The sequence below is a fragment of the Podarcis muralis genome, chromosome 4, assembly GCF_964188315.1.
Source record: "Podarcis muralis chromosome 4, rPodMur119.hap1.1, whole genome shotgun sequence".
Lineage (NCBI taxonomy): Eukaryota > Metazoa > Chordata > Lepidosauria > Squamata > Lacertidae > Podarcis > Podarcis muralis.
Window position 1 is genome coordinate 11,061,096 of NC_135658.1, and position 121,896 is coordinate 11,182,991.

General features: G+C 47.6%; 8 protein-coding genes and 1 non-coding gene across 12 annotated transcripts; 2 read left to right on the forward strand and 7 right to left on the reverse strand.

Annotated features, from left to right (window-relative positions):
* Positions 1 to 746: 746 nt before the first annotated feature.
* On the reverse strand, positions 747 to 3,307 carry LOC114595288 (thyroid hormone-inducible hepatic protein). Its single transcript, XM_077926936.1, has 2 exons — positions 2,784 to 3,307; positions 747 to 1,184 (listed from the first exon to the last, which is right to left on the reverse strand). The coding sequence occupies exon 1, from the start codon at positions 3,199 to 3,201 to the stop codon at positions 2,812 to 2,814; it is 390 nt and encodes a 129-aa protein (XP_077783062.1). The 5' UTR covers positions 3,202 to 3,307; the 3' UTR covers positions 747 to 1,184; positions 2,784 to 2,811.
* A 4,921-nt stretch (positions 3,308 to 8,228) lies between these two features.
* Positions 8,229 to 10,276, reverse strand: LOC114595289 (mid1-interacting protein 1-B-like). Its single transcript, XM_028725592.2, has 2 exons — positions 9,718 to 10,276; positions 8,229 to 8,602 (listed from the first exon to the last, which is right to left on the reverse strand). Exon 1 carries the CDS (start codon positions 10,134 to 10,136, stop codon positions 9,741 to 9,743), a length of 396 nt encoding a protein of 131 aa, XP_028581425.2. The 5' UTR covers positions 10,137 to 10,276; the 3' UTR covers positions 8,229 to 8,602; positions 9,718 to 9,740.
* Positions 10,277 to 23,367: 13,091 nt separating this feature from the next.
* On the forward strand, positions 23,368 to 25,380 carry LOC114595290 (mid1-interacting protein 1-B-like). Its single transcript, XM_028725593.2, has 2 exons — positions 23,368 to 23,908; positions 25,007 to 25,380. The coding sequence occupies exon 1, from the start codon at positions 23,490 to 23,492 to the stop codon at positions 23,883 to 23,885; it is 396 nt and encodes a 131-aa protein (XP_028581426.2). The 5' UTR covers positions 23,368 to 23,489; the 3' UTR covers positions 23,886 to 23,908; positions 25,007 to 25,380.
* A 7,414-nt stretch (positions 25,381 to 32,794) lies between these two features.
* NDUFC2 (NADH:ubiquinone oxidoreductase subunit C2) lies at positions 32,795 to 37,397 on the reverse strand. The gene is made up of 3 exons (XM_028725928.2): positions 37,129 to 37,397; positions 35,992 to 36,135; positions 32,795 to 33,004 (listed from the first exon to the last, which is right to left on the reverse strand). The coding sequence occupies exons 1-3, from the start codon at positions 37,280 to 37,282 to the stop codon at positions 32,955 to 32,957; spliced, it is 348 nt and encodes a 115-aa protein (XP_028581761.1). The 5' UTR covers positions 37,283 to 37,397; the 3' UTR covers positions 32,795 to 32,954.
* Positions 37,398 to 38,694: 1,297 nt separating this feature from the next.
* Positions 38,695 to 43,277, reverse strand: LOC144327460 (uncharacterized). The gene has a single exon (XM_077926937.1). The coding sequence runs from the start codon at positions 41,827 to 41,829 to the stop codon at positions 40,267 to 40,269; it is 1,563 nt and encodes a 520-aa protein (XP_077783063.1). The 5' UTR covers positions 41,830 to 43,277; the 3' UTR covers positions 38,695 to 40,266.
* Positions 43,278 to 44,927: 1,650 nt separating this feature from the next.
* Positions 44,928 to 59,921, reverse strand: ALG8 (ALG8 alpha-1,3-glucosyltransferase). Of its 2 annotated transcripts, none has more exons than XM_028725929.2 (13): positions 59,773 to 59,921; positions 55,317 to 55,395; positions 54,525 to 54,718; positions 54,107 to 54,216; positions 53,784 to 53,851; positions 53,509 to 53,635; positions 52,729 to 52,832; positions 51,863 to 51,983; positions 50,069 to 50,208; positions 48,916 to 49,055; positions 47,396 to 47,493; positions 46,361 to 46,433; positions 44,928 to 45,832 (listed from the first exon to the last, which is right to left on the reverse strand). In XM_028725929.2, exons 1-13 carry the CDS (start codon positions 59,847 to 59,849, stop codon positions 45,601 to 45,603), a joined length of 1,563 nt encoding a protein of 520 aa, XP_028581762.2. In that variant the 5' UTR covers positions 59,850 to 59,921; the 3' UTR covers positions 44,928 to 45,600. The 2 variants fall into 2 exon arrangements, with proteins under 2 accessions (XP_028581762.2, XP_028581765.2); XM_028725932.2 differs by having other exon boundaries at positions 55,317 to 55,384; positions 59,773 to 59,920.
* Positions 55,061 to 55,198, reverse strand: LOC114596661 (small Cajal body-specific RNA 3). The gene has a single exon (XR_003706603.1).
* A 5,973-nt stretch (positions 59,922 to 65,894) lies between the features above and the next one.
* KCTD21 (potassium channel tetramerization domain containing 21) lies at positions 65,895 to 78,730 on the reverse strand. Of its 2 annotated transcripts, XM_028725935.2 has the most exons (3): positions 78,553 to 78,730; positions 76,166 to 76,372; positions 65,895 to 67,377 (listed from the first exon to the last, which is right to left on the reverse strand). In XM_028725935.2, exon 3 carries the CDS (start codon positions 67,347 to 67,349, stop codon positions 66,567 to 66,569), a length of 783 nt encoding a protein of 260 aa, XP_028581768.1. In that variant the 5' UTR covers positions 67,350 to 67,377; positions 76,166 to 76,372; positions 78,553 to 78,730; the 3' UTR covers positions 65,895 to 66,566. The 2 variants fall into 2 exon arrangements, with proteins under 2 accessions (XP_028581768.1, XP_028581767.1); XM_028725934.2 differs by lacking the exon at positions 76,166 to 76,372.
* A 187-nt stretch (positions 78,731 to 78,917) lies between these two features.
* On the forward strand, positions 78,918 to 116,068 carry USP35 (ubiquitin specific peptidase 35). Of its 2 annotated transcripts, none has more exons than XM_077926947.1 (11): positions 78,918 to 79,122; positions 91,274 to 91,973; positions 95,307 to 95,442; positions 99,877 to 100,006; positions 101,448 to 101,549; positions 102,736 to 102,894; positions 103,124 to 103,317; positions 105,080 to 105,173; positions 107,075 to 107,181; positions 109,902 to 111,132; positions 114,691 to 116,068. In XM_077926947.1, exons 2-11 carry the CDS (start codon positions 91,292 to 91,294, stop codon positions 114,853 to 114,855), a joined length of 3,000 nt encoding a protein of 999 aa, XP_077783073.1. In that variant the 5' UTR covers positions 78,918 to 79,122; positions 91,274 to 91,291; the 3' UTR covers positions 114,856 to 116,068. The 2 variants fall into 2 exon arrangements, with proteins under 2 accessions (XP_077783073.1, XP_028581766.2); XM_028725933.2 differs by lacking the exon at positions 78,918 to 79,122 and adding an exon at positions 79,271 to 79,945.
* The last annotated feature ends 5,828 nt before the right edge of the window (positions 116,069 to 121,896 follow it).

Here is a 121,896-nt window from a genome sequence, read left to right on the forward strand (position 1 = left end):
CTAATGGGGCCTCCTCCTGCTGCCGCGCCGCCGGAGCACGATTTCTGTTCTCATCCTGAAGCAAAGTTCTTAACCTGAAGCACTATTTCTGGGTTAGCGGAGTCTGTAACCTGAAGCGTATGTAACCTGAAGTGTATGTAACCCAAGGTACCACTGTATTATTATTATTATTATTATTATTATTATTATTATTATTATTATTACTACACAGGGGAAGTTCCTAACTCACCGAGGGTTTGAGACCCTCACCTGGTTGAGCCAGAATTATGGGAGCTGGAGTCTGAAAACATCTGTAGGGCCACACATTTCAGGCTCGCCTAGGTATACTGATGAATATAAGATGCTCACCATCCTCTTTAAATTGAATGCTTTTAAGGGGGGTGGGAACAACCCCAAAACTAACACCACTGAATAAGATTAAGGGAGTTACATCGTGCAATTGATTTTTCTTCTCTTTACAATTAGGTATGCATCAGTGCTATTTCTCTGGAAAAAGAGGTGCCAGAACTCACCATGAACTTCTCCCTTCTTCTCTTATAATGGCAATGGTCGCCACCTGAATTCCGGTGAGTTCCGGCTGAAAAAAATCCCTGGTAAGCACATATATAAGGTCCACTGGACATTTGAATACTTTATTTTTTATAACACACACATATGTACACACACACAAACACAGGTTTCAGCCTAACTTCTAAATAGTACAAACAGAACAGTGTGTGAATTAATGAAACAAAATGAGGCGCTACTCAGAATAAGTCTTTTTATTGACAGTGAGCCCATCAGCTCAAATTTCACTTACGTACAAAACAATAAAATTAAGTTTACCTTTACGGAAGTGGATTGCAAGTATTAGTCATCAGAGACAATGCAATCAGTAGGACATGAGTAGATTTCAAAATACATAAACATCCTCTTTGAATCATATAGGGCCATATATATGTTTGGCATTTAGTTTACTTTGTAAGATTTATAAGCCACTCAATCATCAAACCCTCTAAGCGGGTTACATAAAATATTAAATATGCATTAAAATAATTTAAGCTTCCCTCCCACTCTATAAACCCTATCAATTCAGTATTTTCCGTATCACAGAGCTCGTTGCACCAGAAAGTCCTCTGGAAGAACATACAGCAAGACATGTCCGCTTCGTGAATTTGGACTCTGGGAGACAGTGCCAGCATAACCTGTGGAATTAATTGGAAAGTAATTCTGAATGCTTTCTCATCAGAATGCCTTATCACTGTATTGGACTACTGCAATGCGCTCTATGTGAGGCTACCTTTGAAGGTGACCCGGAAACCACAACTACCCCAGAATGTGGCAGCTAGACTGGTGACTGGGTGTAGCTGCTATTACACCGGTCCTGAAAGACCTATGTTGGCTCCCAGTACATTTCCGAGCACAATTCAAAGTGTTGGTGCTGACCTTGAAAGCCCTAAACGGCCTCAGTCCAGTAGACCTGAAGGAGCGACTCCACCCCCATTGTTCAGCCCGGACACTGAGGTCCAGCTCCGAGGGCCTTCTGGTGGTTCCCTCCCTGCAAGAACTGAGGTTAAAGGGAACCAGGCAGAGGGCCTTCTCAGTAGTTGTGCCCTGTGGAACGCCCTCCCACCAGATGTCAAGGAAATAAACAACTACCTGACTTTTAGAAGACATCTGAAGGCAGCCCTGTTTAGGGAAGCTTTTAATGTTTGATCTTTTATTGTGTTTTTAACATCCTGTTGGGAGCTGCCCAGAGTGGTATAAATGGGCAGTGTACAAATAATAATAATAATAATAATAATAATAATAATAATAATAATAATTGTTATTATTATTATTATTCAATCTCCTTTTATAAAACAGCAAATCTAAACACAATGCTCTTTCTATACCCTTTGAACAATTTCCCTTGGAACTAACTGCACTTAGACTAATTGCAATTGCACTTGGAACTAATTAGGGTTGCCATATGCCTGGGAAAACCCCGGACATGTCCTCTTTTGTGGGGGCCAACATGCCCCTTCAGGCGGATTTTTACATTTTAAAGGAAATGTCTGGGTCAGCAGGGGTGGGGTTCAGACTCGGGCTGCTCTGCATGCTGCAGCCGCTGCCATCCTGAGCTGGGGAAATAGGTATGCTGGCACAGTTTGGCTGTCCTCTTTTTTGCTCTTCAAAATATGGCAACCCTAAACTGGGCATTAAGACATTTTTGCACCTAGAAGCCCCAAGTGGAATCATATATCCATCTAATCCATCTAATTCCTGCTAATCTCAGCTAATGCCTCCATGAGAGGTGGCCATCCAAACTCTGCTTAAAAACCTCCAAGGAAGATAAAGGTAAAGGGACCATTAGGTCCAGTCGTGGCTGACTCTGGGGTTGCAGCGCTCATCTCGCTTTATTGGCCAAGGGAACCGGCGTACAGCTTCCGGGTCATGTGGCCAGCATGACTAAGCCGCTTCTGGCGAACCAGAGCAGCGCAAGGAAATGCCATTTACCTTCCCACCAGAGCGGTACCTATTTATCTACTTGCACATGACATGCTTTTGGACTGCTAGGTTGGCAGGAGCAGGGACTGAGCAACGGGAGCTCACCCCGTCGTGGGGATTCGAACCGCTGACCTTCTGATCGGCAAGTCCTAGGCTCTGTGGTTTAACCCACAGCGCCACTCGCATCCCTCCAAGGAAGATAGGTTCACCTAAACAAAAATGTTTTAAGCAGGCACCAAAAAGAGTACCGCAAACCTGCCTACCTGGTGCCAGTAGGCTGGGAATTCCCATTTGAGCAACGGAGGACCTCTTACCTTTGCTCTTTGCACCATGCATTTGTCATCAGCAGAGATGAATTTCGCCCTGGTTAATCTGCCCCATAATTTCATTGTATTTGGAGGTGACGGCATTGGCTCTCCTTGTCAGCTGTGCGAGGACACGATACAAGCTGGACACGTGGTAATAGAAATAGCCTTCAGGGTTCTGCTTCTCTTTCTCTTCCTGTTCTTTCAGACGGCTGGCGACATCAGGGTTCTGGTTACTGAGAGGCAACAGGCCACCTTCCACCACCAGCTTGATGGATTTCAGCAGCGTGTAATAATCATACAGATCTTTGCCGCCCGAGTCAGCCTCAGGCGTGTTGTCCTGCCATTCCAAGGGGACGCCCTGGAGAACGCTGGGGAACATCACCGTTTGCTCCATCTTGCGGACTGCAGAGAAGTAATCTTCCATGGTTGCGAGAGGAGAGACTTCTTTGAGCCTAAAACCTCGGGGGATCTCAGGACCGTTAGATGTGAGCGTTCCTTGCTTCCAGTTGGTGTGGCAATTTATGAGCAAGCCTGGGTGGAAACCAGCCGTGGAACGTGTGATCAGGAAGAGGTCCATTGGAGCGGTGGACAACACCCCTCTGTCCTCAGCCAATCACATTTCTCCTCCTCTGGCATCTCATCAGTTGTCTCCTATGTGGTTAGCAATGTGACTTTATTTACAGGTTGGAATGAACCCAAATTAGAGGTGGACTGATTGACCCCAGTTGAAGCCAGGACTTGCTGATCAATAACTGACAAGTCATGATGTGCAGAGTGGAAAACACCAGGCCAAATCAAGCAATATTTATTCCCAGGGTTTCAGAATCACTGGAGGACAAAAAAACAGGCTTGCAATAACTACATGGAGAGCCATTGCTACTCCTGAAGGCAGAGTGTGCTGGGCCCGGGGTAACCCGTGAAACGCGGTCCAGGACCGGTCCAGAATCCGAAGGTTCTGCTAGGAGTCAGTCCAACAGGCCCGAGGCAGGACATGAGGCAGGAAACCAGGCAAGGACAGGTACAGGATCTCAGGCAGGATCTAGCATACAGCAATGTTGCTCCTGCAACCTGGGGCGGGGTCCGACAGCCTTTTATCTTTGTCAGGGTAGCGGCCGGGCCTGATCCCCCAGCGACTCACCTCCCTGTTTTGCCCGGAGGCGAGCACTCCTCCTGCGAGTACTCAGGTCTCTCCTTCTCTCAGACCTGAGTCTCTGCAGCTCGGGAGACGTCGGTGGGTTACTAGACCCAGGGGCCGCCTCAGCCTCCCCTGACCCAACCGGTAGTGGAGCAGCTGTAAGTGATGGCCCAGCTGGAGGCAACGAGGTCATCCCCGCATCTGGAGCCAGGGCAGGTTCAGGCCCCTGACTCGACCCAGCTGATGTTTGTTGCAGGGGAACATGTGCAGACTGGGACTCTTCAGGATCAGCCCCCAGACTTGGTTCAGATGATGCCTGAGGCAAAGGATCCGGTGCGGACTGAGACTCCTCTGGTTCCGAGTCCAAGCCCAAGTCCCAGGCCATCACACAGAGAAGTATTGAATGCTCTTAATGCAGGCATCCCCAAACTCGGCCCGCCAGATGTTTTGGAAGTCCAACTCCCACCATCCCTAGCTAACAGGACCAGTGGTCAGGGATGATGGGAACTGTAGTCCCAAAACATCTGGAGGGCCGAGTTTGGGGATGCCTGGCTTAACCCATGCTTGATCTTTCACCAATTCATAGAACCTTAGAGTTGGAAGGGGCCCTGGGGGTCATGTAGTCCAACCCCTGCAATGCAGGAATCTCAGCTAAAGCATCCACGACAAATGGCCATCCAACCTCTGTTTAAAAACCTCCAAGGAAGGACAGTCCACCACCTCTTGTGAAACAGCTCCCCTGTTCCACTGCTGAACAGCTCTTACTGTCAGAAAGTTTTTCTCCTTTCTTGCAGCTTGAAACCATTGGTTCTATCATGGTTTGGTTCACAGGCGATCAAAGTCCCGGCAGGGGACGTCAGGACCGGGGGCAAGATGGCGGGGTGAGAGCAGGAACGGGGGTCCAGAAGCCAGGAGTCGAGAAGCCAAGAATCCGAGGGTCAGAGAACTGGGAGTCAAGAAGCCAAGGGTCCGAGGGTCAGGAAGCAAGGGGTCATGAAGTCAGGGGTCCGAGGGTCAGGAAGCAAGGAGACACGAAATCAGGGGTCCAAGGATCAAGAAGCAAGGAGTGAAGAAGTTAAGGGTCTGAGGATCAAGAAGCAAGGAGTCACGAAGTCAGGGGTCCAAGGATCAAGAAGCAAGGAGTCAAGAAGTCAAGGGTCTGAGGATCAAGAAGCCGAGGTTCAAGGATCAGGAAGCAAGACGCCAAACGCAGCAAGGCAGGGAACGTGTTGCTGTGGCAAAGAGCAGAAGGGGAATGCTGACCTTATATCCCTTCCTGGCTCTTGCCACCAGGTGCAGTGAGTTACCAAGTGGCCTCACCTGTGTGGCCGCGCCTTGCCTCTCCAGAACAAACTTAGGAAGGCCCCAGTCCTGCAAAGTCCTATTGGTCACAGGGCCTGGCTCCTGCACGCACACCTGACAGGTTCGAATCCTACCCTCCAGAACGGGAGAAAACAAGCTTGCTCCCTCCTCCATGTGACAGCCCTTCAGATATTTGAAAATGGCTACCCTAGCTCTGCAGATGGTGACAGCAGTCACAAAATTAAAAGATGCCTGCTTCTTAGGAGAAAAGCAATGACAAACCTAGAAAGCATCTTAAAAAGCAGAAACATCACCTTGCCAACAAAGGTCTGTATAGTTAAAGCTATGGTTTTTCCAGTAGTGATGTACGGAAGTGAGAGCTGGACCATCAAGAAGGCTGATTGCCGAAGAATTGATGCTTTTGGATTATGGTGCTGGAGGAGACTCTTGAGAGTCCCATGGACTGCAAGAAGATCAAACCTATCCATTCTTAAGGAAATCAGCACTGAGTGTTCACTGGAAGGACAGATCCTGAAGCTGAGGCTCCAAGACTTTGGCCACCTCATGAGAAGAGAAGACGCCCTGGAAAAGACCCTGATGTTGGGAAAGATGGAGGGCACAAGGAGAAGGGGATGACAGAGGACAAGATGGTTGGACAGTGTTCTCGAAGCTACCAGCATGAGTTTGACCAAACTGCGGGAGGCAGTGGAAGACAGGAGTGCCTGGCGTGCTCTGTTCCATGGGGTCACGAAGAGTCAGACACGACTAAATGACTAAACAACAACAACATCCTATCTCCTCTCAGTCTCCTCTTTTCCAGGCTAAACATACCCAGCTCTTTCAAGTGCTCCTTAGAAGCAGTGCTGTAGGATAGCCACCTCTGAATATCAGCATACCAGTTTCTACCTCCTCTCTTTCAAAAGACTGTGATTATTATTTTTTAAAGTTGTGCAATGGGAAGGAAGGGAATAGAGAACACCGTTGCATGCTAGCTTGAAAACATGCCCACATTGTTATGTGCAAAAGTGCACTGGGAGATAAAGGACCCCTGTTTATTTCAAATGATATGTGTGCGCACAGCCTAAATCGGTGGTGAGAGGGCGATCTGGCTGCGACATCTGTCACCCCATTGATCGCCAGGGTTCATCTGGCTATGCCATAGTCAATGGGCATAGCCCACGAAGCAGAGGAGCCTTCAGTGAGAGCATATTGGGGCATTGCACAGTGCTTATTGTTCAAACAGGGGTGTTACAAGCTATTTCCATCTGTGAAATGTTGGAAGGGGCAGGGACAACTACATGGCCAAGGCAGCAATCCTAGAATCAGGGACTTGAGCAGTGCCAGATTTACATATGAACTAAAGAAGGTATAGCTTAGGGTCCCACTCTCTTGGGGGGCCCGAAAAAAATTAAAGAAAAAAAAGCACTGGATGTACATTTCCAAAATATAAGATAAAAAACAAATAAAATAAAACCTACATACAGCAACAGTGTTTTGTATTGTGTAGGCTCCTATGATGTAAGTAATGGCCTGCTAGCCTGCTAGCCCGCTCCCTCAAATATCACTGGTTTGCTCATTTCTATATATAGGGTGCCTACATTCTGCATGTGCAAATGGCTTTAGATAGCTATTAGGTCCATAAATTACCATATAGCATATATTCACCACAAAAAACAGTGACAATTTGTTGTTGACAAAGGGCAGCTGGACATATAAAGGGCCCCATTACTTTCAGTAGCATAGGGCCTCATCAAACCTAAATCCAGCCCTGGACGTGAGTCCCGAACAGGGACAGACTCAACAAAAATCTTGGTTTGATGTTACGGGAAGGTATACTAACATTTCTGGAAGACACACAGCTCTGTGGTATCACATGTGTTTTCCATGCAGGAGGTTCCAGGATTGATGCCCAGTACAGTGGTACCTCAGGTTACAGACACTTCAGGTTACAGACTCCGCTAACCCATAATAGTACCTCGGGTTAAGAACTTTGCTTCAGGATGAGACCAGAAATCGTGCTCCGGCGGCGCAGCAGCAGCAGGAGGCCCCATTAGCTAAAGTGGTGCTTCAGGTTAAGAACAGTTTCAGGTTAAGAACGGACCTCTGGAATGAATTAAGTACTTAACCCGAGGTATCACGGTATCTCCAGGCAGGGCTGGGAAGAACTCCCTGTCTGAAATCCTGGAGAGCCCCTTGGCAAAAACCCTCTTGGGGACCTTTCCTGACAGGCAAGGAGCAGTCCTCCTGTGAGGCAGCCATTTTGATTTATGCCCCTAACATGAAGTTGCTCCATGGAAAATTAAAAGGGCTGCCTCTAACTTAGGGCCCATTCACTCTTTGCTTGTTCTGGGATTTTTTTAGTCACGGGTCGTCTGAGAGGTTTTTGTCCCTTCACTTAAGCAGGGAAATCCCATTTGATGCTTGTTCCAATTCAGCAGTAAACATCAGATTTTCCCAGTAAAAACGGCAGAGGGGGGAAAAAATCTCTCAGACCCATGACTAGAAACCAGGTAGGGTTCAATATTTCAAAAAGTAAAAATCTGGACACAAAAGCTTTCTCTTTTTTTGACAAAGTTGGCGAGCTTTTTTTTGGTTTCCCATTGGCCAAAGTTGTTGAGTTTTATTGGCAAATCCTTTTTTAAAAAAAAGTTTTTGAGCTATTTTTTTTAGGAAATTTGCCAAAAATTACCCCACTTCCGATACAGGCTTCCATACGCCTGGATTTTCCAGGACATCTTAAAAGATTTCTGAAAATTGCGCCCGGACGCTGTTTTCAGTGGAAATTGTGGATGTACCCTTAATCACACAGCAACACACACACAAAAAGGCTGAATTGTGGGCAGGGTACTGATGCCCTTCATTTCCTTACAGGAGCCATGTGGTGGCACAGAGCTTATCTCCAGTGAATATGATTTCAGATAGCAAGCATAATAGGCAAAGACTCCGGATGAGAGCCATTACCTGTCAGGGTAGTTGACAAATACAGGACTAGATGAAACAGTGGTCTAGGCAGCTTCAAACAATGCAAAATGCTTTATTAGTCTGAACTAAAAGCAATATTTAAACACCAGAAAGCAATGGAAACCCAAGGCATACGTTTGCAATGGAGTTTATAGATATCAGTTTTGTCCATAAATACCATACAGATAGCCATTTTGTTCACAAATATAATATAGATAGGAATTATGTTCACAAATATAATATAGATAGGAATTACGTTCACAAATATCAGTGCTTGGCTTATTCAAGTAAAGTCCATGCTACACAACGTTGTGGGGTAGATGCTGCAGTCAAGGTCTCTAGATTGTCCATTGAGAGCCTTCGTTGCGCAGCCTCAGACAGAGGACCCAAGTTGTACACATGTGCAGGTACAGAAATTCAGGTTGTCCTGTAAAACGGAAAATGGAAAAGGTGTTAACATGGTGGGTTGTGTCTTAATTTAAACCAAGGGTCCCTGTGACTCAGCCCTAGAACTTTACTGATAGCCAACATGGGGTTCTCCTGATTTTATTGGGGTACTACAACTCCCATATTCCAGTCAAGTTGACCAATGGTCAGGAATGATGGGAGTTCTAGTCCGGCAACATTGGAAAGGCACCACGTTAGCTTAGCTTTCCACTTAATAAATAGCCTGAATCCCCAAACTAAGGCCTGAAATATGAATGAAGTAATATAAGATTACCCTCACCACCGAAAGATGGACCTGCCATGTCAGAAAATGGCATTCCGTAGCCCAGCCTGTGTTGACCTGGTGGCTACAACTTCCCTCATCCACAGCCAACAATGGCCACCAAATTAACCAGGAAGGAAGGAAGAGTTTGCAAGCCTATTTTTAAAAGCTCTTTGACTCTGTTAACAGGCAGTGCCGCAACAGGAGACTACAGTACGGTGGTGCAAAATCACCTTTTATCACATCCACTTCTATTGGCTGATGGTGGCAATGTGGAAAGTTTAAAAGCGTGGATGCATACAAACATGGAAGGAACGCAGAATGTTTGATGCAGGAAACCAGCTGATAGAGCCTTCCACAAGCTGTGCCCACCAGATGTTTTTGACCACGGTTCCCATAGTCATGTTGGCTGCGCTTTAAAAAGGTAAAGAGACCCCTGATCGTTAGGTCCAGTCATGGCCCACTCTGGGGTTGTGGCACTCATCTCGCTTTGTTGGCTGAAGGGGGCCGGCGTACAGCTTCCAGGTCATGTGGCCAGCAGGACTAAGCCGCTTCTGGCAAACCAGAGCAGCGCACGGAAACACCGTTTACCTTCCCTCCGGAGCGGTACCTATTTATCAACTTGCACTTCACGTGCTTTCGAACTGCTAGGTTGGCAGGAGCTGGGACCGAACAACGGGAGCTCACCCCGTTGCGGGGATTCAAACCATCAACCTTCTGATCAGCAAGCCCAAGAGGCTCTGTGGTTTAACCCACAGCGCCACCCGCGTCCCATTGGCTGGGCTTAGGGGAGAACAATAGGTGGGAGAAGGCCGAGTGAGCCGATAACTCACCTTTGGTGTCCTTGGCGTGTGTCTCACCAGCGGAGAGAGATTTCGTTCTGGTTGATCTGCCCCATGATTTCATTATATTTCGAAGTCACGGCGTTGGCCCTCCTTGTCAGCTGGGTGAGGACGCGGTGCAAGCCAGACACGTGGTAATGGAAGAGATCTTCCAGATCAGCCTTCTCTTTGCTCTCCTCTTCCTTGAGGCTGGGATTCTGGAAGTCAAGAGGTGCTAAGCCACCCTCTGCCCTCCCCTTGATGGCTTTTAGCAGAGTGTAATCTTCATACAGGTCTCTCTCGCTGGAGTCTCCGTTGCTCGAGTTGGTCTCAAATGTTTCAGCCTGGTCTTCCAAGGAGACTCCAAGGAGGAGGCTGGGAAACATCACCGTTTGCTCCATCTTGCGGACGGCAGAGACGTATCTTTCCATGGCGATGGGTCGAGAGGGAGTCTCCGGATCTGAATTTGACTTCTTTTTCAGGGTCCCAATCTGCGCTGTGCAGGAAAGGTGAGCTGTGTTAGGTTTCAGCCTTGCTGGTGGCAATTTATATAGCAATCTTGGTCACTTCCAGAAAGCCTGAGTGGGATAGTTCCATGCCAGTTCCGGACCCTCCTTTCCCAGGGAGCCAATCCCAGCTTCCCGTGAATTGCAAGAATTTGGCAGTGACTCGTCTGTGGGTTGCAATGTGATTTTATTTACAGTCTGGATTCTTTCCCAAACTCTTTTGCCCATATCAGCGACTTGGCATAAAGTTGGACGCTTGCGTGTTCGGGTTGCCTCCCACCCCCATAATGAAAGAGAGAGAGACCTAAATTAAGTAATCACCAAGACTGGTACTAAATTAAACAGTTTTTGGCAAGCCACACTGCTGGCAAACCACAGAAAGACTGCCTTGGATGGTATTGCATAATTTGCACTCAGTTTGTGATAGCTGGGTCCTGCCACCATCTTGCTGTGGGGCACGTGAAGCAGAGATCTTGCAGACTGTCTTCAAACCACAGGGCCGGAAAAAGATGTTTGGCAAGCAACCTAAGTCTGGGAATCCACGTCCGGTCTGAACATCTATACAGGGTCAAGGGCTGGGCACGAGTCTTTAGCCCAGTCTCCTCTCTGTTTAGACTTCTAATTTCAGGGACTTGGGCAGAGGTCTGTCTTGCCACCCGCAACATGAAGATGCCAGATGGAAGTAATATTTAGTGGCTAACCCCAGCAGTGATGTATGGAACTGAGAGCTGGACCATAAAGAAGGCTGATCGCCGAAGAATTGATGCCTTTGAATTCTGGTGCTGGAGGAGACTCTTGAGAGTCCCATGGACTGTAAGAACAAACCGATCCATCCTGAAGGAAATCAGCCCTGAGTGCTCACTGGCAGGACAGATCCTGAAGCTGAGGCTCCAATACTTTGGCCACCTCATGAGAAGAGAAGGCTCCCTGGAAAAGACCCTGATGTTGGGAAAGATGGGCACAAGGAGAAGGGGACGACAGAGGACGAGATGGTTGGACATTGTTCTCAAAGCTACCAGCATGAGTTTGACCAAACTGCGGGAGGCAGTGGAAGACAGGAGTGCCTGGCGTGCTCTGGTCCATGGGGTCACGAAGAGTTGGACACGACTAAATGACTAAACAACAACAACAACAACAACAACAACAACAACAACAACAATTTATTATTTGTACCCCACCCATCTGGCTGGGTTTCCCCAGCCACTCCGGGCACCTTCCAACAAAGATTAAAAATACATCAAAATGTCATACATTAAAAACTTCCCTGAACAGGGCTGCCTTCAGATGTCTTCTAAATGTCAGGTAGTTCTTTATCTCCTTGACATCTGATGGGAGGGCGTTCCACAGGGTGGGAGCCAGTGTGGTGTAGTGGTTAAGAGCAGTAGTCTCGTAATCTGGGGAACCGGGTTCGCGTCTCCGCTCCTCCACATGCAGCTGCTGGGTGACCTTGGGCCAGTCACACTTCTTTGAAGTCTCTCAGCCCCACTCACCTCACAGAGTGTTTGTTGTGGGGGAGGAAGGGAAAGGAGAATGTTAGCCGCTTTGAGACTCCTGAAGGGGAGTGAAAGGCGGGATATCAAATCCAAACTCTTCTTCTTGAGAGCCAGTGTGGTGTAGTGGTTAAGAGCGGTGGACTCGTAATCTGGGGAACCAGGTTCGCTTCCCCGCTCCTCCACATGCAGCTGCTGGGTGACCTTGGGCCAGTCACACTTCTCTGAAGTCTCTCAGCCCCACTCACCTCACAGAGTGTTTGTTGTGGGGGAGTTACAGATAGGTAGCCGTGTTGGTCTGCCATAGTCAAAACAAAAAAAATTCCTTCCAGTAGCACCTTAAAGACCAACTAAGTTAGTTCTTGGTATGAGCTTTCGTGTGCATGGTATCTGAAGAAGTGTGCATGCACACGAAAGCTCATACCAAGAACTAACTTAGTTGGTCTTTAAGGTGCTACTGGAAGGAATTTTTTTTGTTTTGTTGTGGGGGAGGAAGGGAAAGGAGAATGTTAGCCGCTTTGAGACTCCTGAAGGGGAGTGAAAGGCGGGATATCAAATCCAAACTCTTCTTCTTCTTCTACTGAGAAGGCCCTCTGCCTGGTTCCATGTAGCTTTGCTTCTCGCAATGAGGGAACTGCCAGAAGGCCCTCAGCGCTGGACCTCAGCGTCCGGGCAGAATGATGGGGGTGGAGACGCTCCTTCAGGTCTACTGGGCCGAGGCCGTTTAGGGCTTTAAAGGTCAACACCAACAAACTGCTTAGGAATGTAGGAAGCTAACTTATAGAGAGTAATAGAATTGGTCCATCTAGCTCCCACGGCAAGTGCTCTCAAGCTGATCGGCAAGGGGTCTCAAGCAGGGTCATTGGGCGAGAGACCTTGCGTATAATATACACTGGTACCTCAAACTTTATCTGTTCTGGAAGTCCGTTCCAAAACCAAAGCGTTCCAAAACCAAGGTGTGCTTTCCCATAGAAAGTAATGCAAAACAGATTAATCCATTCCAGACTTTTGAAAACAACCCCTAACACAGCAATTTAACATGAATTTTACTCTCTAACGAGACAATTGATCCATAAAATGAAAGCAATCGTCAATGCACTGCACTATAAAATAAATAAGTCAGTATTGTAGATGTTAAAAATTAAAATATTTTTTTTTCTTAACTGCACTGATGATAGTCATTGTTTGGATGGGGGGGGGGGTATCCATTTTACGCAGTCACACAATCCAATCGGTAGCTGAACTGGGTTCCACACAGTCACAAAAACAAATTAACCGAAAAAGCCTCAAAAACAAAAATGCAAAATAAATAGCAAAAACAAAAGTGCCAAACTTAATCCATTACGGAAGTCCGTTTGACTTCCGAAATGTTCAAAAACCGAGCCGTGGCTTCTGATTGGTGCAGGTGCCCCGGAAACAATAGCTGACAGCTGCATCGGATGTTCAGCTTCCAAAAAATGTATCAAAAACCAGAACACTTACATCTGGGGTTTTGGTGTTTGGGAACCAAAGCGTTTGAGAACCAAGGTGTTTGAGAACCAAGGTACCACTGTACAACTTACAGCATAGGACAAGTTATGGAACTGGAATTTGAAATTCACAGTATGTTACATGTTGAAAGAAAACTATATGAAAATGATGCTGGTATTTAACTCCTAGTAAATTAGCAAAAAATGTATAAAACAGGGTCAAATATATGCTGGAAATGTAACGAAAAAGAAGGCACCTTTTATCATAAGTGGTGGAATGTAAGGCAGTAAAAAGGGGGGGGGGGGTGATATATAATGAATTGGGAATTTAAAAAACAGCAACAACCAAGAAGCCTTTCTTTTAGGAATTCTAGGTGCCAAAGTCCCAATGGAGCAGAAAAGACTATTTATGTATGTGACCATAGCTGGTCAGATATTAATGGTCCAGAGATGGAAATAAGACAAAGTCCCGGCCAGAGAAGAATGGCAGATTAATTTGATGGACTCTGCTGAAATGGCAAAATTGACCGGAAGAATCAGAAATCAGGAAGACCAAAATTTTAATAAGGAATGGGGAAAATTTATAATTTATCTTAAAAACCTTTATAAAAGGCTAAAAATCATTAGTAGGCTTGGAATAACACTGGTAGTTTAATGTTGAACTTTGGATATAACGGAGATGAAAAAGAATTAGTAAGGTAAAGGGACCCCTGAGCATTAGGTCCAGTTGTGACCAACTCTGGGGTTGCGGCGTTCATCTCGCTTTATTGGCCGAGGGAGCCGGCATACAGCTTCTGGGTCATGTGGCCAACATGACTAAGCCACTTCTGGCGAACCAGAGCAGAGCATGGAAACGTCGTTTACTTTCCCGCCGGAGCGGTACCTATTTATCTACATGCACTTTGACGTGCTTTCGAACTGCTAGGTTGGCAGGAGCTGGGACTGAGCAACGGGATTCGAACCGCTGACCTTCTGATCGGCAAGTCCTAGGCTCTGTGGTTTAACCCACAGCGCCGATGCAGGAGGAAATATTCAACAAAAGGACCCACAAAGGGGAAGAGGGAAGGTCAGGAGATTCTTTGGAACCTTGTTTTGATGTTGGTTGTTGATAATTGACTGTAAAACTTTTATTTTTTTAAAAAAAAATTATTTTTTTTTTAAAAAAAGAGTTTCAAGCAGGGAAACGCTTTCCTCCCTACCTGGAGGTGGTGAGGACTGAACATGAGATCTTCTGCATGTACAGCAGATGCTCTGCTGCTGAGTATTTCAACTTTTGTGGGTTTATTTACAATGCTGGAGCATGCCTGATCAGTTCTAGCCTCTTAATGGTCAGCACCAAACAACAACCAGACACACATAGACCCAGAATAGAATGTAAATACTTTTGGATGCTTAACCCCATCAAAACAGTCCTTGAGCAGTGATGTTGTCTTTCAATGGACGAATGAGAGAGAGAAAGGGATGTTCTCTGTTTTGGGATGTGTCTCCTGAGCAGTTCATCACAGGCCAGATACACACATGGCTGTCTAGCCAAACAGGGTATTGCATGGGCAGACAAGTGGGGTGATAACTTGGGCAAAGGGTTTGTGCCACCTGCCCCAGACTGAGTGAGCATGTGTTTGCTGGTTGATCATCACCCAACCAGACACCAATTGTCGAAGGGAACGCACAAGGTTTGGGAAAAGTTCAGGGATCTTTGTTGCATTTCTTACACCAGACAAACACCAGCCTTTTGGGAACTGGAATTCAGGGTTGTCTAGTGAGTGGATTGGCAGCAGATTCAGGTGTCAAATATAGACTTGATAAGTAAAGGTAAAGGACCCCTGGACGGTTAAGTCCAGTCAAAGGCGACTATGGGGTTGCGACGCTCATCTCATTTTCAGGCTGAGGGAGCTGGCGTAATTAAGGACTACACTGCCTTACAGTGGTTTTATTAGGGAGTTAGAGAAATTCATGTAGGGAACTCAATAGCTACCAGGCCAAAGAGAACCTTGCCTGTAATGACCAGTGGGACGATACTTGGTGCTGGTGTTGACCTTTAAAGCCCTAAACGGCCTCGGTCCTGTATACCTGAAGGAGCGTCTCCACCCCCGTCGTTCTGCCCGGACACTGAGGTCCAGCACCAGGACCTTCTGGAGGTTTCCTCACTGTGAGAAGCAAAGCTACAGGCAACCAGGCAGAGGGCCTTCTCGGTAGTGGCGCCTGCCCTGTGGAACGCCCTCCCATCAGATGTCAAAGAGATAAACAACTACATGACATTTAGAAGACATCTGAAGGCAGCCCTGTTTGGGGAAGTTTTTAATGTGTGACATTTTGATGTATTTTTAATCCTAGTTGGAAGCCGCCCAGAGTGGCTGGGGAAACCCAGCCAGGTGGGTGAATAATAAATAATAATAATTATTATTATTATTATTATTATTGTTGTTGTTGTTGTTGTTGTTGTTGTTGTTGTTGTTGTTGTTGTTGTCGTCAGACATGTCTTTGGTGGCAGGTAATCGAGCCAGCCAGCTCCAGAAGGGCAACTGTGTCCATTTATTGCAGCAAGGAACAGCATTGTGCTGCATGGGGTAGTTGACAAGATGTCATGGACTGGCTGGATTGCAGAGGGTTAGGTGAAAGCCAGATGTCCAGTGCCAATTTGCCAAATGGAAAAATTCCTGCCTGGCCCCAAATACGGCGGCCGACTAAGTCCTTAGAAAAGTCAAAACGTCAGTAAAAGCAATCAAATTCAGGGTGGGTAGGTGGGAGATCGGACAAAAGAGCAGGGAAGACTGCCAGGCAGGCCACAATTTAACACCCCATGGAGTGGGCCCACGCGTCCTCATTGGCTGGTTGTGCCCGCCGTCAGAGGAAAGCCTATTCAAGGTCTACTGGCATTGGCAAATAGCCGGCAGCCAGGTGATCCCAGCTGCCATTTGCTGGATCACTTGCGTGGCCCGCGGCCTGGACGTGACACCACCCACCGCAGAAGGTGAGCGGACGTCCTCTAACTCTCCACTTTTCCAGACTAAACCTGCCCAGCTCCTTCAACTGTTCCTCATCAGACCTGGTTTCCAGACCCTTGATCATCTTGGTTGCCCTCCTCTGCACATGTTCCAGCTTGTCAATATCCTTCTTAAATTGATCCTTATTATTGAAATGTTTGCCGCCTTGTTTCCTTCAGGAGGAAGGGTGGGATATAAATTAAAATAATAGTAAAATAATAATAATAATAATAATAATAATAATAATAATAATAATAATAATAATAGGCCCAGCTACAGGAAGAAGAAACCCTCTAGTTTTCCCATTATGAACGCAGGACTTGCTTGTCTCTTTCAGTTTTAGGAACAAAAACCCTGCAGAGGGACATTCCGAAGGCCTTTAGCGAGGTATTTTTATATGCAACAAATGCAGCTCGGATTTTGGTGGCAAAGGAGTGGAAGGAAGAAGAAGTCCCGACAATAACGGACTGGCATAACAACCTGCAAGAATTTGCTGAAATAGCGCAGTTGACAAATAGCCTGAGAGGCAATTCAAAGCAAAAATTTATGGAAAAGTGGGATAGATATAAGATATATGTTAAAAAAAATACAGTAAAGGTTCGCTATCTATGCTAGCATTCGATTGATGTTGGAGAGAGACTGAGTTGAGACATAAGAACAAGGGTACATAACGATATAGGAATGTATTAGATAAAATGTAAAGAAATATACAATAATAAGAGTACAGTGGTACCTCGGGTTAAGTACTTAATTCGTTCTGGAGGTCCGTTCTTAACCTGAAACTATTCTTAACCTGAAGCACCACTTTAGCTAATGGGGCCTCCTGCTGCCGCTGTGCCACCGCCGCACGATTTCTGTTCTCATCCTGAAGCAAAGTTCTTAACCCCAGGTACTATTTCTGGGTTAGCGGAGTCTGTAACCTGAAGTGTATGTAACCTGAAGCGTATGTAACCCGAGGTACCACTGTATATTCATTTGTAAAAAAGGAATATACAACGGAATAGGCAGGAAGTCCAAAGTGTTGGTACATATATGATTTTGGAATAGTTTTTTGTCCCTGTTTCTTTTTCTTTTAGTATATAAACTTTGTATACATGTTGAAAATTATAGTATAATAAGCCTTGTGACGTAATATGAGAATGCTTACTGAGGTAACATAAGAACTTTAATAAATAAAATTTTTAAAAAGGAACAAAAACCCTGCAGAGATGAAATCTCCCTTCACCTTATTTTCCTGCCTTGCATCAGCTCTCTTCCAGTGCCCTATGGTCTGTTGGCAATGAAGAACCGCAGACACAGCTGAACATTTCGTGTTCTGGCAGAAGGGTTTCCAAAGTGTTTGGCCCATGCAATGCTGAGTGCTGCTTGGGCCAAAACGAATGGGTCAAAAGGAAATGGGCGCCATGCAACTTTTCACTCATCGAGACAAATTTCCCCATCTCTGGAGAGGGGTCTTGCTCCAAAGTGGCAGACGATTTCGCCAGCGCTCATCCTAACGCCCAGCACAGCTCTTGTCTATTATCCAGCATTTGCAAAATTGCGTGGCCTTGCCGAGTCCCAGTGAAAGGGTCAAAGCAGTAGGCACAGTTCAGTTCTATTTTGGGGAGATCTGTAAATAAAGCCACACTGTTAGCTGCCAAGAAAGGAAACAGTTGCCTCATATGTTCAAGGATAAAGGTTGCGATTGCCTAAAACGGTGCTAGGGTAGTGTCTTTTTCTTGGCACTGAACCCGTCCTGATCACTCGTTGGGTGACTGAGCTCCATCCAGTCTTCTTTTCTTTTTTGAAAATAATTTTTATTTGGTTCTACAGATTTAAGATTATAATCATACCACATCAATCAATAGATTTTATTGCGTTAGCCGTGTGGCCATAGCATGATATACATAGAAATAACAACATAAAATGGGGGTGGGGAGATAAAGGTAGATATCGTCCCACATCAAATCCACAGTTAAAAGATTCCTCCAAATCTCTGGACTTCCCACCCTCCCCTCCTTGGGTTCTGTTGTTCCCCCTTTTCTGTTGCATCTTTCCCTCATAAACCAAGTTTTTTGTAACTCCATTATATCCCTAGTTTTCATTACAGTGGTACCTCGGGTTACAGACGCTTCAGGTTACATACGCTTCAGGTTACAGACTCCGCTAACCCAGAAATAGTACCTTGGGTTAAGAACTTTACCTCAGGATGAGAACAGAAATTGCGTGGCAGCAGCGGGAGGCCCCATTAGCTAAAGTGGTGCTTCAGGTTAAGAACAGTTTCAGGTTAAGAACGGACTCCGGAACGAATTAAGTTCTTAACCTGAGGTACCACTGTACATTACATGTGTTATTGCAGTCCTGCTAGTGTTTTCAGCTGTTTATAGTGGTCTTCCAGGTAAATTATAATTTTTCCCCATTCCTTATTAAAGTTTTGGTCTTCCTGGTTTCTGAGCTTCCCAATCAATTTTGTCATAATCCATCAACATGATCTGCCATTCTTCTCTAGTAGGGACTTTATCTTCTTTCCATCTCTGAGCTAACAGCATCCATGCAGCTGTCGTCACATACATAAGAAGTATTTTCTGCTCCCTTGGAATTTCAGCACCTACAATTCCTAATAGAAAAGCGTCTGGGTTTTTTAAATAAAAGTTATTTTAAACATTTTTTCCAATTCATTATATATCATTTCCCATAATGCTTTTATTACCTTACACGTCCACCACATAGGATAAAAGGTGCATTCTTTCTCTTTACATTTCCAGCAGATATTTATACCTGTCTTGTACATTTTTGCTAACTTACTAGGGTTATATATCACTGGTACATCATTTTCCTGTACAGTGGTACCTCGGGTTAAGAACTTGATTAGTTCTGGAGGTCCGTTCTTAACCTGAAACTGTTCTTAACCTGAGGTACCACTTTAACTAATGGGGCCTCCCGCTGCCGCCACACGATTTCTGTTCTTATCCTGAAGCAAAGTTCTTAACCCGAGGTACTATTTCTGGTTTAGCGGAGTCTGTAACCTGAAGCGTCTGTAACCTGAGGCGTCTGTAACCTGTGGTAACACTGTAATTTTCTTTCAATGTACAGCATGCCGAGAATGTCAAATCTGTATTCTTTAACCTCTCCCAAGATGAGAGCTGGATATTATGTCCCAAATCCCTTGCCCATTATATCATTACAGATTTAACCTGTTCAACCTTTGTGTGCCATTCCAAAATCTATCTTCCATCCAGTCTTGCTGCATACATTGTCCTCAATAAGTCTGGAAGATTTAACTACTCTCACCACTTACAGCCCACCTTGAATTGCATTTGGCACCTCAAGATACCTGTAAGCTGTAGACCAGGGGTCGCCAACCTAAGGCCCACGGGCTTGGAGCAACCCACGGAGGCTGTTTAACAGGCCCACAAGCCACCCCCGAACAGAGCCGCCCGCTCAGCGAGTCCCCACACAATGCGCTAAACCACCGCAGCGCAGGGACTCTCTTCTGTGGCTCCGGAAATTGCTTCTGCGCATCCCCAGACTCTGGAAATCGCATCTGCGCATGTCTGCGGTTCCGGAAATCGCTTCTGGGCATGCCCAGACACAGAAAATCGCTTCTGCACAGGCACAATTTTCAGCATCTGGGCATGCGCAGAAGCGATTTCTGGCACTTCGGACATGCGCAGACGCGATTTCTGGCGTCACGCTGTGCCAGCCTGGCCCACGGAGGATCTCCGCGGGAGTGATCTGGCCCATGCCCTTGCTGTAGACACAGGGAAAATCTCACCTCCTAGCTATGGGAGGTTCCTTCTCTGCTGTGCAGAAGATGGAGTAGCTTCGGAAGAGCCAGACGACACATTTGAAGCTGACTCTGATGGGGGCCAAAAGTGACGCAGGTGGCGCTGTGGGTTAAACCACAGAGCCTAGAACTTGCCGATCAGAAGTTCGGCGGTTCAAATCCCTGCGGAGGGGTGAGTGCCCGTTGTTCAGTACCTGCTCCTGCCAACTGAGCAGTTCAAAAGCACGAAGTGCAAGTAGATAAACAGGTACCGCTCCGGCGGGAAGGTAAATGGCATTTCCGTGTGCTGCTCTGGTTCGCCAGAAGCGGCTTAGTCAAGCTGTCTGCGGACAAACGCCGGCTCCCTCGGCCTATAGAGCGAGATTAGCGTGCAACCTCAGAGTCGGTCACGACTGGACCTAATGGTCAGGGGTCCTTTTACTGATGGTGGCCAAGAGCTGTATGAATATTACACACAGGTGAAATCCACGAAGCAGTCAGCAGAAGACATTCACGAGGGGTTCAAAAACGAGGAAGCGGTTTTGTGCTGCTGTGAGGTCCTCCATCCTATACAGTGGTGCCTCGCAAGACGAAAAGAATCCGTTCCGCGAGTCTCTTCGTCTTGCGGTTTTTTCGTCCTGCGAAGCAAGCCCATTAGCGGATTAGCGGATTAGCGCTATTAGCGGGCTTAGCGGATCAGCTGATAAGCGGCTTAGCGGATCAGCTGATTAGCGGCTTAGCGGATCAGCTGTTAAGCGGCTTAGCGGATCAGCTGATAAGCGGCTTAGCGATCAGCTGTTAAGCGGCTTAGCGGATCAGCTGATAAGCGGCTTAGCGGCTTGGGGAAAAGGGGAGGGGGAACCCTGCAGGAACTCGCAAGACATTTTCGTCTTGTGAAGCAAGCCCATAGGAAATTCGTTTTGCGAAGCACCTCCAAAACGGAAAACCCTTTCGTCTAGCGGGTTTTCTGTCTTGCGAGGCATTCGTCTTGCAGGGCACCACTGTACTCAGGTTGCATATAGGTGTTTCTTTCTGCTGCTGGTTTCCATGGCATCTTTGGGGAGGGGCAAGATGTTGCAGGAGACCTCTGCCCCAGGCCCTGAAGAGGCTATGGACGTGCCAGTCAGAATAGATGGAACCGGGCTAGATGAACAAGTTGCTTGATCTGGGGCTAAGGCATCTTCTATTGCATCTTCCAGCCCTTGCCCTGACCCTGACCATGTATCAGTGTTCAGAGGGGAGCTGGATTTCCAGACTGAAGCCATTGCCAAACATCTTTGCCCACAAAATCTCTGCTTCTCATGACCCCCGCAAAATGGTAGTATGAACCATCTATCACAAACGGAGCCCAAATTATGCAATCATTCTCCTGGCACCCTCCCTGTGCTTGCTGAAGGCCAGGAAAGTGCCTTGCCAAACGTTGTTAGGAAATTTCCATTCAGTGCAAGCCCAGATTATAGCTTGATTTAGATTTCTCTGCCTCTCTCTGATTATTGGTCAGAATTGTGGAGCTGGAAGGGACTTTCAGAACGTTCTAGTCCAGCTCTTACCACCAGAAAGTTCCTCCTGATGTTTAGTGGACTCTCTGTTCTTGTAACTTGAAGTCACTGGTTCAAGTCCCACCCTCCAGAGCAGGAGAAAACCAGCTTGCTCCATCTTCAATGTGACAGCCTTTCGGATATTTGAAGAAGGCTGTCATATCTCCCCCTCAGTCTCCTCTTTTTCCAGGCTAAGCATACACAGCTCCTTCAACCGTTCCTCATCAGACCTGGTTTCCAGATCCTTGATCATCTTGGTTGCCCTCCTCTGCACACCTTCCAGCTTGTCAACATCCTTCTTAAATTGTGGTGCCCAGAACTGGACACAGGACTCCGGGTGTGTTCTGACCAAGGCAGAATAGAGTGGGACTATTACTTTCCTTGATCAGGACACTAGACCTCTTGATGCAGCCTAGAATAGGATTAGCTCTTTTTGCTGCTGCATCACGTGGTTGACTCATGCTAAGCTTGTGGTCCACCAAGACCCCTAGATCCTTTTCACATGTACTGCTTGCGAGACAGATGTTCGCCTTCATAAATTACTGCAGTTGATTATTCCTGCCTTACATTTCTCCCTGTAGAAATTCATTTTGTTAGTTTTGGCCCAATTCTCCAATCTGTTAAGGTCATCTTGAACCCTGATTCTGTCTTCTGCAGCATTAGCTACCCCTCCCATTTTGGTGTCATCTGCAGATTTGATGAGTATCCCCTCAGTTCCTTTGTCCAAGTCATTTAAAAAGAGGTTGAACAACAATGGGCCCAGTACAGAACCCTGCGGCACCCCACTCGGCACTTATTTCCAGGATGATAAAAAGGTAAAGGTACCCCTGCCCATACGGGCCAGTCTTGCCAGACTCTAGGGTTGTGCGCCCATCTCACTCAAGAGGCCGGGGGCCAGCGCTGTCCGGAGACACTTCCGGGTCACGTGGCCAGCGTGACAAGCTGCATCTGGCGAGCCAGCGCAGCACACGGAACGCCGTTTACCTTCCTGCTAGTAAGTGGTCCCTATTTATCTACTTGCACCCGGGGGTGCTTTCGAACTGCTAGGTTGGCAGGTGCTGGGACTGAGCGACGGGAGCGCACCCCGCCGCGGGGATTCGAACCGCCGACCTTTCGATCGGCAAGTCCTAGGCACGGAGACTTTTACTCACAGCGCCACCCGCGTCCCTCCAGGATGATAAGGAACCATTAATGAGCACTCTTTGGGTTTGGTCAGTCAACAAGCTACAAATCCACCTAAAAGTTACCTCATCCAGCCCACAATTTACCCACTTCTCTGGGTTATCATGGGGGACCTTACTGAAATCAAGATACAGTGGTACCTCGGGTTAAGTACTTAATTCGTTCTGGAGGACTGTTCTTAACTTGAAACTGTTCTTAACCTGAAGCACCACTTTAGCTAATGGGGCCTCCCGCTGCCGCTGCACGATTTCTGTTCTCATCCTGAAGCAAAGTTCTTAACCTGAGGTAACATTTCTGGGTTAGTAGAGTCTGTAACCTGAAGCGTATGTAACCTGAAGCGTATGTAACCCGAGGTACCACTGTACATTATGTCCACTGCGTCCCCCTGATCCACCAAGTTTGTAACTCTATCAAAGAAAAAAGTGAGATTTGTCTGACATGACTTGTTTTTGAAAAACCCATGCTAGGTCTTAGTAATCACAGCATCCATTTTGAAGTGTGCTCAGACTGACTGTTTAATTATCTGTTCAAGGACCCTGGTGGCAAGTAGCTGATAGAGGCAAAAGGGTTTGAGAAAGAATCTGGGAAAGAATCCAGACTGTAAATAAAATCACATTGCAAGCCACAGACGAGTCACTGCCAAATTCTTGCAATACACGGGAAGCTGGGATTGGCTCCCTGGGAAAGGAGGGTCTGGAACTGGCATGGAACTATCCCACTCAGGCTCTCTGGAAGTGACCAAGATTGCTATATAAATTGCCACCAGCAAGGCTGAAACCTAACACAGCTCACCTTTCTTGCACAGCGCAGATTGGGACCCTGAAAAAGAAGTCAAATTCAGATCCGGAGAATTCCTCTCGACCCATCGCCATGGAAAGATACGTCTCTGCCGTCCGCAAGATGGAGCAAACGGTGATGTTTCCCAGCCTCCTCCTTGGAGTCTCCTTGGAAGACCAGGCTGAAACATTTGAGACCAACTTGAGCAATGGAGACTCCAGCGAGAGAGACCTGTATGAAGACTACACTCTGCTAAAAGCCATCAAGGGGAGGGCGGAGGGTGGCTTAGCACCTCTTGACTTCCAGAATCCCAGCCTCAAGGAAGAGGAGAGCAAAGAGAAGGCTGATCTGGAAGATCTCTTCCATTACCACGTGTCCGGCTTGCACCGCGTCCTCACCCAGCTGACGAGGAGGGCCAACGCCGTGACTTCTAAATATAATGAAATCATGGGGCAGATCAACCAGAACGAAATCTCTCTCCGCTGGTGAGACACACGCCAAGGACACCAAAGGTGAGTTATTGGCTCACTCAGCCTTCTCCCACCTATTGTTCTCCCCAATGGGACGCGGGTGGTGCTGTGGGTTAAACCACAGAGCCTAGGACTTGCCGATCAGAAGGTCGGCGGTTCAAATCCCCATGACGGGGTGAGCTCCCGTTGCCCGGTCCCTGCTCCTGCCAACCTAGCAGAAAGCACGTAAAGTGCAAGTCGATAAATAGGTACCGCTCCGGTGGGAAGGTAAACGGTGTTTCTGTGCGCTGCTCTGGTTCGCCAGAAGCGGCTTAGTCATGCTGGCCACATGACCCGGAAGCTGTACACAGGCTCCCTCGGCCAGTAAAGCAAGATGAGCGCCGCGACCCAAGAGTCGGCCACGACTGGACCTAACGATCAGGGGTCTCTTTACCCTTTTTAAGCCTAGCCAACATAACTATGGGAACCATGGTCAAAAAGATCTGGTGGGCTCAGCTTGTGGAAGGCTCTATCAGCTGGTTTTATGCATCAAAGTTTCTGCTTTCCTTCCATGTTTGTATGCATCCATGCTTTTAAACTTTCCACATGGCGACCATCGGCCAATAGAAGTGGATGTGATAAAACATGATTTTGCACCACCGTACTGTAGTCTCTTGTTGCGGCACTGCCTGTTAACAGAGTCAAAGAGCTTTTAAAAATAGGCTTGCAAACTCTTCCTTCCTTCCTGGTTAATTTGGTGGCCATTGTTGGCTGTGGTTGAGGGAAGTTGTAGCCACCAGGTCAACACAGGCTGGGCTGCGGAATGCCATTTTCTGACATGGCAGGTCCATCTTTCGGTGCTGAGGGTAATCTTATATTACTTCATTCATATTGCAGGCCTTAGTTTTGGGATTCAGGCTATTTATTCAATGGAAAGCTAAGCCAATGTGGTGCCTTCTCAATGTTGCCGGATTAGAACTCCCATCATTCCTGACCATTGGTCAACTTGACTGGGAATATGGGAGTTGTAGTACCCCAAGAACATCAGGAGAACCCCATGTTGGCTATCAGTAAAGTTCTAGGGCTGAGTCACAGGGACCCTTGGTTTAAATTAAGACACAACCCACCTTGTTAACACCTTTTCCATTTTCCATTTTACAGGACAACCTGAATTTCTGAACCTGCACATGTGTACAACTTGGGTCCTCTGTCTGAGGCTGTACAAAGGAGGCTCTTAACGGACAATCTAGAGACCTTGACTGCAGCACCTACCCCACAACGTTGTGTAGCATGGACTTTACTTGAATAAGCCAAGCACTGATATTTGTGAACGTAATTGCTATCTATATTATATTTGTGAACGTAATTGCTATCTATATTATATTTGTGAACAAAATGGCTATCTGTATGGTATTTATGGACAAAACTGATATCTATTAACTCCATGGCAAACGCATGCCTTGGGTTTCCATTGCTTTCTGGTGTTTAAATATTGCTTTTAGTTCAGACTAATAAAGCATTTTGCATTGTTTGAAGCTGCCTAGACCACTGTTTCATCTAGTCCTGTAGTTGTCAACTACCCTGACATGTAATGGCTCTCATCTGGAGTCTTTGCCTATTATGCTTGCTATCTGTGCCACCACATGGCTCCTGTGAGGAAATGAAGGGCATCAGTGCCCTGGCAGGACCCACAATTCAACTTTCTCTCTTTTCCTCTGTGTTGGTTTACTGAGTCTAGGGGCCGCCATTTTCCATGGAGTGATGTCATCGTAGGGGTATACATTAGAATGGCAGGTGCAAGCGAGAGCTGCTATTGGCTGTCCCTGCTAGGAGGCCCCACCCCCCAGTATAGTATTTTGCTAAGGCATTCTTCCAACCTGGAGCTGGCCAGGATTTCAGATAGGGATCCCTTCCCAGCCCTGGGGATACTGGGGATTGAACATGGGACTCACATACAGCGTACCACAGAACTGTCTTTCACCAGAAGCTGGGATAGCTCAGTCAGTAGAGCATGAGGCTCTTAACCTGAGGGTCATGAGTTTGAGACCCATGTCGGGCAAAAGATTTCTGCATCTACAGGGGCTCGAACCAAATGTCCCTTGTGGTTCTATGATCCAGAAATTTTGGCAGACCTTCCCATAACATCAAACTGAGATTTTAGCTGAGTCCAAGAAGGAATTCTCAATCCCCGTTAGGGACTTTCTTCGCCCACCGATTCTACGATTGCCACCTTTCCCAGGTTAGGGTTCCTGCTCTTTTAAGAACACCCTTTTCAGCCTTTTACAAATGTAAATGACTTGTGACACCTGCTCTCCTAACAGGAAGAACCTAAGATGTGTATAATCATTGCTGAAGTCTCCTCTGCTCCATGGGCTAAATTTGTTAATGTTGGCAGGCTGTTCTCTGCTGCTTTAAGCTGTTGCGCCAACATGTCCTCTGCAATGCACTAAGATCTTTTTCCCCAGTGTGCTTTTGTACATACTTTGCAGTTGCACGCACTGTCACATCATCCAAAGCTCTTGTTATAAGAAAAACTGCTCCCTTTCCCATATGGGGTATTCCAGAGCCCGTATAGAGTCCTTAAGTGGGTTCCCTATCTGTAGGAGAAAACAACAGAGGCCAACCAGAGTATATTGAGAAGCAAAGTGGCTAGTAAGCCTGGTCTTTATTCAAGGAACTGTTGTAACAGGGTCCCCACACACCACACGCAGGAGGGAGGAGAACCCTGAACAATGGTGCACAAGCCGTTCTATAGACGCTTTAAATTGCCCACCCTGTAGCCCAAGACCACCACCACCACCCCAAAACATCATACATGCATCACAGAAGGAGGCAGTCTATAGCAGAAATCTTGTCTGCCAGGATACCTGACAATGGTCCCTGATTGCATTACCTGGGCAACCTGGCCATTCTTTGGTGATGGTTAATACTGTAGTTCCTGAATCCAGGTCTCAGGTTCACCCGATTCATACACAAATATGCCCTTAAGACAGGATTTGCAAGCAAAAAGACAACTCCATTTGCCTCCCTTACTGCAGAGGAATATTTGAGCTCATTGGGAGAGTCAAAATGACTTCAGGATTGCTCCCCTGTTCTATTTCAGACACATGGTTCATATATTTAGATATGTGTGCATTTAAGAATAATAGAAGTATTTAAACAGTGACCAGCACTCCAAAACACGTTCCAGGTTGAGACACCTGGGCTCCTTCCAGGAGACACGAGAATTTATGGGACTCCAGAGCATGGTGTGAAACCAGTAAAAGTCGATGTTATACAGTTATGGGCAATATCGTGGCTAAGCCAAAGAAACCCAAGGACCAGTGTGGCGCAGAAGTTAAAAGTGTCACACTAGAACACTGGGACGTGGGTGGCGCTGTGGGTTAAACCACAGAGCCTAGGACTTGCAGAAGGTCGGCAGTTCGAATCCCCACGACGGGGTGAGCTCCCATTGCTTGGTCCCTGCTCCTGCCAACCTAGCAGTTCGAAAGCATGTCAAAGTGCAAGTAGATAAATAGGTACCACTACGGCGGGAAGGTAAACGGCGTTTCTGCGCGCTGCTCTGGTTCGCCAGAAGCGGCTTAGTCATGCTGGCCCATGACCCAGAAGCTGTACGCCGGCTCCCTTGACCAATAAAGCGAGATGAGCACCGCAACCCCAGAGTCGGCCACGACTGGACCTAACGGTCAGGGGTCCCTTTAGCTTTACCTAGAACCTGAGAGACCAGGGTTTGAATCCCTGCTTGGCCACAAAGCTCACTGGGTGACCTCGGGCCAATAGGGTGTGTTAACAATTTTCAGCTTTCAAATTCCCAAAATGAGGGGTGGAATTCAAATTACCTTTTCAATTCAAAAGACATTTTGGTTAAGTTAATATAATTTTATTTTGCTCAGTAAGTGAAACATGTGTAAGTTTCCATAGAAATGGTTAAAAACGATTGACAAGTATTTCCAGTTATGTTACATATTAATATTCTTTTCATCTATTAGCATTATTATTATTTAGCATGACCTGACATTTTCAGAAGGAAAATTAAAATTCTTTGGTTCCCCCCCAAAGCAGTTTATGTGCTTCTTCACCAAATGTAGACTTACTAAGCTAAATGTTGTCCAATCACAAGAGTAACAGCAGATTTGAATTCTTCACACCCAAAAACGTATTTTGAAGATCCCTCGCTGAATAAATTTGCAAAATTTAAGTTTCACCCCCTCTGAAATGATGCACCCTATTTGTCCAGTAACTCACGCTCAGCCAAACCTCCTTTGCTGCGTTGCTGTGAGGATAAATTGGGGAGTTGTTCTACGTATGCCTTATCCGTGGGATATAAACGTAATTAATTAGTTCATTGCTGGTTTACAGAGGTACACTTCGCTTGAACATGGATGCTTGCCTTAGCTGCCAAAGACACCCATAGGCCTAATCTGCAGGAATTTGTTTTTAATAGCCATGCCTTGTGGCGGCGAATCCCATGCATCAGTTACACGTTCTGGGAATTAACATTCTTCCCTATCGCCTCCTTGAATCTGCTGCCAAACAGCTCCATCCAGCGATGTCGAATTCTGCTGTTATCCTTCCGCAAACTGCTCCAACCTTATGTCCCCCTTGGTTTTTAATAAATGTGCAGCTGGCTGAGAGATGATCAACCTTCAGTCACATGCTTGGACTCAGCCAGGAGCTCCCAGGGCAGGTGACACCAACCCATGTCCCGAGACAAGAACTGATGGTACCAAAATATGTTTGTTTGCTTTGAAAGAAGCGCATGATTCCCCAAACTTGTCCTGTAGCCAGGAAATAGCTACCAAAACTGGTAGCAGGTCTCAGGGCCGGATTTAGGTTTGATGAAACCCTAAGCTACTGAAAGTAATGGGGCCCTTTATATGTCCAGCTGTCCTTTGTCAACAACAAATTGTTGTTGTTTTTTGTGTTGAATATATGCTATATGGTAATTTATGGACCTAATAGGTATCTAAAGCTATTTGCACATGTTGCCATGCAAGCAGTCCATGCAGAATGTAGGCACCCTATATATAGAAAGGAGCAAACCAGTGATATTTTAGGGAGCAGGCTAGCAGGCAGGGCCCATGACTTACATCATAGGAGCCTACACAACACAAAACAAAACACTCTTGCTGTATGTAGGTTTTATTTTATTTGTTTTTTATCCTATATTTTAGAAATGCACATGCAGTTTATCCCCCTTTACGTTTTTTGGGGGCCCCCAAGAAAGTGGGACCATAAGCTATAGCTTGTTCAGTTTATCTGTACAGTGGTACCTCGGGTTAAGAACTTAATTCGTTCCGGAAGTCTGTTCTTAACCTGAAACTGTTCTTCACCTGAGGCACCACTTTAGCTAATGGGGCCTCCTGCTACCGCCACCGCGCAATTTCTGTTCTCATCCTGAAGCAAAGTTCTTAACCCGAGGTACTATTTCTGGGTTAGCAGAGTCTGTAACCTGAAGCGTCAGTAACCTGAAGCGCCTGTAACCCGAGGTACCACGGTAAATCTGGCAATGGTGGGTCTGGAACATGGGACCCCCTTGTTTGCCTGAGCAAGGAACAGAGTTAGAGGAGGAGGGAGGAAAAATGCAGTACTCTGGAGCCATGCAGCTGAGCAAGGTGCATCAATGGTTCGACTCAGCATACGGCACATTCCTAGCATCCTAAAGGTTCTTAGTCTGCAGGTTTTGTTTTTGTACAAACCTTGTTGTTGTTTAGTCATTTAGTCGTGTCCGACTCTTCAAGACCCCATGGACCAGAGCACGCCAAGCACTCCTGTCTTCCACTGCCTCCCACAGTTTGGTCAGACTCATGCTGGTAGCTTCGAGAACACTGTCCAACCATCTCGTCCTCTGCCGTCCCCTTCTCCTTGTGCCCTCCATCTTTCCCAACATCAGGGTCTTTTCCAGGGAGTCTTCTCTTCTCATGAGGTGGCCAAAGTCTCCTCCAGCACCAAAGTCTCCTCCAGCACCAGAATTCGAAAGCACCAATTCTTCGGCGATCAGCCTTCTTTATGGTCCAGCTCTCACTTCCATACATCACTACTGGGGAAACCATAGCTTTAACTATACGGACCTTTGTTGGCAAGGTGATGTCTCTGCTTTTTAAGAGACATCACCTTGCTGACATCTTCTAACCTTAGAAGATGAAATAGATTGTATTTAACTTATTTTTTTATTTTTTAACCTTCAGAATCTCACAGAAAGCAGGTAGGACAGGCTGCCGAAAAAGCTACGCAAACAGGCTTCCAGGTCACTCCGCTCTGCTTCTTGTGGCACCCAAAACAAAGAGCAGTCAAAATCTGCAAATATGGGAGGTCTATTTGAACAGGCAGCTTCAGCAGATGTGTGGTATGCAATGCTGGGTCAACATTGCATAAAACCATAAAGTTGGAGTGGGGGCTTGTGGGCCACCTAAAAATTGGGTGATTTTTTTTTTCAGACCTTGGGGTAAAAGGCTGGTACAAAACCTTAAGTAAATAAAATCTAGTCCGTCTTGAAATGTTTTAAGAAGTTCGTGCTATTCTAGCAAAGACAGTGGGCTGAATAAGGAGCTTTCAGGATATGGATTTTCCTGAAACATCACAATGTAGACTGGTTGTGTTGGCTATATATCCAAATGCGTATCACGCTGCAATGTTCAGGCAACTAATATGCTCCCCAGTTGCTCCAGAGGAGTCTTCCGCAACCTGGTGCCCATGGTTCATGATCAGGGATGATGGGAATTGTAGTGCAAAACATCTGAACGGCATGATGCTCTGCAGGTTGTACAATGGAGTTTAAAGTTTCATCGCGGACAGAAATGTGAATATGCATCTCCAGTTCAGGTCTTTTAACTGTACTGGGCAACTATACCTGGGTCTGTGAAGCAGAGACACACATTGCTTTTAGCTGGACCTGCGGGGAATTTAACCTCAGACCTTATAATACAAAAGAAACATGTCCTGCCACCTTCATTACACGCAAACATTCCTCTTTCCCCAGGTCTTTGGTTAATCAAACAATCTAGGGCATGGAGGGGGATATTGTTTGTCGTTGTGTTATGCATTTTTGTGTATTTATACCGTAATATGCCTTGCAATCCTTAGATGAAGGGCAGTATATTAATTTAATTAAAAAATGTGTTCTTTTATGCTTCTTACCTGGAGATGTTGGGGATAGAACTATTAGGGCATGTGGAGCTGGATTTGAAGGATCATACGAGCAGAATTTAGAGCTTGCATGGTAAGCCAACAGGGATTGTAGCATGTCAGAATGGTTAGCAGCACCAAAGCGGGTTTCCACTTCCCCTACAGCCTGGCTCACTTGTTTGAGACACCTGGATTGGGTGTAACATATTCCTGGATTACATTTGCATCTGGCACACTAGACCGTATTCACTTCTATCTGATACAATCGAAATGAGTGCTGGAGAAGACTCTTGAGAGTCCCATGGACTGCAAGAAGATCAAACCTATCCATTCTGAAGGAAATCAGCCCTGAGTACTCAGTGGAAGGACAGATCCTGAAGCTGAGGCTCCAATACTTTAGCCACCTCATGAGAAGAGAAGACTCCCTGGAAAAGACCCTGATGTTGGCAAAGATTGAGGGCACAAGGAGAAGGGGACGACAGAGGACGAGATGGTTGGACAGTGTTCTCAAAGCTACCAGCATGAGTTTGACCATACTGCAGGAGGCAGTGGAAGACAGAAGTGCCTGGTGTGCTCTGGTCCATGGGGTCACAAAGAGTCGGACACGACTAAACAGCAACAACATTGTGTAAAATGCACGGGGATGGGGGAATGGCATCCAAAACTAAACAAGTGCAAGATTGAACATTATATATTAGGGTTACCATACATCTGGATTTTCCCAGACATGTTTAGAATAATGCAGTTGGCAGTGGTGTCCGGGTAGGAAAATGTCTTGGAAAATCAGCTCAACAACTTTGGGCAAAACTGAGAAAACTTAACAATTATATATATGCTCTTTGGATTTAAAATGCACTTTATTTCCCTATAGTATTTTGAAGCATGTTACATTTTTTATTCCTACCCAACTTAAGAGTCCAGTGCTTCAGGTAGGGTATCTGTTCTTGCGGTTATATGAAAAATTTTACACATCACTTGGGAAGACAGACGAACTAATGCCAGTGTACTGGAAGAAGCAAAGATCCCCAGTGTCGAAGCAAAGATTCTTCAACATCAACTTCGTTGGACTGGTCATGTTGTGCGGATGCCTGGTTATCGTCTCCCAAAGCAACTACTCTATTCCCAACTTAAAAATGGAAAGTGTAATGCTGGTGGTCAACGAAAAAGGTTTAAAGACTGGCTCAAGGCAAATCTAAAAAAAATGTAGTATAAACAGTGACAACTGGGAAACACTGGCCTGTGAGCGCTCCAGCTGGAGAACAGCCTTTACCAAAGGTGTCATGGGCTTTGAAGACACTCGAACTCAGGACGCAAGGGAGAAACATGCTAAGAGGAAGGCACGCTTGGCAAACCCTCACCGTGATCAACTCCCACCAGGAAACCAATGTCCCCACTGTGGAAGGATGTGTGGGTCCAGAATTGGCCTCCACAGTCACTTACGGAATCACATGTTTATGGAAGATAATCTTACTCAGCTATGAGTGATCGCCAAAGAAGATGATGATGAAAATGAAAGAATTTTTTTTTAATGCCACTGAAAGCTAGCAGGGCAGGGCAGCCTACCCACAAAAAATGGGAAGAGGGAGAAGCATGTACACCAAATTGAGCTTCTTAGAGGAAAGATGGGATATAAAGGTATTAATAAATAATATATAGTACTGCCTCTGAGGCTGCAAATACCCCTCATGACTAGTAGCCATTGTTAGAAATAATATAGTGTCACATCTTAGCTTGGCCCCAAAGCAGAAACTATTGCCATATCATTCAATCCCATTCGTTAATTAAACCTGATTCCAAACTACTTTGTGACAATAAAAACACACATTACTTAGTCATAGCTTTAATGATAAGATTAAAGGTCCAAGTGTTTGAAACAAGTATTTCATCTCAACTACTGACATAGGTTATGCACATATCCCACGCTCGACAGATTACTCGTGGGATAACAAAGCAACGAATGAGACACCGACTGCTTGCAAAGTCTTCAGCGAATTGGATGGAAATTCTCCAGAACTTCTGCCATGCGTTTCTTTTCTATAAAAAGAAGAAACAACACTGTTTAAAAAAGCCAGTTCACATTATAATTAATGAGAAAAAGATTTCAGTGAAAATAAGGCAAGAACTATCCTGCCCCCAAGCAAATGCAAACCTCAAAAATAATGCAGAATGACAAAACGGACCAGGAATTCTGTGCTAGGAACCCAAATTCTGCAATCAGGAGAGTGCTACTGGAGCAGACCTAAGGTTCATCTTGTTTGGCCCCCCGTTTGGAGACCAATCAAATGCCTCTGGGAAGAAGTTCATAGGCAGGGCATGAAGGCAATAACTCTCCCTTATTGTTGCTTCCTCTCTAGCAACTAGCATTTAATGGCATATTCTCTCTGAACCGGGAGGTCCCACTGGGCCACCGCCTCTGACCAAAGCAATGGTCTGAAGTGATCATGCGACTCAAGGGTAGGCAAACTAAGGCCGGGGGGCCGGATGCGGCCCAATCGCCTTCTCAAGCCGACCTGTGAACGGTCCGGGAATCAGCGTGTTTTTACATGAGTAGAATGTGTCCTTTTATTTAAAATGCATCTCTGGGTTATTTGTGGGGCATAGGAATTCGTTCATTTCCCCCCCCCCAAAAAAAAAATATAGTCCAGCCCACCACATGGTCTGAGGGACGGTGGACAGGTCCATAGCTGAAAAAGGGTTGCTGACCACTGATGTGATTACTTGGCAGGAGTCTTCAGGACAGCTTCTACACAACCAACTGCAAGTCTAGAAGTCAGGGATGCAGTTGGGACGCATAACATATAGGGCACACAGTTAGAGCCCCGAGACAAGGCATCCAATGGAAATTTGTTCTTGCTCCTTCTCCTCCAGCTGACACATTCCTCAGCCGCTCTCTCCGCTTCTTAAGGAAAGGATTCCACACAGCCTGACTCGATGCTCTGAGCTCCAAACCGGCAATGGAGATGGCTCTGCAGCATTCAGCAGCGCTAAGGCTGCATGACATCAAACATTCACATATCACAGAACTGATGGAGTGTGCATTATCTTCTCCTGGCCTTCTAAGACGAGGTGTCACAGCTATTAAAACCTTGACGCAGACATATGTGCTTAAATCCATCAATTTCACTGAGTTTAAGTATACAGTGGTACCTCAGGTTACATACGCTTCAGGTTACATACGCTTCAGGTTACAGACTCTGCTAACCCAGAAATAGTGCTTCAGGTTAAGAACTTTGCTTCAGGATGAGAACAGAAATTGTGCTCCGGTGGCGCGGCAGCAGCAGGAGGCCCCATTAGCTAAAGCGGTGCTTTAGGTTAAGAACAGTTTCAGGTTAAGTACGGACCTCCGGAACGAATTAAGTACTTAACCCAAGGTACCACTGTACTTTACTCTGCGTTGAATTGTGGCCTGTGCTTGCAGCTGTCACTGTGTCACTCTATTCTGCCTCCCCCCATCCTTTAAAATCAAATAATGGTATGTCACAGTAGTATCAGCAGAAGCAGCCAGGAAGATCTGATTACTTGTAAGCAGGATAACAAAGAAAGAAAGAAAGAAAGAAAGAAAGAAAGAAAGAAAGAAAGAAAGAAAGAAAGCAAAGCCTATGTAAATCTACCTATCCTTAAAGGTTTAGCGGTTGTGCCCCCATTGCATGTGCTGCTGCAGAGGGGGACAAAGCTGGAAACAACATTCCTTCTCTCTGGTGCCACCCACCCACTCCCTGCCGACAAGGAGTTTGGTTATCTTTCTCTACGTTTTGTGTTCTGCCGGCAACTCAAAAACATTCATTTTTTATAGAAAGCTTTTCATTATGTTGCTCTTAATGTCTATATTGTGAGTGCTAGGTCTAGTTTTTTGCTCCTTTTTGTTTGATTCTTTGTTGTCAATCAACTTGTCATTTTTGTTTCGATGCTTGCTTTTTATATTTTTAAGCCGCTATAAGCAACACCTGAATGAGCGTCTCCACCCCCTTCGTTCTGAGGTCCAGCTCTGAGGACCTTCTGGAGGTTCCCTCACTGTGAGAAGTGAGGCTACAGGGAACCAGGCAGAGGGCCTTCTCGGTAGTGGAGCCTGCCCTGTGGAACGCCCTGTCATCAGATGTCAAGGCAATAAACAACTATCTGACTTTTAAAAGACATCTGAAGGCAGCCCTGTTTAGGGAAGTTTTTAATGCTTGATGTTTTGTCGGTTTATTTTTATTTTTATTATTATTCTGTTGGGAGCCACACCGAGTGGCTGGGGAAACCCAGCCAGGTGGGCTGGGTATAAATAATAAATTGTTGTTGCTGTTGTTACTACTGTACTACTACTACTACTACTACTACTACTACTACTACTACTACTACACCATTGTGGAGAAGAAAAGCAGAGTATAACTTATTTAGCATAAATAATACAGCCCTCAACACGTATGTTGTATGAACTAGCCCTGAGTTTTTTGGGAAGATGGACAGCAGAGAACTCTCTCTCTTTCACCAAAGCTGCCTTATTTCACATATATCTGAACAGCAGCCTCACAGAACACATTCTCTCTGAGATTTGGGGTCTTCCACTGCCACATTCCCATACAGAAAACATAGGGAGGTACATTTTACTCCATACAAACCAGTGAAAAGGGCTGGAACTCTGATATATGGTTCACTCAGAGGGGTGTTTGGTTACTTTCCAGGGAGAGGTGGATCAGCTTTGAACACTCTAGCATGGCTGTCTTTACTTCCCTGGAGAGGCCTTTCCTACACTTTGAGAACCACGGGTAGGGGTGCGCATGCAACATATACAGTATGTGTGCAAGCACTGCTTTCCTACACCCCCTTGTGGCGTTTTTGTGCAGTAGAACGGTGCTGTTAAAAGCCACTTGCTTAGTCGTTGAACAGCAAGCAAGACTTGCTTGTAGTGGACCTGAAAAAAGTCTTACAACTGTGTGGGGACAAGGAAGTTTAAATCTCTGCTACCGTTGTTCTGACATCACATCATATATCCATGGGAGCAATGGAGGCGCATACCCAACAACTTATCACAAATGTACCTTTTTCCTTAAAGTCCTCAGGATGGTGCCTTATGTATTCTGAAAGTTGTCGATCCTTTAAAGCATATTCGTAATTGGCTCGCTTACAGAGGTAATAACCTAGATAGAAGCCAAGAGATGTGACCAGGACTTGGCGATGGACTCCTGGAACAGGACAAAGAAAAAAGAGGGGGGAAATAAGGGAGAGCAGGGGTGGCAGTTTAACAGGCTGAACGGAAACCTCCATGAAGCATGCGCAGAGTTGCGATTTCCCTCACACCAAACCCTGAGTTGTGAGCGCAAGGCAGGGCAGAGACCCCCCCTGTGCACCCACCTCCACTCGGACCATAGGAACCAACTCCAAGGGGCTGAGGTGTCTTTGTCCATCCCACCCCCCCCATGATTAAATATTTAAGGGGGGCCGGGGGCCGCCAAAGTTAATGGTCACTGCCATTCAAATGGGGTGTATGTGTGTGGCTCCCCCAGTGCCGGATTTACATATACGCTAAACAAGCTGTAGCTTAGGGCCTCACTCTCTTGAGGGCCCCCAAAAAAATTAAAGGGGGAAAAACTGGATTTACATTTCCAAAATATAAGATAAAAAACAAATAAAATAAAACCTACATACAGCAACAGTGTTTTGTGTTGTGTAGGCTCCTAGGATGTAAGGAATGGGCCCCGCCTGCTAGCCTGCTCCCTAAAATATCACTGGTTTGCTCCTTTCTATATATATGATGCCTACATTCTGTATGGAGGGGTTCCATGGCAACATGTGCAAATGGCGTGAGATACCTATAAATTGCCATTTGGCATATATTCAACACAAAAAAACAGCGACCATTTTGTTGTTGACAAAGGACAGCTGCACATATAAAGGGCCCCGTTACCTTCAGGAGTTTAAGGCCTCATCAAACCTAAATCTGGCCCTGGGCCTCCCCCACCCGCCCCAATATTTAATGCAGGTTGGCCCCGCTGACTCTGACCATGCACAGAGTGATTTCCTTGGATGCCCTTTTGCACAGCCCAGGGAGACAGTTCTTCCCCTCAAACCCGGGCATGCGCAGAGCGGTTTCCCCAGCACCAACCACCCCTCCCCTGAGCATGCACAGAGTGCATTTCCTCAGGAACCCTCCTTCCTTCCCGCCGGCCTCGACCCACCCGTTCCCAGGACGGGCCTCTGTCTGATGGCGTTCTCCAGCAAGACGCTGATCCAGCCCAGGAAGCCCAGGTAGACCGAGCCCCTGTTGAACAGCCGCGGGGGCGGGATCGACCGAGCCTCGTCTGGCAGGCGGAGGTACAGCGGCGACGGCATGGCGGAGGCCGGCGACAAGGGCGCGCAGACCCAGCAGCAGCAGCGGCGCCGCTCGGGGAGGGTCTGGCTTCAAGGGCAGGGGGAGGTCCGCCCCGCAACACCGTCCCCCGCGACTCCCGGCCCGCGACGCAAAGGTTCCGCGGCGCTTTGGTTCCCTCGCCTCGGAGCCAAGGGCAAGGGCGGTCCCTCAGCGACGTCTTCCCCCGCTCCGCATTGCACGCGGCCAGCGACGCGGAGGTTCCGCGACTCTTTGGTTCCCCGCTTCCTAGCCGCCCTCCCAGGGCCGGATTGAGGTTTGATGAGCTACTGAAGGTAATGGGGCCCTTTATATGTCCAGCTGTCCTTTGTCAACAACAAATTGTCCCTGTTTTTTGTGCTGAATATATGCTAGATGGTAATTTATGGACCTCATAGGTATCTCAAGCTATTTGCACATAACAAAATATGTATTTTATCAAAGTAATTGCTGGACTGAAATACAGTAAAGAAGTATATTAATAGCAAAACACAATTAAGAAGTATATTGTAGTGAGGACGCGGGTGGCGCTGTGGGTTAAACCACAAAGCCTAGGACTTGCCGATCAGAAGGTTGGGGGTTCAAATCCCTGTGACGGGGTGAGCTCCCGTTGCTCGGTCCCTGCTTCTGCCAACCCAGCAGTTCGAAAGCACGTCAAAGTGCAAGTAGATAAGTAGGTACCGCTCTGGCGGGAAGGTAAACGGCGTTTCCGTGCGCTGCTCTGTTTCGCCAGAAGCGGCTTAGTCATGCCGAGATGAGCGCCACAACCCAGAGTTGGTCATGACTGGACCTAATGGTCAGGGGTCCCTTTACCCTTACATCTCCTCTCAGTCTCCTCCTTTCCAGGCCAAACATACCCAGCTCCTTCAACCTTTCCCCATAATGCTTGGCTTCCAGACCCTTGATCATCTTGGTTGCCCTCCTCTGCACACATTGCCAACATCCTTCTTAAATTGTGGTGCCCAGAATCAGAATTCCAGATGTGGTCTGACCGAGGCAGACTGGAGTGGTACTATAACGTCCCTTGATCTGGACACTAGACTTCTGTTGCTGCAGCCTAGAATGGCATAAGCTTTTTGCTGCTGCATCACAATGTTGTAGTTTACACCAGAGGTGGGTAGATTCCAGCCTTCTACATTTTTTTTCTTTACTTGAACCTAGTGGTCTACCAACCGAAACCAGGTACCACTGAGCCTCTTCAGCTCGCCAACTGGAAGGTCGGCGGTTCGAATCCCCACAACGTAGTGAGCTCTTGTTGGTCTGTCCCAGCTCCTGCCAACCTACCAGTTTGAAAGCACGCCAGTGCAAGTAGATAAATACAGTGCGGGGGTGTGGGGGTATTTGATCCCCTGCTAAATTTGCCCATTTGCCCTCTGATGAAGAAACGACCAGTCCATAATTTTAATGGTAGGTTTATTGTAGCTGTGAGAGACAGAATAACAGGAAAACCCCCAGAAACCCAGAAGACAAAAGTCAGAGATTGATGTGCCTCTTCAGTCCAGCCTAATTTAGGTGGAAAATGTTGTTTGGTTGATGTGAGTCAATGACCCGCAACCCGCGTAGGGTAAATAAGACACAAGGATACATGTATTTTAGGTTAATGGGCTAAAGAAGGCCAATACTTTATTGGGTACATACAGCATGAGAGTGGTATTGGCTTAGGCATTGGATCAAACAACATACTGTATTTTTTGCTCTATAGGACGCACCAGACCATAGGAAGGGGAGAATAAGAAAAAAATAAATTCTTGTTCTCCCCCTCTAAAACAAGGTGCATTCACCCAAAGCCTCGGGAGTGCAGCAGTTCCCGCTGCACTCTGGAGGCTTCAGGTGGCTACCTTGGAAGCCTGGAGAGCAAGACTCTCCTGGCTTCAGCGAAAGGAACCCAAAGACTTTGGAGCGCAGCGCGAGGTCCCGCTGTTCTCCAAAGGCTTCAGGGATCTTTGAGGCTGCGGTGAGGGAAAGCAGCACTTCCCCCACACCGCAAGCCCCACAAGTTCGGGGGGCAGCAGCAAGGCTGCGTGCAGCCTTTGCGCTGCTCCCCGATCTGGTCTTTGAGGCTAGCGGTGGGGGAAAGCAGCGCTTCCCCCCACTGCCAGCCTCACAAGCTGCTGATGTGGGAACAGCTCCCACTCACAACACCTCCCCTCTGGGAGCGGAGGCTTTGTGAGTCAAGGACCTACAATGGGTAAATAAGACACAAGGACACATGTATTTTAGGTTAATGGGCTAAAGGAGGCCACAACTTTATTGGTTACAGCATGTGAGTGGTATTGGCTTAGGCATTGGATCAAACAACCTATATATGACCCCACAGGACACATATTCCAATGCCTAACCACCACCTGAGCCAAAGAGGCTCGCCGCCAAATACCCTCACAGCTGCAACCAATCCCTAATGCTACTGATATCAGCCAACCACACATTATTTCCTTGATCAGACAAATGAACGCCATCGTCTCTAAACAAGGCCACCTCGCTGAATCTGATGTCAACATGCTTGATCACATGGCTGTTAATAAAACACAATTTGCGGGCCACCACACAATTCAAGAGTTTCCTGGATTTGTCGATGGCAACGACTGCCACGCCAAACTCTCCTCTTCAGAAGGGAGGACCAAAACAAGGTAGACTCCGGAAACAGAGCAGCAAGTTCGTCTAAGTCCTTTTTTATGTTCAATAACAAGTCCAAGCTCTTCCTGAAGGCCAAGTCGTTTCCCCCTTAGCTGAATGATCAGGTGGACCAAACACTGCTGCTTTTGCCTTTATAACTGGCATCAACTCCTCCCATCGCATGCCACGCCTTGAAATCCAGGAAACTCTCACACTTGCAGTCCCAGGTTGTTGCCCAAGCCGCAATCTCTGGCCCAGTGGACGATACTGTGACCGCAGATCCAAACTTGAATGTTAAAAGAAGCTGAGGGTAAAAAAACAAGGACAGGTGAGTGGTTGCGTTCTAAAAATTCTTTCATATGTACCATTTCAATGCATTCCTGATTCTATTTGTTGGGTGGCCTAAAGGGCCAGCCATTGCGGCGGCCCCAATCCTGAAAGAGTCGGCAGCATATTCCTCTGCAGGGAAACCACAGGCATCAATCGCTTTGCGCAATACTTGCGTGAACTGATGCCTCTTCAAGCAGGAACCATCCTCGTGTATGAGTAAAGGGCCACGGCCAGGTGGTCTAAGATATAAGTACCGCCTAGTGTCTTTTACTGGGCATGGACCCTGGTTTTCAGAAGCAGAAAGTCTGATTGGGACACCTTTTCCCTGTTGGTCAGTTTTTGACCGCTGAATGCATATTATTAACTCAGAGTCAGATAATTGTATGTCATTTAAGTGGAGGCCACAAGAGGAACCATCTGGCTGGGCCTCAAACACAACCTCGCCAACGCTCAGGGCTCCGAAGGCGGCAATGGAGAATGCCGCGGAAAACAAACGTGCTTCATATTTTGACCAACATATTGACCTAAGTTTCTGGCGTATCAGGCAGAAGAGATCAAATGTTATCGGCTTTCCTTTTGCAGGTTGGAGTCTGCCCCAGCCCTTAATTGCCATATGAACGATAAAATCAGCACAAGGGTCAGCTGAGAATATAAATTGGCTAAAAAAGCTGATGGCAGCCGAATGCATTCTTATGGTTTCTGCTGCAAGTCCCAACATATGCAGGTGCGCTAGGTAATGTAACACGTGATCAGTAGTGGGCGGGATATTGCGGGCAAGAGCTGAAACCTTGGATCTGAAATCCAGGAAATCGCACCAGGCTTTCTTATACAACCTGAGAGTAGAAGGTTCCAGTGAGGCTAATACTCCCTTGATAACTTCACATTTCCAATGCTCCAGAGGTGGTCCGAGAAAGGTTCCGGCAGCTGCTGGGCCGAAGATGCTAAGTGGAAGCAGTTCATCTGACTCCTCATCCGTATCCCGCGATCTAGACTTCTCGTAAACGTGTTTCTTCTTGGAGCGTCTCTTCCCTGCTGGCTTATCTGTTGTGGTGGGCTGTTGCTTGTCTGATGCCTGAAGCTGCAGCTCCTCACCATCAGAGATGCCAGACTCAGGAAGTTGAACCCCTGGTTGCAAGCTCTGAAGAAGACTAGAAGACTGAGACATAGACATGTTATTGGGTGGAGCAGAAGCCGACCGACCTGAAGCACGTGCTGCTGCTGACAAGGTGTGGGCCATTCGGGACCTCGCACGAGTCTCTGGAGGTTGATTAGCTGACAACATAGCCTGCGTACTTGGACTTGCGAATTGGGATTCGTTAAATAATGATGCAGATGTGCCGGGCAGCTCACCATCGAGGGATGAGGGATCAGGCGCCGTGTCAGGAATAAAACTAGGAGAAGGGGAGGACCTTGGCGAACGGTTAGCAATACGTTGTTCAAAATCATCTATAAAACACCTGAAAGCATTAAATAATTGAGACATGGTTTTAGGATCAGAATCCTCCTTACGCGACTCCCGATTGCTTGAGGTAGGACGCTTTGCCTTAGAAGTGGGATTCTTGGCAGGAGCTTTCCTCTTTGGCGCCATCGGGAAACGGTTACACAGTGCTAAACAACACTATATACAGCAAAATGCAGTAGTGTGAATTATACTTCTTGTCTCTTTTTTATTGATTGATCGATTGGATTTTGTTATTAATTTCTATTTAATGAATTTTTATTATTATATATCTTTTATTTATTATCACTTAAGGCTAGCCCTATAAGCCAGCTTTAAGGAAAAGGCAGCAAAACTATGCCAGCAACAAACTAGACAAATTAGCTGTGAAAGCAAAACCAAATTATTGAGGCAAAATAACCGCTTTGAAAAACCCTGTAAAACTGGCAAATGTCCTGCAGCACACAACAGCCAGCTATCCGCAAGCCTTAATTAACTTAGTCCCAATCCCAATTTAAATACGACTAATGCAATAATTCTAGAACCCCTAGTTAATTTAAACTCAAAACCAAGTGAAATAAATTCACAGCTGTTACTTAGCTCGGTGTTGTTTCAGGTAAACTTGCGGCTGTTAATAGAGCTCCAAGCCGCTAGAAAATAAAACTGTAGCCAAAAGACTTGTACGTAAACCTTAAAAGTAAAATGAACCAAGATCAATTGTAGCCAAATCAATTCAAAATAAAGTGATCGAAAGGGAAGCAAGACGTAAGCCCCCCCCCCCAAGTTCAAGGCTCCGGTCCTATGACCGGCAGTGAAGCGATTAGGACTACTGGCAAGGCAACTGGAGGGCAATTAAGCAATTTTGGATAACAAAGGACAAAATGCAGGAGCAAGTCAAACAAAAGCAGCCCCGATGAGATGTAGGGCAAAGGGCGCTGGAGGGAAAAGCACACCCGTCCAGGCAATGCTCCTTGTTAATATGACCCCCAGATGGCTCCCCACAGCAACCCGCAGACGTAGAGGATGTTTGGAGGAAGAAGCCCCTTTGCTGAGGGAGAAATGCCCTAGCAAATAAGAAAAGGCACCAGTAAGGTTGAAAAAAGGTTTTTTTTTGGGGGGGGGGCTGAGGAAAAAAAACGGGGAGGGGGGGTTCGAAGCCCACCAGGCTGAATGGAGCCAGCCAATGAAAAACCCCAGAGGAACCTAGAGAGCCCGGAAAAGTAAAAAGGAAAACAGGCACGCTCTCTCCTCTGAAGGGCAGGGGGAAGCCCCGGCAGGGGAAATCCCAACAAATGACACGACGGCTGGGCTGGTGGGGGGGGTAGTTAGGGCTGTGAAGGGCTGGGGGAAGCCAAGTAAAGGAGACAACGGCTGGGCTGGGAGAAGCTGAAACAAGGCACTAAGGAGTTGCGAAGGGGAAGCCCCGGCAGGGGGAATCCCAACAAAGGACTCAAGGGCCGGGAAGAGCAGGATCAGCGCTCCGCCGACCCAAAGCAGCCTCCAAACCTCGAGGAGAAAGAGTCCCGCCGATCGCGGAGGAGCTGGCGAGGAAGAGGCAGAGATCTTGATCCCACGACTCCAGGAAGCAGAATGAATGAGGCGCAGGGTTGCCGCGTGGCCGCTTGAATGAGGCTAGACTCCGCCCCCAAGCCAACCCTATTGGCTGCCTTGACCGGCGTGGCAGTCGGGAAAATCACGCAGGGGGCCGAATACGCTCCTGCTCTCACTACCTCCCCTCTGGGAGGAGGAGAGGCTTTGCGTAACGTGGGAATCAGAAACTGCAGATTAACTGCAAATCAGTCCGTAGACCTCCAGATCGTTTCTCCTTTTGCCCTAGGAGCAGTTGTTGCAGGAAACGCCCCCCCAATCATTTAGTTTGTACAAACTTCACACACACTCACACACTACATACGGTACTGTTATAAATTCATAGAAAATCAACCATACATCGGATTTGCACTGTTCCACTTTTATTTTACCCCATGAAGGAAGGACTACAGAATGGGGGAGGTTTCATACAGGGCAGCCATAATCCCTTGAGCATACCAGCACATCCACAGGAGCCCTGCCCAGTTGCTATGCCAACCCTGATGGTCCTAGACAGAAGACCAATCAAGGACAGAACAAACTGCATATGTGAGTGGATTCAACACGGACTGCAACAAAGGAACAGTGATTGGGTCTCCCCTCAGGGGGCAGGAAACTGCAACTTCCCTTTTGTCTTCTGGAAGTGACTCATGGGGAGGGGGAGAAGGGGAACCGGCCAGGTGTCATGATACACAGGTTACCTCCACAACCCCTCCCTTAACCCCTCCTGTTTGTGATGTAGTCATGATGTAGTTATAATGTATTTCTAGGGGTGTAGTTTGGGGGATTAGTAACTAATAAAAGTTGGGGTCTTCTTTTGTTCTGGGCTTCCATTTTGCTTCATCTTGTTGTGGGTGGGAGTCCTGTCGCAACAGTATTCAATAAAGGCCAAGCCTACAGGCTGCTGTTTTGCTCCAAGTTATCCTGGTTGGTGTCTTTGTTTTTGTCCAAGGGAGCCCTCGGATTTTCCCGTTAACACAGTGAAACAGCTGAATTGTGATGACGTTCTTGGGACTACAATAGTTTTCCCTCCATTACATTTGTTAGTTAATGGTAACATTGCAGGGGATTGAACTTCTAACTTTAAGATTCTATGACCATTGCTATTATAAAGGGTCACCATGCTTCTTTTGCACTTTCCAGCTCTAATTAAATTATCACTCTCTGCACTTTTTGTGTTGCATTTCCCTCTCACCCAAAGCTTTCATGCCCCCCCCCTGCAATTATATTACAGTAAAAAGGTAAAGGTACCCCTGCCCGTACGGGCCAGTCTTGACAGACTCTGGGGTTGTGCGCCCATCTCACTCAAGAGGCCAGGGGCCAGCGCTGTCCGGAGACACTTCCGGGTCACGTGGCCAGCGTGACATTGCTGCTCTGGCGAGCCAGAGCCGCACACGGAAACGCCGTTTACCTTCCCGCCAGTAAGCGGTCCCTATTTATCTACTTGCACTAGTGTGCTTTCGAACTGTTAGGTTGGCAGGCGCTGGGACCGAGCATCGGAAGCGCACCCCGCCGCGGGGATTCGAACCGCCGACCTTTCGATCGGCAAGCCCTAGGCGCTGAGGCTTTTACCCACAGCGCCACCCGCGTCCCTTATATTACAGTACATGTATGCATATGTGTCTCTGTTATCTTATATCAGCACATGAAGGAAACTTGGGGGAGGGAAAAATCATTTTAATGCCAGGTTCAGACTTCCCTCAAAGGACCACAGGCTGAGAACCCTTAGCTTCACGGGAACCCAAATATCGTACATAAAAAAGGCAACGCTACAATAATTTTTACAAAAGCAATTATTGCATATTTTATTCACATTTTTCACTCCACGTTTGTAACTGACAGTGCAACCCTACCCATATCTACTCAGAAGCAAGTCCCACTGAATTCCGTGGAGCTTCTGCCTAGATAAGTGAGGTTAGGCATGCAGCCTGAGTTTCTTGTCTGGAGGACAGTCCCATAATACATACAAGTAACCTTACACATTACATGTAAGGATAGACCCGTTAAACGTAACCAGGGATTGCTTCAGCTCAAACTGAAAGTAAAAAAAGAAAGTCCAATTCCATTTTTAAAAACCCTCCAATTAAGCATCCTTTTGTAAACAAGGCTTCTCCTGCAATTCTCTTTTCATGTCAGGAATTGCCCCTGCTTATTTAAGGGTATTTGCTCACTAATTTCTTGCTCCCACATCCTTAAAGAAACAGCAGCTATTTCTGGAGCACCTCTGCATGAACAGCACATGGCACCATGTGTGGCAGGAGCCAACACTGTTTAGCATGATTTGGAGGCTATTCTGGAGGTATCGCCGTTGACTCGGGTATGTTGTAAGCATCGCTATTCTTTCTTTCGCCTGACAGCTGGTGGTCCCGTGAAGGCAGAGATGTACAGTTTGAGCCAAGCGTACGTGACACCTACAGCACAATATACAGAGGTGAGCAATAAAGGGAGGAAAGGGAATTTGACTATCCAGGTGGTGAAAGGCATCACAATTTCACACAAGATTTCCAGAGGTATCAGCCCAATGAGGTAGATTGTTTCCAACCAATTAAGCAGAGGCCCTTCTTTTCTGCAGGGAGAGAGAAAGCAGAAAAAAGGATTTTAATATAATCACTTCACAAATTATCACTTTGAAATAGTTACTGATATCTAAAATCAACCCCTCTTTTGCAAAGCAGAGCAAGCATGTCTTATTCTGGAGGAAATATCTAAATCGGGGATTGAGAACCAGTGACCCTCCAAATATTTGCTCCGCAGCTCCCATCATTCCAGACCATTGACTGATGAGCTGGGAGTCCAAAAACACAGCCAGAAGGCCACAGGTTCGCTATTCCCAGTCTAAATGCAAGAGCAAAGACTTGCTAGGCCGACAGGGAACCCCAGTCTAAAATGTGAGCAGGTTGTGGGCCCCACTTCCTTAAGACAACCAAAAGATGAACTCAGAGACATTTGCAAGCCAAGCAACCCCTAATGGAAGCTTACCTTTGCAAAAACATTTAGGCTGTAATCCTAACCCCGCTTACCTGGGAGTAAGGGCCACGGAACCCAACAACTAACTTGTGGTTAGACATGGTAAGATTGCGCAGTTGGTCATTACCTGAATATGGCCTTCAGCGAGGAAAAGCTATACACCGTGAAGAGCAGCATGAGCAAGATTTTAATTGGCAGTTCTGAAACACAACAAACAGTTGGCAGATGTTGTATATGGCCAAAACAATAGGGGGAGGGGAATACTCTTTGTATTTTGACATTTATTTTGTTTAACAAAGTGCATATACCACTTGATTAAAAAAAAAATGGGGACGCGGGTGGCGCTGTGGGTTAAACCACAGAGCCTAGGACTTGCCGATTAGAAGGTCGGCAGTTCGAATCCCCACGACGGGGTGAGCTCCCGTTGCTTGGTCCCAGCTCCTGCCCACCTAGCAGTTCGAAAGCACGTCAAACTGCAAGTAGATAAATAGGTACCGCTCTGGCGGGACGGTAAACGGCGTTTCCGTGCGCTGCTCTGGTTCGCCAGAAGCGGCTTAGTCATGCTGGCCACATGACCCAGAAGCAGTACGCCGGCTCCCTTGGCCAATAAAGCGAGATGAGCGCCACAACCCCAGAGTCGACCACGACTGGACCTAATGGTCACGGGTCCCTTTACCTTTACCTAAAATAAAAATACAACTCTCTAAGCAGTGTACAAAACAGTGGCAGCAGGCACACAGGAAGATGCCTTATACTGAGGCTGACCACTGCCCCATCTAGTTCAGTATTTCCTACAATGACTAGCAATGGCTCTTCGGGATTTCAGATGGGGTTCTTTCCAACCTTACCTGGAGAAGGCGAGGATTAAACCTGAGACCTTCTCCGTGCAAAGTAGGATGCTCTACCGCTGAGCTACATCACCTTCTAAGAAGAGGCACCTGCTGTTTCAGAAGTACGTACATTAAAAATAAGGCACTCTCCCACTAATCTGGGAAACCTTTTATTCAATTCAAAGGAGTTTTAGTCAATGAAAGGAAGCAGCCCTAAATGACGTATATTCTCGATGTGTCGCCGGCCCTTCACGTACATCAGTAATCTTTGAAAACGAATGTGTAAGCCAGGAAATATTTTAGGCAGGTGGTGAGACATAGAAGGTACTTACCTGGTGCTGTAAACAGTAGAGGAAAAAGGGAAAGATGTCCTGTAGTGGACAGAACCAGGTAAGTGCCAGCGTCTCTGGATCTCTCCACAGCCAGCAGGCTAAAAACACATACCAAAAACAGGAGATTTTGGAAAGGAGCCGCTAAGCTGTTCAAGGAGGAGATCATTTTCTTCAAGGTCCTCCCTCACTGCTGCCACCATGCTCCTGGCACAATGCGATGCATGTCTACCCCGACGTTTCACAGAGTTCAGCTCTGGTTAACCATGTGCAACGGGGGGTGAGAAACTTGTAGCCTTCCCAAGGTTGTTGAATTACAGTTCCCACCGTGCTGGCTGGGGCTGAAGGGAATTGGGAGTGCACCTTTAAAGCAGTACCTGGGATCTTCCTGCAGCAGCAGGGGGAACAAGGAAGTCAAGTTCCAAAGCTGCTTCCTTGTTTTGCTCTTCAGCTGCAAAAAGCTGCTTTATCCCTGACTTGTTTCTAAGATATCACAGAAACAGGCCCAAGATCCACAGGGAAGTCCTATGTAGCCATGGAATTTTTAAAGAGAAAATCAAATTAAGAAAACTACACTGTTTGGATTCCATTATGTCATTTGTGGTGTGATATTTGTGATACAGTGGTACCTCGGGTTACATACGCTTCAGGTTACATGCGCTTCAGGTTACACACTCCGCTAACCCAGAAATAGTCCTTCAGGTTAAGAACTTTGCTTCAAGATAAGAACAGAAATCGTGCTTCAGTGGTGCGGCAGCAGTAGGAGGCCCCATTAGCTAAAGGGGTGCTTCAGGTTAAGAACAGTTTCAGGTAAAGAACGGACCTCCGGAATGAATTACCGTATTTTTCGCTCTATAGGACGCACTTTTCCCCCTTCAAAAATGAAGGGGAAATGTGTGTGCATCCTATGGAGCGAAGACGCCATAGCCCTGTGACCCTCTCCCGGCTGGAGAGGTGACGCGCGCCTATGGCAGGAGCCTTTATAGGCACGCGTCACCTCTCCAGCCGGGAGAGTGCGCGTGGGGCTAAAGAAGCCATGACGCGTGACTATGGCAGCAGCCTCTCTGCTGCGCCTTTCCGCTGCTCCCTGACCTGCTCTTTGGGGCTGGTGGTGGGCTTCCCCTCGCCAGCCCCAAAGAGCAGGTCGAAAGGAACCTGAAGCCTGGAGAGCGAGAGGGGTCGGTGCGCACCGACCCCTTTCGCTCTCCAGGCTTCCAAGGTAGCCGCCTGAACGCACCTTGTTTTAGAGCGGGAAAACAAGAGGGGGGAAATTCTCCCACTCTCTGCGCAGAGCCTCCTGCCGCTTCACTGAAGGGGCGCTGGGCAGAGAGCGGAATAATTTTTTCCCCTTGTTCTCCCCCCTCTAAAACAAGGTGCGTCCTGTTGTCCGGTGTGTCCTATGGTGCGAAAAATACGGTAAGTAGTTAACCCGAGGTACCACTGTATCTTGCCCAGAAAGGGGTGCAAGTGTGAAGACTGGAAGTTATAAAAATGCAACCTGAACCCCTTTCCATCCCTCTTACCTCAGAGGGAGAATGGCGAGAAGGACTGCTTTCTCATGCACATGCCACCCAAACATGAAGGAGCTCAGCGCGCAGAGAACCAGGCATCGTAGAAAGCCTCTGGGCCCTTGGGGTTTAAACCAAAGACAGAAAACAGAGGGCTAGAAACAACAGGCAGAAAACAAAGCTTCAGTGGTGTATTTCAGCGCCAGGAACACAGGCTTATCATTCAGTGGGAGCTCAGCAGTTGCTAAGCTCTGCACTTTTACAGTAGTGCCTTGGTTGTCAAACTTAATCTGACCCCGGAACTGTTCGAATACCAAGACGCAGCTTCCGATTGGCTGCAGGAGCTTCCAAGTTCAGCTTCCAAAAAACATTCGCAAACCACAACACCTACTTCCGGGTTTGCGGCGTCCGGGAGCCGATTTGTTCAGGAGCCAAGCTGTTCGACAACCAAGGTACCACTGCATTATTCTGCTTTGCATTGCCAGAAAGTGTTAAATTGCCTTTTTGAGATTCTAGGTACCACCTACGTTACATGCCAGTTTAACTGACGTGGGTCCCAAACCAAGGAACTCTGGGAATTGTAGTTTTGAGGATAATGCTGAGACGATCTTGTACCCTATACTTTTCAAGTGACGGGTACGCCAGTGGTGCCACAACCATCTTTTGTAAAGCAGGGGTGGGGGAGGTGGAGAAAGGGTGACAAGCAGTGAAATTTAAGAGAATCTGTAAAAACAAAATCCAGAACACTGGAAGCTGACCTCATGTTTCAAATTGCAATTAATGGTGGTTCTTGGGTCTGAATATTTTGCCCCACCTAAGAACATAAGAGCAGTCTGCTCCTGACTCTTTAAAAGCAGCCTAACACAGGTGTGTGTAGATTTGAAGCTTTCCCCATCCATGTACTTCTAACCCAGGAAAAGCTTCACCTGTTGAATTTCCGCATGCCAGGCCACTGTTAAAGGCATAAAAGAAGTAAGCAAAACTAGTGGTAACTCTGTTTTTAAAGGCATAATAGACTGGCAGGGACCAGAGTGGGCTGAATATTCAATGCAAGCAAGTTGGTGCTTTAACAGGGGAGCATTCATTTTAAATGGGGAGAAATTTCTTGTGGGCTGCGCTTGCAAGCAGATGAAGATGTGCTCAGAGGGGTAGAGTGATATGGATTTACCAGCATAGAGATGGCAGTACAGGTCAAAGTTGCCAATGGAGTCACTGAAGGAAGAACGGTATGTTGAAATTCTTGGACTAGCCCTCCAGTCATGGCAGCCTTGGGCATCTTTGCAGGGTCAAGGAATTTATATTTCAGACCTGGAAGTTATAATGAAGTTTGTAAGAAGGACAGGCACGTTGTCAGCCACACCATACACACCCTAAATATATGTGGAAGCAAGTCCCACGGCTTGTTTCAACACTTGTTTACATCCAGAGACATTTTAAATTTTATTTAAAGGTTTATAAGCCAGTTTTTGAGCAGATGCTCCAAAGTGTCTCATAGCACAAGTAAAAACCCAAATCCAAATATAATTTAAAATATTATGTTTGTGCGAAAAAACAGCATTAAAACCAAAATAAAACCAGCAGGTTTAACAGAGTCAGTTTATAATCGCAACCTGTTACAAAGGATTATTAAAATGTAGGGTTGTTAGGGACCGAGGATCATCTGCTCCAACCCCCTGCAATGCAGAATATGCAGCTGTTCTGTATAGGATTCTAACCTGCAACCTGGGCGTTATGAGCACGATGCTCTAACCAACTGCACTGAATGGGTTAAGTCTCAAGGAAAAAGCGGGTCTTCTAGGCCTATTTAAGGACTAAGGGATGAGGCTCGCTTAAGTTCAACAGGCACTGAATTGTTGTGGGACCACTGCTGAGTGTCCAGCAGCCTAATTGTCGTCATGTGCAGTCATGCAAGGACGCTACACAGCCCAAATGGTTTTTTAAACAGTTTACTAAAAATGTCCTTTTAGACATAGCAAGATGTCTGAGGCACACGCACATAACCAACTCCACTTTATTAAACAGTAAGCTTCTGAGAAGATATTTAGGATGGTTTGGAAGTCACCCTCTGAGTGTGCACACACTCAAACGCCATCTCAAACTCTTCGAAAGATTCCATCAACGATGCCACCAAATTTTTTTACACATCTTTTGGGAAGACAGGCGAACTAATGCCAGTGCAGTGGAAGCAAAGATCACCAGTGCTGAAGCAATGATTCTTCAACATCAACTTCGTTGGACTGGTCATGTTGTTTGGGATGCCTGATTATCGTCTTCCAAAGCAACTACTCTATTCCAAACTTAGAAATGGAAAGTGTAGTACTAGTGGTCAACAGAAGAGGCTTAAAGACTCTCTGAAGGCAAATCTAAAAAAATGTAGTATAAACACCAACAACTGGGAAACACTGGCCTGCAAGCGCTCAAATTGGAGAACAGCCTTTACCAAAGGTGTCATGGGCTTTGAAGACGCTCAAACTCAGGACGCAAGGGAGAAACGTGCTAAGAGGAAGGCACGCTTGGCAAACCTGCACCATGATCGACTCCCACTGTGGATCCAGAATTGGACTCCACAGTCACCTATGGACACACCATTAAGACCGTGTTCATGGAAGCCAATCTTACTCAACTGCGAGTGATCGCCAAAGAAGAAGAGTAAACACAGTGGTTTAGGAGACTATAAAGATGAAGAACTTGCATGGAAATCTCCCTGCTGCTGTCGTATCCAATGACTGTCAAAGGCAAGAGATTGGACTGGACATCCCACTTACCCAACCCAGTTAAACTGTCCTCATGCTTATATATTCTTTTGCATACTTTCAAAAGATTAATAATAAAATGTAAGGAGAGGAACTGCAGCTGTGCTGGTCAGACACAGCAGGCTTCTCCTACTGAAGATTTCTAAAAGGGAACAAGAATCACCGAACACGTATTTGCTATTAATACATGCAGGGTTAAGATACTCTACCAATAACGGAGAGCGCTTTGTCCAGGGCGTTGTACAGTGCCCAGAAGTTAGGAGCCCAGTATGCATGGCAAAGGCCTCTTTTGAAAGGGAAGAGACGAGAGAGGACCTGAGGCAGCTGGCCCTAATGGAAGAAAAAGGAAGTTAGAAAGTTAGTCAAAGATTTTTCATTTATATTAAGTAACACAACAATACATTTGTGGTTGTGGCTTTATTGCGTTTACTGGTCATGTTGCATTTTGTTAAAATAATTTTAAATGATTTAAAGCTGCTTTCAGAGCCTTTGGAAATTCAGCTTATAAATCCAAGTAGAAATCACAGAATAGCAGTGTTGGAAGGGACCACAAGGGTCAACTAGTTCAACCCCCTGCAAAGCAGGAATCTTGTTGTCCAATGTGGGGCTCAAACCCGTGGCCCTGAGATTAAGAGTCTCATGCTCCACAGATGGAGCTACCCTGAGCTAACAGCCAAGTCAAGAATGTTCCTCACACTCAATCAGCTTATAAAGCATATTATTCATACATATAGTAACTACCCTTTGTACAGTGGTACCTCAGGTTACAAACACCTCGGGTTACAGACTCCGCTTCAGGTTACAGGCTCCGCTAACCTTGGGTTAAGAACTTTGCCCCAGGATGAGAACAGAAATCGCGTGGCGGCGGCGTGGCAGCCGCAGGAGGCCCCATTAGCTAAAGTGGCGCCTCAGGTCAAGAATGGATTCAGGTTAAGAACGCACCTCCAGAACGAATTAAGTTCATAACCAGAGGTACCACTGTACTCGCCTATGGGAACAATTAGTAAAGAATGTCTTGCATGCAGTCATCACTCAGGAAGCAGGTGCATGTTTTAAAGAGGATGAGGGTCCTTACCCAAACAATAAATGGTCCCAGTGAAAGTGCAGAAACAAAACAGACAATGAATCCCAGGGCAACTAAGCGAAGAAAACTGAAGCTGCCCCATCGGAGGGACCCATCTGGAGAAAACGAAAATATTATGATTAAAACAGAAGGGTGTGTGTGAAAGAAACAAGAAATGCTTCGGCAGTGTGTTTTAATTTCTTTCCAATTATAAAACAAGATCTTCCTCCGAGATAGAAGAAGAAGAGTTTGGATTTGATATCCTGCCTTTCACTCCCTTTAAGGAGTCTCAAAGCGGCTAACATTCTCCTTTCCCTTCCTCCCCCACAACAAACACTCTGTGAGGTGAGTGGGGCTGAGAGACTTCAAAGAAGTGTGACTGGCCCAAGGTCACCCAGCAGCTGCATGTGGAGGAGCGGAGACATGAACCCGGTTCCCCAGATAACGAGACTACCACTCTTAACCACTACACCATACTGGCTCCCTAGTTAAAGATACATTAAATTCTTGTCACAGACCAGTCTTTCCCAAACTGGGGCCCACCAGATACTGTAGACCAGTGTTTCCCAACCTTGGGCCTCCAGCTGTTTTTGAACTACAATTCCCACCATCCCTGACCACTGGTCTTGCTAGCTAGGGATGATGGGAGTTGTAGTCCAAAAACAGCTGGAGGCCCAAGGTTGGGAAACACTGCTGTAGACTACAACCCCAGCCAATATGGCAGTCTTCTTTTTCACCTGGCAGTGTATCCAAACCCAGGTCGTTCCCCCTATGAAATCATCAATAACTTGCCTGAATTATTTGCAGTGAAGCAGTAGGACCGGAGGAGGTACACACCATATGCTGGGGCGACATAGAGGTTGATATGCTTGAAGTGCAAGAGGACGGCAAAGAGAAAAGCCCCTTCCAAATGCCTTTTCTGAGTGTGGGGCAACAGGGAAGAGGAAGGTCAGGCGGTTATTTGAAGGAACAAAGAATCCAAAGCATACATAAACAGAATGCACACTTAAGAGCTGGTTGAGACTTCTAGAATAGGAATTGGGCATGGCTGCCTCTTAATACACTACCTGGAATAGCCGTGCAATGGAAAGCAGCATGAATCCAAACAGAAAGCCGTTGTACTGAAAATGAATGTCTGTGATTGAGTTAAGGACTAACATCCACTTCAGAAAGACGCCCTAACCCAGGAAACATTTTAAACTTTAGTGCTTCAATTCAACTTCCACGTTGAATGACCAGTTCTAATTCTTACCAGTAGCAAATTTAGCAGTTCCAATTCTCATTAGAATTTGATAGGTATCTCCCCACTCCCCCCAAACCCATCAAATATTGATGTTTGGTTTTAGGTTATCTGGCCAGATTTCTTTTGACACCTGAGTTGGAAGGATACGGTCCACAATTAAGAGGCCAAAATTCCATAAGAGGAGAACTGAAAGGACAAGCTGAGGGTTCTCCAGAGGTTCCTTTGTACCTCGCTTCCCATTTACACATCTACAGCACCTGAGCAGAGGAGAAATAAAGAGACAAGACAAAATCCAAATCCCTTTGTTCTTCCATACACATTTCTTAAAGATCAGGTGCAGTTTATAGGTTATGTTAACAGTGTTCTCTCCTCCAAACAGGTTTTTGTTTTGTTATTTAAAAAAATACTCCATCTATTCCATCTAAAATACTCCATCTATTCTACCCTTCAACAAGAGGCAGGCTGAGTGGTCTCTTTCCAGATCCCAGTGGCTTATCTTCCCTTCTCCCGAAACACAAAACATAAAGACTTCTTATTTAAAAACAATAAAGGGGCACCAACATACTCGCGAACTGCGTAGATGAAGAGCACATCTGTGAAGATGACCGAAAGCCTCTGGAAAAGAATGGTTGGGTAGCTGGAATAGTTGAGGTTCTGGATGACCAGCATCTCTTTGTCAAAGTATTTGGCAACATGTGAAAGCCCATACTCAAACCATGCAAAGAAGGGAGGGTAGTCCAAGGTCCACTCAGATGTTGCCTGTAAACATGGGAAAAGAACACAAGTGAGACGGCAGGTGTCAATCACTGGATGACCTTAAACTGTGAGCTACTTCACATATGAACATTCAACGTGTGGCAAGTGCAATATCAAGTGATCTCTCGTTTCATGAACAGCCCATCACAAATCAAATGCTTTGCAGTCATTAAAGGTAAAGGTAAAGGTACCCCTGCCCGTACGGGCCAGTCTTGTCAGACTCTAGGGTTGTGCGCCCATCTCACTCTATAGGCCGGGGGCCAGCGCTGTCCGGAGACACTTCCAGGTCACGTGGCCAGCGTGACAAAGCTGCATCTGGCGAGCCATTAGGGTGGCTTTAAAAAAAATGTGCAAAGGGGAACGATCTGGATCAGTTGACTGTTCTAAACCAGACAGAGACCTTCACTTTTACTCTAGGAAGCCTGGAAAAACAGGCAAAAGACATTTCAATTGCCTGCACTGGAGGTCCATTCAGCTTCCAGTAACAAGGAAGGGATAGCTGACGGCAGCCTTTAATCATCTGCAAAACTCCACAAGATGCTGCACCTCACTGTTCTAAGAACCAAGCACACTTCTGGAAAGGCAGTTACCTCACACTTACCTCATAATACCACTGAGAGACTGGTAAGCTATGGGTGATGGCTAGCCAGTTTCTGTGCACTTCAAAATCTGTGGAATGACTACAAGAAGTTAGATATTAGTATCTGGATCATACCACATAGCATTCTACTTTGTAAAAGGCAAAAGATTTATATGATCTGAAGAGAAACCAGAGCATTTCTACTTTGCATTTTCCAGTGCAAAAGTAGGTAAATAAGAACTGGTGAGGAACTCTCTGCTAGGTTGTTAACAAGAGACAAACTTTCAGCAGTTGTGCTCATGCATTAACATGTATGTCTACGCATCTCTGTAGGTATCTGTGCACAATAGCTTTCCTACAGTTAGTTCTGTTTCCTAATTTCATGAGAAATTGCTTCTGCCACATTCTGGCGAATCAATTATCACCACATCTACAACTCACATTCCCATTTATATGCACAGGTAAATGTACACAGCAGTGGATGACCAAAAGGTAAGGAGGATTTTCAGAGCGGCACTCGGTGGGCGCACAGAGCAAACCGACAAAAAAGTGGACTGGGCTCATACACCATTAACACAGAATCATAGAAAGTTATGTAGAAGAGGACATTTTGATCCCTGGATGTCAGGACAAGCTGCAACTGCCAAAATTTGCAACATGGAGAGACAATGGAGTGCGTCTCTGGGGGTGAAGTCAAACTGCTGCATTAGCAGCACCAAAGTTGCCTCCCAGGGGTACAAGCCTGGGCAGTATGTATAGAGGCCCTGAGCTGCTCAGATGACAACACATACCCCTCTCGGCTGGGCTGCAAGAGTTGCCAAAAGGAGGCATACAAGGCACCATCGAACCATCTTAGGGATTCCACTCCGGATTTGTGTCAGGATTATGCCTTAGCCCTTTCATCTCCTGAATATATCCAGCAAGGCAGCAGAGGTTTAGGATCTTTTCCTTCTCCTACTTGGGCTACCTTCCCAGGTTGATGAGCCCCAGCTGCCCCTCACTTCTCTCTACAGCACATGCAGAAACTGCCTTCTGGGCCGTTGGACCCACTATTAGTATCATCTGCTCAAGACATTGGAGCTAATCCTTGCATGGAGGGGAACTACACCTGTAAATATCAGCAGCTGGGAACTGCAAGTGGGGAAGAGTGCTGTTGTGCTCATGACCAGTTTCAGGGCTTTCCAACAGCATCTGTTGGGCCGCTATGAGAACAAAAAGCTGGAATACAGGAGACTTTGGTCTGACCTTGTGGGGTTTTTAAATGTACTTAATGTACAATTGGGCCAAAGCAGCCAATCATAACAGCCTTCACTATGTGAGCTGATGTTTTCTTTTTCTTTTCTTTTTTTTGTTCAACTTGCTATAAAACATAATTGCACTGATTACCAAAATATGCTCCGTGAATATCTTGTTTTTAGTCTGACCACATCCTGCAATAGTCAACAGTACCATTGGTGTCCATTTCCTTAGAGACAGCAACATACTTTAGTGCTTTGACAAAACCTGCATCTCCTGCATTATTAAGCCTAATGGACATTTACTGGAATTGATGCAGTGCTTTCCCCCCCCATTTTATCACCTAGAAGCCCAGAGGGTTAACTAATATTCCTCCTCTTCAGCTAGATCTGTACCCAATCCCTCATGATCCTCATAAACTTGGTATTACTGCACTTCTGAGTTTGACTCCACTGCTAACTAGGGTATAATTTCTTGAAGATAGATAATCTGAAGGGGTTTCTGGCAGAGAATTAGAATAAAGATAGCTAGATAGAGGGAAAGAACAAAGGCCAGGGAGGAAACAAAAGCATTGAAAGAATGCTATTATTTTAATCACACATACTTTGGGTTAAGGTAGGGATACCTAACATAAAGGTAAAGGTAAAGGTACCCCTGCCCGTACGGGCCAGTCGTGTCTGACTCTAGGGTTGTGCGCCCATCTCACTTAAGAGGCCGTGGACCAGCGCTGTCCGGAGACACTTCCGGGTCAGGTGTCCAGCGTGACAAGCTGCATCTGGCGAGCCAGCGCAGCACACGGAACGCCGTTTCCCTTCCCGCTGGTAAGCGGTCCCTATTTATCTACTTGCACCCGGGGGTGCTTTCGAACTGCTAGGTTGGCAGGCGCTGGGACCGAATGACGGGAGCGCACCCTGCCACGGGGATTCGAACCGCCGACCTGACGATCGGCAAGTCCTAGGCACTGAGGTTTTACCCACAGCGCCACCCGCGTCCCAATACCTAACATGGTATCCACTAAATGTTTCATGAACATAAGAAAAGCCTGTTGGATCAGGCCCATCTATTCTAGCATCTGATTCTCAGTGCCCAAGCAGATGCCTGTCGAAAACCTATAAGCAGGACGCAAGTACAAGAGCACCTTCCCCTCTTACGACGTCCAGCAATTGGTATTCAGAAGCCATTTACTGCCTCCCCAATGTGAAGGCAGAGCACGGCCATAGTGGCTGGTAGCCACTGATAGTCATATGCTCTCTGAATCTGTCTAAACCTCTATTAAAGTAATCCAAGCTAGTAGCCCATCCCTGCCTTTTGGTCTATAACTCTTTGCCTCAAGGGATAGCTCAGTTGGCAGAGCATGAGACTCTGAATCTGAGGGTTGTGGGTTTGAGCCCCATGTGGGATGAAAGATAGGATCCTGCACTGCAGGGAACTGGCCTAGATGATCCTCATGGTCCTTTACAACTCTATAATTATGTGATTATAGAACTCTCATTTGTCCCAGACAGCATGAGTTCACCATGCTGGTCATCCCTGCAATAAGGTGTAGGGAATGGGGTGTGATCCAAAGGGGGAAAAAGTGAGTTTTGAGGAAAACTTTTTCCACCCAAGGGCAACATGTTGAGTAGAGTGGGTTCTCTACTTGCTTGATTGCAAGCAAGCCGAAGCATACCTGATTGAAACAATTCCATATTCCTCCCGCCTACCTATGTCTCAAATCCCCTCCCCTTCCTGTGTGACTGTCTGGTGTCCATTTTATATTGCAATCCCCTCAGGGCAGAGACTTGTCAAACCTGTTCTTTGTAATGCACTGCGTTCGCATGGGACTGCACTGCTTGTTGTGCAATTCACACACGTCTCCTAACCTTACACTTACTGGAGCTTTGCTTATGAAATGTATATTTTGTTATCATTTAAAAGCTGCAGCGTAAGTTCTACAGAGTGACTCTCAGGTTTCCCACCCTCTTTTTTTGACATTACAGGAGGGTCGGAAGAATTAGGAATAACATTAAGAATAGCCTACTGGCTCTAGTCCAGCATCCTGTTCTCACAGTGGTCAACTAGATGCCTGAGAAACCAGCGAACAGGATTTGAGCACAAGAGCGCTCTCCCTTCCTGCTGTTTCCTGCAACCGGCATTCGGAAGCATTGCTGCCTCCATCTGTGGGGGTACAGCGCAGCTGGCTAGTAGCCCTCTCCTCTTCCTCGACTTTGTCTAATCCTCTTTTAAATCTGTCTAGGGTGGCGGCCATTGCTGCCTCCTGGGGGAGCAAGTCCCATAGTTTGTCTATGTGCTGCGTGAAGAATCACTTCCTTTCCTGTCTTGAATAATAACAATTCATCTATATGCCTGCCACCCATCTGACTGGGTTTCCCCAGGGACTCTGGGAGGCTTCCAACAAATTACAGTGGTACCTCGGGTTAAGTACTTAATTAGTTTCGGAGGTCTGTTCTTAACCTGAAACTGTTCTTAACCTGAAGCACCACTTTAGCTAATGGGGCCTCCTGCTGCCGCTGTGCCGTCGCTGCACGATTTCTGTTCTCATCCTGAAGCAAAGTTCTTAACCCAAGGTACTATTTCTGGATTAGCGGCGTCTGTAACCTGAAGCGTGTGTAACCCGAGGTACCACTGTACAGTAAAACACAGGTAAGACATCAAACATTAAAAACTTCACCATACACCATACAACAGCCCATGAGGCCCTTAATCTCAGGGTCGTAGCTTCCAGCCCCACCTTGGGCAAAAGTTCCCTGCATTGCAGGGGGTTGGGCTGGATGACCCCTGGGGGTCCCTTCCTACTCTGCAGTTATTCCACGATTAAGAGAGGCGATGGGGGAGGGAACATTCCTCTGCCCACCTTCTCCGTGCCACGCATTCATTTCATAAGATGCCAGTTACGGAGCGAGGTTTCCCAAGAGCGTGGGCCTCTGGCAGTTTTTGGACTACAACTCCCATCATCCCTAGCGAGCAGAACCAGCGGGCGGGGATGCTGGGAGTTGTAGTCCAAAAACTGCCAGAGACCCAAAGTCTGGGGAACGCTGCTGTAGAGGGAAGCCCTGCAACGGGGAACCCAAGGCAGACTCGGAGAGAGAGAGATAGAGAGGGACCAGGCAGCAGGAGGGCGGAGAGGCCCCCGCGAGGAACAGCCGCGTCCATCATGGCGGCGCCGGAAGCCCCCTCGCGCCCGCCCCTTCCCCGCCAGAAGAATGTGAGGGGGGAATAATAACGAATCCGGGCTCCTTACTACGTGGGGATGAGGAGCAGCTTGAGTAGCGTGACCCCGAAGGCCAGAGCCGCGAACCAGCCTCCGCTCGCCGCCATGACGGCCCGCTTGCCTCCGCCAGCGCCTCAGAGGGCCGGCGGGCACTGCGCATGCGTGGGGGTGGAGGCGAGCCGTTGCCGCGCCGCAACGGTTTCAACCGCCTTCGCAGCATCCAGGCGCCTGCGCGGGAAGAGCGGCGGGCGGGAAAAGTACTGCGCCTGCGCGCTGGGTTTACTCCCGGCGTCCTGGCTCGCCACACCCCCTGCAGGCGGGAGTGTGTCAATGCAGCCGCCTCGACGCAGGGGGGAGTTTCAATGCGGTTTGCAAACCGGTTCTTTGCTTGTTATGTGCAGTTGGTTCCAAGTCTAGAGGCTCTAGAATTCAGTGGGGCTTATTTCTGGCAGACTCTGAGATAGTTGCAGGCTTCTAAATGTGCACTAGTCCCAAGTCTAAATCCTGACCCTGTGGAATTTATTGGGCTCTTTTTATTCTGATTATATGTGTGTGTATGTGTGTGTGTGTCTGTGTGTGTGTGTGTATATATATATATATATATATATATATATATATGTTTTTATGTTGATCTAGTATGTGAACCACCCAGGTATAGGTATAGGTAAAGGTCCAGTTCAGTTGCAGATGACTCTAGGGTTGCGGCGCTCATCTCGCTTTAAGGGAGCCAGTGTTTGCCTGCAGACAGTTTTTCCGGGTCATGTGGCCAGCATGACTCAACCACTTCTGGCACAACGGAACCCTGAAACCAGAGCCGCGCATGGAAACGCCGTTTACCTTCCCGGCGCAGCAGTACCTATTTATCAACTTGCACATTTTGGGTGTGCTTTTGAACTGCTAGGTTGGCAGGAGCTGGGACCGAGCAACAGGAGCTCACCCTGTTGTGGGGATTCAAACCGCTGACCTTTTGATCAGCAAGCCCAAGAGGCTCAGTGTCTGGGTATAGGGTGGTACAATTGTACCTTGTTTTGCAACTGGGATCCGTTCCAGAGCCCTGGCCGCTAGCCGAAAAGGATGCAGGAAAAAGCACCGCGTCTGTGCACACACGGAGCGGTTTGTGCTTCTGTACATGCGCGAAGTGTGGTTTAGCGCTTCTGCACGTGCACGAGTGGCAAACCCAGAAGTAACCCATTCCGGTACTTCCGGGTTTGCCGTGGACGTTCGCCGGAACGGACACTTGATGAGGTGGACGTTTGTAAAGTATTGCTGTATATAAATTCAATTAATAATAATAATAATTTGATGGGCGTTATTCCTGGCAGTGTATCGGGTTAAACGTGGGGTTGCAGGCTTTTACTATATGGATCTCACTGGTTTGGAACTGGAAGTGTTAAAGGGGTTTGCAGCATGTTTACTCTTCAATCCCACTGGACGTACTCCTAAATTGTGCATAGTGTCGCCGCCTTAATTTGTGTCATGCAAAACTTAATTCTTGCTTTGTATTCACGGTGAGGATTGATTGCAAGCTCATTACACAAAGGGCCGATAAATATAATAAACAAATAAATAGTAATGTGAGCTCGAAACCCCATACAGTTTCATATGTGATAAATTATTGCTGTTACTGTTCTTCATTTTGCCAGAGCCGCTTGAATTCCACGCAAACCTAGGATCTGAAAATTGGTGCGAAACTTTGCACACCAGAAATATACAAAGTTGTCTCAGCCGTCTAGTGGGGAAGCACCCTGACAAGTTTATTGTCTGTCTGAATGAGCAAGTCAGAAAGTGATTGGAACTGACATCCCATGATTTGAAGACTTATCTTGCAGGTGTTTAGCTTGCTTTCTCTTTTAACCTCACTGGTTTCATTTCAGCCAGCTGTGGAGAATCTTTGGCTCTCCAGGTTTTCGCTGAACTACAACAAAGGTGACCAAGATGATAAAGTGTCTGGAAAAATAGAATGGGTGAAATTATAAGACGGTAGGTTTCAGTTGAATATTAGGAAATGCTTATTGACAGGGGTGGGGGGTGGGGGGAACCTGAAGCCCTCCAGTTGTTTCTGGAATAAAACCTCCATAATTTATCTTTGACTAAAGGGCCAATCTGCCTGAAGCAGATGGGAGTTGGAGTCCAACAATATCTCAAGGGCCACAGGTTCCCCACCTGTGCCCTAGAGGCTTGAAAACCAATCATCGCTTTGTTTTTTTTGTACCCAGAGACTATTGCAGGCATAGGCAAACTCGGCCCTCCAGATGTTTTTTTTTTGGACTACAACTCCCATCATCCCTAGCTAACAGGACCAGTGGTCAGGCATGATGGGAATTGTAGTCCCCAAACATCGGGAAGGCCAAGTTTGTCTATGCCTGGACTATTGTATGCCCAGATAATATTTCTATTGTCTGATTCCACCCTTCATCCAAAGATCACAAGGCAGTTTACGGTATTCGGAATTAACTTCAGTTTTCTGGAGACTCCAAAGACAGACCCCATATGTACAATTTATTACAGTCATCTATCCTAGATGTCAGTTTAATGGAAAGGCATGTTGTTCAACATGATCACAATGCCTCCTGCCCGGATGCATAGAAAACCACAATCTGTCTGTAAGGGGCTGACATGCCAGTCTGTGTGTCTGAAAAATGCTCTTTAACAAATTTGATCACCCTTTTAGTCAATGAGGGCCATGCAACTTGGGGGTGGGTTGAGGACAGAGGTCACGCTCCATCTTCTACTTTTGTCATGCAACAACTACCTGTGGGATATTGCGATCCGTCATAAACCAAGCCCAGACACACATGCGGAATTCTCAGAGGCGTGTTTCTAAAGTTAACAAGCAGATTTATTATAAACATCTGTTAAACCCAATATGCTTTTAGAGAGAGTCCCAAAGACCCTGTAACTCTGCAATAAGATGTCTTTACAGGATCTGTCATGGAGTTTGGCATTTATTGCAGAACTGAACGCCATTCGTCATAATCCCCCACAGAGCATCGAGTGTCAACGTCTAAGGACACCTTTCAAGTGTCACTTTGGCATCCCAATGAAGCAGATTTCAAAGTCGCCCTCTACCTGGCTCTGAATTCTTTCCAAGGTGAACTGAAATCTCAAAAGAGTTTTTACAGGACCAGTTTCTGTGCACAAAAAACTCAGGTGTTTTTACAGTGATTGCAACCAATTTCCTACAGACATCTTTGGTCCGTCCTGAGGCAAGCTCCCTCTATCCTGACTGCCCACTCTGCTGTTATACCATTGGCCAGGGAACCAAGATCACTGTTGGACTATGACTACACCCCCTGGAAGTATGGCTGATAGCCAGGGATGATGGGAGTTGTAGTCCAACAACAAACATAGGGTACCATGCTATTATTATTAAATGTTTTCATATATGCTGGAAGCCACCCAAGGTGGCTGGAGCAATCCAATAAGATGGATGGGGTACAAATAAATTATTATTATTATTATTATTATTATTATTATTATTATTATTATTATTATTTATTGGCTACCACTGCTGCATGCCTTCCTAGAGAGAGATGACCTGGCCATAGGCACCCGTGCCCTAGAAACACTCCTGCTTTTATTAATTGCTTTTGTGTATTTTAGTCGCTATGGCTTTAAAACAATCTGCTGCTCTGTTGCTTCTACTGCTTTCCATTATGCAATATATTTATTTTTTCGTTAAGCCCTCTGGAGACTCATGTAAAAGATGGGCAGTAAATCCCTAACAGCGCCCTCCTACGCACGTTTATTCGGAAGTTAAGCCCCTGCTGTGTTCAATGTGGGCTCACTCCCAGATAAGTGTGAGTGGGATTGCCGCCTCAAATGAATAAATAATAGAATTGCAGAGTTGGGAGGGACACCGAGGGTCATCTAGTCCAAACCCCTGCAATGCAGGAATGCAATCCACTCCAAATGAAGCACAGGGCTAGTGAGCTATGTTCTCTTTGGGGGTGAGGGTGTCACAAGTTGTGCAGGCCTGATCTAAACCTAGGCCCCTTCGTGCTTATTTCTTTTTGCTCTGAGGAGAATCTGTGTTCGTCCGTGTCCAACACCCCTTCTCCATCTGACTATTGCAATGCGCTCTATGTGGGGCTACCTTTGAAGGTGACCCGGAAACTACAACTAATCCAGAATGCAGCAGCTAGATTGATGACTGGACGCAGCCGCCAAGACCACGTAACACTGGTCCTGAAAGACCTACATTGGCTCCCAGTACGTTTCTGAGCACAATTCAAAGTGTTGGTGCTGACCTTGAAAGCCCTAAACAGCCTCAGCCCTGTATACCTGAAGGAGTGTCTCCACCCCCATCGTTCAGCCCAGACACTGAGGTCCAGCTCTGAGGGCCTTCTGGCAGTTCCCTCCCTGTGAGAAGTGAGGTTACAGGGAACCAGGCAGAGGGCTTTCTCGGTAGTGGCACCCACCCTGTGGAGCACCCTCCCATCAGATGTCAAGGAAATAAACAACTACAGTATCTGACTTTTAGAAGACATCTGAAGGCAGCCCTGTTTAGGAAGTTTTTAATGTTTGATGTTTTATTGTGTTTTAAATATTTTGTTGGGAGCTGCCCAGAGTGGCTGGGGAAACCCATTCAGATGGGCAGGGTATAAGTAATAAATTACAGTGGTACCTCAGGTTAAGTACTTAATTCGTTCCGGAGGTCTGTTCTTAACCTGAAACTGTTCTTAACCTGAAGCACCACTTTAGCTAATGGGGCCTCCTGCTGCCGCCGCCGCACGATTTCTGTTCTCATCCTGAAGCAAAGTTCTTAACTTGAGGTACTATTTCTGGGTTAGCGGAGTCTGTAACCTGAAGTGTATGTAACCCAAGGTACCACTGTATTATTATTATGAGTGCTGGGGTAACCAGCTGCAAAATGCTCCCTTTGCTGGCTGGTTCTGGAAAGGCTGGAAGGAGATATCATGGCCCTAAGCCACGTAGCTTAGCCCTGAGCCATGTAGCTCTTAATCTCAAGGTTATGGGTTCGAGCCGCACGGTTGGGGGTTGAACTAAATGACCCACATAGTCCCTTCCAACTCTGCAATTCTATGATTCCATGATCTTGCATTTGTCTAGTGCAGGGGTCTGCAACCCGCGGCTCCGGAGCCGCATGTGGCTCTTTTACACCTTTGCCGCGGCTCCGGGGCGGATACTAGCGAGGGGAGGAGGTGCATTGTGCGCCCCGACACTCCCCACTGTGGCGGGCGCTGTACTGGCTGTGACGTCGCATGGGGGCGGTGCGTGTGTTAGTCACGCACCGTCCCGATGTCACCTTCCCACCCACCCGCCTGCTACATTGTAAGGGGCATGTACACTGGTCACTGCATTGAAAGGGGGCATGTACGCTGGTCACTGTTTTGAAGGGGAGTGAAGAACACACACACACAAAAAGGTAACTTGTTAATTTAACGTTAATTCTATGAGGAGGAGTAATTCTGAGGGGTCAAACAAAGAAATAATAAAAAAGTGACAAAAAAGTTATTTTTATAATGACGAGTTTTGCGGCTCCCAGTTGTTTTTTTCTTCGGAAACGGGCCCAAGTGGCTCTTTTTGTCTTAAAGGTTGCAGACCCCTGGTCTAGTGCCTGTTAGCTGCACTCTCCACATAGATGCTAGGCAGTTTTCGATGCTTCCTTTCTCCTTAGGAACAAACAGGGTCATAGGAAGCTGGCGTTTTACCAAGACCATTTGTTTCCCTAGCGCGGTATCATCCACACATACCAGCAGTGGCACTTCAGTTGGGGATATTCCCAGTCGTATCTGCAGATGCTGGGGACTGAACCTGGAATCTTCTGCATGCAGAACCTTCTACCTAGCAGCCAGCTAGCAGACAGATACCCCCCAATAGCCTAGTACCATGAAGCCATGCTCCATTTTGTACCGCAGGGGGAAAACCCCCAAATATTCCAGAGGCTGCCTCTTCAGACCGTTTGAATCTTACAACTGGCCAATCACATTAAAGGAAACAGCGACAGCATGGAGGCAAACTGCTGCACTTGGGAAACTTGGGCAATTTCCTATCTACGTACCAGAGACGTTATAATATGACCGAGGAGGGAATCAACTCCAATGGCTGTCATGCCCTGCTCGGGTCAGAAAGTCTCTCTCACCCCGAATCCTCCAGCTCTTGCACAAACACAGACATCCTTAACCGCCTTTAGCCGCTCGGCTGCCCTTCATAGTAAGTTAAGATTGCACAAGTCTCTTCCCAGTGGGAAAAAATGAGGCAGAGAGGTTAAAATGATGAGTCACCCGTCATTAAACAAAATGTGGGATCTCTTCACAACTCCCAGTCTCTGTGTAAATAGTTCAATATTGCTATTTTGCCCTGTCATCCCCACAGATAAGGGACGGACAGCTTCATTCTGGCATTGTGCCGTTTGGGAAACAGATTTATCCATCAACATTCCCCTTCCCTCGCCCTTTCTGCCTCTTCCTCGCTGGGCACAATATAGCATCGAACATGCAAGGGGGGCAAACAAGGGCAGTACATAATGCCCCCGGTGCTGATGTCATTGCCGGTGCCCACAGGAAGAGACTCGTCCCTTCCCGATGATGCATCTTAGAAGAAAGGTAATTGGTTGACACGGAACCAGAGATCTTCCTCCGTCCCTGTTACCACCTGGCCCACAAACCAATCTGTCACACATCCCTAATCTGGAGTTTTGACATACACTGGTTAGTCTGTTAAGCAGAAAACTAGCTCCGTAATTCAGGTTATTAGCGCACGATTCGTGAAGCGGGCTCGAAGAGGTAAACCCGTATCCAGACACGAACCTCAGCGCATCGTTGCTATGTGTAGTGGAACGGGGGGTGAAGAGGCCCCGCCTACTTGTACCGTATTAGCCGGATAATTTTATTGTTCATAAAATCCGAGGCGTGCGGGTGAGAGGAGTCGACGCAGAAGCCATCGCTCATGGCGATTTTCAGTACCTCCTCTACAAACACCTGGAAACTGTTGATCTGCTTCTTGGCCGGCAGGACCCACAACCTCTTTAAGTTCTGCCTGGTGTACTCCTCTTCCGGCAGCCCTTCCACGCTGGCAACCCAATCCAAGGTCACGTGGTAGGGATCCTGCAGGTAGCTGGAGATCGAGGACAGGTTGCCGTTGAAACAGTAGTAGAGCTTGGAGCCCAGAAGTTTGAGGAACAAACTGGAGGTGCTGAAGATGTGAGCGTTGAACACTTCCATGTTGGAAGAGGACAAGCTGTAGATCTGGGGAGCTTCCCGGACGGTGAAGTGAACCGTCTGAGTCCTCTGGTCCAAGCTGATGTTGAGCATGGCGTTCTTCTCCGCCCTAGAGAGCTCCACCTCCTTCTCCTGCAGGGCCTCAATCAGCGGCTGCACCTGGTAGAAATCTGCTTCTCGGCGGAGCAGGCCCATTTCTTGGAAGTCCTCTGGGAGGTCCAGGTGGGAGGTTCTCAGGAAGTTGAGGATGTAGCGGAAAACCTTGCCGTCCCGGTCGATGAAGCAGTTGCCTTGGCTGTCCCTCTTGGTTGGCAGGTTCCCGCTGAACATGGCACCCAGCATGGAGTCTGGGAAGCTGGTCAAGGTGGACAGCGATGTTGTGTACAGCTTCCCACCAACGTTTAGTGTTATAGGCTCTGACATGGTGGGAGGAAGGACGTCCGGAGCAGATCTGGGATGGAAGGAATGAGCATCAGACATTAGCACATGCATCGTTTAGGGGTGGGTTCTTTTTGGAGGGGGAGAAACTTGAGTGCATTAAAATTCTTCCATTTACCTCCCTCTTCAGGGGGAGCAGGAGAGGTGAAGGAACATGAGGAAGAGAAGGTGGTGTGGAAGCCCTTGACTCTCCACCAGAAAGGACCCATCCTTCTTGTCCTCCTGGACCTGCTCCTCACTCTCCAACCCTCCAGCTGATCCTGTCTGACTCTTGTCTCCTGGCTGTTATGGGCTCCCCCAGATCCCTTCTTCCTTCAGCTTCTAACCCCCTTTCTCCCAGTGCCCCACTCCTCAGTTTGCCTAGCCACCTCTCCTCAGTCTCCAGCCAGTCCCTGACAGTATCAGCAGGAAAGTCTTCTCCTGCAGAGCACAATAACTGGTTGGGTATCTAAGGAGTGAGATGATCTTTTGAGAGCCAGTGTGGTGTGGTGGTTAAGAGCAGTGGACTCGTAATCTGGTGAACCGGGTTCGCTTCCCTGCTCCTCCACATGCAGCTGCTGGGTGACCTTGGGCCAGTCACACTTCTCTGAAGTCTCTCAGCCTCACTCACCTCACAGAGTGTTCGTTGTGGGAGAGGAAGGGAAAGGAGAATGTTAGCCGCTTTGAGACTCCTTCGGGTAGTGATAAAGCGGGATATCAAATCCAAACTCTTCTTATTTTGGAAGCTGATTAGGGCTTTGCACACCTATACTAGCACCTGTTGTCTTTGTCCATGGAGTTTGTCCAATGGCAAACCTAGACAGCATCTTTAAAAGCAGAGACATCACCTTGCCAACAAAGGTCCGTATAGTTAAAGCTTTGGTTTACCCAGTAGTGATGTATGGAAGTGAGAGCTGGACCATAAAGAAGGCTGATCGCCAAAGAATTGATGCTTTTGAATTCTGGTGCTGGAGGAGACTCTTGAGAGTCCCATGGACTGCAAGAAGATCACATCTATCCATTCTGAAGGAAATCAGCCCTGAGCGCTCACTGGAAGGACAGATCGTGAAGCTGAGGCTCCAATACTTTGGCCACCTCATGAGAAGAGAAGACTCCCTGGAAAAGACCCTGATGTTGGGAAAGATGGAGGGCACAAGGAGAAGGGGACGACAGAGGATGAGATGGTTGGACAGTGTTCTCGAAGCTACGAACATGAGTTTGACCAAACTGCAGGAGGCAGTGGAAGACAGGAGTGCCTGGCGTGCTCTGGTCCAGGGGGTCATGAAGAGTCGGACACGACTAAACAACAACAACAACTAGCACCTAGAAGGCTGTATTATAGAATCATAGAGTTGGGAATCTCAGCTAAAGCATCCAGGACAGATGCCCATCCAACCTCTGCTTAAAAACCTCCCAAGGAGGGAGACCGTTTCACTGTCAAACAACCTGAGGATCCACTTTCTAGGTGTTCGGTTCCCACATGCAAGATCGTAACTGCAGCTTTCAGCGTCGGCTTGCAAGCGAGAACAAAACTCCCACAGGTAGAACTTCTACGTCTCCAGAAAACAACACTTTTCAGCATAGCTACTTTGCCCGTTCAGATGCCACCAGGCTTCCAACTTCTGAGTAACACAGTGAAGAGGAAATCAACTGATGGTATGAACCTGTGTGAATGAGTTCTTGGGTACAGGGAAATGGAGACCCGTAGTAACTGGTCATCAGCCTTGAATGCCAGTTTGCCTCAAAGTCAACGGCAATTTCCCCGTTGGAAATCTCAGGGTTGTAAATTCAAGAAGCTGCACTGAAGTCTACTACTAGGTCTTCTGCTGAGGCCAGATACCATCTGGAGACAAGGTACCTTTACAATGTCTGCTAATTTATTAATCGGCACAAAGCCAGCGTAGTTAGAAAGTCACACTAGGACTTGGGAGACCTGGGTTCAAATCCTCACTCACAGGGTTATTGTGAGGATGAAACAGAGGAATGTAAACCACGTATGCCGCCTTGAGCTCTTGTGGGGTATACATGTCAGGAAGAAAGGAAGAGAAACTTGCTAACAAAACTCCCATCACCCCTTCCTGGCTGGGGCTGATGGGTGTTGGAGTACAATGACAATCTGAGGACCCTACTTAGGGGCCTTGGTTCTCAAACACCTTGGTTCTCAAACGCCAAAAACCAGGAAGTAAGTGTTCTGGTTTTCTAACGTTTTCCGAAAGCCGAACGTCCGGTGTGGCTGTCGGCTATTGTTTCAGAGGCGGTTGCACCAATCAGAAGCTGCGCCTTAGTTTTTAAACATTTTGGAAGTCAAACAAAGTTCCGAAACAGATTAAGTTTGGTGCTTTTATTTTTGCTACGTATTTTGTGTTTTTGTTTTTGAGGCTTTTTTGGTTAATGTGTTTTTGTGACTGTGTGGAATCCAGTTCAGCTACTGATTGATTGATTGTGCGACTGCGGAAATGAGTAAAAGCCCCCTATCCAAACAATGATTATCATCAGTGCAGGTAAGAATTTTATTTTTTTTAATCATCTACAAAACTGGCTTATTTATTTTATAGTACAGCACATTGATTATTGCTTTCATTTTATGGATCAATGATCTCATTAGTAAAATTCATGTTGAATGGCTGTTTTAGGGGTTTTTTAAAAAAAAGTCTGGAACGGATTAATCCGTTTTGCATTACTTTCTATGGGAAAGCATGCCTTGGTTTTGGAACGCTTTGGTTCCAAATCCGGAACGGATTAAGTTTGTGAACCAAGGTATCACTGTACCAGGTTACGGAAAGGTGTGTTAGGAGTCAGAACTTTCAGACCCTCTTCAATCCATTATGACACGGCGTGCTGAAGCCTTGCATGTTATGGAAGAGAAGAATAACAGTTGGCTGCATGAATGGGCCTTTCCCCACGACTCTTTATTCACTGCATCAGGTGAGATCTGAGGCTGGGAAGACCATTTCACCGACCCATCCGTGAGGTAAGACCACTTGGGCAAAGAGTGATCTTGGAGGGAGTAAGCCAATTAGGGTGTCAAGGCAGACACGAGGGATAAGAAATGCAAGAATTGTTTTGCTGGATGAGCACAAGGTTTCCATCTGCATTCTAAGGCTGGATCTAGACACATTACAAAAAAACGTTTTGGGAAAACACGTTGGAAAGCTCATAATGGGAAATCACATTAGCGAAGGATTGAACTCTATAGCGCCATCTGGTGTCATGGTGTTATAACACATTTAAAACTAATGTAAAAGGTAAAGGGACCCCTGACCATTAGGTCCAGTCGTGGCCGACTCTGGGGTTGCGGTGCTCATCTCGCTTTACTGGCCGAGGGAGCCGGCATACAGCTTCCGGGTCATGTGGCCAGCATGACTATGCCGCTTCTGGCGAACCAGAGCAGCGCACAGAAACGCCGTTTACCCTCCTGCCGGAGCGGTACCTATTTATCTACTTGCACTTTGATGTGCTTTCGAACTGCTAGGTTGGCAGGAGCAGGGACCGAGCAACGTGAGCTCACTCCGTCACAGGGATTCGAACCACCGACCTTCTGATCAGCAAGCCCTAGGTTCTGTGGTTTAACCCACAGCGCCACCCGTGTCCCAAAAACTAATGTAGCTGTGTCCTAAGTCCAATAGTGGTCAGCCATATATTCCTAAGAAGGTAGTCTAATTCTCACAGTGACCAAACAGATAGATGCCTCTTATGGGAAGTCGGGAAGTCGGGTCTGATTTTTGCTTTGTTTATGCTTTTATTGTTAAATTGCTTCTAAATGTTTTAGAGGAAGCGATTAATAAATGAACAAATAACAAATAAATAAAACAATGTGGAAAATGTGTATACTGCTCAAAGGAAAGTATCTAAGTGGCGAGGAAGGGCATGTAAAAATATGTAGGACCGATCATCAAAGAAAATTAGAAATCATAATAACAAAAACCCTTCGTTGTACGTTGTATCAGCCGTAAACTGATAAACAACAATTCAGCTGGAGATGACCTGAGTTGTTGTTGTTAAGCCTCTGAAGCGCAAAATAATAGGTGCCCATTGCCAAGGGGACAAAATGCCATTATGCTGGTGCATAATTAAGAGGCATATACAGTGGAACCTTAGTTCCTGAACGGCTTAGTTGCCAAACAAATCAGCTCCAGAACGCCGCAAACCAGAAAATAAGTGTTCTGGTTTGTGAACGCTTTTCGGAAGCCAAACATCTGACGCGGCTTCTGCTTGAGTGCAGGAAGCTCCTGCAGCCAATCAGAAGCCGCGCCTTGGTTTTCAAACAGTTTCGAGAGTCGGACGGACTCCCGGAATGGATTAAGTTCAAGAACTATGGTACCACTGTAATAATAATAATACCCCACCCATCTGGCTGGGTTTCCCAGCCACTCTGGGCAGCTTCCAGAAAATATAAAAACATAATAAAACGTCAAACGTTTAAAAACTTCACAATCTTCAGATGTCTTCTAAAAGTAAGGTACACTGGTACCTCACAAGACGAATGCCTCGCAAGACGAAAAACTTGCAAGACGAAAGGGTTTTTGGTTTTTTGAGTTGCTTCGCAAGATGAATTTCCCTATGGGCTTGCTTCGCAAGACGAAAACGTCTTGCAAGTTTGTTTCCTTTTTCTTAAAACCGTTAATACAGTTGCGACTTGACTTCGAGGAGTAACTCATAGCACGCGGTGTGGTAGCCGTTTTTGAGGTTTTTGAAGACTTTGGTGATTTTTGAAGCTTTTCCAAAACTTTTCCAAAACTGTGCTTCGCAATACGAAAAATTCGCAAGACGAAAAAACTCGCAGAACGAATTAATTTCGTCTTGCAAGGCACCACTGTACAGTGGATGCTTGGGTTGTGAATGTGATCTGTACGAGAGGCACGTTCGCAACCCACAGCATTTGCAATCCGCAGCGCCGCGTCTGCACACGTGCAGATTGCAATTCCGCACTTCTGTGCACGCGCACTTCTGCACATGTGCAACCGTTGAAACCCAGAAGTAACCTGTTTCAGTACTTCTGGGTTTTGGCGCGCCTGTAACCTGACAAAACGCAAGCTGAAGCATCTGTAACCCGAGGTATGACTGCAGTTGTTTATCTCCTTGGCATCTGGTGGGAGGGCGTTCCACAGGGCGGGCGCCACTACCGAGAAGGCCCTCTGCCTGGTTCCCTGTGGCTTCACCTCTCGCAGTGAGGGAACTGCCAGAAGGCCCTCGGAGCTGGACCTCAGTGTCTGGGCTGAGCAATGGGGGTGGAGACGCTCCTTCAGGTATACTGAAGTTTAACCATCCCTGACTTGAGGCCTACATAATACCTGGAGGATAACTGAATCGCAGGTAGGAAACTGGCCCCCTTGGGTGAAGAATGTTGGTGCGCATATGAGTCAAAGGTCGCTGGTGAAGGACCTTTGAGTCCTATGTGGATATTTGCTTCCTTGACCTGCTCTGCGCTTGTGGTCCGACCCGACAGCCCAGCTTTGAAACAAGTGGCTGTGCCGATGAACTTTTGCTCCTGCGCAAATTCCACCCCCTTTGTTTTTAAAATAACTATCTGCAAAGCAGGGGCTTAACTGACCTTGAAAAAATGTCAAACAACTGGTCAGAGCCGTTCTGTATTTAACCTGAAGCAAGGATACACCTCTGTGTGCAGTGATGGCTAACTTGGGGGGACGATTTTGTGCTTGTCTACATAGGAAAGGCTATGAAAGAGCCATAGCTCAGTGCAAAGGAATGAGACTTTTATGCATATAGTTATCTGAAGTTTAACATTTTAGTATGTTTTTATATATGTTGGAAGCCACCCAGAGTGGCTGGGGCAACCAAGTCAGATGGGTGGAGTTTAGAAGAAGAAGAAATCCCTCCTTTAGGAGAGAAATGTTGGAGGGCAAGGGCGAATGGCTGGATACAGAAGACTCTTACTACAGTCGTCCCTTGGAAGTCGAACGGAATCCTTTCCGGAAGTCCTTTCAACTTCCATAACGTTCGGAAACGAAATCGCGGCTTCTGATTGGCTGCAGGAAGCTCCTGTAGCCAATCGGAAGCCGCATCAGACGTTTGGCTTCCAAAAACAGTTCGCAAACCAGAGCACCCACTTCTGGGTTTGCAGCGTTTGGGAGCCAAAACATTTGAGAACTAACTGCTTGAAAAACAAGGTGCGACCGTATATTCTTATGTTCCGAAATCCCTGGAGTCATTGACAGTCAGTGCAGACCAGGTGAGTAACCTGTGGCACTCCAGATATTGCTGGACTGACTCTCAGCATCCCTGACACCACCACTGGCCATGGTGTCTGGCGCTGATGGGAGTTGTAGTTGCAGTTCAAGACATCTGGAGGATGTCAAATTGGCAAAAGCTTTGTTACGGAAGTGCCACCTGCAACAACAACCTGCAGACGTTGATGTAAGTTCCCTTGAGCCCTGGGGCGTACAAAAGAGTGTTAGACATGTAAATACATAAGCAACATTAAGGCCACCGTGGCCTCAACCACACTTTAAAACCTACCCTTAAAAAAGATCTTCCTTCCAAAATATCTCCATGTTTATCTTTGGGGTTGTATCGTAAGGCAAGGCGCAGCTAATCAAGGTATATTTGCACATATCCTGTCTGATATTTTTGGCCCCATCTCCTTATACCTTTAATCCCTTAAAACCAGTCCTACCTTTAAAGATAAGATCATAGGTAAATCCAGGTTGGTGCTCTTAGATAAAAGGAACCAGCCGTGTATTAACAGATGATTTACCAATTCTGGCTTGCCGTCTGCCTTCAGCCACAAAAACTAAAAAACTGGTTCAGCCGTCAGGGTCTGCCCCCTGGCCCGATCCCAATCACGATTACTCAGAAGAAAGTTTCCGTGAATTCAGCCAAGCTTACTCTCAATTAAGTGCAGAGATCGTGGCAACCTTAATTTAATTTTACCTTGCCTCTAACAAGAAATCTCTACGTGGGACAAGAAGCTACAGTTAGAACTGGATATGGAACAACTGATTGGTTCAAAATTGGGAAAGGAGTATGACAAGGCTGTATATTGTCTCCCTGCTTATTTAACTTATATGCAGAATTCATCATGCGAAAGGCTGGGCTGGATGAATCCCTAGCCGGAATTAAGATTGCCAGAAGAAATATCAACAACCTCAGATATGCAGATGACACAACCTTGATGGCAGAAAGTGAGGAGGCATTAAAGAACCTTTTATTGAGGGTGAAAGAGGAGAGCGCAAAATATGGTCTGAAGCTCAACATCAAAAAAATGAAGATCATGGCCACTGGTCCCATTACCTCCTGGCAAATAGAAGGGGAAGAAATGGAGGCAGTGAGAGATTTTACTTTCTTGGGCTCCATGATCACTGCAGATGGTGACAGCAGCCACGAAATTAAAAGACGCTTGCTTCTTGGGAGAAAAGCAATGACAAACCTAGACAGCATCTTAAAAAGTAGAGACATCTCCTTGCTGACAAAGGTCCTGTTCTTGAAGCTACCAGCATGAGTTTGACCAAACTGCAGGAGGCAGTGGAAGACAGGAGTGCCTGGTGTGCTCTGGTCCATGGGGTCACGAAGAGTCAGGCACGACTAAACGACTAAACAACAACAGCCTCTAACAAGCCTGGTCTAGCTACATTCATCTTTCCAAGGAGCTGAGGTCCTGCAAAAGGTTTTGTGTGCAGCTCAGGTCTTGTGATTATCTTGGCTTTCAACAACTTCGCATTTAGAAGAAATTCTAATGCGGACCCAGCAGACAAAAGTCATATCGAAACAGATTTGCCAGAAAGTATAGCATCTCTCTTTCTCCCTAAGATAGAAGTAGTTGTCAGACTATTTGCCCATTAGCTACTATTTCCAACTCTGACTAGGAACATCGCTTCATCATCTCAGACAGAGCATCTTTACCCTCTCCTGTTACATGTAACCTGGCAGTATCACATTAGTGTTTAAAAGTTCTAAATGACTTAAGCTCCAAATATCTGAAAGGCCTTCTCCTTCCCTACAGATCCTCTTAAGATCTGCAGAGAGAATCCTCTTGGTAATTTTGTTGCCCTTGCAGGATCAAGGTGGTGGTAGTGGGTGTAGCAAGGGACAGGGTCTTCTCTGTGGCGGCCCCTAAACTATGAAATTCCCTCCTCACAGAAGTGCATTTATAGTCGTAAAGGTAAAGGGACCCCTGACCATTAGGCAGTGGCGTAGCGTGGGTTGTCAGCACCCGGGGCAAGGCAAGTAATTTGCGCCCCCTAACCCGTGGATTTGCGCCCCCTAAACCTAACCTCCAGATGTTGCGCCCGGTGCGGCCGGCCCCCCCCGCACCCCCCACGCTATGCCACTGCCATTAGGTCTAGTCATGACTGACTCTGAGGTTGCGGCGCTCATCTCGCTTTATTGACCGAGGGAGCCGGCTTACAGCTTCTGGGGTAATGTGGCCAGCATGACGGAAACACCGTTTACCTTTCCGCCGGAGCAGTACCTATTTATCTACTTGCACCTTAACATGCTTTCGAACTGCTAGGTTGGCAGGAGCAGGGACCGAGCAACGGGAGCTCACCCTGTTGCGGAGATTCGAATCGCCGACCTTCTGATTGGCAAGTCCTAGGATCTGTGGTTTAACCCACAGCGCCACCCGCGTCCGACTTCATTGTACTACTATGCAAACAGCAAACAGTCGCAGGGAGAAGGTCAGGCGGGCTAAAGCTCAGAATGAGCTCAGACTTTCAAAAAAGGTAATAATAATAATAATAATAATAATAATAAGGTTTCTTCGGATATGTTCGAAGCAAGAGGAAGAACAAGTAAGCAGTAGGTCCTCTGCATGGAGAAGACAGAGAAATGCTATTGGGTGAAAGAGAGAAGGGAACACGTACCTACTATAAACGAATTCAAATCTCCACCCAAGCTGCACCCAAGGGTACTAAAGGAACTTGCGGATATAATCTCAGAGCCTCTGTTTACAATCTTCGAGAATTCTTGGAGAACAGGTGAGGTTTCTGCAGACTAGAGACTAGAGATAGGCCAGTGTTGATCCTGATAACTAGCAACAGATCAGCTTGACATCGATACCAGGACAAGTCCTAGAACAGATAATTGAATGGTCGGTCTGTGAGCACTTATAAAAGGATGCCTTGATTACTAAGACCCAGCATAGGTTTCTCAAAAACAAGTCATGCCAGAAGAAATAGTTACAAGCTTTGATAGAGATACAAGCTTGGTGGATCAGGGGAATGCTGTGGACATAGTGTATCTTGATTTCAGACCTTGACAAAGTCCTCCATGGTATACTCGTGTTAAACCTGGTAAAATATGGGCTGGACGAGGTAACTGTTAGGTTGATTTGTAGTTGATTTACTGACCAAACCCAAAGACCGCTCACTAATGGTTCCTCATATCATCCTGGAAAAAAGTGACAAATGGAGTGCTGCAGCGTTCTATCCAGGGTCCGTTGTCATTCAACGTCTTTATAAATGACTTGGAAGCAGGAATTGAGGGGATGCTCATCCAATTGGCAGATGACACCGCAGAAGATAGAATTTGAATTCAAGATGCCCTGAAAAGATTGGTGAACTGGGCCAAAACAAAGTAACAAAATGCATTTCAATAGGGACAAAGCTAAGGTTCTAAACTTAGGCATCCCCAACCTGCGTCCCTCCAGATGTTTTGGCCTACAACTCCCATGATCCCTAGCTAACAGGACCAGTGGTCAGGGATGATGGGGATTGTAGTCCAAAACATCTGGAGGGCCAAAGATTGGGGATGCCTGTCCTAATCCAACCCTCTAACCCAGGCATAGGCAAACTCGGCCCTACAGATGTTTTGGGACTATAACTCCCATCATCCCTAGCTAACAGGACCAGTGGTCAGGGATGATGGGAATTGTAGTCCAAAACATCTGGAGGGCCGATGGTTGGGGGTGCCTGTTCTAAACTTAGGCAGGAGTAACCAGCTGCACAAATATAAGATGGGGGACATCTGACTTGACAGTAGTACATGCGAAAAGGTTCTTTCACATTACCTGTTATCCATTTCCTTTTTCAAAACAGGAGATACCTGGGGCCTTCTGCATGTGAGACGGGTGTTGTACAAATGAGCTGGTCTCTCCCTTGAGTTAGGATGGTGTTGTGAGCAGAATGAGAGACCTGAAATTGCTGAGAGGCTCTGGGCAATTTTTAATCATGGTTTCCCTTCTCCAAAACAGAAATAATACGGCCTACTGCAGAGGGTTTATTTATGTCTCATTCATGGCCTGCCTTTCCTCCAAAGCAGATGGCATTTTCATGCAACAACAACTTTGCGAGGTAGGTTAGGCAGAAAAATAGTGACTGACCCCAAAGCCCCCGGTCACTTTCACAGCTAAAGCTGTGGCATAAAATTGTGTTTCAAACTTCCAAGGCCATCTCTCTAGCCACTGGACTATCACAACTCCCTATAATGAGTAAAGAAAGAAAGAAAAGAGTCTAGGTTATAAATGGGTATATTTTTATGTCTCTACGCAAACACACATCTGAACAATCTCAGTAACTTAGAGCAGAAATAAGTACTGCAACTAGCTGGAGAAAGTAAAGGCGTTTGCATGCAGAGATTGAATAAAAAAACGATCAGGCAGCACAAAGTCTAAAAACAACGAGGTTTTAAGATTATGGGATGACAGCAGACTTTGTAATAGAGCTGGGTCTTTTTATGGACTATTGTAAGGTAACTTATGGTGGGGGAAATAATACGAATATACCTTTTACTGTTGCGTAGGGGCCTTGTTGCTTTGTATAATTTAAGAGTGGTTTACAAACTTGTACATAATGTTGGAAGGCGTTTAGATAGGGACATGTTGCCTTGATATCAACAGTTTATGTAAGCGTGTATACGCTTGGGAGCACCTTTGGATACCAAAGTGGAAGGACAATGTCAAACCGGAAAAGGACCTGGTACACATCTGCTACCTTGTCACCTTTAACTGCCTGACAGGCGGAAACTCAACAGATGCAGCTCTCCTTTCAGAGGAACTTTCCGACAGTTTTCGTGAGAAATGTGACTTCTGAGCCAGCTGGGTTTTAAAAGCCCCCCCTCCCCAAACAAACAAACAAAAAACCCCATCAAGGTGTATCGTGAACCTTGAGCCAAAGGCATGCATCTGAGGGGCCCAGCCGTTGGGATCCCTCTGTTGATCTCTCCTGCGACCAGCCAGCATCCCATTCATTGGAGGGCTTCCCCCGGCATCCTACGCCCCCTTTTGCGCACCTGGCTCTTTCGCATCACTTACCTGTCGCGCTGCCCACCTGCTGGACCGCTGTCGCAGATGCTTCTTTGGGGTGGGGAAGGGGAGAGAGAGGAAAAAAACGCGATGGGGAAGCTTGGGTGGACTGGGGAGGGGGGGAAGGCAAAGAGGTGGATCTGCCCTGCCTAGGAGACGAAGGGAAACCCCAGCCGGCCGCAATGCTCCGTGGGAACTGTATTTCCTGGGCGCCTCCGGTGCCAGCGCCGCGGGCCGGGGACGGGACTACAACTCCCAGCCGGCTCCGGGGCAAAGGCGGCCGGCGATCAGCTGGTGTTAAAGGGGACGCAGCCCTGGAATTGTGACTCGGGGGGAGGGAGGGGGGAAGAAAACAAACCCACAGAGCGAGCCCATCTCCGAAAGCAGCCGGAGGTGGTTCCCTGGTGATGCGCGCCGGCTGCAGCAAAGCAGCTCCTGGCGCTTTCCCTCTGCACCACCAAGTCTGGGTTGGTTTGTTTTTTTTGCAAGCGGGGCGCTGGAGGAAAAGTGGGGCGTTGCTATTATTATTATTATTATTATTATTATTTGCAAAGGCGTCTTCTGCACCTGGAGAGAGAAGTAAGTGAACGGCCGCCTCCCTCCCTCCCTCCCTCCCTCGCTTGCTTGCTTGCTTTTTTGCTCGCCTCCCCGTTTTGCGCAATGGTAACGCGCGCGTGCAGTGCGGACGGCTCCTCTGCGAGGAAGCGCCGCTGGGTTTTGCAAGCAGGAGGGGAAATTCTCCCAGGGAAATGGGCGCAAGGTGGCCCCATCTGGTCCTTCGGGTTTGGGGAGCTTCCTCGGCTCAGAATCTCCGCGCGAACCCCTCTTTTTGACCCCTCTTTCTTCGTGGAGTTGGAAAGGGACCCGACGGGTCATCTAGACCAACCCCGCGCAGTGCAGGGATCGCAGCTGAATTCATGGAGGTTAGATGCGGCTCCGCTAGCAGCGCGGAGAGCCTCCATGTTTAGCGACAGTATACCCATGAGTGCTTGATGCTGGGTGGCAAATGACGGGAGAGGGCAGTTGCCCTGTTGCCCCCACTTTGTGGTCTTTCCTGAGGGGTCTGGCAGGGAAAGCGACCATCGATCTTTGGGTTAATGCAGCTGCGCTCTTCCTATGTTGTCTTCTAGCTGCTTAAGATGCACTCTGCACATGCTCAGTGCTGCTCTTTTTTTCCTGGAGGATGACTTAGAATCGTAGAGACGGAAGGGACCCAAAGGGTTATCAAATCCAACGCCCTGCAATGCAGGAACCTCATCTCTTTCAAGGCCGAGATGTGGTTTTGGGAACTGATTTTGGAGCCCCAGTTCTTGATTTTTTGCTCCGGTCACTCGTCCTTTTCCCTGGGGCTGCCGTCCTCTTGTGAACCAAGTAACCGTATGGTCAGGTTTTGGCGAGACAGGTGAGTCTGCGGAGGGAATAGCAAGTGTGGAAAGATGGAGGAATGTTCCTGCAGCAGAACAAACCCTTGAGGAAAACAAAAAAGTTGTCAGGCTTATTGATATGATGCAAGAAGAAGTCCAGGGGGAGTGCCAGTGGTGAGGCTGCCTCGTTGCTAACTCAGACTGAAATTTATGCTCTCTCCATTCTGTCACCACCACGTACTTCTGTAATAAGAACGGCTGCAGAATTAGAGCCATCAGAGAAGTGCAGTTGTGGTGCAGTAAATAGATGCATTTATTTATTACGTTCTGCCATTTCTTTTAAGGAGCGCACAGTATTGTGCAAGGTTCTCCAGCCTAGTGTAGTGGTTAGAATGTCAGACTAGGACCTGGGAGACAGGGGTTCAAATCCCCACGCAGCCTTGAAGCTCACTGGGCGTGCCCTTGGGCCAGTCTCTGTCTAACCTACCTGGCAGGCTTGTTGTGAATTGGGCATGTTGCCTTGAGTAAATTAGAGGAAAGACAGGGTGTCAATGCAATAAGAAATAGATGCGCACCTGTACGTTTTATCCTTGCAATAATCTTGTGGGTTGGTTGGGCAGAGAGAGTGATTGGCAGTGAGCTATGTGACAAGAGTCGGGATTTGAACCCAGGGCTCTCTGGGATGCTAACCACTGTACAAACACCAGCTGTAAGTCAAGTCTCCTGCGAGGGTGCTGGATTAGATGGGCCATTGGTCTGATCAAGCAGTGGCATGGTTTAGGGGAGCGGGGAGGTCCTGGGGGCCATGGCCCTGGGTTCAGAACTCTGAGGGGGTGCAACCAGGTGCCCCCGTGCAGGCGCTAGCTTTTGGGGGACCCTCGCTCTACCCCGGCAAAGACAGCAGAGCAGCCCAAGCCCACAGTGGGCAACCCAGTGCAGCCCGGCCCAGCACTCTTCTTCGTGAGTGTCAGGATGAGTCTCCCACCAAGGGCTGCGTTGGCTGGCCAGGCTCCACCCTGCGTGGGTGGGTGGGTTGTGTGACATGGCCCCCGCTTGGCTCAGAGTGGGGGGTACCTTCTGGTGTCATCAGTGTCTTGCCTGCCCTGGGCACCAGCAATCCATGCTATGCCACTGTTCTTAAGTTCACTGGGCGTCCTCCAGCTTGGAGGTGCAGTCCCAAATATCTGGAGCGCACCAGGTTGGGGAAGATGAGTGTAGGCCAATGAAAATAAGCCACCACACTTTGAACTTATTGACTGTCTTGGCATAGGTGTTATGGGTGTTATTACAGATGATTTGGGCGCTTTCATGAAGGCTAGGTCTGCCATTGACTATTGGCCATATTAACTAAAATTGTGTTTCTGTAAACAGGGGCATCAGTATACCTGTCATTACTGAGCACCAGCAGGGAGAGAGAGAGAGAGAGACTGAGACTGGCCATTTTCATTATACCTGACTTGTAGGCTTCTCTGAGTCATTTGACTGCACACTGCCGGAGACATAAATCTGGGAGCGGTAGGACTTTGACCTGATTCAGCATGACGGTTATGGTATTTCTGAGATCTGGTACTCAGCTTTATACTGAACAAAATACTCGCCCTCTTTTTTATGGTACACACTTTCTCTTCGCCAGAAGTGTCATATAATTATGGTATAAAACCCATTCATTTCAAGTTGTGCAAGTGTTCCATATTCACTCCTTTTCATTTCTTGTGTTTGTGGAATCCGCAGAGATTTCTTCCAGGTCTGTTTGATGAAAGAAAATGATGGTTTTGTGAGGCAAAGCAAATTGATTATTCAGAAATGGTAGTAATAAAAACTTGTGACCATATGCAGACTTTCTTGGGAGGGAAAAGCCCACCATTGTGGGACTTAACTTCTTCTTCTTCTTCTTCTTCTTCTTCTTCTTCTTCTTCTTCTTCTTCTTCTTCTTCTTCTTCTTCTTGTATTTGTACCCTGTTGCCCCAGCCGCTCTGGGCAGCTCCCAACAAAATATTTAAAACATCAAACATTAAAAACTTCCCTAAACAGGGCTGCCTTCAGATGTCTTCTCAAAGTCAGACAGTTGTTTATTTCCTTGACATCTGATGGGAGGGCGTTCCACAGGGCGGGTGCCACCACCGAGAAGGCCCTCTGCCTGGTTCCCTGTAACCTCACTTCTCGCAGGGAGGGAACCGCCAGAAGGCCCTCGGAGCTGGACCTCAGTGTCCAGGCTGAATGATGTGGGTGGAGATGCTCCTTCAGGTATACTGGGCCAATGCCATTAATCAGAAAATGTGCACAGGATTGTTGATCTTCAGTTTTTGATTCAAATTCTAACCTTCCTTCTAGGCACTGGTGGAGGAAGAGGGGTGTGGGGGGAGCGTACCGCCCCCGGCAGCGCGATCCCGGTGGGGTGCCATCATGGCTGCTCCCCACCTGCGCTGGGCACCCCACCCCCGCAGGAGCGTGCCACGCCCCCGGGACGCGCACCAGCCCCCCCGCCTGCTCCCCCCCCCCCAGTGCCGGAGCATGAAGCTCCGCCACTGCTTCTAGCATGCAAAGAAGGGAATGGATCTAGCGTGAATTCTTTGTCTCAGAGTTATGATATGTGTGTATCTGAAGAAGTGTGCATGCACACGAAAGCTCATACCAAGAACTAACTTAGTTGGTCTTTAAGGTGCTACTGCAAGGAATTTTTTTTGTTTTGATTATGATATGAAATCACTTTTATTTTTAATTTATTGTTCGTATATTACAATTATATCCTGCCCTTTCTCCCAAAGGAAGTGGGTGTCATTTTTCAGGAACGCCTTGTCTCTGCTTTTGCGTATTATGAACGAGTCTGCCTTTTGCAAAACCTTATTGTGTGAAGACTGCTGATTTTTAAAAATTGAAATCCTTAATACAAGTTGGCAGTAGTCAAGAAATGTAATGGGAACGAAGTTGTACAGAATGTGGAGTAAAACATCCTGAAAGCATGGGACGATCTGTCTTGAATTAAGCATTCTTTCAGTCCAATCCTATGCATGTTTCCAAGCACAATTCAAAGTGTTGGTGTTGACCTTTAAAGACCTAAATGGGCTTGGCTTAGTATACCTGAAGGAGCGTCTCCACCCCCATCGTTCAGCCCAGACACTGAGGTCCAGCTCTGAGGGCCTTCTGGCTGTTCCCTCACTGTGAGAAGCAAAGCTACAGGGAACCAGGCAGAGGGCCTTCTCAGTGGTGGCGCCCGCCCTGTGAAACGCCCTCCCATCAGATGTCAAAGAGATGAACAACCACCTGACATTTAGAAGACATCTGAAGGCAGCCCTGTTCAGGGAAGTTTTTAATGTGTGACATTTTAATGTATTTTTAATATTTGTTGGAAGCTGCCCAGAATAAATGATGATGATGATGTTGACTCGGGGCTGAAGTCAAATGGCTGTGTTAACAGCACTATAGTGTCCTCCCTGGGGTAAAAGCATGGGCAGTATGTCTGGAGGTCCTGGGCTGCCCAGACGACAAGACCCCCCTCTTAGCTTCACTGATGTGGTCCAAAGAAAGCCGAGTAAGATATTTGGCACCAGCTTGGCTGCAGGAGTTGCTGGAAAGAGGCGTACAAGGCGCCATTCTTACTGACTCCACTCTGAATTTGTGCAGCAGTTCCTCCTGAGACTTTTCTTCTCCCAAAGATATCCCACAAGGCAGCAGAGGTTTAGGGCCAGAGTTTTCCTTCTTAAAGGGGACGTGGGTGGCGCTGTGGGTTAAACCACAGAGCCTAGGACTTGCTGATCAGAAGGTCGGCAGTTCAAATCCCCGCAACGGGGGGAGCTCCCGTTGCTCGGTCCCTGCTCCTGCCAACCTAGCAGTTCGAAAGCACGTCAAAGTGCAAGTAGATAAATAGGTACCGCTCCAGTGGGACGGTAAACGGTGTTTCCGTGCGCTGCTCTGGTTCACCAGAAGCGGCTTAGTCATGCTGGCCACATGACCTGGAAGCTCCCTCGGCCAGTAAAGCGAGATGAGCGCCACAACCCCAGAGTCGGCCACGACTGGACCTAATGGTCAGGGGTCCCTTTACCTTTACCTTTCCTTCTTAAAGATGGGCTCCCTTCCCAGGTTGACAAGCCCTTCACTTCCCTCTACAGCACAGGCAGAAATTGCCTTCTTGATCGTTGGACCCAACCACTATTGGTCTTGCCTGCTCAATCCTCTGGATTGCTTGCAAGGGAAACCCCTAACTCATGGGTAGGCAAACGAAGGCCCGGGGGCCTGATCCGGCCCAATCACCTTCTAAATCCGGCTTGTGGACGGTCCGGGAATCAGCGTGTTTTTCCATTAGAATGTGTCCTTTTACAGTGGTACCTCGGGTTAAGAACTTAATTCGTTCTAGAGGTCCGTTCTTTACCTGAAACTATTCTTAACCTGGAGATTTACAGAAGATTGGCGTAAATTTACAGACTATTTGAAAAGTAATTGTGATGATTCAATTACATTTGTAGGTTTGCAGGAAGTTTTGTAAGGGGAATAATTTGAATTATTGCTTTATTGAACAAAAAGGTTGATGTTTGTTATGATAATTTAAGGCAATATGAATCTAAGAAATGCAGGAGAAATTATAAAAATGGGAGATCATCAGAGAGGCTGATGGAAGTCCAAAAGATTCTATAAGAGGTGAAAATTTGTGAAATGTATTACAATTCAAATGTTTTAAAATGAATAAAAATATATATAGAAACTATTCTTAACCTGAGGTACCACTTTAGCTAATGGGTCCTCCTGCTGCCGCCGCGCAATTTCTGTTCTCATCCTGAAGCAAAGTTCTTAACCTGAGGTACTATTTCTGGGTTAGCGGAGTCTGTAACCTGAAGCGTCTGTAACCCGAGGTACCACTGTATTTGAAATGCACCTCTGGGTTATTTGTGGGGCCTGCCTGGTGTTTTTACATGAGTAGAATGTGTCCTTTTATTTAAAATGCATCTCTAGGTTATTTGTGGGGCATAGGAATTTGTTCATTTCTTTCTTCAAAATATAGTCCGGCCCCTCACAAGGTCTGAGGGACAGTGGACCACCCCCCTGCTGAAAAAGTTTGCTGACCCCTGCCCTAACTCAATGAGGGTTTGAGACCTGGTTTAGCTGGCCAGTCGAAGCCATTCCAGAGTGTGGCTGTTGTCACATACTGGCAGCTTTTAGGAGCCACAGGTGAGAGGTGTGTGCAGGGTGAGGACCAAAGGTGGACAAACTACCCAGAAGGAGCAAAATACAGTGGTGCCTCGCAAGACGAAATTAATCCGTTCCGCGAGTCTCTTTGTGTTGCGGTTTTTTCGTCTTGCGAAGCATGGCTATTAGCGGCTATTAGCGGCTTAGCGGCTTTAAGAAAAAGGAAATGAACTCGCAAGAACTCGCAAGACGTTTCGTCTTGCGAAGCAAGCCCATAGGGAAATTCGTCTTGCGGAACGACTCAAAAAACGGAAAACCCTTTCGTCTAGCGAGTTTTTCGTCTTGCGAGGCATTCGTCTTGCGGGGCACCACTGTATGTTCCCCACCACAGGTACTACCCTTCCCCTAACAACCCATACACTCTACTAGTGTATTGAGAGAGAGAAAATTAATAAAGGTTTTTCCTTTTCTTGGCAAGGATAGGTAATGAAGAGAAAGCTTTGTGCATCATTTTGCAGTTAGTGACACAGAATAAGGCCTAGGGGAAATGGTGATGCCACAGTCCCGATCATAAATTTTGGATGCAACCTTCTTTCAGAGCGTCACATTTGAAAAGCGCAGACTACTGTAGATGTTTCCTCTTTTGGAGTGCAAATGTATGGTCACTCTGGGATGTGCTGGTTGTTGGTTTAACTTGTTTGTTGGTTAAAGGGGGGAAATGCTAGGTATAATAATAAAAAATAGAATTCCCTGGATGCCTAGATACAAGTTCGGGGCAAGTACTCTTTGAAGAGAGAACCGCAGCAGAGAATTAAAATCACAAAACATGCAGCAAAGTGTGGAAATATGGCCTGTTGAGACCTTTAAAATATTCCCTTCTTCCAAAGCCACCCACTTCTCTTCGCATAGGAAGAGACCACACGTTCGACAAGTTGAACAATGGTTTACTTACAAATTCTTCAAAGGTCAGATTCATGTGATTTCCCATACAGCAGCAAGAAAAGACCTGCAGTAAAATAGTAAATGCTTCTAAATGATTTGTATAGAAAAACAAAGATGGCTTGCTTAAGCCACGCAGTCTAAGCTTGGCACATCTTGGTTAGACCTCCTTACTGGTAGGGTTCACATGGTGGAAGAGAGGGAACAAAGAGATTGGTAGGAGGAGTGACCTAGCTAAGCCTGGCAGGACAGCTTACTCTATGGTCTTAACCCCTTCATGCATTAATTAGAGTTCAGCATCTTGATTATATGAGGCTGATTTATCCCACACTGGTTTCCAAGGTTTAGTGGCCAGACCATGTCACTTGAGAGGGCACTAAAACCCCGCACAGATTTGCAAGCATTGTTGACCAGGCAAAAACTCTGGACCTCGCCATCTGTCCCTGAGGGCTCTCCCCTGGAGCCACCATAAGTGGTTTTGCCTGACTGGAATGTCCCCTTGAACTCTGATGACGCTTCTTGTTTTTCTGGATGTAGGTTGCAGAGGGTTGTCTGAATGTGTGTAGAAGTGCGTTGGACAATCCCCCATTCCTTTCCCCCACCTTGTGCTTTTGGCTTCCGTATCTCGTTTTGTGTAGAAGCGAGTCTACTGAACGGCGTCGGAATTCGCATTCGTAGCCTTGCCCGCTTTCTCCTCTGGCCCCACCCAGCAGTGACGTGCGGCCCCCGAAATGCTGCCCCAAAGGGAATGTGGCCCTTGAGATGAACACTGTTTCTCACTTCCTCCTCTGCAGCACCCCAAGGGTTTAAGCCGGCAGCGCTGCCCTTAATTCCCTCGGGAGCATTGGGTGCTTAGCAAGGGTGCTGATCTCAGTGAGTCCAGATTGCCCGGCAATCTCGACACGATGCAGAAAGTCAGTGATGTAATAGCTTGGCTGGCAGAGCAGGAGGTGGCTTTGGAAAAGGGATGAAGGACAAGGGAGGTCAGGTTGAAATTTCCTCTTGGCTCTTTTCTTTGCTGCTGCAGGATGGAAGGGGGTGGAAAAAGCTAGCAAGAGACTCTCCTCTACCCCCCCCCCCAACCTCAGCCCCATGCAGAAAATTGTCTATGTAAGCAAGGAAGCAAGCACTCCTGTCTTCAGGATATGTTTTGATTTTATTGGGTTTTTCTTCTTAAAGGAACAGCATACTTAGGCTGAGATAATGGCGGGTCATAAAGATGAGCTAAGTTGAAATAGAGAAGGGTTTTGTTCCAAGACTGCTGGGTCATTGTGCATGTGTTCATTTTATGGGCACCCACCCCCCATAAACCCAGGCTATCTGAGGTCCTAATCCCCAACTATGTACCCTCCATCTGTTTCAAACCACAACTCGGATCAGCCCAGCAATGAAAGCGGAACCCAACTAAGTTTAACCCACTGAAATTTCAGTGTGGCCTACTCTTGAGTAGGAAGCCACCCATAGTCCAAAACGCCTGCCAGACTACTGTAGATCCAGTTGTATACAGTGGTACCTCGGGATACAGACGCTTCAGGTTACAGGCGCTTCAGATTACAGACTCCGCTAACCCAGAAATAGTACCTCGGGTTAAGAACTTTGCTTCAGGATGAGAACAGAAATCATGCGGCGGCGGCGCAACGGCAGCGGGAGGCTCCATTAGCTAAAGTGGTGCTTCAGGTTAAGAACAGTTTCAGGTTAAGAACAGACCTCCAGAACGAATTAAGTTCTTAACTCGAGGTACCACTGTAATGATGATGATGATGATGATAATTTATTTATTTATTTATTCCCCGCCCATCTGGCTGGGCTTTCCCAGCCACTCTGGGCGGCTTCCAACACGTATAAAAACGTAATAAAACGTCAAACATTAAAAACTTCCTGATCAAATACAGGCAACTCCCTGCTTGCGTGGGGATCTTGTTCTGGGTCATTGTGCATATCGGCAGAGCATGCGTAAGGCAGTCCTGCCCCATTCCTGCCCACTTCTGGGGCAAAAAACGGTGCGCATGTTAGCGGTTGCGCATGCATTCGATGCGTGCAAAATGGTTGTTCCTTGTATTATGGAAATGAGCGCTAAGCATTCTCTGTATTCCGTCCGTTTTCCAAAAAGCGGCTTTTGCATCCTATTAAAGCTCCGGTGGCGCTGTGGGTTAAACCACAGAGCCTAGGGCTTGCTGATCAGAAGGTCGGCAGTTTGAATCCCCGCGATGGGGTGAACTCCCATTGCTCGGTCCCAGCTCCTGCATCCTAGCAGTTCGAAAGCACGTAAAAGTGCAAGTAGATAAATAGGTACCACTCCAGCGGGAAGGTAAACAGCGTTTCCGTGCACTGCTCTGGTTCACCAGAAGCGGCTTAGTCATGCTGGCCACATGACCCGGAAGCTGTATGCCGGCTCCATCGGCCAATAAAGCGAGATGAGCGCCGCAACCCCAGAGTCGGACACGACTGGACCTAATGGTCAGGGGTCCCTTTACCTTTTCCTAAAGCTCTGGTAGAATGTGGAGATCAACAACAAGGGAAGCATTAGGAAAGGGGGATAAACTGCCGTGTGAATGGACCTTGACTCAAAGTGGCTTTCCGGGGTTTCAGATGGGAGGTGAGAATCGAACCTGGAACCGCTGACATACAAAGCAGATGTTCTGCTGCTGCACTGCATCCCTTCCCCTAAAACGCTTCCTCGCATTTACCGGCTTCCTGAAAGGAAAGTTCACAGTGGCAAAAATAATATTTCGGCCTTTTGTACGCAGTTCAAACTCCCCGTCAAGCGTCATTCTGACTAGTAGTTCTAGTGAAATCCCAGCGTTTTCAGCAGATTTATTACCTCCCCCCACTTCTGTTTTCGTTGCTAATTAATGAAAGAGTTTCCCCATTTTCACTGCGCCCCCTCCCCGCCACCTCATACTTTAATTGGAAAGAAACACAATGGTTTCATTCCTAGCCCTGGAGCACTAGTGAATTTTGGCAAGGACAGGCGGCGCATCCTGCATGATGCTGCAGAATTATCCTCTCATCTGAGTGACGGTGCGCGATCAGCAGAAAGCCCAGACTTTCCTAACGAGGAGCCAGTAATTGCCTTTGAAACCTGAGCGCCCATCTGGGGATTCATGGTCTTGATGGGGGGAGGGGGGAGAGCTGTGCAGCTGGCGTTTTGGCAGGCCAAATGGGAGCAGGTCCGCGGTGCTCTGGGCCGGCCCTGCTGTTAGACAGTGTGAGGCAGCTGCCTCAGGCGGCACGTGCGAAGGGACAGGCAGTGACGCAGAGAGGGTTTGAAGGACAGAACTGTGTTGTGCCACGTGGCCAGCTGGCCTCCGAAACAGGGTGCTGTCCCCTCAACTTTTAAGTAAGGTTTGACTGTCTGGTCAGCTTCCGTTATGTGCCATATTGTTCTTGCCTCAGGCAGCAAAGTGTCTTGGCCCGGCCCTGGTGTCATTGCCTAGTAGGAACTACTGTTGTTCTCTCATCAGCGTTGTGGGGATCGATATGGGAGCCGCCATTTACTTTCCCCACAAATGCCACTGATAGAGCATTGGCCAAAGGCATTATGGGAAATGCAGATAACTTCTCTTGGCTCCCCAGAGTCAACTGGAATGCTATGATATCACTACCAGGTGAACCCATCCGGGCTCGCCCACATAGGAGACAGTAATGAAGGGTATGTTTAGCCTGGAAAAGAGGAGGGTGAGAAGAGAGAGAGAGAGATGATAGCCATCATCATCATCATCAACAACAACAATAATAATTTATTATTTATTCCCCACCCATCTGGCTGGGTTTCCCCAGCCACTCTGGGCATCTTCCAACAAAGTATTAAAATACAGTAGTCTGTTAAACATCAAAAGCTTCCCTAAAGAGGGCTGCCTTCAGATGTCTTCTAAAAGTCTGGTAGTTGTTTTTCTCTTTGACATCTGGTGGGAGGGTGTTCCACAGGGCGGGTGCCACCACCGAGAAGGCCCTCTGCCTGGTTCCCTGTAACTTGGCTTCTTGCAATGAGGGAACCGCCAGAAGTCCCTTGGCGCTAGACCTCAGTGTCTGGGCAGAACGATGGAGGTGGAGACGCTCCTTCAGGTATACTGGACCGAAGCCGTTTAGAGCTTTAAAGGTCAGCACCAACACTTTGAATTGTGCTCGGAAATGTACTAAAGCAGGCTTCCTCAACCTCGGCCCTCAAGATATTTTGAGACTACAATTCCCATCATCCCTGACCACTGGTCCTACTAGCTAGGGATCATGGGAGTTGTAGGCCAAAAATATCTGGTGGGCCGAGGTTGAGGAAGCCTGATCTAGAGGGTCACGTTGAAGATGGAGCAAGCTTGTTTTCTCCTGCTGTGAACAGCAGGACTCGAACCAATGGCTTCAAGTTGCAACAAATGAGATTTTGACTAAACATGAGGAAGAACTTTCTGACTGTGAGAGCTGTTCAACAGTGGTCTCCCTCAGGAGGTTGTGGACTTTGCTCTTTGGAGGCTGGATGGCCATCTGTCATGGATGCTTTAGCTGAGATTCCTGCATTGCAGGGGGTTGGACTAGATGACCCTTGGTGTCCCTTCCAACCCTACAATTATACAATTCTAATTCCCAAATCCATCTCTCTGTCACGCACATAGAGCACATCTGTGTACCCCATTCAGAAAATCTCTACCAGTGAAGGAAGTACTTGCTGTTTCAACCCTCCAATTAAAATAAATAAATCCTGATTCCCCTACAACAGCAAATACACGAGGGCCACCCATCTGGTGCCTGCACCCATCAGCCTACACTCGAGTAGGACCCTGGCAGAGACACATGCCCGACTGGCATGTTCCCTCCCTCCTGGCCGATCGTTCGGGAGCTTCAAAAGCTTTCTTCAGCCCGAACATCACAGTGACTGATGCCAACTGACACCGGCACACTTAGGGATCCGCAGAGTTTGTGCATCCCATGTGACAGACCTCAGGAACCCAGCATTTTGGCTAATCTACTTTATTTACATATAAACACACACGGAGCACTGCAACATGGCTCCCTCTCTCTCTAGCATCAGACAGCAAAGAGAAAAAAACAACAAAGGACAATAGTATTACTTCACGGAGCACAGTAAAACAGACATCCTGTCTCCATCACTTCCCACTCTATGGAGTCAAAACGTATACCGTCATGTGATAGACAACAATCCCGTGACTGCAACCATGGAGCAGGAATTCTAACAGTGCCCACGGGTGCTGTGTTGGCAATCGCTGGCCTACGGCATTCTGAAACGTTCTAATTTTATTTCCGCCCTAGGGAGAAATAAACTCGTAAACTAAACTTGCCGTTGTTTGATTCCCTTTCAGCTCACGAGGTGCGCCAGCATGGATAAGATTCTTGAAGCCATTCTTATGTCGTCCTACCCTGACCACATGAAACAAGGGCTGGTGCGGCGAGTCATCGAGGCTTCGAAGCAGTCGATGGACAGCGAACAATGCTGGCTGATGCTTGAACTTTCGACCAAGCTATTCCTGGTGGGCGACACCAAGTTCAAGAGGTCCGTCGGCAAAGAGGTCCTGGAAGCCTACGGCCATTACCACCGGGAAGCCTTCGAAGAGTTCTTCAACGCCCGTTTCCTCCTGAGCCTTTTGCAAGAGGGTTATGGGCCTCTGGGGAAGAGGAGCGTTTACGTGCTAGATTATATCCACCTGGGGCTGCCCTTTGTCTCGGATGGCCCCTCGGCCAACGACATCTTCAGCCTGCTCAGGACGGAGGTTCTCCGGAAAGTCTGCGAGAGGCCGGGCCTGAAGCAGTGCGTCCGAATCAGCAAGCTCTTAACCCAGTACCCGCAATGTATCCCCATGGGCAAGCGCCAAGCCCTCTTTTGCCAAAAGCTTGTAAGGTGCATCGGGCAGTTCCACCCCGCCTCCGGAAGGGAGGAGGCCATTGTCGACTTCCTGGACCAGGTGATTAAAGTCAGCGCCTTGCTGCAGAAGATCTGGAAGACTCAGGTGTCTTCCATTCTCCCGTCCCTGAAAGAGCTCTTCACTATCATCTCTTCGACAGGTGAGGGGGTTGCACGGGCGGAACATGTTTCGTAGCATCAGCGCAAGTGATAATCATGGTTTGTGGTGATATGTGTGTTGATTTTTTTTCGGGGAGTTTGATTTTGTTGTTGTTGTTTAGTCGTGTCCGACTCTTTGTGACCCCATGGACCAGAGCACGCCAGGCACTCCTGTCTTCCACTGCCTCCCGCAGTTATTGTTATTATTGTTATTATTAGATGATAGATAATGATGGGGGTGTTTGGGGAGGGATAGTACCTCTCTTGCATGGATGCGGGTGGCGCTGTGGTCTAAACCACTGAGCCTAGGGCTTGCTGATCGGAAGGTTGGCGGTTCGAATCCCCGCGACGGGGTGATGTCAGGGAACTGCCATCGGTTCAGGGGGGAGAGAGGAAAAGCCGGATAGATTACAGAGAGCCCCCAAAGATCGTGGGAAGCAGCTCCTCCTCAGCGGAGGAGAATAACCACGCCTCCAGTGGAGAGGAGCTGCAGGGCTCAGAGGAGGCGAGGCGGTGCCAGGACACCTTGCCTGGGCAAAGTGGGGAGAAGAGAGGTCCTCCATTACCCACACCCTCCCTGCTCAGTAAGCTTTCGCGCTGAGAGGGGAGGCACAGACTGGGCGTCAAGAAATTACTTTGCTGGGGAAGGTTTAAGGACCGCCCACTCACGGATTCAGCCAGTGAATGAGCCAGCCACAGGAGAGTGGCGCTCTGGACAGATAAAGTTTATTTTGGCATCAAAAGCAAGGCTTCACAGCTGAGCAGGGGGGCATTTGCCTGCTTGCTCTCGAGCAACCCCTTGGAACCCTAACCGGTTACCTCCCATTGCTCAGTCCCAGCTCCTCCCAACCTAGCAGTTCAAAAGCACGTGAAAGTGCAAGTAGATAAATAGGTACCGCTCCGGCTGGAAGGTTTGCGTGGCGGGTTCCTGCCCCCCCCCAGTGGAAATAAAGACACATGACACAATTATTAAGGTTAATGGGTTAAATAAGGCCACAACTTTATTGGTTACAGGTGATGAGCAGTATTGGCTTAGGCATTGGGCCTAACCGACTATATTCGGCTTCAGCCCGTCCGCTTGAAGTCTGGGAAGGGTTAACCACCAGTAGGGGGAGTCCTGCTGATGCACATCAACTAGGAACTCCCCTGGGGGTCGCTGCTCGGGGGCGTGCCTTAGGCCCTCACCTCCATAGGCTTCGGACAGGGCCACCCCCACCCCCCTGGAATCCTTTATCAGACTGCCCTTCAAGAACAGCTGGTAGGCGGCTAAAGAGGGAGATCCCTGGGACCATGCCTGCCTTAAATAGGGTAGGCCACGCCCCAGAGCCAGCCGATTGGCTGGCCAGGGGGTGACGTGCCCGGGGATTCCCCCAATCGTGTGGGGGCTGGGCTGTGAAGCCCGCAACGCCACCTCCTCTGCAGGGCGGGAGTGGCTAAATGGCGTTTCTGTGTGCTGCTCTGGTTTCGCCAGAAGCGGCTTATTCATGCTGGCCACATCACCTAGAAACCTGTCTGCAGACAAACGTCGGCTCCCTCGGCCAGTAAAGCGAGATGAGCGCTGCAACCCCAGAGTCGTCTGCGACTGGACTTAACTGTCAGGGGTCCTTTACCTTTAGTACCTCTGTTGGAGGACATGACGTGCTCCTTCTTGGGTATTTTGTCCACCTTTGGTCCTCACTCTGCGCTCACCTCTCACCTGTGGCTTGTAGAAGCTGCCAGCGTGCGACAGCGGCCACACCTGGGAAACAGCTTCAGCTGGCTGGCTGAACCAGGTGAGGGTAGCCGATGGGTCTCAAACCCTTGGTGAGTTATGGACTTCATGAGAAGACAGGCTCTGGCGGATTGAGTGGACAAGACCAAGAGTGGGTCCAATGGTCAAGAAGGCGATTTCTGCAGGTACTGCAGAGGGAAGTGAGGGGCAGATGGGGCTTGTCTACCTGGGAAGGGAGCCCACCTAGGAGAAGGAAAACGCCGATCCTAAACCCCGGCTGCCTTGTGGGATATATTTGGCTACGGAATAAACCAGGCATAGGCAAACTCGGCCCTCCAGATGTTTTGGGACTACAACTCCCATCATCCCTGACCACTGGTACTGTTAGCTAGGGATGATGGGAGTTGTAGTCCCAAAACATCTGGAGGGGCGAGTTTGCCTATGCCTGGAATAAACCCTACACAAGTGGAGTCTCTTATGATGCTTGGATGGCACCTTGTACGCCTCCTTCCGGGAATTCCTGCAGCCAAGCTGGTGCCAAGTGCATTGCTCTGGTTTCCTTTGGACCACATCAGCGTGGCTGAGAGGGGGGTCTTGTCCCCTGGGCAGCCCAGGACCTCCACACACACTGCCCAGGCTTGTGTCCCAGTTTGACCTCACCCCCCAGAGGCACACTCCATTGTCTCTCAGTATAACCGGCGGAGCCATACACGGTTCAAATATAATAATAATTAAAAATAATAAATTTTATTTATACACCACCCTCCCCAGCCAAGACTGGGCTCAGGGCGGCTAGCACCAGGTATAAAAACAATTGGTTTAAATACAACTTAAAAACAAGATTAAAACACAACGTTAAAATGCAGCCTCATTTCAGTAGAAACTCAAATCAAAAACTTTTTGGGGATGAAAACGTCAAATCTTCACCAAGGCCAACTATCCAGACTGGTATGCTCATTTAGTGGACCATAAAGAAGGCTGATCGCCGAAGAATTGATGCTTTTGAATTCTGGTGCTGGAGGAGACTCTTGAGAGTCCCATGGACTGCAAGAAGATCAAACGCATCCATTCTTAATGAAATCAGCCCTGAGTGCTCACTGGAAGGACAGATCGTGAAGCTGAGGCTCCAGTACTTTGGCCACCTCATGAGAAGAGAAGACTCCCTGGAGAAGACACTGATGCTGGGAAAGATGGAGGGCACAAGGAGAAGGGGGCGGCAGAGGACAAGATGGTTGGATAGTGTTTTCGAGGTTACCAGCATGAGTTTGACCAAACTGCGGGAGGTAGTGGAGGACAGAGGTGCCTGGCGTGCTCTGGTCCAGGGGGTCACGAAGAGTCGGACACGACTAAACGACTAAACAACAACAACAACAACATGCTCATTTAGGTTTGCCCTGGCCTTTGTTTCCCTTTTCTGGTGTGTGTGTGTGTGTGTGTGTGTGTTTGTTTGATTTGTGAGTTGCCTGGAAGTCCCTGGATAGGTAGAAACACACAGCGCCGCAACCCCAGAGTCGTCCGCGACTGGACCTAATGGTCAGGGGTCCCTTTACCTTTACCTGCGAAGTACACTGTCTTAATTCTTGATGCCACTTGTTTTTTTGGACTGCCGTCGGCGGTCTTGTAGATGAGCAGGACCCACCATCGATTGCCTTAGCCAGCGTGGTCCAGTACGTTCCCCTAGAACTCATGGATGGCATCCTTAGAAACCTCACCAACGACGACAGCATAACGGATGTACAGATGATGTTGGCAATTGGCAGGTAAGGAACGCCCAGGGAGAGAAGTGTTCCCCGGAGAGTACTTGCAGGGGCGGGTTGCTTTCACAAATGGTACTAATAATACTTTTTTTGTGGTGTGTGCAAAGGAACAGAAGAGGGTCCTGCAAGGATAAGGCCAGTGGTTACCCCTTGTAGAATTCTCTGTGTGTTTGTGTTTAGGCCAGCCTGCCTTCCACCCCACCAGTCCCAACAGACAGAAGTCACTAAAGCGTTTATAAATATGTATTTCTATGCATATTCTCCTGCAGATTTCTTTTAAAAACAATAGATTGTGAGAACCGGGTGGGATGGGTTTGTGGCTGAACACATGCAAAAATGGCACGGATTTGGGAAATACCGTATTTTTGCTCTATAAAACGCACTTTTTCCCTCCTAAAAAGTAAGGGGTAATGTGTGTGCGTCTTATGGAGCGAATGCAGGCTGCGCAGCTATCCCAGAAGCCAGAACAGCAAGAGGGATCGTTGCTTTCGCTGCACAGCGATCCCTCTTGCTGTTCTGGCTTCTGGGATTCAGATTATATTTTTTCTTGTTTTCCTCCTCCAAAAACCAGGTGCGTCTTATGGTCTGGTGCGTCTTATACGGTAGATGCACCCATCTCTACTCATAATGCTCTTGGTTTTCTCAAGACAGGAGTCCTCTTCTTCCCAGTTCTTTTCTGGGAACACACGATTCTTTGTTTTGCTGTGTCCTGCAAAGCTAAAAGTGCTGCAGAGAACATGCACAACCTCTCAACTTGGTTCAATTATTGTTCTTTCTCCTTCTTCTTTCCCTGGGCAGCTAATGGCAGATGCTACTAAAAGGCATCTGGCTTCTATAATTAGCCCTTGGAAGATCGATGGCCTCCCTTTCCCTTTTTAAAACAGCCCCCGCGCTGGGGCAGAATTGGGAGAGACATGAAGCAGAGCCCGCGAAATGCAATTAGGCTCACGCGAGGGCTGGTTTGGAGGAGGCTTTGAGAGCCAGCCGGCAGCCCAGATAGCGCCTGCCAGATCGTCCTTGCATCTGGGGCTCCTTTCCAGGCACTCGCCTCCTCCTGCGTAGACTGCGCAGGCTCTGGGCAGCCGTCCAAATGACGTCAACGCAGCAAGCGACCCGTTCCTGGCAAATGGTTGTTTCCTAGCAGCCGGACAGATGCAGGAAGGCAGGAGCCGGAAGGCACAGAGGGATAGCCCCCCAGCCCTTTTGACCTGTAATAATAATAATAATAATAATAATAATAATAATAATAATAATAATAATATCTTTATTGTCATTGCCCCCTCTCGGGGACAACGAAATTACTTGGCTGCTCCATCCACCCAGGTAGGGCACTCCACACAAAATCAAAACAACTATAAAAACACTAATTAAAACAATACAGTATAATACAGCAAGGAAGATTAGATGACTTTCAAAGTCCAGGCTTCCCATTCAGGGCCGAGATCGCTCTGGAGAAGAAGCTGTTCTTAAGACGGCTCGTTCTTGTCTTCATCGTCCTGTATCTCCGTCCCGACGGCAGGAGCTCGAAGAGACAGTGACCAGGATGCGATGGATCTTTTACTATGTCCAGTGCCTTCCTATGGCACCTTGTGGCATAAATCTGCTCTAAGGTGGAGAGTGGGCAGCCAACAATGCTCTCTGCTGCCTTAACAACTCTGCACAACCCCATCCTGTCCTGGGTAGTACAGCTTCCGTACCACACACATAAGCCATAAGTGAGCACGCTCTCAATGGCACAGTGATAGAAGGCAAGCAGCAGTTTCTGCGGAAGATGGTTTTTCCTTAGAATTCTCAAAAAGTACAGTCTCTGCTGCGCCTTCTTCACAAGCCCCCTTGTGTTGACACTCCAGGACAGATCCTCTTGTAATTCAATGCCCAAAAATCTGAACGTTGTTACCCTCTCCACACAGACCCCATCAATCAAAAGTGGCTGGACATTGCTCTTCTGTCTCCTGAAGTCCACCACAAGCTCCTTTGTCTTCCTTGTATTTATGAGCAAGTTGTTAGCTCTGTAGTCAGAGATGTTGGGAGTTGTAGTTCAGGAAGATCCCACCAGGTTGGAGACAGCTGTTCTTCTTCTAGGGCAGGAGTAGCCCGTATGTGGTGTTGTATGTGTGTCTTGAACTATAGCTCTTATCAGCCCCAGCCAGAACTATAAAATGGTGGTTTTCTTGAGTCAAAAAGAGAGTAACCCTAAACACTTTTTTTTTTTTTGGAAAAAAGCCCTGATTTTGCCTAATGTGGGACTCGAACCCACAACCCTGATGAAATATACTTGGAGTCGAGAGTGGATTTCATGCTCTTTATTCAGCTCATAGTGGTGAGGAGGAATGGAAGTTCCCCCCAGGATGTCTGCTTTATATACATTATTTACATAATGGGCCCCATGTGATTGGCTAATTCCGGGATTCACCTGTAGGCCAATCCGGTTGCGGATTCACTTCCACCTGGAGCTGGATTGGGTGGCTCCTGTGGACCAATCAGACTGCTGCATTCTGAATCCTGTTGTTCTAGGGCCAATCAGACTGCTGCATTCTGAATCCTATTGTTCTAGGACCAATCAGACTGCTGCATTTTGGATCCTATTCAACTCAGTACATAACACCTGAGATTAAGGGTCTCGTGCTCTACTGACTGAGCTATCCCCCTACCTCTCTGCTGATGCATCACAATGTAGAAAGCAAAGTATCGCCCAGCCCTAGCATTAAACTAAACCATCAGAGTTTAGTTGAGCTGTTGTGCTAATCCTAGTGGCAGTTGGCTTAGCTAATTCCCCTGTTGGACTTCCAAGATGAGACATGAATCCCAAACTCATGAGGCAAGATTCACTGAAAACCCTGCCTCCATGCAGCAGGAGAGTCCTCTAAACCTGTTATTCCTTCAAAGCAGCCAGAAGTTCAGTTTAAAAGTTATTCAGTTAAAAGTTATTATTGTGGCTTTCACTGTGCAATTAACAAGAAAAATGAGTCCCTGGTAGGATGGTGCTGCGGACCCTCTGGGTGTGCTCTGAAGACTCCCAGGGGTCTCCGGACCCCTAATTGGGGACCACTGCTTTATGCAACTACCCTGGAGTAGGGTTTTCCAAACTTGGATATCTATATCTATATGAAGCCGCTGGGAGAGATCATCAGGGGGTTTGGGCTGGGTGTTCATCAGTATGCAGATGATACCCAGCTCTACCTCTCCTTTAAATCAGAACCAGTGAAGGCGGTGAAGGTCCTGTGTGAGTGCCTGGAGGCGGTTGGAGGATGGATGGCGGCTAACAGGTTGAGGTTGAATCCTGACAAGACAGAAGTACTGTTTTTGGGGGACAGGGAGCAGGTGGGTGTGGGGGATTACCTGGTCTTGAATGGGGTAACCGTGCCCCTGAAGGACCAGGTGCGCAGCCTGGGAGTCATTTTGGACTCACAGCTGTCCATGGAGGCGCAGGTCAATTCTTGTCCAGGGCAGCTGTCTACCAGTTCCACCTGGTACGCAGGCTAAGACCCTACCTGCCCGCAAACTGTCTCGCCAGAGTGGTGCATGCTCTAGTTATCTCACGCTTGGACTACTGCAACGCGCTCTACGTGGGGCTACCTGTGAAGGTGACCCGGAAACTGCAATTAATCCAGAATGTGGCAGCTAGACTGGTGACTGGGAGTGGCCGCCGAGACCGCATAACACCGGTCTTGAAAGACCTTCATTGGCTCCCAGTATGTTTCCGAGCACAATTCAAAGTGTTGGTGCTGACCTTTAAAGCCCTAAACGGCCTCGGTCCTGTATACCTGAAGGAGCGTCTCCACCCCCATCGTTCAGCCCAGACACTGAGGTCCAGCTCCAAGGGCCTTCTGGTGGTTCCCTCATTGCGAGAAGTGAGGCTACAGGGAACCAGACAGAGGGCCTTCTCGGTAGTGGCGCCCACCCTGTGGAACGCCCTCCCATCAGATGTCAAATAGATAAACAATTACCTGACATTCAGAAGACATCTTAAGGCAGCCCTGTTCAGGGAAGTTTTTAATATGAAACGCTGTACTGTTTTTAACACTTGATTGGGAGCCCTTGATTGGGAGTGGCTGGGGAAACTCAGCCAGATGGGCGGGGTATAAATAATAAATTATTATTATTATTATTATTATTATTATTATTATTATTATTATTATTAGGTCCCTGGCTGTTTTTGGACTACAAATCCCATCATCCCTGACCACTGTTCCTGCTAGCTGCAGGTGATGGGAGCTGTAGTCCAAAAACAGCCGGACACCCAAGTTTGGGAAACTCTTCCTTAGAGGAAGCCATGTTGAGAGCAACGGGTCTTAAATTCTGAGTAGGAATGAATAGGATTGCATTTCCTGAATTTGGCATTTAGAAATCAGGTTCGTCTGGAGCTGGCTTGCACCTTGCAAAGTTATTCTGCGTATCCTATCTTGCGGTACCTGCTTCCCCTCTTTCTCTTTGCAGGATGATTGAATGGGTGTCTTGGCCTCTGGGGAAGAACATCGACAAATGGATCATAGCGTTGCTGAAGGGTTTGGCTGCCGTGAAGAAGTTCAGCATCTTAATTGAAATCACGCTGTCCAAAATTGAGAGGGTCAGTTCACTTCTTCGCGTAAGCCTGCATACAAGGGACTAACGTGCATTTAGCACCAACAGGGAAGTTTTCTCTGCCCTCGGGGAGCCCATTTGGGAATTATAGAAACATAACTCAATTTCTGGCACGTGTGTGTGTGTTTGAGTCATTGTTCAGCCCTCTGACATCAGCGCTGCCGTGCTATTATCTTCCAGAAATAATTCAAGGGGCTGTTTTTTTAACTTATAAAGGCTTAAATGGCTTATGTCAGAGGGGAAACATTTGGAAATAATCAACAGTTGTGGGTCCCCACACAATACCCATGGCACATGTTGACTGGGGCTGACAGGGATGTTCCTTGCTGATTTAAACCAAAGCCCAACATTCTTTGCAGAGGTTTGACTCCATTATGGTCTCTCGAGACAGAAGGATGTCAACAACAACAATATACGCTAATGGCCAAAATTGTGGAAACCTTTTGGGAAAAGTGTATTTCTGAGGTTTGATGGCTCATAAAACCTAACTCTCTAAACATGCATGCTCATTGGCTACATTCAAATGAATGCATATCAACTTAAGCAAGTTGTGCTTCCTTTTTCTGGTTATTTGGCTATAACTTTTGATAGAATATAGATAATTGAACAGACTTTGTGGCATTACATTCTTCATTAAATTATCTTTCCTTTGATATATAATTTTATGGTATTACTAAAAAAAAAGTGGTGTTCTGAGCCATCAAACCTCAGAAATACACTTTTCCTAAAACGGTTCCACAATTTTGGCCACTAGTGTTACTCAGGGGGACGCGGGTGGCGCTGTGGACTAAACTGCTGAGCCTCTTCGGCTTGCCGATCAGAAGGTCGGCAGTTCGAATCCCCGCGACGGGGTGAGCTCCCGTTGCTCTGCCCCAGCTCCTGCCAACCTAGCAATTCAAAAGCACGTCAAAGTGCAAGTAGATAAATAGGTACTGCTCCAGCAGGAAGGTAAACGGCGTTTCCGTGCGCTGCTCTGGTTTCGGTATTCTGTTGCGCCAGCAGCGGCTTAGTCATGCTGGGCCACATGACCTGGAAAAACTGTCTGTGGACAAACGCAGGCTCCCTTGGCCTGTAAAGCGAGATGAGCGCCGCAACCCCAGAGTCATCTGCGATTGGACTTAACTGTCAGGGGTACTTTACTTTACTTTACTGTGGTACCTTCAGGTTACAGACTCCGCTAACCCAGAAATAGTACCTCAGGTTAAGAACTTTGCTTCAGGATGAGAACAGAAATTGCGCAGCGGCGGCAGCAGGAGGCCCCATTAGCTAAAGTGGTGCTTCAGGTTAAGAACAGTTTCAGGTTAAGAATGGACCTCCGGAACGGATTAAGTACTTAACCCAAGGTACCACTGTACTTAAGAGCCATTGTCTTGTGGGATCCTGCTCACCTGCCATGTTAATAATGAGCCCTTCCTCTCTTCCAACAGGTGTTTTCCAAGCTGTTGTACCCTATTCTGCGAGAGGGAGAACTCTCTATCCTGCGTTATATGCTGTTGAGCTTCCAGCACTCCCACGAGGCATTTCACTTGGTAAGGCAAAGCATGTCATCGCTCATGTTCAAACGTACAGGCGTTCAGTTAAGAACCAGGTAGAACAGGAATGTCCTGGAACTCCAGATGTTGCTGGACTTTTGCATCATCCCAGATCGTTAGCCAAGCTTGCTGGGGCTGTTGGGAGCTGGAGAGCCACAAGATCTGGAGAGCCACAGGTTCCCCATCCCTGACACAGAAGCAGAGATCTGATGCTAGAGAGAGCCAAAGTTCTGATAAACAGATACGCATTTGTAGGTTCTGGATTGAGTGGGAGGCAAACTTTGCCTTGCGCACATGCAAAGTTTAACGTGGGGCAGGTGTTTCTTTTGGAATGAAGAGGTGGGGTCTTCTTCCACTGAGTCCTTGACGACTGGCCAGTTGTGGGATGAGTGACAGCAAAACCGAGTGACATTTTAACCCTTAAGTATCTGGTGAGCTCCCATTGCTCGGTCCCTGCTCCTGCCAACCTAGCAGTTCAAAAGCACGTCAAAGTGCAAGTAGATAAATAGGTACCCCTCTGGCGAGAAGGTAAACGGTGTTTCTGTGCGCTGCTCTGGTTTGCCAGAAGCGGCTTAGTCATGCTGGCCACATGACCCGGAAGCCGTACCCCGGCTCCGTCGGCCAGAAAAGCGAGATGAGCACCGCAACCCCAGAGTTGGCCACGACTGGACCTAATGGTCAGGGATCCCTTTACCTTTACCTATCTGGTAACCGCCTCTCCTGGTATGTCCCACAGAGGACCTTCAAACAAAAACATCTTGAAGGTCCCAGGCCACAGAGAGGTTAGGCTGGCCTCAACTAGAGCCAGGGCTTTTTCAGTTGTAGCTCCGATCTGGTGGAATGCTCTGTCACAAGAGACTAGGTCCCTGCGGGTCTTGACATCTTTCCGCAGGGCCTGCAAGACAGAGCTGTTCCACCAGGCCTTTGGCCAGGGCACAGCCTGACTCCCTCCTTTGGCAATCAATTTGATTTGAATTAATCAATTTGATTTGAATTAATTTTATAATGAAATGATTTTAGAATGTTGTATTATTTTATTGTTGTTAGCCGCCCTGAGCCTGGCTTCGGCTGGGGACGGTGGGATATAAATAAAATTTATTATTATTACGAGTGTAGCTCAGCCCTGTGGCTGGATTTTGCTGGTTTAGGCTGACTGTACCTCTCCCTTTTCTCTCTCTCTCAGCTTCTCCCACACATCCCGAGAGTGGTTGCTGCCCTTCACAAGGAAAACTCCAACTCTGCGGCGAGTTGCTTGGAACAGCTGGCTGAGCTAATCCACTGCATGTTCTTCCGATTCTCCGGATTCCCAGATCTCTACGAACCTGTCGTGGAGGCGATAAAAGTAATTCCTCTTGTGGAGGGCGGGGTTCTGTATGCATGGAAGAAACCTTTGGGGGAGGAGGAATAAGCTTTCAGCTTCATGCAGCTGAAATGAGATACTTCTTAGAATTGGCTTTGGGAGCTAGAATGATAGCATGAGACAATCCTGCTTTTTTTACTTTTAAACCAAAGGAGCTGGGAACACTGCAGACTTAACCCTGACTTTCCCCCCTTCCTTTATTCCTCGTGAGACTCTCCCGATTCCAAATGAAGACCGAATCAAATATCTGCTCGGGCAGAACGCCTGGACTTCCCAGAAGAACGAACTGGCCAGCTTTTATCCTCGGCTGGCGTCCAAATCCGAAACGGGGAAAATAGGGTTAATCAACTTGGGGAACACCTGCTATATGAACAGCATCATCCAAGCACTCTTCATGGCCTCTGAGTAGGTGTTCTTCCTACCCCTTGTGCCTCTGCAGCCTTACCTGGTTTAGTATTTAATGATAGGTTTGAAAGTTCTGATTTGGGGCTATTAAAAGTGCCACATGTTAGCAGCCCATCTTCTGTTCCGGCTGCGTTGCTTCTCACATTTTAAAGCCTTCAGCAACAAATCACCGTGAGCCAGTGTGGTGCAGTGGTCGAGTACCTGATTAGGATCTGCGTTCAAATCCCCGCTCGGTCATAAGCGATATTCACTCGGGCCAGTCACTGCCTCTCAGCCTAACCTACTGCACAGGGTGCTGTGGGTATTAAATGAGCAGGGGGAGAGAACTGTGGGTGCCCCCTTGAGCTAGGTGGAGGGGGAAATGTAGAATAATAATAATATTTTTTATTTATACCCCGCCCATCTGGCTGGGTTTCCCCAGCCACTCTGGGTGGCTTCCAACAGAATATTAAAATACAATAACCTATTAAACATTAAAAGCTTCCCTAAACAGGGCCGCCTTCAGATGTCTTCTAAAAGTCTGGTAGTTGTTTTTCTCTTTGACATCTAGTGGGAAGGCATTCCACAGGGCGGGTGCCACTACCAAGAAGGCCCTCTGCCTTGTTCCCTGTAACTTGGCTTCTCGCAGTGAGGGAACCGCCAGAAGGCCCTCAGAGCTGGACCTCAGTGTCCAGGCAGAACGATGGGGGTGGAGACACTCCTTCAGGTATACTGGGCCGAGGCTGTTTAGGATATAGATGCAATAAACAAATAAACAAATAGTTGATTGTTTGCTGCTGAAGGCTTCAAAGCGAGAGAAGCAGTTCAACCTGAACAGAAGCAAATAGAAGTCGTAATCACCTGTTGATTGCATTGGTGAAGAAATTAAATACACTTGTGGGAATTTCAGGTGGGGAAGAGGGACTTCGAAGGAAGTCCAATAAGGGAAAGGAATTGGTTAAAATAAGAGTTGCTGGAATCTGTCTGTCTCGAAAGACAATGGAGTGCACCTCTAGGGGCAAAGTCCTCTCCAGCCCAATCTCGGTTAAGAGTTCCCCGAGAAGAGGGGTTGGTTGTTACACTACTCTAGAAACTTGAAATATACTTGGAGTCAAGAGTGGATTTCATGCTCTTTATTCAGCTCATAGTGGTGAGGAGGAATGGAAGTTCTCCCAGGATGTCTGCTTTATATATATTATTTACACAGTGGGCCCCACGTGATTGGCTAATTCCGGGATTCTCCTGTAGGCCAATCAGGTCGCGGACTCACTTCCACCTGGAGCTGGATTGGGTGGCTCCTGTGGACCAATCAGACTGCTTCATTCTGGACCCTATTGTTCTAGGACCAATCAGACTGCTGCATTCTGAATCCTATTGTTCTAGGACCAATCAGACTGCTGCATTTTGGATCCTATTCAACTCAGTACATAACAAAACTGTAGCTCTGTGTGGTGAATAGGTGTTTTCTAAAAAGTACAAGCGCCCTTTAATGAACTACAGCTCCCAGGATTCCTTGGGGGAAGCCGTGACTGCTTAAACTGGTCTCATAGCACTTCACATTTGTAGTGTGAATGTGTCGCAGAATACACACACACAAAAGCAGCTGTCTGGAGAAACCCTGGTTTCGCATGATTGTATGTAAAGCTTTGTGTTATTGTTTGGTTGTGGGGTTGCCACTGTCGATCGGGGAGCTCAGGCTTCTCATTCCGACGCTCTTTTGTTTCTGTTTTCTAACCAACCCAGTATATTGTGTCTAAACGTCTTTCAAAACTTCCTTTTCAAGCTTCAGGCGTTCAGTGTTGAGCTTAGCCGAAAACAGTTCCCAGCCCTTGATGGCGAAGCTGCAGTGGCTGTTTGCCTTTCTAGAGCACAGCCAGGTAAGTCAGTGCATTTCCCAATTCCTGCATTTTTGTTATGCTTCCCTTTGGAACGTTCAAAGCTCTTTTGTTGCATTATGCCTGCAACAGCCCTGCAAGGTACCTTGGTCAGTTTTGTTAACCTCCGCATCCCAGATGGGGCGAGGAGGAAGGGAGTTGAGCCTCGGATATGGTGGCTTGCTCGAGAACCCATGGTAAGATTTGAATCCACTTCTTCTTGGCTCAAAGGGGCTGTTCAGTTTCTAGTTTGTGTTGAAGTTTAGAGGTCTGGAGGATGAGCCTCAAATTATATAGGTAAAGGTAAAGGGACCCCTGATCATTAGGTCCAGTCGTGACCGACTCTGGGGTTGCGGCGCCCATCTTGCTTTATTGGCCGAGGGAGCCGGCGTACAGCTTCCGGGTCATGTGGCCAGCATGACTAAGCCGCTTCTGACGAACCAGAGCAGCGTACGGAAACGCCGTTTACTTTCCCGCCGGAGCAGTACCTATTTATCTACTTGCACTTTGATGTGCTTTCGAACTGCTAGGTTGGCAGGAGCAGGGACCGAGCAACGGGAGCTCACCCCGTTGCGGGGATTCGAACTGCCGACCTTTTGATCAGCAAGTCCTAGGCTCTGTGGTTTAACCCACAGCGCCACCCGCGTCCCTCAAATTATATACTTTGCCTCAAACCAGGAATGGAATGAGACAGCTGCCGTGTTTGCGATAAGGGGATGGATGGACTTGAGGCTTCTTGATTGCTTTGGTTCATATTCTGTTTTTATCTCACGTTTCCTGCAAAGGGTGCAATACGTGCTCTTCTCTCTTTTATCCTCCCAGCAACTCTGTGAAATGGATTAAGCACACAGAGTGACCGGTTCAAGGCCATTCAGTGAGCTTCGTGGCGGAGTGGGGATTCGAACCCAGCTCTTGCAGGTCCTGGTCCAACACTCGAAACCACTGCACCATGCTGACCACTCACAATGCCAGAACCACCACCGCACAGCTGCTGTTTTGCTTGGTGTTGAGCAGAACATAAACAGCCAGCATTTGTCCAGTGCACAAGCAACAGTGTTTTGCTATATTTGCAGATTTTCGGGTGGGAGTGAGCAGGTTAAGGAATGTCATGGCAGCCCTTAAAGCAGCTGGGGAAACTGGCTGATACAATGGTACCTTGGTTCTCAAATTTAATCCGTTCCGGAAGTCCGTTCCAAAACCAAAGCGTTCCAAAACTAAGGCACGCTTTCCCATAGAAAGTAATGCAAAATGGATTAATCCGTTCCAGACTTTTAAAGACAACCCCTAAAACAGCAGTTTAACGTGAATTTTACTATCTAACAAGACCATTGATCCATAAAATGAAAGCAATAAACCGTGTACTGCAGTCACACAATCAATCAGTAGCTGAACTGGGTTCTTCCACACAGTCACAAAATAATAAAAAAAGAGCCGTAAAAACCAAAACGCAAAATGAATAACCAAAACAGCCAGACCTCAGCGTAACACTCAAAATGGAAGTGTGGCACTCAAATCAGAAGCGTAACACTCAAAACAGAGCACGTTCGGCTTCCGAATTTTTTTTGCAAACCAGAACACTTACTTCCGGGTTTGCACTGTTTGGGTTCCAAGTTGTTTTGAGTACCAAGGCGTTTGAGAACCAAGGTACCACTGTACTTTTATTATTTTAGGGATTTGTTGGCGATTGTCTACCCCGGCTTTCTAGCTAAAATGAAGCAGATTTCGAAATTTAAAACCACCTAATATATAAATTCAGCTGTCTAAAAATCAACCGGGGCCATGATTTGAACTTTAAAAAGCACAGGTGAAAAAGTGCAGGCTTTGGTATCCGAAGGGCAAATGCTTTGTGTCTCTTCACCATTTTCCCTTCTGTCCCCCACCCACCTTTCTTAAATCCCTCTTAGCGGCCTGCCATCTCTCCCGAAAGCTTTTTCTCTGCTTCCTGGCCTCCTTGGTTCACCAGGGGAGCTCAGCAGGACTGCTCTGAATACCTCAAGTACCTGCTCGATCGGTAAGATGCATCCTTCTCAGATAAAATACCGTATTTTCCCCTCTATAACACGCAGATTTTTTCTCCTAAAAAGGAAGGGGAAATGTCTCTGCGTGTTATTGAGCAAATGTGTGGTCCCTGGAGCCGAAAAATCAGGCAAAAGTCAAATCGCGAGTCACGGAGAAGGGAAACCTGAAAAGAGGAAGCGGCTGCTTTCCTGCATTCTGCCTCAGGGTCTTACTGCCCACCCTCCTCTGTTTCCTTGCTGTGTTTGCTCAAATGGAACAAAGAGCAGGGAAAGCCCCTCCCCTCCAGGCAAGCAGAGGGGAAAGCAGAGTGTCGTTCCTTCTAATTCCTAGGGACTCGAGGGCAACATGCAGGGGGGGGGGGAGAGAGAGAGAGAGAGGGAGGGGGGGAGAGAGAGAGAGAGCGCTGGCTGGCTGGCTTGGGTGCTTGGGTGGGGGGAAACTTTTGCCTTTCCTCCCTCCTGTTAAATCCCTCTCCTGCATTCTTAGCCAGCTGCTTCTCTGCACACCCCTCATGTCCCTTCTTTGTTTTTCCTTCGCTCCCCACTTAAAATGTGGTTACAAAGCATAGATCCACATGGATCCTCAGGATCTTTGCATTGGGTCACCCCAAATTCACCATCAGATCACATAGCATGTCCATGGCTACAGCCTGCCCCCCCAAAATCACGCACCCACTGTTGCCTGGGGCTGCAATGGTGCAAAAATGTGGTTAAAAAGCATGGATCCACAGGGATTCTCAGGATCTTTGCATTGGGTCACCCCAAATTCACCATCAGATCACATAGCATGTCCATGGCTGCAGCCTGCACCAAAAAAATCACGCACCCACTGTTGCCTGGGGCTGCAATGGTGCAAAAACGTGGTTACAAAGCATGGATCCACAGGAATTCTCAGGATTTTTGCATTGGGCCACCCCAAATTCACCATCAGATCACATGTCTGTGGCCACAGCATGAAGCACAAAAATGATACATCCACTGTTTCATTCAGAATGTTTTTTCCCTTGTTTTCCTCCTCTAAAAACGATGTGCGTGTTATGGTCAGGTGCGTGTTATAGAGCGAAAAATACGGTATGCTTTGTAAAAAAACCCCCGACATGAATATTAGATAAAACTGCATGCAAAAAAATGTCTACCGAGAAGGGAAGGGCCTTCTCGGTAGTGGCACCGGTCGTGTGGAACGCCCTCTCATCAGATGTCAAAGAAATAAACAATTACACAACTTTCCAAAGACATCGGAAGGCAGCCCTGTATCAGGAAGTTTTAAATGTTTGATACCTAATTGTGTTTTTATATTATGTTAGAAGCGACCCAGAGTGGCTGGGGCAACCCAGTCAGATAGGTAGATGTAATAAATTATTACTGTCCTTGTTAGGAGAAATACACACTAAAATGCTGCTGAATTTTCAGGACTTTAAACCAAATAAATAAATTGTGAACCAATCTAGAAATGTGGAGAACTTAAAATTGGAAAGCCAAGAAACTGAAATTGGCATGTTTGCCTATCCTTTCTCCACACGCACCCTGAAGATTGCCCAAATGCGCGCTCTCTTCACAGCCTGTGAAAGCTCAGCCCTTAAAATTGCCCTATACATTTGGGAGGGATTTTTTTGTTTGTTTTGAGGAGGAAGGAAGATTCTCTGAATACAGCCACTACTGAAAATGGCAGGTGTGTGTCTTCCTTGTCTCCTCTCCCTCTGCATTTCTCATTGGACTTCCTTGTGGACACAATCCACAGTGTCAGGATACGGATTGGTTCAACCAGATTTTTAATCTAAGAATTTTAAATTATTTGCCTCCTGCTTTATCAGGCAGCTTGCGTGTAAAAGCATGAGGCTAATACTGAACTTACTACAGAAATGCACTCGAGGGATAGAACAATTTGAAACACAGTTGATTTGTGACATGGATTTGTCAATTAGATTAATAATAATAATTTAATATTTGTACCCCGCCCATCTGGCTGGGTTTCCCAAGCCACTCTAGGCAGCTTCCAACAAAGATTAAAAATACATTAAATTGTCACACATTAAAAACTTCCCTTCAGATGTCTTCTAAAAGTCTGGTAGTTGTTGTTCTCTTTGACATCTGTTGGGAGGGCGTTCCACAGGGTGGGTGCCACTACCGAGAAGGCCCTCTGCCTGGTTCCCTGTAACTTGGCTTCTCGCAGTGAGGGAACCGCCAGAAGGCCCTCGGCGCTGGACCTCAGTGTCCGGGCAGAACGATGGGGGTGGAGACGCTCCTTCAGGTATACAGGGCCTTTGAGGCCGTTTTGGGCTTTCAAGGTCAGCACCAACACTTTGAATTGTGCTTGGAAACGTACTGGGAGCCAATGTAGGTCTTTCAAGACTGGTGTTATGTGGTCTCGGCAGCTGCTCCCAGTCACCAGTCTACCTGCCACATTCTGGATTAGTTGTAGTTTCCGGGTCACCTTCAAAGGTAGCCCTACGTAGAGCGCATTGCAGTAGTCCAAGCGAAAGTGATTTATAAAATGCCTTCCAGAATATAGGTTTCAGTGTCTGTCTGGAGAGGCAGCTTGTCCAGTTTCCTTCTAGGAGAAAATTCTGGTACTGCCGTTCATCTTGAGATGCAGGGCTTAGATGTTGGCAGGTGTCTAAGAGCATAGTAGCACCTCCTTCCGTGGTTGGAGGGATGGTTTTACTGGTGACATTCTTCAGCGTGTTTCTCTTCTTCCCCCAACCCCCCAAAAAAGGCTTCATGAAGAAGAGAGAACAGGAAGGCGGATCTACCAGAAGCTCAAAGAGTCCACACTGATATCTCAGGCTGAGCAACAGCAGCCTGCGAAAAAGACTTTAATTGAAAAAATGTTTGGGGGCAGAATTAAGACGAAAATCCGATGTCTGAAGTGCCTGAAAGTCTCTTCCAGAGAAGAAGCCTTCACGGACCTCTCCTTGGCTTTCCCACCGGTTGATAATCATGTGCCTATAGCCAGTAGCAGTACCTCTCTTTTACCGGTAGAAGAAATGGGCCCGCAGGCCGTTCAGTCGGGCGTAGAAGTGCCAGGCAGGACATGCGATTCGCCAAGGAGGTTCGCTAAGCCGGCTGCACCGGGAGAGAATCATCCCCAAATATTGCCTGTCGAAACTTTGGGGCCTGGAAGTCAAGAGACTCCTTTCCTCCCGAGGGCTGAGCAAGACGCTACCGGCGCGAAGCCCGACGAAGACTTGGCGTTGACTCTGAGGGAGCAAATTCGTGGGCCCACGGCCTCCAGATCCGTCCCCGACCTGATCAATTATTTCTTATCGCCCGAGATGCTGACGGCGGAGAACCGCTATCACTGTGACAACTGTGCTTCCCTTCAGGACGCGGAGAAGCTGGCCGAACTGACGGAGGGGCCTCACTACCTCATCCTCACCCTGCTGAGGTTCTCCTTTGACCTGAGGGCCATGAGGAGGAGGAAGATCCTGGACAACGTCTCCGTCCCGCTGGTGTTGAAGCTTCCAGTCCTGACGTCTTCAGAGGACCCAAGCGGCGGAGCGAACCCGCCACGGAGCGCCTCAGTGCGCAAGGCCTTCGCTTCGGTGGTGTACGACCTTTGCAGCGTGGTGGTGCATTCTGGGGTTTCCTCTGAGAGTGGCCATTACTATTGCTACGCCCGGGAGTGTGAGGATGTGGCGGCTGAAAGCAACCTGAAGGACACCTCTCGGAGCGGCGCCCCAGAGAAACCTCCGGACGTTGCGATCCAGTGGTACCTCTTCAACGACACCAGAGTCTCATTCTCGTCTTTCGAGTCTGTCAGCAATGTGACATCCTTCCTGCCCAAGGATACGGCTTACCTGCTGTTCTATAGGCAGAGGACGAGCCAGTCGAGAGACGCGGGGCGTGGGGCCACTGGAGAGTCCGGCCGGGTGAATGGAGACTTGCATTCTCCGGACAAAAGCCTGATGGAAGCCATTGCGAAGGATAACATCCTATACTTGCAAGTAAGTGTCAGCTTGCATTTCTTGGTGTGGAAAGTATTGATCTGATGTGTAGAGATCTTTCCTACTCTACTTAATTCTGGAAGCTTCTGGAAGCTTCTGGAAGCTTCTCTGCGTGAAAGAAACAAGCAGAAGGTTCATGATGTTTGGGTTATTCCTTCTGAGAAGCCGAGTACAGCTGGCTTAAACTAGTTCTCTTATCTCTTTCTGTCAAGGTCATGCTGACTATAAAAGTAAGGCCAGAAGGAGCCTGGGTTTCACTTTCTCTTTCTATTTCTTTTACTTCTGGTGTGGTGTTCTGTACATAATATGCTCAGTGTCAAGGCTTAGACTTATTATAAGTTATTGTAAGTTTAAGTTACTGTATTTTTCGTCCCATAGGACGCTCCGTTCCATAGGACGCACCTAGTTTTTTTGGGGGGAAATAAAGGGGGGGGAGATGGTCGGATAGTGTTTTCGAGGTTACCAGCATGAGTTTGACCAAACTGCGGGAGGTAGTGGAGGACAGAGGTGCCTGGCGTGCTCTGGTCCATGGGGTCATGAAGAGTCGGACACGACTAAACGACTAAACAACAACAAAAGGGAAAAAAATTCCCTTTATTCCCCCCCCAAAACCAAGTCGGGAAAACCAAACCAGGTCGGGGAACAGCGGTATGGCGGCGCTCCGCCTCCCCGCTGTCCCCCGAGCTTGTGGGGCTGGCCGATGTCTGCCCGAAGCGTGGGGCGTTCTGCTTCAGCGCGCCCTGCGCTCCGTGCAGCAGGCTGCTATCCACAGCCTAGGGAGCCCTGCAGGAACTCCCACAGGGCTCCCCTGGCTGCGGATGTCTGCCCGGTGCGTGGGGCGCTCTGCTTCAGGGTGCTCTGTGCGCCGGGCGACAGGCTGTTATCCCGCGGGCTCCCCAGGCTTGCTGATAGCTTCCTGAAGCCTGGAGAGCGAGAGGGGTCGGTGCGCACTGACCCCTCTCGCTCTCCAAGCTTCAGCGAAAGCCTGCATTCGCTCTATAGGACGCACACAGATTTCCCCTTCATTTTTGGAGGGGGAAAAGTGCGTCCTATAGGGCGAAAAATACGGTAAGTCTGCTACAAATGGATTTCTTATGGACAGCGCCAATCCTGAATGTATTGGATTTGTGACCGTTATGCTCATTTGCCTTCAGTAGCATTAAAGCTCTGCTGGATGAAATATTAATTGCCTCTGGTCTATTTTGGGGGGAAATCCTGCAACGTGTTTTAAGTTTTTACTGTGCTAACTATACACTGAGAATCTGCTCTGGATCAATATTGGGTAGATTTCCATGACAGTAAGGTATGCCAGCTCCATCACCGTAGTTGTTGTATATGCCAGGGTAGCCAATATGCTGCTTTTTTGACACCCAACTCCCATCAATCCCAGCCAGTATGGCCGTTGGTCCAGGATGATGGGAGTTGTAGTCTAGTGACAGCTAGAGAGCACTACATTGGCTACCCAGATACAGATTTGAGACTTTCCGTGCTCATGGAGATGAGCCAAAACCATGCTGCTTGCGAACAAGTAAGATATCAGCAGCCTCTGACGGTTATATCCTGCAAAGCAGTAAGCTAAATCACTTAGCTGCTTTTTGCTGGTGAAATGTTTTCCTCCCCCAGAGTGCTATTACGCAGGAGACTCCATGCATGAAGGAGACTACCATGGTGGGTTGGGAGACAAGCAGGTTGTGGTGGGGAATAAAATGAATTACCTGCAGCAGGAGAGCAGAGAAATGTTTATGTAGAAAGTGTGGAAAGAACAACCATATAGGCGACTTCCTAGTCGATTCTGTTTTTGAATGTATCCCGGGAAGAGAGAGTAGTGGCCACATGCATCACCTGGGAAGTTACAGAACTAATGGATCCTAAATGGATCCTAAATAGATTTAGGATTGGGTGCAAGACTGTCTACCCCTCTAAAAACAAACAAACCCACAAATGGAGGTGGCTGTAGGGGGGGGGACACCCCAATAAGCCAGTGAGGACTGTTCATGCTCCATAGGGATGGAATATTGTTGGGACTGAAAGGGGTGGGGAGAGGGAGTAAAACCATTGGTTGGTTGGCTTCCTTCTGCCCTGAGACACAATGGAGTGCACCTCCGGGGGTGAGGTCAAATTGTTAGGCACCAGCTTGGCTGCAGGAGTTGCTGGAAGGAGGCGAACAAGGCGCCATCCACCCATCTTAGGGACTCCACTCCAAATTTGTGCAACGTCGACTCCTTAGCCTTTTATTTTCCTGAAGATATCCTTCAAGGCAGTGGAGGTTTAGGATCAGAGTTGTCCTTCTCCAAGATGGGCTACCTTCCCAGGTTGAGGAGCCCCATCTGCCTGGTGGCGGTAGTGGATGAGTTGGGGTGGTTGAAACCCTGGATGGAAGCACCGTGTGAGTGTCTGGAGGCGGTTGGAGGATGGATGGCGGCTAACAGATTGAGGTTGAATCCTGACAAAACAGAAGTACTGTTTTTGGGGGACAGGAGGCAGGCGGGTGTGGAGGACTCCCTGGTCCTGAATGGGGTAACTGTGCCCCTGAAGGACCAGGTGTGCAGCCTGGGAGCCATTCTGGATTCACAGCTGTCCATGGAGGCACAGGTCAATTCTGTGTCCAGGGCAGCCGTTCACCAGCTCCATCTGGTACGCAGGATGAGACCCTACCTGCCCGCGAACTGTCTCCCCAGGGTGGTGCATGCTCTAGTTATCTCCCGCTTGGACTACTGCAATGCGCTTTGTGTGGGGCTACCTTTGAAGGTGACCCGGAAACTACAACTAATCCAGAATGTGGCAGCTAGACTGGTGACTGGGAGTGGCCACCGAGACCATATAACACCGGTCCTGAAAGACCCACGCTGGCTCCCAGTACGTTTCCAAGTACAATTCAAAGTGTTGGTGTTGACCTTTAAAGCCCTAAACAGCCTCGGTCCAGTATATCTGAAGGAGAGTCTCCATACCCATCGTTCTACCTGGACACTGAGGTCCAGCGCCAAGGGCCTTCTGGCGGTTCCCTCATTGCAAGAAGTCAAGTTACAGGGAACCTGGCAGAGGGCCTTCTCGGTAGTGGCGCCGTCCCTGTGGAACGCCCTCCCACCAGATGTCAAAGAGAACAACTAGCAAACTTTTAGAGGACATCTGAAGGCAGCCCTGTTTAGGAAAGCTTTTAATGTTTGATGTATTGCGATATTTTAATATTTTGTTGGAAGCCGCCCAGAGTGGCTGGGGAAGCAGAGCCAGATGGGCGGGGTATAAATAAATTATTATTATTATTATTATTATTATTATTATTATTATTATTATTATCATCACTCCATACTGCAATGTTTTGTTACAGGGCCCCATTTGTTAGCTGAGAGTCAAGGAGGTTGGTGGTCTCCAGATATTGGTGGCCTCCACCAACTTCCCTCAGTCCCAGTCAGCATGGTGGCCCAATGTTCAGGGACGATGCACCATCTTGAGGGCGCCATGTTGGCTAGCCTTGAGGGGGTTATTTGTTGTTGTTTATCTCCTTAACTGATCTGAGGTGTATACCGTGTCTGAGCTTTGTTTTGTTTTCCCGTGCCACAGGAGCAAGAAAAGGAAGCTCGAAGCAGAAGTGCCTACATCTCGGCCTTGCCCAAGTCCCCTCTGTGGTGGAAAGACTTTGATGGGGACGATGACGACAGTTCTTCGGGGGGTTGTGGGCACGACCCCGGTGGAGGGTCAAGCTCTTTTCACGGACTCGTCTTCTAGCCACTGTTGACCCGACACAAAATGGCCGACACTGTCACCACCAAGCAAGGCTCCACTGTGCTCAACGATCCTTTGGCCTTTTTAATCTTCTTAGCAACAGGAGAGCTAGGCCCGCCGTGGCCGAGACAGAGCACTACAACTGTTTGAACGGCCTGGCCCTACCGCTCCATGGAATTCTGGGAAATGTAGTTCTCTGAAGGATGCTGAGGAGGGAATTCTCTGCTCCCTCACAGAACTACACTTCCTAGGACCGTCAGGAAGACGGAATTCGAAGTGTCCTGAGGTGCCCCACCTACACCTTCTCCCCTTGCAAAAAGGTGGGAAATCCTTTTGCGAACCCCCTCGAGAGGGGCGTCTTTTCAGGGAGGACAGTGCAGCAAACTGGACTCGTAGGCATTTCTGCTGCCCTGTGATACCTTTTCAAAGCAGAGCGGTGGCAGGTTTAGAACCCCTGTCCTGTTTTGAGTCCTTGTTGGCCATGGATATTTTGAGTGGAACTGAAAGAGAAGTAGGAGCTTTGCGGGGGATAGAACAATATGGCGGCTTAGAATAATTCAGGCCACAGGGCAACACCGTTGTTGATTGGCATTGGCCGTAGCCATGTGCCGCTAGGTTGAAGATTAAAATTTGTGCACATGCCCTCTCTCATACGAGATCTTGAAGCTCCTGGATGTGCTAGTCCCCTTCTCAAGTATCCAACCTCAGCCTGTGGTACGTTAGGTAGGAGGTCTTACCTGCGCTCTATCACAGAGCTCAGGTGAGTCATGCCCCCTGGCTGCCATCACAGAAGAAGCACTCTCTCCTCATTGACCTAGACAGCCACCTAGGGAAGAATCATGTTTAGAAAGGCTGGTCCTCCTGACATGAATCTTTCCTTTGCCGATTTCCCCCATTTTCTTATTCTAGGAATCGCAATATCTGAGAATATATTGACTTATTTTGTCTCCTAGCGCCTCCACTCCAAATCAGTACGTTTAAGACTTTGGTTCATGTGGTGCCTCTGCAGTATATGAAGGCAGAGGTTGCTAACTGATTATTTAGCTGGTTTTTAAAAAATGCACACCCATGGCTGTCACTCAGATTTTTCTTTGCTCTGGGAAATCGCTGCTCTCGGGCTCAATTCATTGGTTGTCCAAATCCAGGGTTAGCGACGGGCTAATATTTTAAACTTCTGTATAATGGAATACACTAATACATACACATGCAAAAACCACCTCATTTTCTTTCTATTTTGCGCCTTGATGAGAGCAGGAGCTCAGCGGAAATTTCGTTCGTTCTTCTCAGCTCTGCAGAAATTGAAATTCTTAATGGCAGCCACACAGCGGAAGTTTCCGTAGGGGCAAGAAAGGAGCTCTTAACCTTGAATCCCTCTCTCTGTGCTTTCTCTACACCTTTGGAGAGATCTGGTGTTTTCCTGTGGTCTTTGGCACACCTTCCCAGGGGGTGTAGGACTTTACTGCCCACCTTTCACTTAAAAACACGAGCCAGGACAGATTATGAATGGTCGCATCCACACCAATCTGCTTGTTGTAATGGTCATGACTTACCCCCAAAGAATCTTTGGAATGATAGTTTCTCAAGGTTGCTGAGAGGTGTTAAAGGTAAAGGTAAAGGTACCCCTGCCCGTACGGGCCAGTCTTGCCAGACTCTAGGGTTGTGCGCTCATCTCACTCTATAGGCCGGGGGCCAGCTCTGTCCGCAGACACTTCCGGGTCACGTTGCCAGCGTGACAAGCTGCATCTGGCGAGCCAGCGCAGCACACGGAACGCCGTTTACCTTCCCGCCGGAGCGGTCCCTATTTATCTACTTGCACCCGGAGGTGCTTTTGAACTGCTAGGTTGGCAGGCGCTGGGACCGAACGACGGGAGCGCACCCCACCGCGGGGATTCGAACCGCCGACCATGCGATCGGCAAGTCCTAGGCGCTGAGGTTTTACCCACAGCGCCACCCGCGTCCCTCGCTGAGAGGTGTTAGGAGGCCCTTTGGAAAGCTAGTTTCCAAGATTCTTTAGAAGAAACCACGAGTGTCAAAGTGGTATAAAAGCAATTTCAGTGCATGGTGTGGCTGTGTCCATTCCTACTTGCGTAGTATAGCATCTGTCTCTCTGTTGGCATCCATCTGTCTCGGGAGACAATGGAGGAGTGCGCCTTTGGGGGTGAAGTCAAACCTTTGGAGAGTTTCAGCACCTGCAGTGGCTGCAGAGACCGATACAGGTGGGACATGTTTCGCTGCAGCTGGGGCAGATGAAGGCGTCCAGTTGTGCTGCTGCAGATTCACCATAGCATTTATTCTCTCTGCGCTCCTCCCAGTGGTCATTCTTCCTGTGGTCATTGCTATGGATACTCAACCTGACTGTCTGTCACCAGGCACTGCGGTCGCCTGCAAGGGATTTAGCGCTCTTCTGAACACTTAAAATGCACCGGCGAGTACTTTAATTAGCATTATAAATAGCAACTCCCTCGACAGCCTGCTCTCCTAATTGTGCTAGTTAATAACAGAGAGAGACACACACGTTTTTTGCTTTTAGGCACAGGTCACATTTATTCAACAGCAAAAATAATAAGTTTCTTTTCTTTAAAAAAAGTATTATCTAGGTTAAGCGCAAGATCAGTTTTACAGGATAAGTGTGTCGAAAGTGTCTTTTTTTTTATAAACAACAACAAAAAAACCCTCACAAAGAATAAATTAATAATTTAAGGGATTAGCAATCCACAGCGACTAGAAAAATTAATAGCCAGCTCAAATGGCGACACCACAAGACGAACACGCTGTACACATTTTTAAAAAGAGACTATTTTTTTTTGTCCTCCTAAAAAACCCCCCAAAAGTATTCTTATGAAATAAATCATTTCTTACCCCCTTCACCAAAAACAGCCATTCATTTTAGGACATTCATAGCAAAGTAACTAAAGCACAATGTTCCTTTTATTAAATGCCCTTAAAGGCTCCTCATCGAGTTGCTTTTGGGGACACATTATAAAATGACCCTAAATCGGATGTGGCGAGCTTTTGGCCCTCCAGACGTTGCTTCACTACAACCTCACGATGTTTGACCATTCTTGCAGCCCAACATCTGGAGGGCCAGATGTTCTCCGCACCTGGTGAAAAGGTTTGCATTAACAGTCAAATGTTTCCATTCTGTAGACTCGGCAACAGGGGACCTGAGACTCTCAGGATGTTGTGGAATACAACTCCCATCTTACTGAGCTGGGGCTGGTGGGAGCTGGAGTTCACTAACATCTGCAGGGCCCCATGCTCCCTACTGCTGATGTAGATCCTTGGTTTATTGAACCCTGGTTTCCGAAAAGCCGTATCTGATGTCTATCCATAGAACTACCAAGTCCATCTGTAAATAGCCCTTTATCCGAATGCCACCAGGCTACATGGATGCTTTAGGCCATGGGTAGGCAACCTAAGGCCCGGGGGCCAGATGCGGCCCAATCGCCTTCTAAATCCGGCCAACGGACAGTCCAGGAATCAGCGTGTTTTTACATGAGTAGAATGTGTCCTTTTATCTAAAATGCATCTCTGGGTTATTTGTGGGGCATAGGAATTTGTTCATTTCCCCCCCTTCAAAATATATGGGCTGGGGGACGGTGGACCAGCTCACGGCTGAAAAAGCTTGCTGACCCCTGCTTTAGGCATCTAACAGGGCTGTTTGGTTTTGCAGCAATACCCAATGCCATCAACCTTATGTCCTGCTTCCACAAATCAGAAACCTGCGATTTGTGCTATTGAACTGCGCGGACTCCCATCCGCATAATCAGTAACCAGGGTTGATGGGAGTACTACTCAAACAACAGCTGCGTGGCTACAGGTCCCCCATTTCTACGCTATATGGTACAGTTGGAGGGCTCTATCACTGAAGACTTGTAGAGCTCCTCTTCCTGTTGGTACTTTTGGAATACAAAACCCATGATGCAGTGGTGCCAGATGAGCAGCGTGGAATTCTCCAAGCAGATGATCAGAATGCTTGCATGGGGAGGGGAGAAGGAACGAGGCCACGCCAATTGGCTGCTGTAGATACACAAAATTGCCCCTTGTTGAGGTAATGTGTATATTAAGAACCGACAGCCCACACACTCCTGAGCTTTTTTGGGTGGGTGTGTGTGCACTACTAGCAAACTGGTGTCGTGATCCTTCTGAAATACTGCCTCTCATGTGCAGCAACCCATCATTTTAATTACCCACCCTGCCATTGCGGGGAATTTTAAAGCACAACTTGTTGCAGCTGTGTGCCCCAGTGGCTAGGCATGCCTACACCTGGGAAAGGTGGGTAGAAGAGGAGGAGTTTGGATTTGATATCCCGCTTTATCACTACCCTAAGGAGACTCAAAGCGGCTAACATTCTCCTTTCCACCACAACAAACACTGTGAGGTGAGTGGGGCTGAGAGACTTCAGAGAAGTGTGACTAGCCCAAGGTCACCCAGCAGCTGCGTGTGGAGGAGCGGGGAAGCGAACCCGGTTCACCAGATTACGAGTCTCCCGCTCTTAACCACTACACCACACTGGCCCCAGCCCAGAGCAGGCATGAAGTCTGGCGGTTTTGAGCATGCTGGGTGTCGATACCAGGCCATGCTGGTTTTGCCTGGTTGGGACACCCCCCCCCTCCGATCTTACCTGTTTATTATGAATTCACACCACTAGGAACTGCTAGGGTGGCACCCCTCAAAATGCAAACTCTTGGTAAAATACCCAACTGGATGCTGCTCTGAATTATTGTGCAAAATGGAGTAGGACAAATCTCTGTCTTGTAAAAATGGGAAAACGAGCGCATAGCATTTATTTCGGCAGCTGGCGATGTCATGTCCAGCTCACCGGGTTTGCTTTTCTCATCATGTGACCCACATGGTGGTCACGTGACCCCATTTCTGTTTCTGGCATGCATATGGGGATTCTATTCCGGCTCCCTGTCACTCACCTCTATAAATGAGAAGCTGATGAAGGGGAGCAGGGATGGAGATGGTAAGAACTCTTCTGGGTCAGGTAATCTAGTCCAGCATCCTGTTCTCACAGAGGTCAAACAAATTCCACAATCAGAAATCCGCAACCGCAGAACCTGAATGTAAACAGCACTCTCCCTGCCTGTGATTTCTAGCAACTGGGATTTTAGCAACAGCAGAAGTGGAATTTAATCATCATGGCTAATAGCTGTCGATAGGAAAACTCAACAGCGCTAGAACATGCAAGGCGATGTCTTTCATGACTAGAGGTTAGTAGAGGAAGATGCAGTCTGGGTGCTTCCAATGGAAGCTGTAGGGTTTGAGTTTAGAGTGGAATGTGAAAACCGGCGTTTCAATGAACGGCCCCACAAGGATACGCTTGACAGTTTGGACTGAGTGGGAGCCCCATGGCGGGCTGCCTGTCAAAGCCCGGCATGTTGGAACCCAGGTAGCTATCAGAGAGGGGCCTGATTCAAAGGTCAAAGGGGCTGCTTCTTGTGATCCTGTAGCGATCACCCAAGAAAACCTTGCCACCCATCCTTTCCCAAATCCCTGGAGCAGCCAGGATAGGATGTGTCTATCTGAATGCAGCTGCCGCCCTGCCCAGGAAGTCTGGGAATTGCTTAGAAATCGTGCCCTCATACCAGTGACAAAGCTGTGTCTCCGTGTACACCACGCAGGTGGGAACTCAGCTGACTACTAAAATCAAAACCCCTGCACGTAGAAAACAGCATGGTCGGGGAGGCAAGGCAATGTGTGTGTGCAGAAACATAGCAGGTGCCTGGGGAGGTGGTGGTGTTTAGTGGCAGAGTACGTCCACTTTGCATGCAAAAGGTCCTAGGTTGCTTCTCCAGGTAGGACTGGGAAAGCCCCCTTGCGTCAAACCCTGGAGAGCTTCTGCCAGCCAGTGTAGACATAACTGGGCTAGATGGTCCAACCGTCTGTAAGCCAGCTTCCTTCATTCTTGTGTCATATGAACCTTCACCTTCATCTCAGACACAGGTTTTTACCACTTCAGAGAAACCAATATCTGAGAACCTGGGAGGGGCATTAGGCTCTTGGTTAAGTTTGCAAAAGCTGAGGTGCCTCTGGAAACTCTGCTAGAAAAATAAATAATCTCAATACCCTTCCGTTTCAGAGTTTTCCAAGCTGTCAACAACTGGGGAAATGCCTGACATTAAAAAGAAGTATTTTCTTTTCTAATTATGCACCTGATGCATCCGATAATGTGCCTTCGCAGTGAAGGCTGATTCACATTTATTGCTATTTTCTCTTCCCCTCCTTGGTTTCCCCAACAAGTAGAATTCATTGCCCATCAAACTGGCAGGGAATGGTTCATTGTGTTTGATGACGTTGGTGGATCAGAACAACTGCTCAGTGTCCTAATCCGTTTGAAGTCTCCGCCATTTTGATTAGGGCTTTTAACAGTGTTTGGAGTCAGCGAGGCAGAGAAATGTCCCTTCATTACAATTGCAATATTGGTTGCTGGAATGCCATAGTGGTGTCACATATAGTTTAAAGGTAAAGGGACCCCTGACCATTAGGTCCAGTCGTGACCGACTCTGGGGTTGCGGCGCTCATCTTGCTTTATTGGCCAAGGGAGCCGGCGTACAGCTTCCGGGTCATGTGGCCAGCATGGCTAAGCCGCTTCTGGTGAACCAGAGCAGCACACGGAAACGCCGTTTACCTTCCCGCCGGAGCAGTACCTACTTATCTACTTGCACTTTGACGTGTTTTCGAACTGCTAGGTTGGCAGGAGCAGGGACCGAGCAACAGGAGCTCACACTGTTGTGGGGATTCAAACTGCCGACCTTCTGATCGGCAAGTCCTAGGCTCTGTGGTTTAACCCACAGCGCCACCCGTGTCCCCACATATAGTTTAGGCTCCAGCTAAAATGCTCTTTCCCCTGTTCTTAGTGCCCACAACGCTCCTGTGAGGTAGGGAACTGAAACACTATCTTTCTTATAGGGTTGGAGACCACTAGCAGCTCACCATTTTTTAAACAATGTGCTGCAAATCAGACCGTCCAAACAGCCTCTCATGGAGCAAACCCAAATACTTTGTGGGACACAAGCAGTGTGCAAGAAAAGCCAAGAA

Bases quoted from the DNA above. Each gene is read 5' to 3' on its own strand.
- LOC114595288 (XM_077926936.1), bottom strand. From the start codon at position 3,201: ATGGAAGATTACTTCTCTGCAGTCCGCAAGATGGAGCAAACGGTGATG.
- LOC114595289 (XM_028725592.2), bottom strand. From the start codon at position 10,136: ATGGAAAGATACGTCTCTGCCGTCCGCAAGATGGAGCAAACGGTGATG.
- USP35 (XM_077926947.1), top strand. From the start codon at position 91,292: ATGGATAAGATTCTTGAAGCCATTCTTATGTCGTCCTACCCTGACCAC. The intron at 102,895-103,123 runs GTAATTCCTCTT...ATTCCTCGTGAG, and splicing joins CTGTCGTGGAGGCGATAAAA to ACTCTCCCGATTCCAAATGA. The intron at 111,133-114,690 runs GTAAGTGTCAGC...CCCGTGCCACAG, and splicing joins ATAACATCCTATACTTGCAA to GAGCAAGAAAAGGAAGCTCG.
- LOC114595290 (XM_028725593.2), top strand. From the start codon at position 23,490: ATGGAAAGATACGTCTCTGCCGTCCGCAAGATGGAGCAAACGGTGATG.
- KCTD21 (XM_028725934.2), bottom strand. From the start codon at position 67,349: ATGTCAGAGCCTATAACACTAAACGTTGGTGGGAAGCTGTACACAACA.
- NDUFC2 (XM_028725928.2), bottom strand. From the start codon at position 37,282: ATGCCGTCGCCGCTGTACCTCCGCCTGCCAGACGAGGCTCGGTCGATC. The intron at 36,136-37,128 runs GTGGGTCGAGGC...GTCCTGTTCCAG, and splicing joins GAGGCCCGTCCTGGGAACGG to GAGTCCATCGCCAAGTCCTG. The intron at 33,005-35,991 runs GTACATTTGTGA...TTCTTTTTATAG, and splicing joins TGAGGACTTTAAGGAAAAAG to AAAAGAAACGCATGGCAGAA.
- ALG8 (XM_028725932.2), bottom strand. From the start codon at position 59,902: ATGCGCAGTGCCCGCCGGCCCTCTGAGGCGCTGGCGGAGGCAAGCGGG. The intron at 53,852-54,106 runs GTATCCTTCCAA...ACTCAATCACAG, and splicing joins TGGCCTCTTAATTGTGGACC to ACATTCATTTTCAGTACAAC. The intron at 45,833-46,360 runs GTAATGACCAAC...CTCTCCCTGCAG, and splicing joins TCGCTGAAGGCCATATTCAG to AAAAGAAGGGCCTCTGCTTA.
- LOC144327460 (XM_077926937.1), bottom strand. From the start codon at position 41,829: ATGGCGCCAAAGAGGAAAGCTCCTGCCAAGAATCCCACTTCTAAGGCA.